The 144179-nt window shown below is 40.3% G+C and overlaps 1 protein-coding gene and 2 long non-coding RNA genes across 5 annotated transcripts; 2 read left to right on the top strand and 1 right to left on the bottom strand.

Annotated features, from left to right (window-relative positions):
- The first annotated feature begins 45533 nt into the window (after positions 1 to 45533).
- On the top strand, positions 45534 to 127247 carry opn5 (opsin 5). Of its 3 annotated transcripts, none has more exons than XM_044169415.1 (8): positions 45534 to 45781; positions 66086 to 66125; positions 70919 to 71065; positions 88479 to 88598; positions 119242 to 119412; positions 121278 to 121612; positions 121778 to 122022; positions 126743 to 127247. In XM_044169415.1, the coding sequence occupies exons 3-8, from the start codon at positions 70933 to 70935 to the stop codon at positions 126807 to 126809; spliced, it is 1071 nt and encodes a 356-aa protein (XP_044025350.1). In that variant the 5' UTR covers positions 45534 to 45781; positions 66086 to 66125; positions 70919 to 70932; the 3' UTR covers positions 126810 to 127247. The 3 variants fall into 3 exon arrangements, with proteins under 3 accessions (XP_044025350.1, XP_044025351.1, XP_044025349.1); XM_044169416.1 differs by having other exon boundaries at positions 66086 to 66141; XM_044169414.1 differs by lacking the exon at positions 66086 to 66125 and having other exon boundaries at positions 45535 to 45781.
- On the bottom strand, positions 105422 to 108655 carry LOC122863193. Its single transcript, XR_006374941.1, has 3 exons — positions 108190 to 108655; positions 107801 to 107852; positions 105422 to 106611 (listed from the first exon to the last, which is right to left on the bottom strand). It is a non-coding gene; the product is annotated as an uncharacterized LOC122863193 (long non-coding RNA).
- On the top strand, positions 113558 to 118044 carry LOC122863194. The gene is made up of 3 exons (XR_006374942.1): positions 113558 to 114043; positions 114666 to 114786; positions 115925 to 118044. It is a non-coding gene; the product is annotated as an uncharacterized LOC122863194 (long non-coding RNA).
- Positions 127248 to 144179: the final 16932 nt, after the last annotated feature.

Below are 144179 nucleotides of genomic sequence, written 5' to 3'. Positions count from 1 at the left end.
TGTAGTTTCAATATGAGGGAGTATTGGCTGAGTGATTAACTGACGGTGGAGCCTGGCGTATCTGTGACAATAGCTTCCAGTGGAGCTTATTTTGAGTCCAAGGTATGTGTAGTTTTTTGTATGTTGTAATTTAGTGGTATCCAAATAGAAATGTTGTGTTTTCACTTGATTTCTGGATTGCTTCTGAAAGATCATTATCTTTGTTTTTGTTGTGTTTACTGTCAGGGCCCAGGTCTGGCAGAACATCTGCAAGAGATTAAGGTGCTGCTGCAAACCTTCTTTAATGGGGGAAAGCAACACTAAGTCATCTGTGTACAGGAGACCCCTGATCTCTGTGTCATTCAGGGTGAGGCCAGGTGCAGTGGAATTGGTTTGCCAGTTCATTGATGTATAGATTGAAGAGAATTGGACTGAGATTGCACCCCTGCCTCGCCCCCTGGCCCTGGGAGAAGAAGGCTGTTTGTTTGTCTCCAGTCTTTATAGCACATTTTCTTTTTGTATACATGTCCTTAATCAAATGTTAATGTTTTTCCCCCAATGGCATTTTCAATTAACATATAGAAAAGGCCCTCATGCCAGATGAAATTGGCTTTTCTGAAATCAACGAAAACAGGCATAGACCTTTCTTTTCTTTATGTTTAATTCTTGATCAATAGATCAAAAGTGTAGAGGATGAATATATGGTCTGTTGTGTGGGAATTTGGCAATAATTCAATTTGGCATTTGTGCAAAACATTGTGGGTATTAAGAAAATTGATATTTTGTTTAATGATGTTGCAGAATATTTTTCCCAGGTTACTAGTGACACAGATCCCCTCGTAGTTATTTGGGTCATATTTATCTTCAGATTTATGAATTGGGGTTATTAAACCTTTGTTCCAGATGTCTGGAAAGGTGCCAACTGATAGAACTGAATAATTTGAGTATAGCCAGTTTGATTTTATGAGTGTTTGATCATTTCATTGAGGATTCCATCAATTCCACAAGCCTTTTTTTTTCAAGGAGTCCAGAGTTTTTCATTCAGTGTATATATTGTATTGATAATTGTTTTTTGTAATATTACTATACAATTCAAAAGTGATTAATCCAATTACTGCCATCTTAAATTGTCAATTCATCTTGCTGGTTTTTGTTTAGGGTGTTCCATTTCTCCCAGAACCGGTTAGACTCTAAAGATTCCTCAATTTCACAGAGCTAGTTCCTGGTGTGTTGTTCTTTCTTTGTTTTTAGGGTGTATTTGTATTATTTCAAAATGTCATCACAATGAAGGTATACAGTATGTTCTGGTTATCTGGGTCTCTGTTTTTCATTTGATAATTTTCTTAAGTTTTCCTTATGTTTTTGCATTCAATGTCAAACAATTTGTTATTGTTTATTTGTTTAGAATTGTGTTTGGAGGGTTTAAAATTAGATAATAAAGCCAAATTAGGAAAAATTTAACTGATTTTGTCCACAGCAAAATTTACACCAGAATTATTATAGTGTTGGGACTCCACAGATGAAGTCATTAATTTGGGTGATTAAACTTTTGTTAGGATACTGCATTCTTTTTTGTCCCACAATCCTGAGAGCCATTGAACGGAGCATTGGCCGGTCCGACCTGTGACCCAGATGTCACCAGGTCAATAAAAAGGTAAGCGATCATTTGTTCTCTCTCTTTCCTGGAATCCTTCACTACAGCAGACAACTGTGGCTGTCTCCATTTCAGTGTGGCCTGCTCACCAGCAGACGCCCACCTGAACTCTCTCCTTCTGGCTTTGCTGTGCAATTTGAAACATGCAGCAGAACCGAAGTCTCCTGATCTACCGCAGCGCTGTGAAGACCTGTTAGATCTCTGCAACAAAGTTTAGCGCCAACGGCTATTGCACAAAACCTGTCAGCTAACTTTAAGAATTCAATTCAATTTTTTTTATATAGTGCCAATTCATAACAGTAGTTATCTCATTGCACTTTTCCTACAGAGCAGGTCTAGACCGTACTCTTTATAATATTATTTACAGAGACCCAACAAATCCCACCATGAGCAAGCATTTCATGACAGTGGCAAGAAAAAACTTACTTTTAAGAGGCAGGAAACTTGGACAGAACCAGACTCACTGGTGGGCGGCCATCTGCCGCTGCCATGTTAGGTTTTGGGGGAGGGGTGGGGAAGAGGGAGGCACAATGCAAAGACCACCTAAAATGTTTTAAATAGTAGAAATGTAATTGTAGTGTTAATGTTAAGTTAATAATAATGGGAATGACAGCTATAGGAATAATAATGACAGTATCTGTAACAGAGCCAAAAACAACAACTGTTGTAGCAGTTGTCGAGCAGGAACACAGGGGCAGCAAGTGGCCCACAACCACTGATCCAGTCTCTGCAGCTCCGAAGGCAGAAATACCTGCTGAAAGCGACAGAAGGAGAGAAACTAGAAAGCACAGAACTACAGGAGAGAGAAGATGTCGAGTTAGTAACATGCAGTAATCGGATAAAAATGCATACAGATTGAGAGGGAGAGAAGGAGAGAGAAATGAGGTGCATCATCATGTCTCCCTGCAGTCTAGGCCTAACTAAGGGATGGTTCAGGGCTCATCCAAGCCAGCCCTAACTATAAGCTTGATCAAAGAGGAAAGTCTTAAGCCTGCTCTTAAGTGTGGAGATGGTGTCTGCTTCCCAAACCCAAATTGGGATGTGATTCCACAGGAGAGGAGCTTGATAACTGAAGGCTCTGGCTCCCATTCTACTTTTGGAGACTCTAGGAACCACAAGTAACCCTGTATCCTGGGAGCGCAGTGTTCTAGACGGTTAATATGGTATTGTGAAATCTTTCCTGACCATTAAGAGCTTTGTAGGTGAGGAGAAGGATTTTAAATTCTATTCTGGATTTTACAGGGAGCCAGTGCAGAGAAGCTAATATTGGAGAAATATGATCTCTTTTCCTAGTTCTTGTCAGTACACGTGCCGCAGCATTCTGGATCAGCTGGAGAGTCTTAAGGGACTTATTTGGGCGGCCTGATAATAACGAATTGTAATAGTCCAATCTAAAAGTAACAAATGCATGCACTAGTTTTTCGGCTTCATTTTGAGACAGGATGTACCTGATTTTTGCAACGTTGCGTAGGTGAAAGAAGGCAGTCCTTGAAGTTTGTTTCATGTGGGTGTTAAAGGATAAATCCTGATCAAAGATAACTCCGAGGTTCCTTATGGTGGTGCTGGAGGCCAGGGCAATGGCATCTAGAGTAAGTATATCTTTAGGTAATGTGTCTCAGAGGTGTTTGGGGCCAAGTACAATAACTTCAGTTTTGTCAGAGTTTAACATCAGAAAATTGCAGGTCATCCAGGTTTTTATGTCCTTAAGGCATGCTTGAAGTTTAGTTAACTGGTTAGTTTCATCTGGCTTGATCGATAAATATAACAGCTACTTTAAAGGATTGTGGTACATAGCCTGTTAATAAAGACAGATTGATCATATCCAGTAACGAAGTGCTAACTAAGGGTAAAACGTTTTTAAGCAGCCTAGTTGGAATGGGGTCTAAGAGACAGGTTGATGGCTTAGATGAATTAATTGTCGAAGTTAGTTGAAGAAGGTTGATAGGAGCAAAGTAGTCAAAATATATAAAAGGTTTTACAGCTGTTTCTAAGGTTCCTCTGTTTGAAGATAGATTGGTACCAGTTGAAGGCAGGACTTGATGAATTTTGTCTCTAATAGTTAAAATTTTATTATTAAAGAAACTCATGAAGTCGTTACTACTGACGGCCATAGGAATACATGGTTCAATAGAGCTATGACTGTCAGCCTGGCTACAGTGCTGAAAAGAAACCTGGGGTTGTTTTTATTTTCCTCTATTAATGATGAGTAGTAAGCTGCTCTGGCATTACGGAGGGCCTTTGTGAAGAAGCACGAAGCAAGTTAATGCCGAGCTGTTAGCTCTGTAAGGACAACCACAGGCGGAGCGACCGGCTTCCTCCAATCTCTACAAGCGAACACTGCACAGCAAAAGACACTTCCACAGTGGAACCACAATTCTTCCCAGCTTGGCTCGTCTACAACAGCAGCACCAAAGCCACCTCTTTCCCTCCCACAGACGGGTAACATAACAACTGGGCAAAGCATAGAGTAACAGTATATATAGCTAAGCAAAGGACTTTTGTGAATGTGATGTTACTGATGTGTTTTCATTGAGGTTTTATTGTTGTGATCTTATTATTGTAACTGTAGTTCTCACCCACTGCTAAGATTATGTTATGTTAGTTTATGCTTCACACAGACATTCTGCATGCTAACTAACTCCTTTAAACTTGGCACCGTTATACTAAACAGATCATATACTGTACATACAACTCTAGTTTGGCCCTTAAACGCAACCACACACACGGTGGACACTTTAAAGCTCCTACTGCACATGTTCCTTTGTTTCTGACGACGTGGGTTCATACTCGTGCACACAAAACACTCACACACTCACACACCATTTGTTCTGTAGTTTAGTGTATTTAGAGTTAGCCTTCATATTGTGTGTTTTTGCTTTGTTTATCTTTTTAAATACACGCTTGTGTATAATTATGCTGGGTTTTTTAATGTTGCACAAAAGTGAGTAATTTACCATCCTTCTCTATGTTGGACTCAAAAATCCTCACAAATCCTTCAACCTAGTAGCTATTGGTGGTAATTCTGGTTATAATTATTAATTAAATTATTAATCTGAGTTCCAAATTGATAGTTTAGTGTATTTTCTGAGACTCATTCAATTAATTGGCTATCATTTCTCTTGTTTAAGAAGAGTGGTGCCCCCGAGGACTTTATTCATTAAAATTGTTTATGAATATCTTTGATATTTCTGATAGCCATAATTTAATAATTTATCGCACCTACACAGGTGCTCCCTTTTAACCATTGTAAATCCCAACATCGCATTAGCTGAAATTAATAATTAATGAGACCCACGGTGGCATATAACACAGTGGCATATCCAAATAATTTTCACCGTCGCACCTACACAAGTGGATGGCCCCTTTAAGTGTTGTAAATCCCAACAAATGGTGCCCCGTGTGTGAGGCATAGTACTGTTGGCAATTATTCATAATTGTGTAATATTAATTGTAAGCATAATTTTTGGCCAGTATCAAAACTTTAGATTCCACTCTTAAATTTTTATACTAGCAAAAGTCTTTACATTCACTGCCTCTAGTCTTTCACAGGAGTAGACATCCCGCTGTACTTACAAAGAAGTACATTGTGGTGTGAATTTATTCATTCCTCAAATTTAGAGAATTTGAGAGATTCTGGTTGTTCTTTAAGCCTCATTGTGTACTCATAAGAGTTGCTATTGCTGCTAGCCTTCCAAGTTGATCCTACTCTGTAGGAATTGTAAGAATTTGGTCCAGCATTTGAATAGCACATTCAGTGAAAACTAGTCAAGCTGTCGGTTGTTAATTTAACTGCTCCTCCTTTTTATTAAGACACAGCGTGCCACTAGCCCTGTGTAACATAAAGAGTTTTTGTTCCTGGCTGTCACTGCTGTGCATTTCAGCCTGATTAAGAATAAAGCCTGAGATAGAGCCACAGCATGCTACCACCCCTGTGAAACCTAGTTTTGTACCCAGCTGTAACTTCCACGTGTTTCAGTCTGTGTAAACTTTAAGAAACATCCTCTTACTGTTACCGCATGTTGAAAGTTTGGAAAGCAAACCTACTTTTGTAAACCTGCTTTGCCTTTATTGGCCCCAATCTGATGCCCACTAGACCCACTAGATGGTGCTGTAGCTACCCCTCTTCCACAGAGAGCTACTTCTGATAGTGTAGGCTACATTGTTAGGTTAGGCCAAGGTACTGCCCAAAACTACACTACAAGGTGTCTGCCAACGCAACACCATAGACAACCACATCGCTTAGTTGTACTGAACAACCATCTTAATTTCACCCTCCATTCCAGACTCAACAATGGAGAGCCCCTGTGTAGAGCAGTTAATTTCTTCCCTAGCACAGAGCGGTGCCCGGAGGACTTTATTCATTAGTTATTTATGATTATCTTTGATATTTCTGATAGCCATAATTTATTTATTGCACATACATAAGCCCCCTTTTAACCATTGTAAATCCCAACATCACATTAGCTGAAAATTTTATTCAGAGTATAATTAATAAGACCCACGGTGGCATATAACAATGTGTCATTCAGGTCCAAATAATTTTCATCGTCTCCGGGAATAAATAATTGAATGGGGCCTCCGTCTCTAACGGCTGACAGAGGCAGGACTTCTGTGTAGAGCTTTTCATCGATAGACAACTGCAGCATGGGAGCCGAAAATAAGTCCAGCTTCGCCATGCTGCATTCTGCTTATTTGTGATGTAAAAGAGCCATCTTTTTTTCTAAAATATATCTCCAGACCTCCCAAGAGCGTTCTTTCCTCTGGGCTCGCTTCTACTGACTGATTTTTTCTTTTCAGTGAGCTGGCATTTTTTAGATCCCCCCTGACACACCGCCCTGCGGTCTCTTTCTCGCTCTTCTAACCATCATACTGCTGGATCCTTCTTGAAATCCCTGGTCCAATTGACGGCTTAGTTTACCGACGGCATGGCATGTCACCTCCGAGGCGATGTTTTTGGTGACCAATTTAAGATGAGGCTAAGCGATGGCAGAACCTTTTTTATCAAAGGTGTTACAAAACAAAATAATCTTGAGAATATAGACCCTATGCTTCTCCCGTACATAATGGGTGCCCCGTAAAAGTGCCCCCTGCTTGATTTTCATAATAACTCACAAAACAGTGAGGATCGAGCCTCTGCTGCTGCATCATGTTTTCACCAAGGAGATAAAGCTTTTTGAATGTCTAAAATGGAGTTTCACGTTAGTCTTCCCAAAGGTAAAGTTCACAGGCATGTTTTGATCCATTTTTCATTTGATGTGAATGTTTTCAATGTGTTGATCACAGGTACATAAAAGGCAGGGTTAAAATACTCTGCGATGACATTGCCATAAGTCCCATGTTTTACTTCCTGCATCACCCATCTGTTCAGCCTGACAAGGACAAAACAGGAGGAATCAAAACAGGTGGAAGACATAACACAGCATGGCAGAAACCTTGACAGAGAGCTATCTCAGCCCCCATCTGAAGAGAGCTTTAATCATCAGAGACAACAGAGCTGAGAGGAAGAGTCTCCACCTCCCTCACCAACAACCACCGGTGAGGATTTACTTTCTTCAACCCCCCCCAAACCCCATCTAGGTCACCCTCATCCCCAGTCACCCTTTCTCCCTCCTCCCCTCTCTTGGAGTTCACTGACCAGATAAAAGAGCTGGTCACTGCTGGAACCATACTTACCCCCCACGCCTTCCCTCGCCCTACTCCCACTATCTCTATCCTAAACCCCCATCGGCATTCAATTCCACCATTAGCTTTACGTCCTCAGCCAGTTTTGACACACTGTCACAGTTACGGTTGTGTTCTTGATAACTATGGATTGACTCAGGATGTGACGGAGCCCACACACAACAAGGGGCACACTTGACTAGACTTAATCATCTCAAAGGGTCTGAACATTTCCAAGGTTATGGTGACTGATGTCGGTCTCTCTGATCATTCCTTATAAAGAGTACAGTCTAGACCTGCTCTATAAGAAAAGTGCAATGAGATAACATCTGTTATAAATTGGCGCTATATAAATAAATAAAAATTGAAAATTTAATTGAAATTCCTGTATTTAATTTAAGAGTGCTATCTCCGTGCACACAAATGTTCAAACAGAGGTAATCACAAAATGGTATATCAATGAAAACACCAGCGAAATATTTATTCAGGCTTCCACACCCACCCTTCTCTTGGGTCTCAATCAATGAGCTTGTAGATAATTTAAATTCTAAAATTACAAATGTTATTGATGCCATGGCACCCACTACGATGAAGTCTGTCTCTGAAAAGATCTCCATGGAGACATGCTTCGCTGGTGAGAATAGAAAAAAGAGAAACTGAACACAGGTGGCGAAAAACAAATCTCCAGATTCATTATGACATCTATAAAGAGAGAATTATAAAGAGATCTCTAATTCAGAACTGAGAAATGCAAGGTGGTCCTTCTTCTCTGACCATCACCAAAAACAATAATAATGCACGTGCCTTGTTTGCTTCTGTCGACAGGCTTACAAACCCTCCTGTGTCAGAAGCCTCTGCACTTCTATCTACCAGGACCTGTAATGAATTTGCCTCCTTCTTCAAAATTCAGAAAATTAGTCAGTCAGTGCCTCCATATCAGGGACAGGATATGTGTTGTCCCTGTGTCCAATTAAAATCAATTCAAATAACATGACACAATTTGATCCTATTAACCATAAAAACTTGGAGGACATTATACAACATCTGAAATCCTCTTCCAGCTGCCTTGATATTCTGCCAACAGGCTTCTTCAAAAATAACTAATGGCCTCAGATCTTCTACAAATTGTCAACATGTCTCTTCTCTCAGGTGTGTTCCCACAGGCCCTGAAAACTGCAGTCATCAAACCACTCTTAAAAAAGAACAATCTAGACACATTACTAATGAACAATTGTGGGACCATATCAAACCTCCTGTTTTTAAGTAAAATCACTGAAAAAGCTGTTTTTCAACAGCTGAACAACTTGGCATTAAACAGCTGTTTTGATGTCTTCCAGTCAGGTTTTCGACCACACCGCAGCACTGAGACTGCTCTTGTTAAAGTCTTCAATGACATCCGCTTAAACACAGACAGTGGCAGAATTTCAGTCTTGGTATTATTGGATCTCAGTGCTGCATTCGACACAATTGACCACAACACATTCCTAGACCAACTGTTAAACTGGGTGGGACTTTCTGGCACATTATCAAACTGGTTTGAATCCTACTTAAAGGACAGGGACTACTTTGTGTCTATAGGTAATTGCACCAGTCAGTCAAGGAAGTATGACACTGTGGAGGCATAGCAAAGTGCAAGGAAAAATCTAGACATGTCCTTGGGCACCACACTGAACCCCAAATTGTTCTCAAGGGCTGTGCCCTCGGTGTGTGTGTGTGTGAATGATTAGTTAGTTTCTTTGGACTGATGGCAGTTAGCATCTGCCATCAGTGTATGAATATGTCTGAATGGGGTGTGTGTGATACTACGCTTTGAGTAGTTGGAAGACTAGAAAGGCGCTATAGAAGTGCAGTCCATTTACCATTTGGAACGACTGTGGTCATATCTTTGCCGGTTTGGTAAGGTGACTAAAGAAATGACCCCTTCACATAGAGTTGACCTGCTGACTGATGCCTTGCTGAACTACAGTTCAAAAATAAGAAAGAGCCAAGGTGAAGAAGTGGTATCCCTCTCTCTCTGTCTGTCTGTCTGTCCAATTTTAGACGTGCACATCAATTAGTAAAATTGCTGTCAATTTTACATTTTGGCATCATGTTTGAAAAGATTCTGTGGCACTTTTCCGTAAAAGTCATGCCAGCAAGGTCAAGGACAGGGTCAGAACCATTAACATTTCTGTAACATTTACAACCAGTCTGAATGAAATGCAGTCACAGACAATAGAGTGACTACAACAGCACAAGGTTTAAGAGAAAAAGATCACTTCTTTTGCCTCAGTTCTGAATGGACCGAGAGAATAATCATGGCATGGCATGGCATGACCTGGATCAGCCACAGTATTGTATTGGTATTGGTTTCTATTGGAGTGCTAAAATCTAAAATCCAGGATATAATGTTTGCATGCACAACACTTAACTGGGATACTCCAAAAGTTATCATTAACTACAATACTAGTGCATGTGTAAATGCACTCACGAGTAGTGAGGACAAACAAGATTGTAACTGTCACACATTACATTACAGTACAACTCTATCTGTGACAACCTTGTCATGTTTGAATAGAGCCTTTATTTACATTTATATAATGGAGAACTATGTTTGAAAACCAAAAAGTGGATTACTTTAGACTACTGACAAAGCAGTGTCAATAGTCTAACAAACAGTGTTAAATATTCCATCGTAGAAAAGGTTTCAGTCGTAGTCACCTGGACACTGTTTTCAGAATACTCAAGCCCTGCCCTCAGGAACGAGTCTTCCTGAGTTTCCGCTGTTTACCCTGCCTAGTTTCACCTGAAACTGACCTCCTTTTGTTTCCATGATGGCCCAGTAATCAGTAATCAGGCTTTTGTTTTCTGGCTGCACCTCCCTCATCACTGTTAAGTACCTGATTAGCATATGATTGGCCTGACCAAGGTGAATATTCCATGTCATTTAGGCCTATTTTCTTTGTCTTTATTTATGTCTTCCCTCTCTTCTAAGAATATGTTGTAATGTTCCTATAAGATGCTTAAGCAATGTATCAAACAACCTTACCCTTTAGCCACGGGGGCACCACATGTCCAAGTTTGGGAACAAAACTTTGGTCATGATAATTTTCATAGTAATACTTGCCATAATGTCTTGATTTGGTGTGAAAAATAATAGTTTAATAATATAATGTCTTCCTTTGGATTTCCTTTCTCAATTTAAAGCAAAAGCCCTGGGTCTCATATCTGAAAAAAACAAGTCCGTTGAAGAGGAAGCACATACAGAGATGGCTGAAATCATGAAAAATACAAATACAATGTTATTTTTCCAAAGTATGGGATTTGGGACTGGTCTTCAATGTAATTTAAAAAACTAAAAAAAAGAGTATTTAGATTTTTCGGCCACCCTTTAAGTAAGGAAGTTAGAGAGCTAAAGTACCTTTTTTATTAAACTTGTGTATAAATGGCATGATGCTAATTAAAATGCACTGTAGCTCTGAAAAAAAAACGAAACAGAAAAACCTACACAATGTAAATGTCAATAAGTTCACTGTCAGAGGTTAAAAATATATGTTCCTGTTATGGTTTGAGGCTTGTAGTGTAGTTATTTCCTGGTTTATTTTGATGCTCTTTTCCCTTCATGTGTCTGGTAGTTTTACTTGCTGTCTTTGTTTGCGTTTCCCACCAGTTTTGATTGTTTGTTCCACCCTGATCAGTTTCACCAGTGTCTCGTTGTCTCCCCTCACCTGAATGTATTTAAGCCTGTTTGCTTCCTTTGTTTGTCAGTTTGTCATTGTCTACTTGTCAGGTGTCCTGGCCTTTGTTTTTCAGTGTGTTGGATAGTCTGCTGTTTCTCTTGGACCTTGCATGGACTTTAGTTTTTGGACTTTGCCTACTCCCTGTCAGAATTGTTTGCCTTTGTTGGACTACTTCCCTGATTTTTGGATCTGGGAAGAGGACTCTATCCAAAAACTAATTGAGCACCAGGAACTGAACGTGTACAGCAAAGAATGTTTCAACTGTATTTTTCACTGTAATACTAATGTTATGAATGTAGAATATAACGGCCGCCAAAAATGTCCTTCCTTCAGGATGATTATGTTCTCTTGTGGTCAAAATTGTCTAAGAGAATATCACAAACATCTGTATAGCTCATTACCACAAATAACCCCTAAATGACCATGAAATTGAATCTGCACCTCTTAAACAGTTTCAACAAAAGCTGAACATTATGACCTGGTGGTTGTGCTGCTCTTGAAGTTTATTTTGTTACACGGTTTATAATTTTCACTGATAAAATCTGTTTTTCCATGTTGACAAGGCTGGAGCAGTGTGATCAGCTGCACTCATGACCTCACAAGATGTTTGGGAAAAGTAAGTATTACCTTACTTACATACATAAGTGATACTAATATTACTGATAGTAATTGTAAATGTTAAATTGGGTGAATCATGCAGAAGTTTTAAGGTGAGAATTTTAAAATAAAACTTTGAATTTGTATTTAAAATTCACTCAGCCTGTTCTATCCTCTTTAGTTTTAAAGGGGAACTATTGTGCTAATTTCCAGCTCTATCAAAATTTGATCAAAATGGGTGCCATTCCAAATGTCCAAATTCAAGCTTAACTAATTCAGGTTTTTAAAACCATTTAGGTGTTGAAGTGTTACCATGACTACTGCTTATTGGGTTTATGTGTTATGGTACACCGTGGCTGGACCCAAAAGCAGGACTAGCACAGAGGGAGTGAAGTAGTTGCAGTTTATTATCAAGTACAATGAGTAACCAGGAGTGTGGAGGTAATCGCTGTGAGCCGGTGGACTGGGTGAAGACAGCGGGCTGGCAAGAGACTAGGGAGAGCAGGCAGGCGGAGCGAGGACAGCGGGCTGAGGTGGAGCAGTGGAGATCCGAGGTGAGGTTTTCCTGGAAAACCAGTGAGTATCTTGGAAGCAGGTGAGAGGAATGAACCCAAGGAGTCAGAGAGTTAGTCAAGGTTTCAGATAACATGAAGGTAATCTTCAAGCAAGGTAAGTCAGAGGGCACAGTGTAGTACCACTTGGGTAAACAGACAATCTGGCGAAGATTGGTGAGAAGAGCCGGGTAGATATACTGCCAGGTGTTGATTGGTGGATTGAGAGCAGGTGAGCAGCAGCAGATGGGTAGCAGGTGTGTCACTCTCTGATTGGAAGTTCACCAGAGGCCGTGCCCCACAGCACACACAGGTACATACACAGGAGAGGAACCAACAGGGGACCAACACTAGGCATGGTACAGCTGTACCATGACATTCTGCAATGGAATGTGTAGAAAGCAAATACAACTGCACCTGTGTGTCAGCACTTTGGGTTCAGAATTGAATGACTATCTGTATAGATAATGGTTATGGTAAATATAGGTAAGAAATGTTAAGTTTTGTGATATCATCATGTATATTTTGTATCTTGAGGGATATTTATATGTATTTTAGCATGTAGTTCAATGTCACATTTATGTGTTAAAAAGGCCATGGAGACACCATAAGCTCAACCTATTCAAAGTGCACAAAAACTGTTTAACATCTGTCTTTAAGGAAAAATGAGGTGTCATCCAAGACATTACAAAAGAAGAGAATTAACCCAGTAAAATGTCATACCTGGTGGGAGAAACTGAGCTGTGTCCCCTGAAGGAACTTCCCCATTGCTGGTGAAAGAACAACCACACTCTAGAATGGTACTCACATTACTTACAAACTCAAATTATCTGGTTACAAAAAAGCCACATGATTTAATAAAAATATGAATGGATCAGGGAACATACATTATTTCATATAGTTACACAATACTTCACCACAATTTACAGTGGTTGTCACTAATATTTGCATTTCTGTCAGACCTTGTGGTTCAGATTGGGCTGTCTCCACTGAATTGACTTCAGGATCTTGCTGTGTGCCTGGTGAAAGAGAGGTCACATTTAAGAAAGGTGGCATTAACTCACAGTACTTACAGACTTAGTATTTAGCTATGCAATAGCCACAGACAAACCTGGACTATGAGAGGCTCAGGGAGCATAACTTATCTCATGTATTTATATCACAATTCATATAGAAACAATCAGCTAAAAAACATACTTATTTGAAAGGAGATGTTTCTCCTCTTTCAAACCAATTTCTAGCTGCTTCTGTCCATTAAAAGAAGGCTTCCTCAACATAAGGTCATTGGGCAGACTTGTGTCTTCAATGTTAAGTGTCTGGTTGGCCAGTGCCTGATAGGGAAGCCTTTTCAGAACCATCTGCTGCCACTTTAAAGTAAAAAAGACAACAGTTAGGACTTTATATACAATATAAATGTAGGGGGGAAAAAAAGGCTAAATGTGCATTTTTCATGCAGCATGAATGTGCAGCCAACAGATCTTCAGAAATTATGTCAAGCAATCATGTCAACATGGAGCAGAATCTCAAAGGAATGTTTCCAATACTTGTGGAATCCATGACACCAAGAACTAAGGCTGTTTGAGAGCAAAGGGAGGCCCAACCCACATTAGTATTGTGTTCCTAATAAAGTGTTTGTAATATCTCAAGTATCTCAAATGTATTCCTGTGTATTGACTAGATCAATTATCACATCATACACATCACATTATATGTATGAAGTCTGAAAGGAATGGATGTTTCCTCTGTTCCTCTTTCCCTGCATGTATTTCTACATGTCTCCCTTGCATTTTTGGTGGGAATAACTAATATGCGAGGGAAAGAGGCAAGTGAGGGAAATGACAGTTTGGAGACATAAGGTGTGTGCAGAATATGTGAGCTAGATCAAAACTTAAATTAAAATGTAATTTGTCTGTGGACATGTTTACTATGTTATTATTCTGGTTTCATTAAATGTCTTGGTCTGAATTATTTCAGAATCTGTTTGTGCAGTCTAATGCACTACATCGCTACAATATGTATATACATTAAGAAATATATAACAGAACAATGGAACAAAACAATCAGAGTAGCAGTTCAGTAATACATATTGAAGTGTAAATTCTAAGCTAAATGTCTGACGTTCAATGAAATGAATAAAAATGTATATCTTTTAAAATAAGAATTACATCTAACTGAAAATGCAGACAAATTAGCTTAATGTACTTGTGGTTGAACAAATCCTGGACTTGCTTCACCAAGTCAAGGACAGATACCACTGTGGTTGGTGATGAAGAGCTGACTAAACATATATTGACAGAACATGCTAATTAAAAATATATATTAACACAAACTGGATTTCCTATGAATATATGAGCTTGCATAATCCTTCATATGTTGTTGTGACATATTTGTATTTAATGTTATGCAGTTGTAAGAAAAATGTATTTTATTGTGAAGGGTGCGCAACAGGATGTAATGTGTTAGTGTGTGTCGCAACATTGACTAAAAGAAGAAGTTCACGGTGCTGTGTTGCAGCCAAAGTTCAATAAAAAATGTGAACTCTTAAGTTCCAGCAAAGACATCCGCCTCTGTCATCATAGGGAAGCTTTCACGTCGTAATATTTTGGTGCCGAAACCCGGGAAGTAAGGACTTTATGAACTTTTTCGAACGAAGTGAACAGCTAACGGCTATTGCTAACAGCCGAGATGACGGAGGGACTAGAGCGGATGAAAAGGAAGCGCGCCACTATACGTGCCGCTACAACCAAGCTGTTAACCCGTCTAGACGAAGAAGCGGGCAAAGAAAGACCAGATACTAGCAAAATCCGTGAATTCCTGGCAGTTTTATCATCGAAGGAAGAAAGTTTAACCGACTTAGACAAAGGCATTGAAGATGAGACTGCTACAGACATCTGGAGGCGGAGGTCGGGAGCACTATTGAATACATGGACCGCATTCTCACATGGAAGGTTCGCGCCACTAGCATCATTGAAAGATCACTGGAGGCCACGAGAGAGACGTAAGCTCAGGATCAAATGCATCCCAATCCAGACAGACTGTTAAACTTCCCAAGCTAATGATAGCCAAATATGATGGTGAAATAAGCCAGTGGCAGGAATTCTGGTCTCAGTATGAAACAGCTATTCACGAAAATGATGCGTTATGCAAGACAGATAAGTTTACTTACCTCAGATCCTATTTGACTGGAGCAGCAGCTAGAACTATTGCAGGGCTCACAACAGATGACATCTATGATGCTGCAATAGAGTTACTCCAGACCCGTTTTGCGAGAAAGGACATTGTGATTAGTGCCCACATGTCTAAACTATTGAAGTTGACTCCTGTTAAAAGATTTTCTGATGTGGCTGCGCTGAGGCACTTGTATGATGAATGTCAGATCCAGATACGCAGCTTGGAGTCATTAGGAGTTCACAGTGACACTTATGGCTGCTTGCTATGTCCAGTGCTTATGCAGCTCATCCCAGAAGATATAGCATTAGCCTTACACCCGCAGACTGGACTCGACCAACGAATGGAAGGTGCCTGAGCTGATCCAGTTTCTACAGAACGAGGTGCAGAGCACAGAACGGGCGCTCCAGCTTACCAGACCCGGCCACACTACGAAGGACCTTACTCCAAACAACAAGCCAACGGGGAAGACGTCCTACGCCGGTGATGTTAAACCTAGAAAGTGGAATGTCCATCGGCGACTGCTTTGCACACCATTAACAGCGCACCCCAGACCTGTGTGAACTGTGACAGTAGTAACCACAAACCAGAGAATTGTCCAGACCATACAGTAGGTGCATGCAAAGAAAAACTGAGAAAACTGGGTAGGTGTTATGTATGTTTAGCACCAAAGCACATAGCAAAGTACTGCAGAGCTAAAGTTTCATGTAGCTTATGCAACTGTAGACACCACCAGTCAGTTTGTGAACAGTCAGAAGATAAAGCCAGACGCTGACCCTGCCAACAGTGGGACTATTACAGATGCTGTGTTGTCTTCTGTGACAAGTCCTGTAAAGGTTAAGACAGATACTCCGAAGACAGTACTGCTTCAGACAGTTAAGGCATGGACTGTAGGCCTAAAAGAGAGAAAGATAACTCGCTGCCTGTTAGATGGAGGCAGCCAGTGTAGTTTCATTCACAGAAGCATAGTCAGAGCACTAGGGTTGCCAGTTGTAAGGCAAGAGATACTCAACCTCCATGTTTTTGGTTCCACCTCTCCTGTGACAGAGAAATGTAATATTGTGAGAGTTCAGCTTGAGAACATGTGGAACACTGAAAAGAGAATTGAGATAGAGGCAGTAGAGACTCCTCAGATTAAGGTACCGAGCGAGCCCATTCAAACAGAAATAAAGAAAAGAAGGCTGCAGCTTGCAGAATTTCCACTAGAGGGTGCTAACGACCAAGAGTTACAAATGTTAAAAGGAGCAGATTTCTACTGGCAGGCAGTTACTGGTAAGGTCCAAAAGGTTACAAACTCACTTGTAGCAGTTGAATGCATTTTTGGGTGGGCTTTACAGGGGCCAGTGGCTACCTCCAGTGTTACAGACACCACTTGCATGCACATCAGTTTGACTGAAGACGCCCAGATCTCTAAAGAGCTACATGCATTCTGGGAAGTGGAGTCCTTGGGCATAGTCAACAGTCAGACAGAGAGCCCAGAGGACTCGGATGTCCTACGAGACTTTGAAAAGACAACCGCCTTTGAAAATGGCCGCTACCAAGTAGAGTTGCCATGGCGAGCAGATAAGACACAACTTCCAGACAACTTAAGGGTAGCAAAGAGACGTTTAGAGAGTCTTGTGAAAAAACTGAAAACTGATGCAACCTTGTATGCCAGGTACAACAATGTTATACAGGACTACCTCCAGCAAGGCATTTGTGAGGATGCAATAGAGGATACAACAGTGTCGGAGAAACAAGAGACTGTGAAATATTACATGCCACATCACGCTGTCGTACGAGAAGACAAGGCCACAACAAAACTTAGAGTGGTATTTGATGCATCATCACATGAAGAAGGTTGCTCATCACTCAATTGTACACTGGACCCAAACCTGCTGGACGTGCTTATTCAGTTCAGACTGCACAAGATAGCATTCACTGCAGATATAACCAAGGCTTTTCTCCAGATCTCTCTTTCAGAAAAGGACAAAAACGCTGTTAGGTTCCTGTGGCTGCACGGACCTCCAACTAAAGATTGTAAAAATGAGGTACGTGTCCTGAGAATGAACAGAGTAGTTTTTGGAGTGTCTCCCAGCCCATTCTTGCTCGCTGCCACAATAGGAAAACATCTCAAACAATTCGAAACAGAACAACCAAAGGCAGTACAGACACTCAGAGACTCTTTGTATGTTGACGACTTCATTTCGAGCTCACTAGATGTGCAGGAGGCTGTACATGTGACAACAGCAGCAAAGGACATTCTCTGTCAGGCAGGCATGAACCTGTGCAAATGGGTAACCAACTCACCTGATCTGAGAGCAATGTGGAAAGAAAAAGGTGTACAGTGCACTGGAGAGTCAGATTCCTGTGGAAAAGTGCTCAAGGTTCTAGGACTCGTGTGGAGACCAGAGGAGGACGATTTTGTGTTTGACCAAAGAGGACTAATGAACATTTTAAAAGACAAGGAAAACACAAAGGGAGGTGTACTACAAACATCAGCCCGCATATTTGACCCCATTGGGTTTCTCACTCCCTTTACTGTTTAGAGTGAAGTGCCTTTTTCAAGAAATGTGGGAAAGAGGGCTCAGTTGGGGAACCATTACCCACTGATTTGACTGACAAATGAGAACAGTGGTGTGCAGAGTTACCACTGCTCCACCTGGTGGCCATTCCCAGGTGGTACCACATTGAGATTCATCCAGACTCACACACTGTAAAGTTGCATGTCTACTGGGATGCAAGTGAAAAGGTTTACAGTGCTGTGGTATATCTACAAGGACAAAACAAACAAGGAGAGACTGTTACAAGTTTGTGGCCTTAAAGTCACGAGTTGCACCACTAAAGAAAATGACATTGCTTCGTTTGGAGCTGATGGATGCACTTGTTGGAGCGAGGTTAGGACAGTCTTCTCAAACCACTGAACATGGAGAAGAACCAGCTAAACCTGTGGACGGACTCGATGATCACTCTTTATTGGATCCACAGCTCAGCCCAGCGGTGGAAGCCTTTCGTGGCCAATAGAGTGACTGAAATACAAGGGCTCACCAACCCAGAGTTGTGGTCCCACTGTGCTGGCAAAATGAGCCCTGCTGACTTGCCTACACGAGGTCAGCATGCACAGAGCCTTATTGAGAGCCAGCTATGGTGGAATGGACCCACTTCACTGTCCACAGCTGTAAGGGAAACGGACATTGATCAGAACTATGTGGTTAATGAGGTAAACACTGAGCTGAAATCAAAGTATCAGACTGTTGTACAACTTACTAGCACAGAACAAACTGAACCTCTGTTAAACTTAGAGAAGTACAGTAGACTTAAGACTGTGTTAAGAATAACTGCATGGGTCAAATGGTTTGTTATTAATACACGGTCCAAGCAGAAGGTTCAGGGAGAGTTAACTGCAGAGGAGATTAATGCAGCAGAAACTTACTGGGTAAAGGTGACACAAAAGACCTGTTTTAGTTCTGAACTATTCCAGCTAAGGTCAAGACAAGATGTGAAAAGAGGCTCAAGACTTGAAACCTTTCTCAGATGAAAATGGTCTACTATGTGTTGGGGGAAGACTACAGAACACTGACTTTAGTTTCAGAGAGCAACACCCCTGGGTATTACGTACAAATCACAAATATTCAGAGTTCCTGGTTCAGTCATGTCATGAAAAGGTAATGCATGCTGCTGTAAGAGACACTTTGATTCAAGTCAGAGAACATTACTGGATTTTGAGGGGTAGACAGCTTGTAAAACGCATTGTTTCAGGTTGTTACATTTGCAGAAAACTAAAAGTAAAGGCAGCACAACAGATTACTGCTCCTTTACCTCGAGACAGAGTGACTGAGTCCCCTCCATTTGAAGTTACAGGGGTAGATTTTGCAGGACCCTTGTAAGTTAAAATTAGGGGGCAGTCTACAAAGGCATACATCGCTCTTTTTACATGTGCGGTAACTAGAGCTGTGCATTTAGAGTTGGTGTCAGATCATACAACTGAAAACTTCCTCTTTGCTTTAAAAAGAATTATTGCCAGACGAGGGCTATGTAGGATCATTTACTCTGACAATGCTAGGACATTCAAAAGAGCAGACAAGGACTTGAAAGAACTATGGCAAAATATTAAAGGGTTGGAGTTCTTTACTGACAAGGGAATCACTTGGAAGTTCATTGCTGAGTGAGCAGCTTGGTGGGGGGGCTTCTGGGAGAGGCTCGTGAGATCTGTGAAAACGTGTTTAAAAAGGGTACTGGGGAAAGCCTCATTGAACTTTGAAGAGCTAACAACTATTCTTGCTGAAGTTGAGGCAGTGTTGAACTCCAGACCTCTGTCGTATGTACACAGTGAGGCTTTAGAACCACAGCCACTTACCCCTTCTCACTTTTTGGTTGGTAAACGCCTAACTTCACTACCACTAAAGACTGTACCTTCTCCGGTAACAGCAAACAGTGAGGAGCTGGGTCGAAGGTGGAAATACCGGCAGAGACTTTTGACCAGCTTTTGGAACAGCTGGCGCAGAGACTATTTGATGGACTTGAAATCAGCCCACAAATGTGAGACTCCTACACCTACTGCACTCAAAGTAGGAGATGTTGTCTTGATTGGGGATGATACAACACACGCAGACAGACCTGGAAAATGGGTAGAATTACAGAGCTTTTTCCAGGAATGGTCTATACGTTCATGTATTGTTCGCACTCCTACAGGTAGTTTGTTAAGAAGACCCATTCATATGTCATGTACAGTGGTGTGAAAAAGTGTTTGCCCCCTTCCTGATTTCTTATTTTTTTGCATGTTTGTCACACTTAAATGTTTCAGATCATCAAACAAATTTAAATATTAGTCAAAGATAACACAAGTAAACACAAAAAATCAGGAAGGGGGCAAACACTTTTTCACACCACTGTATATCCATGCATGTGGTTTCATCTGATGGGTGATGCTACTGCATTTACATTTTGAAATTCCATGGAATCGAAGCCATAGAAGATCAGAAGAACCCACTGATCAGAAGCAACTGTATGATTATTCATATGGTGGACAATGACACCATGCTCTATTTAATAACCTGGTACAAGTAGTTTAGTTTGTACACAAAGGCTGTCAATGATGTATACATCAGCTGGTTTCAGTCTCAGGCAGACAGGCAGTTTATTAGCAATCAATGTGTTTGCATCGGGGTGTCGGCGGTTGCCAACACCAACCTGATTATTCTGAGGGGTTGCGACTTAAAAAGGTATAGAACTACTACAGTAGACAAAATAACTCCTATCTGATATGCTACCCTGACAGTTATGCTATGCAGCAACTAAGGACGGAATGCCGCTGCTGTTGTGTTACATGTGACGCCCGTCAAGCTTCTTTTGCTTCCGGAAAGCCAGAATGCTGTCTAAAATCACACACTGGGGCAGAAATATTCTTTGGTTCAGTGCAAAAACACAAAGGCGACATAATGACAGGCCTTGGTTACGGGCCTATTGCACAATCTCTGTGTAAAACAGCTATTGTCTCCACAGATAGCATTGTATCATCTTATGACAGCAACTCACTGCAAGTTAGAAACACTTATAGGGTTGCTGTGTTATAATAAGTTGATTGTGTTGGGGGGGGGGGTTGGGTTGTTTTGTGGGAAAAAAAAGATGTAAATGAAATGCTGATGGTCATACATGGTCATACTTGCTAAAGCATACAGCCTTCACCAGTTTATATTGAATGTATTAGTATTAGTCTAAAAGCTTTCCCAAAATTACTTACCCTTGTTTTTTTAAAACATCCCTGCAAAAGAGATTATAACCTGACAAATCTCTTTTCAGGAGTTTTGGCTTCGGTGAACAGGAGGGACACTTGAAAGCCCTCTTGTAATTTCCAATCCAGTTCTGATAGAGAGAAAATTAAGGCAACCATGTCACTAAAGTGAAGAGAAACATTTTAGCAACATTATATTACCTGTGTAATGTGTGAGTTTCAGCTGCAACACTCTCATAACATTACTGCAACAGACAAATATACATTTACCATTTGTTAATTTAAGAATAGCTAGAAAACAAACCACACCTTTACGACAGGTAGTTAAACCTGTGGCTGAGCAGGCATCTTTTATGAGGGGTGACCCAACCTGAGTCATCCCTTTGTCAAAGAAAGATGTCATGTCTCGGGTCCCTCCATCTATTATTGTCTGCTCTGCTGGGTGTTAAAGGAAATAAAGGGAAACAAGTTTATTGCAAATGTAGTTCATAGCTCCATATGTCATGATTATAACGAATTTAGGTCAATGAAAGGATGATATCAAGCTCAGCCATGCATCTAAACAAAAATGATTGTTTACAACAACACAGATGATAGAACTACGCAGTAATAGTAGTAGTAGCAGATTAACTCACATTTCTCTCATAGCTATCTCATTGCTACTACCATCTCATTTTTAGATTTGCAAATGTATACTTTACATTTGTGTCTCAGCCATATTCAGTTTGAATGATAAATACTGTAGCAATTAAAACTGGCATGCCATTTCAGTCTACTTCAGCATAATGGTATCAAACAAATTCACTGATTACTCAAATTTGATAGAAACGTCGTACAGTCCAAATAGAATGTCAAGAGAAGAAATCTTAGATTTCAGAATTTAACTAAAGTGTAATCAGGTGTGTTATTTTTTAACGCCATAAAATCAGTTACATAGTCAATGTGGATGCCACGCTCCATTCCTAGTGTTTTCTTTAGATTGAATGCAGGATTCAAAATAGATCTGGTGACACAATGCAAAGACAATAACATGCAAGCTACATGGTTTCAGCCATATCTATGGTTTCAGCGATAGCAGCGTCCTTAGCAACCACCATAACGATCGAGATCTGAAAGAATCTTAATACTAACTAAAGATGAAATACTGAACAAAGATTATGAAAATACAATGTACATTTCACGCTAGAAATGTCAAAACACACAAAGAGCAAGTATTGATTCGTATGTGTTGGTTTCCTGTACACTTCTATCTGGAGCTTTTCATCCTCTCCTCTGAGTGTAGAACAATCAAGAACGGCCAGGCGGTTCTCTTTGGCATCCTCTCGTGTGAACTTGATGATGCTCAGGAAGACTCCTTCCTGAGGGCAGGGCTTAAGTAACACAGAGTAGTTTAAATTTCTGAGTTCTCGGACCATTTTTCACAATTGAGAATGACTTCCGGATGGGAGCCGAAACGTCTTGATTCTGAAAACAGTGTCCAGATGACTACGACACCATCTCCACATGTAAGAGTAGGCTTAAGACTTTCCTCTTTGATAAAGCTTATAGTTAGGGCTGGCTCAGGTGAGTCCTGAACCCTCCCTTAGTTATGCTGCTATAGGCCTAGACTGCCGGGAGACTTCCCATGATGCACTGAGCTCCTTTCTCCCTTGCCATTTGTATGCATTTTTATCCCATTAATGCATGTTACTGACTCGACCTCTCTTCCGTAGTTTTGTGCTTTCTCGTCTCTTTCCTCTCTCCTTCTGTCGCTTTCAGCAGGTATTTCTGCCTCCAGAGCTGCAGAGTCTGGATCGTTCATTCATCACTATCATTCATATAATTATTAATACTTTATTAATATTAATATTACCACTACGATTACATTATTACAATTTAAAAATGATTGGTGGAAGTTGCATTGTGCCCCCCCCAACCAACCCGGAGCCGCCCACCATTGAGTCTGGTTCTGCCCAAGGTTTCTATCTCTTAAAGGAAGTTTCTCCTTGCCACTGTCGCTAAGTGCTTGCTCATGGTGGGATTTGTTGGGTCTATGTAAATAATATTATAAAGACTATGGTCTAGATCTGCTCTATAGGAAAAGTGCAATGAGATAATTTCTGTTATGAATTGGCACTATATAAATAAAATTGAATTGAACACATCCTCTAGTTGGCCTGGTTGTTTTGTTTTTTTTTACACCACAAAAGAACAGAGAACAGTACGCAACAAAATAATCTAAGCTCATAGGTCAATTTACAAGCTTTCTAAGCTTTGAACTACATCTCACAGCCTTCTTCAGCATATGGAACAGGTTCAGGTGTCATCATGTGACCTAATTTAATTATAGAACTTTGGTCAAGTAATTAGACGTGGTCATAAATGGGGGGAATTGTAACCCCTGTCTCAGTCTGAAGATGGTCTTTGGCGTCAGATGTAAATGTCGTTCTTGATCTTTCTCCAGCAGTCCACTGACTCCTCACTGTTGTTTTTCAGTCAGCATTGACTGAAACATTTAACTGTTTTTCAGTCAATGCTGTGAGAGGTTTTGGTCTGTTGTTCATTCAATCCAGGGTCCAGGGTTTCATATATTACTATTATATTATACTGTTTAACAAGTGTTTGGTATGTGCCAGACAATTCTTCAAAAGGGTTTTTTAGCTTAAAATTAATGCCCTGTTATTAACACTGCAACACGGTGGACATATTGCTCGTAACATAGATCACATGACTTAATGCTGCCAATGTTTTAGTATCCTCTGTTTTCAGTCTTTATGCTAAGGTAAGCTAACCGACTTCATATTTACTGTAAAGATATGACAGTGGCATCAATATTCTCATCTAACTCAAGCAAATGAGCATATTTCCCAAAAATGTTTAACTATTTCTTTAATTTAGTCATAAGTCACTCCTCTTTCCCTTACTAGTAACTGGTGTAATTGTACTATTTACTGCATATAAATGACTGCTCTGCTTAAGCTGATTGGCCTGTAATGACTGCTTGTATTTTGTTTTTGACCGGTAACAATGTAATAATGACTTGGCCCATGGGAAATTACTTTTTGATTGCTAATTGGTAGATAAATCCAATTAGAGAGTTGTTGATAAGACTTTTCCTGTAGTGGAAGCTTATGTAAAGTTAAGAAAAGATGAGCCACTCTTTTTATGACAGCACAATGAAACACATGAAAAATGGGACAATTCAGAATTTCAGGCTCCAGGCTCCCATTTAATAATCACCATATCTAGACTGTTAAATTTGTGAACCCAATTGCACCAAATGGCTAAACAAGATGGGCTTTTGTTTATTTGAGCCTACAAGAGACCATGACCAAAGCTGAAATCACAGGATACAAGTCATTTTTGCCTTTCTTGATGTAATAGTTGATCCAGTTTTATAACAAAGGACAATGTCCCACTTGTTTGTGCATCCAGTGTAATAAATGAGGAGATAAACACGTGAGGAAGCTCCACATCTACAAACAGCTTCTTGGCAGGAAAGCCGTCTTTGTCAGTTTGAACATCTGTCACCTCTTTGCCTTGCCAGCCTTGCAGGGTTCAACATTAAGGTTTTTTTTCACTTGCCTGGTCAGGAATGTTGGTCAGAAATCTCCTTGCCCGAAGTCAATTTTTACCTGCCCCTATACTAAAGTTAATTGTCATGTTTAATCTTTATAAATAAAGTAAATGAATCAAAACAAGGACACAGTGTGTCATAGATGCAAAGCAACAGACATTCTTGCATATCGAAAATGGTATAACAATCCTTCTCCCTAGAGATGGACTCCTTAAATGTGAGTGTGTGAAAAATTATGTAAATAAACTGTCTTTACCAACACCATTTTCTCATGAGTAGGGACGGGTATCATTTAGGATTTTATTGATACAATTCTTATCAATGCTCTTATGCTGTTCTTTATTTCAGTTCTTTTTCATTACTAAATAATTGCTTTTTAAAAAATATATTATTTAAAAAAAGAATAAATTCATAACAGGATTAGAATTGAATATTTTAAATATAACAAAATGTTTCTAGAGCAGCAACAGTGTTTACAACAGCGAAGTCAATATATAAACTCAATAATATCTCACTGGAAACAAGTCGGTATCAGTCTCTCCTCCTGTCCTCCTCTCTCTGCTTCTGCTGTGATTCACTGCAGGTAAGTTACCGCTGGCAGAGAGGGTAGTGGCTGGTTTGTCTTAGCCAGCAGCTAAGTTTACACGAATTTGCCAAATTTGTGGCAAACTAAGCTAAACAGTTAGATTACATAGGCAGCTTCGTTTTAGCTTGTTTGTAACTATTCACTATTACCCGAGCTAACACACTGTGCTTGTGTGAAAAATGAAAGTCTGCAGACAAAGCAGATTAAAATATAGATTTCTACATTATGTTTATGCTTGTTGAACAGGTGTATTGATAAAGTATTGCTTTTTACATTCAGAGGATTTATTGCACTTACTTACAGTAACGAGCATAATTGTTGTCAACCGAGTATTCTCCACCGCAGCCTGTCTGATCTGCTGACCGCTGCGCTACGTGTGTCGGTGTGTGTGTATGGAGGAGCTCAGCCCGACACAGACTGCAGGAGAGGCTGCAGCATGCGTGATAATACTACGGTCTTTAATGATTAATGATGGGGCCCGTTTAATAGCGTGCTTCAGTGCCCATCCCTACTCGCGAGTGCCTGATCAGTATGTGGTATGTGCAACTCTCAAAAGAGATAGCTACTTCCATCATCAGCTCCAGAAAAATACACGTTTAATTATTTTTTACCACTTGCCTGTGGAATTTTACTTGCCCGGCAATCAGGCAATCCTTATTGTTGAGCCCTGCCTTGACCTCAATGCTTAGTTTTCTCAGTAACTCCCCATAAAACACCATCAGTCTCATGTTTACTGAAACATCAATAACAATATCCACTTCACTTTGTTTTGTAGTATTATACCATACAGTATATCCTCACATAATCATGACATGAACACTTTGTTGTTGCAGCCTCATACAAAGGCACAGTCCCTTAAATGGAGATTACATCACCTTGGCGTGAGTTACAGCACATTACATGCTTCCATCCATCTGTTTTGTAAACCGCTAACCCTGATCAGGGTTTGGAGTCTATCCCAGCGAGAAACAGTTTGCCAGTCCATCACATATTGAGACAACCACACTGACACTGCATTTACATATGGAATATGGAGGAAATCCATGGTGACATGGTGAGAAGATGCAAACTCTATTCAGAAAGGTCATAGTCACATGGTGGATTCAAACCCAGGATTTTATTGCTTTTAAAGCCACAGCACTGCCATCCAAAACACAACAGCATTTCACTTGGCCCAGACCAAAAGGAGAAAAAAAATTATACATTGCCTTTTAGTTCTGGTCTATTTCATGTTCACACTGACCTTCCACAAATGAAACACGAGGTGTATATATGAACTGACAGGAACTCATTCACTGGACATCCTGCATCATCGGCAACATTATAAAGAGTACGGTCCAGACCTGCTCTATAGGAAAAGTGCAATGAGATACCTTCTGTTATGAATTGGTGCTATATAAATAAAATTGAACTGAATTGGCGCTACATGGACCCACAGAGTCCCACTTGTTTGTGCATCCAGTGTAATAAATGAGGAGATAAACACGTGAGGAAGCTCCACATCTACAAACAGCTTCTTGGCAGGAAAGCCGTCTTTGTCAGTTTGAACATCTGTCACCTCTTTGCCTTGCCAGCCTTGCAGGGTTCAACATTAAGGTTTTTTTTCACTTGCCTGGTCAGGAATGTTGGTCAGAAATCTCCTTGCCCGAAGTCAATTTTTACCTGCCCCTATACTAAAGTTAATTGTCATGTTTAATCTTTATAAATAAAGTAAATGAATCAAAACAAGGACACAGTGTGTCATAGATGCAAAGCAACAAACATTCTTGCATATCGAAAATGGTATAACAATCCTTCTCCCTAGAGATGGACTCCTTAAATGTGAGTGTGTGAAAAATTATGTAAATAAACTGTCTTTACCAACACCATTTTCTCATGAGTAGGGACGGGTATCATTTAGGATTTTATTGATACAATTCTTATCAATGCTCTTATGCTGTTCTTTATTTCAGTTCTTTTTCATTACTAAATAATTGCTTTTTAAAAATATATTATTTAAAAAAGAATAAATTCATAACAGGATTAGAATTGAATATTTTAAATATAACAAAATGTTTCTAGAGCAGCAACAGTGTTTACAACAGCGAAGTCAATATATAAACTCAATAATATCTCACTGGAAACAAGTCGGTATCAGTCTCTCCTCCTGTCCTCCTCTCTCTGCTTCTGCTGTGATTCACTGCAGGTAAGTTACCGCTGGCAGAGAGGGTAGTGGCTGGTTTGTCTTAGCCAGCAGCTAAGTTTACACGAATTTGCCAAATTTGTGGCAAACTAAGCTAAACAGTTAGATTACATAGGCAGCTTCGTTTTAGCTTGTTTGTAACTATTCACTATTACCCGAGCTAACACACTGTGCTTGTGTGAAAATGAAAGTCTGCAGACAAAGCAGATTAAAATATAGATTTCTACATTATGTTTATGCTTGTTGAACAGGTGTATTGATAAAGTATTGCTTTTTACATTCAGAGGTTTTATTGCACTTACTTACAGTAACGAGCATAATTGTTGTCAACCGGAGTATTCTCCACCGCAGCCTGTCTGATCTGCTGACCGCTGCGCTACGTGTGTCGGTGTGTGTATGGAGGAGCTCAGCCCGACACAGACTGCAGGAGAGGCTGCAGCATGCGTGATAATACTACGGTCTTTAATGATTAATGATGGGGCCCGTTTAATAGCGTGCTTCAGTGCCCATCCCTACTCGCGAGTGCCTGATCAGTATGTGGTATGTGCAACTCTCAAAAGAGATAGCTACTTCCATCATCAGCTCCAGAAAAATACACGTTTAATTATTTTTTACCACTTGCCTGTGGAATTTTACTTGCCCCGGCAATCAGGCAATCCTTATTGTTGAGCCCTGCCTTGACCTCAATGCTTAGTTTTCTCAGTAACTCCCCATAAAACACCATCAGTCTCATGTTTACTGAAACATCAATAACAATATCCACTTCACTTTGTTTTGTAGTATTATACCATACAGTATATCCTCACATAATCATGACATGAACACTTTGTTGTTGCAGCCTCATACAAAGGCACAGTCCCTTAAATGGAGATTACATCACCTTGGCGTGAGTTACAGCACATTACATGCTTCCATCCATCTGTTTTGTAAACCGCTAACCCTGATCAGGGTTTGGAGTCTATCCCAGCGAGAAACAGTTTGCCAGTCCATCACATATTGAGACAACCACACTGACACTGCATTTACATATGGAATATGGAGGAAATCCATGGTGACATGGTGAGAAGATGCAAACTCTATTCAGAAAGGTCATAGTCACATGGTGGATTCAAACCCAGGATTTTATTGCTTTTAAAGCCACAGCACTGCCATCCAAAACACAACAGCATTTCACTTGGCCCAGACCAAAAGGAGAAAAAAAATTATACATTGCCTTTTAGTTCTGGTCTATTTCATGTTCACACTGACCTTCCACAAATGAAACACGAGGTGTATATATGAACTGACAGGAACTCATTCACTGGACATCCTGCATCATCGGCAACATTATAAAGAGTACGGTCCAGACCTGCTCTATAGGAAAAGTGCAATGAGATACCTTCTGTTATGAATTGGTGCTATATAAATAAAATTGAACTGAATTGGCGCTACATGGACCCACAGAGTAAAAACAAAACAGTTTATCAGGGTGACTGACAGCTAGATACTGTATGTGGCACTACACAGTAGTGATGGGCAAAGCAGTTCTTTCCAGTGTACTGAATCATTAGAATCAGTTCATTCAAAAGATTCATTCAAAAGATTTGTTCACCGAATCATTCAGTGCTTGACCAGAGCTCCAACTGTGTAGTTCCACTCACTGAACTGAAACGCGGCTGGATGTTCAGCTCGCTAACTACTGAACTGAGAACAGTTGTTCGTGAAAGATAAGCCAGGGAGCTGAGAATTTAGTTGGATAAAGACTTGTGGTTTGCAAACTGAAAGCTCCTATAACAAAGTCCTACCCTATTATGTACAGCACGTATATTTTTGTGACACCTAATTAAATAAAATAAAATATTTGCTCCTACTTCGAAACTTCAAGACATGAGAGAGAGGGAGGGAGAGGGGTGGGCTTGAGTGACTCAGCGACTGTCCATCACTCAGGGCTCACTTTCACTGTGTACGTCCTGTGAACGAATCACTGAACATGCATTGTTCCCTCGCAATGAAAGGATCTGAGACAGTCACAGGTTCAACCACCCGTTTTTCACATTGCAGGTTTCACGATGCATAGTAAACTACGAAAGGTGGTGAGATTTGAAAAAAACGTGAAACATCTGCTTATGGCTCAGCTGGTGTTCTTTGTTTAGATTATCATAGATGTTTGTTTCTGGCTTCCAGCATTAGCTAGCAAGCCTTCATTTTCCCAGGATTGTGCCCAGTGGGCGGAGAAGGGTCCAACTGCAGTCCTCCCTCCTGAGGCCACTAGTTCTATGAGCCAATGGGGTTTAAGCATGCCTAGTAGGGTTCCGTTGTATGAAGTAAGCTACATAAACTTTCACTTATTTCACCTTAGCAGTCCACCAAAATATGTTTGTGAACAAATTTGAGACGAGAAATAAGCAATCCAGTTGCTGAATCTTCACTCATATTCGATCAACAAGGCCTAATTTAATAGTTTGTTCCAACTTTTGTAAGGCAAGGGCACTACTGCGCTTCCGGTTTCCACTGCTTTTCTAGCCTGTTAGCTTACTACTGTAATTTCCCATAGAGGTTAGCTTGCAGTTTACTGCATACAGCCTATGGTAGCTCATTAGTCACCAGCGTTTAGCTTTCCAACAAAACTTGCAATGTGTGAGTTCTAAAATGAGCAGTGGTGATAGTTACTATATTCTGTTATGATCAAAAGTTGTCTACTTCCACTTTAAAATGTTGATTAAAAACGTTAGTCTGTTGATACTTTGATCCTTTGACTAGAGCTAAGAACTTTGGATCTAAATATTGAGAAACAATGCAAGTTTGCTTCTTCGTGTTCCTCCCCCCTTCTACTATGAGAAAGATGCTCAACAACTGCTACAATAGTTGTTATTGGCCTTGTTACTGTTATGGACAGATAGGCAGGAGAGACCGATATGGCTACAGATATTTATTGGATTACAGCACAGAGCAGACAGGTATGCAGGTAAGAGATGAGGATATGGATACGTAATAAGCTGAATACTGGCTATTGCTACTGTCCTTAGTCTTACTTTTCCGTAGACCGTTGATGAGTTGGTGAAGCACAGAGATGGTGAGAACATGCTGGAGTAGAGTGGGGAAGTCTTGCAAAATCAACATGTAGAGTCCTATTGTTCAAACAAGACCAGACAACTGGCTGAGGTGAGTGGTGTGCTTTTATTCTAGTAGTGATGAGGTGCTGATGGGGAGCAGGTGTGTGTGATTAGTACTCTGGTGAGGGAGTGTGCTGTGACTGGCTGATGGTGGAGCCGGGTGTGTCTGTGACAGTTATTATTATTGTCATTATTATTCCTATGTCTATCATTCCTATTATTATTATTTTATTAATATTAATATTACCACTACCATTACAATATTACTATTTTAAAATTCTAGGTGGAATTTGCATTGTGCTTCCCCCCCCCCTTTTGAGTCTGGTTCTGCTCGAGGTTTCTGCCTCTTAAAGGAAGTTTTTCCTTGCCACTGTCGCCAAGTGTTTGCTCATGGTGGGATTTGTTGGGTCTCTGTAAATAATATTATAAAGAGTACGGTCTAGACCTGCTCTATAGGAAAAGTGCAATGAGATAACTACTGTTATAAATTGGCACTATATAAATTAATTGAATTGAATTGAATGATTAGCCAAATTAAGCCGATCCCGGCTTTCCCCAGACCACATGTCGAAGTGTCCTTGGGCAAGACACTGAACCCCAAATTGCTCCTGAGGGCTGTGCCTTCGGTGTGTGTGACTGATTAGTTACTTTGATGAGCAGTTCTGCCATCAGTGTGTGAATGGGGTGAATGTGATATGTAGTTGAAGCGCTTTGAGAAAAGCGCTATATAAGTACAGTCCATTTACAACTGGTTCAGGCTACTTATTGGTGAAATTCGTTTTTGATTGACTAAGGATTGTAAGCCTCTGACTGACTAAATTCCCTCCCATTCAAAGCATCCGGTCTGCAGAGATACTCTACTCCCCTAAAAAACAGTTTGACTTCCTCTGATTGGATGGTCAGTCACAAAGAAATCTGTGTGTCCGTCTCTCAGACTGTGTGAAACCTCACTGTTGAAAATATTCCTGTACATACTTTAATTTCACATACACAAAATATTTCAACAGCTACAAAAACCTTTTACACGTGCAAATTATATCTGTGTGCACAAAACTTTTTCACACATGCACAAAATATTTCTACAGCTGCAAAACCTTTTTAAATAAAAACTAAAACTAAGCATTTTCAAAAAATAAAAACTAAACTAGCAAACCCGCTTTAAAAACGAATTAAAACTAAAATGAAATTGAAAACAAAAAGTCAAAACGAAATTAAAAACTAATGAAAAATACAAAATTATAATAACCTTGGATCAGAGTTGGGCTATTCATCAAAGAAAACGTGCTGAGAGATGTTAGCTGGATTACTGACTGATTAAATATCTAATTTACATTAATTCGAACTTGACTAACAAAATACAAAAGTGTTACTTCCTCAGGAATGTGGGTCTGGCATGCCTCTTATCTCTGGTCACATCAGGGGGTGAGGGAGAAAGACAGAGAGGGTGTTGTGTGTTTAGTATCCTTTGAACAATCAAATTAGTAATTTTATGGTTCTTCACATCTTGCTGTGACTTTGTTATCTTGACAAGACATTTTTATCAAGGATAAAAAGTCCATGTACTTTGTATGGCAAGTGTCCAAAAAGGCACTTTAACTATTAAAGAGGTGAGGAGCCAGCTCAGCTATGGAGAGGTCAGCGATATAGCTCGGTAGCAAGGCCAACATAAAATGTTACGTTATAAGCCAGTTGTATTACTGTAATGTCCACCGTGACCTATACCTCAATGGACTGTACACAGCCAAATAAAATATAGACATAGACATATTACATACCTGTCTAGGAGGAAAAGGGCTAATTCAGGAACGGTTTTGAATCCTTTCAAATCCTGCAACGCTCCCCATCTGTTGAATGACCAAGGTTGACTCGTGTTTTCACCCGTCCTCTATCACTGTCCCTTTTAGTTTTTTTTTTTACTATCCTTCTGTCAATAATTTTCTTTTTCTCTTTGTTGATCCTGCCCCAGTGTCAGCCATAACCACAAAATATAACCTCAAAAATCTAATTGTCTAAAGAATAATCTCCTCCTGCTTCCTTTTAACTGGCTAATATACTACTCATTGCGAAACTTTGCCTGGGAAAATGTAAACGTAGGCTCTTCTGGTCTGCGTGATGCATGCTGTAAATCGTTTCATCTGATTTTGCGGGGAATCGGACCCGGTGACAAGCATTTATAATACCTATATAGAAATAGCCAATCTTCTTGCTGATGGTCTCATTTGCTTATGTAGGTCATATAGAGGCATCCATATTAAATTGAGACAGCTTCATGACCAGTTAAAAACTCCTTGTAGTTACTTTAATATAAAAATATTCAGCTGAAGATACACAAAGAAATAAATGAAAATACATGTTTTTCATTAAGTTCTTTAATGAGGAGTTCAGGTGTATAACAATAAGTTGTCACCCCACACACACACACAAAAAACATATATATATATATTATGCAAATAAGTACATAGGTAAATAAAAAATAAAGTGATAAATGTACTGCATTCATTGAATCAATTATTTTATTGATCATGCCTCTCAATTACATCTGGCCAGAGAATTTCATCAACATCACAGAAAATATTTTCACGAGTCATGCATTGTGGGAAAAAATGCCTTGAATGCTGTATCCATCCTTGACATGCATGTGCCCCAATATCTCCACAGGCCTCTTCTATCGCTTGAAGAAGACTTACTTGGTTGTAAGGGTTGCGATAATGTACTTTCCATCTCCAAGAGGAGAAGAATTCCTCAATTGGATTCAGGAAAGGAGAATATGGTGGAAGAAACACCATCCTGAATTGTGGGTGATTCTCAAACCACTCTCGCACTAGTGCTGAATGGTGGAATTGGACATTGTCCCAAATAACTACAAATTTGCTCCTGATCACCCTGCGGAAAGAGGATTTCATTGAGGAGGTTTAAAAAATGTAGGAGCCTTGCTGTGTTGTATGGTCCCAAGACAGCATTGTGTGCCACAACACCAGTTGTAGAAATTGCTGCACAGAGAGTGATGTTGCCAATCACATTTCTCCCTCTTCTCCTTTTTTTTTGAAGATTGAAGTCTGCTTCATCAATATACAGGTACTCATAATGAGTTGCATTGCTATCCAACTCCAAGATTCTCTAGAGTAAAAAGAACACAAGGTAAAATATAGTAAATTTGTGTTTTACAGTAATGGCATTGATTGCAGTCAATACTACTGTGAAATTGTTGCTGAAGTTTGAGTTCACACTTTGAAGCAGCAGTATACATAGATATGCCTAAATCTTTTCACATATAGTAGCATGGAATAGTTTATGGACACATACTTAAAATTCAGGAAAAATATATCTTTGAGTTGACAGTAAAATTGCAGTAATTGGGTTGCACATACTTGAACAAACTGGAATCACAACTCCTTCACTCTAACGGAGTTCCTCTCAAAGGGCACTTTGTATACTTGCTTCATTCGGATAGCATTTCTTCTTAGAACACGGTCAATTGTGGAGAGACTGCATTGGTGGATATTGTGGAACAGTTGATTGTCCTGTCTTATTCTTTGCTGAATTTCTTTGAGGCAGAGGGTGTTGTTCTGGACCACCATGTCAACAATGGCATGCTCTTGTTCAACTGAAAAAAGTCTTGTTCGTCCACCTGAATGTTCTCTAACTTCAATTCTGAAAAAGGTTTGGACAAGCAGGAACATTTACTGTAGAGATCTAGACCTATGTCAAACAAGACTACATGGACTCTCATTGTAAAAGTAGAATGATATAGTTACTTACCGGTTTTCCCTCTGAAATGTACGGATAATTGAAGCCACTGTGGATCTGTTTATATCTGACCTCTCTGGCCAGCTTCTCTCAGTGAGAGACCATGATTTATGACATGGTCAATAAGTGTGGCTCTGATTTCATTTGAAATCCTCATTCTACCTCTGCTCCCTCCTCTTACACCTTGACCTCCTCTTCCTCTTTGCCCTCCTCTTCCTCCCTGCCCTGCACTGACCTAGACAGCTGCAATTATTTTATTTTTTTTTAGCTTAGCCAGCAATGGCTAGAGGTCAGCAATGCCCTGTTAGTTGCAGCCAGCTATGGCTAGAAGACAGCAATGCCCTGCTTGCAACGTATAGGCGTTAGCCAGCAATGGCTAATGGTCAGCAGTGACCTAAATAGCTAACAAGTGTGAGCTTAGTCAAACTTGGCTAGTGTACAGGAATGCCATATGTAGAAAAGATAAAAGAGAAAGTCTATATAACCTACCACTTTTAACGTATCAATCATTCATTAATAAGACACTGAAGACCTGAAATTCAGCAATGGGTGGATTTGACCAAAGGATGTCAGCAGTAACCTGATAATTAGTAATTAAGGAGTGCAGCTAAATGATATGTGAGACAAAACACAAAACCACTGACCACCAGTTATATGCAATAGCTTACCATAAGCTGTTAAGGCCTTAGATATCTTTGAGCTTCAATTATTGCAGTGGCATTGGGACGCATGTGGGAGGCATAAGCAGAGGATGACCAATGGCCCAGTTGTTGAAGGGAAGCTGTTGATAGATCTTGCATGGGTGTGGAGGTTGCAGCACCTATTCTAAATGAATGACCTGAATAATGCTTTGGGGGAATGTTACATCTCAGAAGAATCTGCTCTAAATGATAGCTAAGATTACCAAGATTAGATACCTAGATTACCAACATTACTAACCAAGATTTTGTCATGGTACAGCATACCATTCTTGGTGTCTCTCTCTGTTTGTCCCCTGTTGGTTCTTCTTCTGTGTTTGTCTGTGTATGTTTGTGTGTGTGTGTGTGTGTGTGTGTGTGTGTGTGCTGGCAGGGCAAGGCCTCCAAGGAATCTCCAACCAGGAACTGACACACCTGCTGTTATCCACCTGCTCTCCATCCACTAATCAACACTTGACAGTATATATACCTGGCTCTTCTCTCTAGTCTTCACCAGATCGTCCGTTTACCTATTTGGTATTATGCCTCGGCCTCTGGCTCGTGTTCTATAAAAGATTCTCTTGCTTGTTTTACTGAACCCCTGACTAACTTTCTGAATTCCTGTGTCCAGGTTCACCTCTACCAACACCTGTCTCCAACCCTTCACAGGCACCTCCAGCATCCACTTACCACGGATTCTCTGCCGCTCCACCTCAGCCTGCTGTCCTCGATCCACCTGCCTGCTCTCACCAGTTACTCGCCAGCCAGCCGTCATCGCCTAGTCCTCCGGCTCCCTCGTTTCCCTCTCACTCCTAGTGTCTCTCCGTGTTCACAGTAAACTGAAACTAATCACTCTATCAGTGTCCATCGTGCTTTTGGGTCCAGAATCTCTGTGTACTACAACAGATTTGGACATGGGATTATTATTTGGGGTCACAAAGAGAGGGGCACAAGGGTCTGTGAGAGGCCTGTTTTAAAAAAAATATTTACACATGGACTTAAAAGGACATAACTGAGAATCAGTGCGAGCAAGGATTACAGCGCAAGTACCTCCAGCTTTAGAGTGTTTGAGGAAAAGACTAAAGAAATCTGGGTGAAAAGTTAAATCCGCAAAGGTAACGTCTTTAGCTGGATCAAATGAATTTGAAGAAGTGGTAAATTCATCACTCCTTAAAAAGCTAATAGAAAGAAACAATCCAAGAGAGAGTCGACAAACCATGTTTTAAGACTGAAAGCATTTTATGCAAGATAGAGTAATAGGGAGTCTTTTATCAATGTTAGAGGGGGGGACTTTTGAAATGCCTTTAAATAACAGTTTAATGGCTAGATTGGAAAATAGGCTGGGGAAGGATGGATCAAAACATCTGGATATTAGCAACCAGACCTTTTTAATTTACTGAGGCTTGCAGTGACGCACATCCATGCAATGACATGGAGCGTGGCAAAAGGGGGGAATGATGAAGGGAAGGTATGTAACCCTCAACAGTTTCAGGATTATCATACTACCCTTACAGTAGCTATATTGCATCCTTCTGCACTTGACAACGAGGAAAAGAAACATGCTAATTTGTTTAACACATTGTTTGTAGCTAAATGAACAGCACAAAGCTAAGAATAATATCTTGGAATGTGAATGGTGCCAATAATCCGATTAAGCGTGGTAAAATTTTAAAACAGTTAAAAAGGTTTTCTCCAGTTATTGTCTTTCTCAAAGAGACACATTTAAAAACGGGAAACTTGCAAAATTTAAAAACAGTTATATCAGATCATAGTCCTATTCAGATTGACTTGCAATCAGTATCGCTGAGATCTAAACATTGGAAGGTAAATAACTCTTTATTTGAAGATCCAGAAATCAAAAAGCAAATCAGAGAATACATTCATACATTTATGGACACAAATTCCACTCCTGACATTCCACTGATATGGGAAACTTTAAAATGAAGAGGGGAATTGATCAAGATAGGTAGCCTAAAGAATAAAAAGCAATGCCAAGAAGAAAATAAATTAACAGAAATTAACCTGCTACAAAGTGCACTGTCAAATGATTATAAGGATGAAATATGGACCAAGCTGTACAAGCTAAAATGAAATATGATGACATTATAAGAAACAAAATTGAATGCAAATTAAAAACAGAAAAACAGATTTTTTATGAATGCGGGGAGAAAGCAAGAAAGTTGTTAGCTTCGAGACTTAAAAAACAGATGACAAAAAATACCATATCTTGTATTAGATTACCAAACAACTTACAGTTTTTCTCAATTGCTAAAACACAATTTCTGAAACCTTGCTCCATTTTCTGAAACCATTAAAAACAAAACCTCATCTTCAAACACTATTTACAAAACCTCTGACTCCTCTCGCAAAATGAAACTTTCCCCTCAAAACAGTTTTACTTGTGTTCAAAATCAAACACTGCTCTCAAATCATAAACAAAGTGATCAAAATGATATACTCTATCAAGCAGTCAGTAAACAATACACCAAAAAATAGAAAACACATTGTTCAAAACATAGTTCTCAGGGAGAAGTACATTTTTAATCTCAAAACAAATGTAACATTTCTCCGTCATTGTCTTTTTAAGAAACGGAAACATGTTCTATCATAGTAGCTCAAAATTGATCAGAAATTACTACTCTGTTTTGCTCTTTGCAATTTTTTGTTGTTCTTCCTCCTCCTTGTACCCCTATTTTTACAGTACTGTACCCTGCATCTCACAAACTTGTCCTTTGTCTCTGTGATACTGTAATTCTTATTCTTTGTTGATATGAACCTGCAACCAGTCAAAATCTATTGAGCAGTCAGTACTGTTACAGTTTTTTTACGATTGCTTACACACTAAAATTCAACTTTTCCCACAATTAGCGAAACCTTACACTCAAGGAACAAAACACAAGGCTAGATTTGCACAACTGTAAGCACATTGTCAGCTTCACACTTTTTAAAAACATTACACACAGTGATTTGCAAAACACTAAACACACTTGTATACATCAGACACAGAAGTATATCATGATGTCACTTCCTTGCAATTCCAAAGCACTGACTGTCAAATTACCACACCTATGAGCCAATCTGTTAAACACAGCCATCAGGTGCACAAACACATGATGGCTAAATTGTAGACACACCAATCAGGTTTAAGCACTATAAAAATGCAGCAGGTAGGTTCACCTGCCTTCATCCATAATGGGTGAGAGTAGGAGTAGAAGGACAGAGGAGGAGGTAGAGGAAGAGGCAGAGGCAGAGGAAGACCTGAAGCAGGAGGAGAACGTGCACAAAGAAGAAGAGGACCAAACTTATCAAATGACATTCGTGCAACACTAGTGGACCATGTTGTGAACCACGGATTGACGCTGAGGGAGGCTGGACTGAGAGTTCAGCCAAATCTTAGCAGATATACAGTGGCATCTGTCATAAAGACTTTTCGACAGAAAAACAGGTAAAAGAAGATCTGTCTACAGTTACAGTAATCAGCCGCTTATTGTATGCACCATATCAGCACTTGTGATACCCCTTCCTGTGACATTGTACAGTAAAGTTACATGTATTATTCTCTACATAGGATTGAGGGTCGGGACAAGGAGGAGGGGGGCCCATAGTCACGCAAGAACAAGAGAGAGAGAGATAATAAACATGGTTTTGGCCAATAATGCTATCAGGCTCAGAGAACAACAAGCAAACATTATCGGTGACCATGCCATTTTCAATTATGTCCATCAGGTCTCTCTGTCAACACTAACACACATCCTGAAAAGACATCAGGTTCAAATGAAACAACTTTATCGAGTGCCTTTTGAGCGGAATTCAGAGAGGGTCAAACGGCTGCGGCATGAGTATGTGGAGGTTTGTATTGTTCACTTTAGCACTGTGATGTTGCATACTCCATTACTTTTTTACATTGACTGTAATATACTAGACCTATCCTGAACTACACAATGTTGTCTTTCACTGTATTTCAGAGGGTTTTGCAGATGGATGCTGAGGAAATCCTGCATGAATTCATATATATTGATGAGGCAGGGTTCAACCTCACAAAAGCAAGAAGGAGAGGCAGAAATATCATTGGCCACAGGGCTATAATCAATGTCCCAGGGCAACGTGGGGGTAACATCACCCTTTGCGCTGCCATTTCACAGCATGGGTTTCTCCTCCGTCATGCCAAAAAGGGGCCCTTACAACACACTTCATATTCTCGCATTTTTGGACCGATTGCACCACATCGTCACAGCAGGTAATGAAATGCACCAGATACAATACACTGTCATCTGGGACAATGTGTCATTCCAGAACTCTGCTTCGGTCCAGAACTGGTTTCAACACCATCCACAGTTGACAGTACTATACCTTCCACCATACTCTCCGTTTCTAAACCCTATTGAAGAGTTTTTCTCTGCATGGCGGGGGAAGGTTTACAATCTCCAGCCCCAGGCTCAGGTACCCCTCATTCAGGCCATGGAGGACGCCTGTGACCAAGTCGACGCCGCAGCTATACAAGGATGGATTCGACATTCAAGACGGTTCTTCGTTGTCTTGCTAATGAGGATATTGCTTGTGATGTTGATGAAATTCTCTGGCCAGATCGAGCTAGGTGAAGAGATAATGTATAGTATGTTTACTGTAGTATTTTCTGTACAATATTGTCAGTTTTTTCAGATAATTTTTTATGTTTGTTGTTGTTGTTGTTGTTATTTACTGTAATTGTAACCTGTACTGGATACAGTATTTTACGTTTGTCTGTTGTTTGCTGAGCTAACAGTGTTATGCACACTACTGTAGTAGCATGACAACTGGGACATGTTTTGTTGTGATTCTCCATGTTGACTGATTTGGTTATATGGAGAGAAATCAGTCCTCAGTCTGCAGCATTGGTCTTGTGTAGTGTTTGGTGAACTATTGTATAGTTGCACTTTCTCTGTGTACTTCATTTACAGTACTCTAATCACTGAGAATTAGACTTGCTAAAAGTGTTTTAGGTTTGCAACAGCAGTGTGTAACTGGTTCAAAAAGATTAAAGTCATATGAAATGTGTGTGTTTCGTATGGTAGAAAAATATTGTTTTTATAAAGTTGTATATAGTTTTGAAAAAAGTGTTCCATTTTGCAAATGATCTGAAGTGTTGTGCTACTTTGGTGTAGGGTTGTGTTAATTGTGTGTAGTGTTTTGACAAACCAGGCCTTGTTTTCAAAATTGTGCTTAAACAATCGTAAAAAAAAAACTGTAACAAATGGAAAGCACAATGTTCAGGGCCATACAATTTGTTCATTGTACAGTATACAGCCTACAATGCACTGTACTACAGTATACAATACTAAAAGGGACAAAAATCAAAGGAGCTAGGCTTATATTGGTTGTGTCACATCATTTGAAACAGGTTACATCAATTCTGAGTGGTTGTGTTCAATCAATGACATGTGTTCTCTATTTGTATTTGATTGTTGCCACTTGTGTTTACCATTATGGATGACATGTGCATTAGAGTGCAGAATGTGTTTTGAGAATGAGAATGTGTTTAGAGTTTTGCTGAAAAGTCTAAGTGAGATCTACAAATTGTGTTTTACCATGTGAAATGGTTTAAGGTACTGACAACAGACTGCACAATTAGCTAAATGAGGTCAGGCAACTGAGAACTTTGTTCAGCCAATGGGTTTTGGTGTTTTGGTGTTTTAGCAATACATTCTGTAATCACCAGTCCTGTACCGTCACCGGGTCTAACATTAAGCTAGCTGCTACAGCTAGTAATTACCTCCAAAACATAGGCTGGCTACTTGTTAAACCATCATGTCTCATTTTCTATTTTTATACATTTTTAAATATACAATAATGTAATGGAGCTGGGCTGAGTAACAAAACTAAAATAATAAGTAATGTAACTAATTTTGATGAGTAAAGCAATGCCATTTGTTTTCAATTATATAGTTGCATGCCATGGCTGCAATATATAGAAAAGGAACATATTGTTGGTTTGGTGCTCTGTGGCGTGATGTGTATATGTTGACATGCAACCCAGTATCAGGGTAGTTTGTGAAATAGTCACAAAATGTAATCAATACATTTGTGTACATGGACACGAATTTTCAATTTTTTTTCGTGACACTCAGCACAACTTTCAAACTAATAAAGATGACATAGTATAAAGAGCGGCAAAGTTTGTGTAGGGAGGAGGTCAGGGTGGATGTATGGGTCAAGTATAGGACTTTCACACGGGAGACTGGGGTTTGTGTCCCGTGTGAAACCAATACAGTCAGTGTTGATTGTTTTAAGGAATTATTTATTCTTACCCAAACCATAATCTTTTCCTAAACCTAACTAAATATTTTTGGTCCGTCACCTGAAGTGTTTCTCAGTTCATGTTCATGAACTTTATTTTGTAGTGTGTAGTCTTTAATTTAATAGGTCTATCATATAACATCATCATCATATACTATTTTTTTGCTGTAAGTAGGAGTTACATCCCTTGAAAAATGTGTCACATTAATAACTAACTTAACTTTTTTACTCCTAAATTGGCTCTTTAGAGTGTGGAATAAAATGGGTTTTCCAGCTTTAAAGCCCTTGAAAACTTGTTTCAGTTAAGTATTTCTCTATAACATTAAATATTCATGACTAAAGGAGCAATAATCAAAGTTAACAATGTTTTCTTACAAAGTTTAAGAAATATACATGAAGACTTTAACAATCATAAACACTAATCTGCTACATCAGGACTTTGTAGGTGTGGTTTGATCAGATTTGATTGTGCTAGCAACATAATCAAACAACCCCACAAATGTCATAATTTTGATTCTGATGTTGCTAAATCCTAATTGGTACATACAAGTTGATGTGAAATCACCCAAACTGTTCTTACTTTGACTTTGTGTTCATATAGACACATATTGTTCATAGTAAGAAGCTATAGAGAAAATATGTTTTCAGGGCCTTTAAATTGATGTCAGGGAAAATGAAATGGGAAAACTTAAGGGGTTAAAAATAACCCTTGTTACAACAATATCTGGTCTGCCCTACATAATTTATTGATTAATTTTAACTCTGAGGAATAATTTAATCCAGCTACTAAAAAAAGACATAAAAAACCCCACTTGATATAATGTTATCATAATGTGAACTTGCCTTTCCAATATATTCAGAGTCATGTTTAAACTTTGATTAGGCATCAATCAGATCAACAGGGCAAAGTAAAGGAGAAAGTCAGTCAGTAAATATTAATTATTAAATATTTAATAGTAATTTATTAAGCTTGCTGACTCTCAATTAAGCATTGTGGCTGGTGGGGCGCCGCTTAAGTTAGTAGCCTATGAACATGGACATAAATGTTAATGTCTAATGTCACAGTAAAATAGTGTTAATACAGAGGAAATGAACATGACGAATTTTTGTAATTTCCTTTCTGGTTACAGGTCTGTGTGTAGCATTGTTTTTCTCTAGGCTAAATCAATATTAGACTGTCATTAGTTATTCTCAGGCTCCACAAGTGTGTTGCAGGAGTGAGGGGCATTTTCTTACTCATCTTTAAGTGGCTAACGGAGTGTTTTTATTTTCCAGATCAAGTCATCAAACCCTCTGCATTGTCATCAACTGGGATTCAATCAGTCTCAGCAGGTGGTCAAGTCAGATACACAGAGACACAGACACAACAGGAAATAGGACAATATTCTATGGAAAGCCAAGTGGACCATTAACATCTCAGAAATGTAATGTACCATCCAACATGAGCCTGAGGGTTCTGCGCAGTATCTTTGCTGTTCCTAGTACTGCACTTTTCTGGACTGAGATGTCTGGTGTTCTTCCAGGGATCTGCTGTAGCCACTCCTCCAGTTTGGGGGTCACTGCCTCGAGTGCTCCGATGACCACGGGCACCACTGTCTCCTTCACCTTCCAAGCCTCCTTCAGCTCTTCTCTGAGCCCTTGGTATTTCTCTAGTTTCTCATGTTCCTTTTTCCTGATGTTGCCATCACTTGGTATTGCCACGTCAACCACAACGGCTTTCCTCTGCTGTTTGTCCACCACCACGATGTCTGGTTGGTTCGTCATTACCATTCTGTCAGTCTCTATCTGGAAGTCCCACAGGATCTTGGCTGGGTCATTCTCTACCACCTTTGGAGGTGTTTCCCACTTTTACCTCGGGGTTTCCAGTCCATACTCCGTGCAGATGTTCCTGTACACTATTCCAGCCACTTGGTTATGGCGCTTCATGTATGCTTTCCCTGCCAGCATCTTACACCCTGCAGTTATGTGCTGGATTGTCTCAGAGGCCTCTTTGCACAGCCTACACCTTGGGTCTTGCCTGGTGTGGTAGATCTGGGCCTCTATTGCTCTGGTGCTCAGGGCCTGCTCCTGTGCAGCCGTGATGAGTGCCTCTGTGCTGTCCTTCAGGCCGGCCCGCTCTAGCCATTGGTAGGATTTCTTGATATCAGCCTTTTCAGTTATGTTCCAGTGGTACATCCCATGTAGGGGTTTGTCCTCCCATGATGGTCACTCCTCCAGCACCTCTTCCTCTGTTCCCCATTGCCTGAGACATTCACTGAGCATGTCATCTGTTGGGGCCTTATCTTTGATGTACTTGTGGATCTTGGATGTTTCATCCTGGATAGTGGCTCTCACACTCACAAGCCCACGGCTGCCTTCATTACGGCTAGCGTACAGTCTCAGGGTGCTGGATTTGGAATGGAACCCTCCATGCATGGCGAGGAGCTTTCGTGTCTTAACGTCTGTGGTCTGTATCTCTTCCTTTGGCCACCTTATTATTCCTGCAGGGTATCTGATCACTGGCAGGGCGTAGCTGTTTATTGCCTGGAACTTGTTCTTGCCATTGAGCTGACTTCTTAGGACTTGCCTTACTCGTTGGAGGTATTTGGCAGTTGCTGTTTTCCTTGTTACCTCTTCAAGGTTGCCATTTGCCTGTGGTATTCCAAGGTACTTGTAACCATCCTCAATGTCTGCTATTGTTCCTTCTGGGAGTGAGACCCCTTCTGTGTGGACTACCTTCCCTCTCTTTGTCACCATTCGACTACACTTCTCAAGCCCAAATAACATCCCAGTGTCGGTGTCGATGAGTCGATGTCCCACTCGCTTGCACTGTCTAAAGGCAAAGAGGTAGAACTTTTATTTTAAAGAGTACAGCGCAAACATATTTGATAGAGCACACTAGCCAATGTGAAGCAAGGGGGCACTGAAGGCCTACCCACCAATAAAAACAAAACACCTTGGGCTTTGATCACAGGTTTCACTCTCTCCAGTGAGCTCCCCTAACATTTTCCTAGCACTGTTAACTTGATGTTAGAATACTGCCCTTTGGTGCTGGAGATTGGGGTTCAAGTCTCACTTTGGGCAGTTACTTCTTTGCTACAATTGTATCCACGACAGGTGACAATTGTACCCATGCCTAGGTGGCAACTGTAGCCTGCCGAGGGGTTCATTGTAGCCTCAGCAGGTGTCGTTGTAATGTGCCTGCTGGATGGTACACTACATTTCTGAGATGTTTATGGTCCACTTGGCTTTCCATAAATTTCCCTGCAAAGTAAAGTTGTGTATTTTCCCTATGAACTGTATTACTCTCCTTTTCTCATGAGAATGACTTTCTGTAAGCATTCCTCTAAATGGTCTCAATTGAAAAGTGAAAATTCTAACCTTGTTCTGGAGAAGGTACATGTGTCAAAATCTGGTTTTATTTTTGTGGTTATATCATATATACTTTGTAGCAAATCTGGGGCCAGGTAATAGTGGGAGTAACAGGAGGTTAAAAGGGCCCCAACAACTATTCTTGCCCTGGGCCCCCCTGGCAGGTTAATCCAGCCCTGCTGTTGACCAGTGGGAGTTCTATAGAACACTGGTAGAAATAATCTCTTCCTAAAGTCACAGCAATAGAAACAGTTAAGTAATGAATACAATAATGATAGTCTTTATGTTCTTTTTAGGACTTGAAGTAACAATTATTTTCATTATCAATCTGTCAGTTCTTTTTGCGACTAATCGATGAATCGTTTAGTCTATAAAACATCAGAAAATAGTGAAAAAGACCTGTCACAACTTCCTTGAGCCCAGTGCGACATCTTCTTAAAGCTTGTTTTGTCCCATCAACAGTCCAAACCCAATATATATTCAGTTTATGATGATATAAAAAAGAGAAAAGCAGAAAATGATGATTGTTTTTCCCTTGGAAAAATGACTGAAATGATTTATCGATTATCAAAATAGTTAATTAATTTCTTTTGATCAACTAATCAATTAATTGTCTAATCTTTTCAGGTTAGTTTTGTGCCAGAAAACAAAGCGAGGTCAACATGCAAGCCCATCATTTTGCTGCTCTGGTGAAAATGTAGATGACTGGCAGCCTAATGGTTTTATTAAATTTGCTTAATTTGGAACTCTCTGTTCCATAATGGGCCAGAAACCTAGTTTGAAAGCCCTCAAAAATCTCCAAGCCTTGACTGGTGCTAATCAATAAACTGATCAGCCCATATACTTTAAGAAAGGCATTCTTAACTACATGCTTTGAGGTCGCACAGTTCATTCACTTCATTCACAAGGCTTTCATTTGACCAAATTAAGGTCACAGTTCTGTAAGGAGCAGCCGAGTCCTATTGAGTTAATGTGAAAAATCAACAAGATTCGGGGGGTTTTATTTTGAAAGAATTGACCGGAAGTTGTGAATCTTTCTGCTCCACGGTGTCTATCGAACAAAATGATTACTAAAGCCGGGCTGATTGTCTTGATGCTGCTGCTCACCAGTGGAGGCTCAAAGGAGAAGTTGAAGCTAAACCACAGGAATATTTTATAAACTGTTTCTGTTCATCAGGACCTCAACTGACTGTTATCGGGTTCTTCTTCTGACACTGGAACAGTTTATTTGTGGGAATTACACTCCGCTCGGGGTGACTAATGACCGATTAACAAAAGGTGAGTGAACCTTCACTTCACAAGGAAAACTCGAATTTAAAAAACTGTTAATAGTATGCGAGTAAGCACCACTCCAGGTTATACAGGAGCGTCATTTCCCCCACTTTTCTAAATTTTGTCCCTCTTTCTTTCGCAGTTTCCGTTAGATTTATTCGCTAAAATGTCTGTTAACACAATCTTCTCAATGTATAGTCGCCAAAATCGAGATTGGAAAAGCTCCACTGTGATTTTAACCCCCCGCGCCCAGCCGGATCGCCTTCAATTAGCAGCAAAATTAAGCTTTGTGAGGAGCGGCGATTGCATATTGGACTTTTTTCGCCCTGAGTTTCACCTCTCAAATAGGCCTACAAACAGATAGGAAACCCGAGAGCAAGATCTGCAAACACTATTAAGGGTTGAAATAACATTTGACATATTTTTCAGGGAAAAAATTATTTAATCATATTTTGATGCTCATGTTGGCGTTATTTCCTCATTGTTCATTGTCCCACAGAGCCCACCACCATGTGTAAAAATATTAATAACATCTGCAAAATAAAAAAATCCCTTTTTAAATATTTTTTGCTTTCTCCTGACCTTATTAAATCACAATATGTAGAAAAGCATTGAAATAGTATCCCTTCTCTTTGCCACAATCTGGGCTTGCACATTTGATTATGGTATCAAAATACAGAAATTACCATAAAGCATTGTTATTACACCAAATAAGGAAATATTTCAATTTTATGTTACATGCTGTGTTGGGGAAGCTACTTGGAGATTGTAGTGATCTGTTACTCTACATTAAATAAAGCTTCACTACACTGAAGAGAAATGTAGCAAGCTAAGCTGTAGCAACATGGCAAAAGTAGCTTACTACATAAAAGCTTTTAAAAAAAAATGTTTTTAATTAAATTAATTTCAAGTCAATGCCAACTCAGTGATCTATAAAACTGTCAATAAGCTGTGCTCTCTGCTCTCATTTGCATATAGCTTAGTACAGTGAGATCACCTTAATTTAAGACATATAAAACCTTGTTAGAGAAATCTTTGGCCAAATAATCACAGACTTACTACAGGGACATCGTGTCTTTTAAGTAAAAAAGTTTAGAAAAAAAATGTACAAAAGGAGGGAGAAGATCAAACGAACTATATACATATTTACCACCTGTAGTAACATCTTAATCCAGAGAGAAGGAGTGAGAGAGAAGCACAACTGAACTATTTACATATTTGCAAGCTATAACATCCTAATCCAGAGAGAGAGAGAGAGAGAGAGAGACTGCCCTGCACACCACACACACTGATTGCCTGCGCACAGCGCAAGAGGAGATGAGGAGAGACACTGTTGGTAGAAGAGCTGCAGCATGCATGGGAATGAATTACATTATAATATATTTGAATATATTTCTCAATGCCTTTCCCTGACGGTCTGAAGTTGCTAAATGTGTTGCTAGTTGCTTTTTAGAAATAAAGTCGCTAAGAGGGTCTGAAAAGTCGCTAAATCTAGTGACAAAGTCGCCAAGTTGGCAACACTGGAGATTGGTTGGCGATGGTTGTGTTAGCTTATTCGGGAATCACCTGAATGTGTAAACTCAGGCTCGCATGTCTGTTGTCCGCTGCAGCAGAGACGTCGTAGGCATCAGCACAATTCCAGACAATTCGGAACGAGTTCATACTTTTGAACAAATTCATCTACCCCAACTTCATGAAGAAGCAGTTATCTGACGTTACTTAACAATGGCAGCACCTGTGGAAGCTCACATAAGGCTACATTTCAATCGATAGGGGAGGGGGGTGGGATGTATATGTAGACTACAGTTTTGTTAGGCTAGTGAATCGAATATGAAGTCAGCTATGTTTTTTGGTTACGTTTGATGTCATGCACCTGGAATGCTTTGAGGTTGGAAATCGGAAATTTCAACTGGGAGCTTCCGACCTCCGACATTGTCTGGAACGCAGTGTCATTTCAGATCACAGGAGAAAGCTCTGCTGCGCTTTAGCTTCAGAAATGCTCAAGTTTACTTGAAATGCTTGGGGAGATGTAACGTTAGCTTGTGTGGACGCTACTGCACTACTTGATCGATAAAAGAGCTAGGCTACTGAAAAGCTATTTGATTCAGAAAACAGCGATGCTACTGAGAAATGTAGTTAAACTAGTTACGTCACTATTTGTAGCGCCGCTACTGTCCAACACTGGTTATATGGGCTATGTATTAACAAATATATATTCATAATAAGTCCCTAGCTCCCCGTTAGATCACTGTACAAACTGTTAATAAACCCCAATAACTGAAATCCAAATAGACTTATTTGACATTTTGGAAAAGTCATGCAGTATCAAGGTAAAAGTGTGGGGTTTTTTTGTCTCCAGGACCCCAAACAGAGCATTAGGGTAAATCGAATAAAAAATAATAAAAAAATAAAATATGCTACAATTGATTGACATTAGTCAAAATTACAAGAATTGATTTTTGGTGACTATATATCAGCTTTAAGCTCTTTGCGTGCTTTGTTTTATTTTTTTAAACTTTTATGGTTTGAGATGTAAATACAGGCTAATCTCAGTCTGAGTTCTCCATAACTGATACTTACTATTATTTTCAGTGAGTTTAGTGCATTAATAAAGAAACGTAGGCCACCTTTGATAAAACAGATAAGACATAATAGACGGGATAAATAAAGTTATATATTAAATAAAACAGTGTGCTAGCTTCTTCTTTTCCTTTCGGCTGAAAAGGATCCATAAATCTCCTCTTTGGTCTTCCTCTAGACCTCCTGCCTGGCAGCTCCAACCTCAGCATCCTTCTACCAATATATTCACAGTCTCTCCTCTGAACATGTCCAAACCACCTCAATCTGGCCTCTCTGACTTTATCTCCGAAACATCTAACATGAGCTGTCCCTCTGATGTACTCATTCCTGATCCTGTCCATCCTTGTCACTCCCAAAGAGAACCTCAACATCTTAAGCTCTGCTACCTCCAGCTCTGCCTCTCGTCTTTTCTTGAGTGCCACTGTCTCTAAGCTGTACAACATCGCTGGTCTCACCACCGTCTTGAACACCTTTCCTTTCATTCTTGCTGATACTCTTTTATCACACAACACACCTGACACTTTACTCCACCCGTTCCAACCTCTTTGCACTCGCCTCTTCACCTCTTTTCCACAGTCTCCATTGCTCTGAACCGTTGACCCTAAGTACTTAAAGTCCTGCACCTTCTTCACCTCTGCTCCCTGTAACCTCACCGTTCCACCTGGGTCCCTCTCATTGACGCACATGTATCCTGTCTTACTGTGGCTAAGCTTCATTCCTCTGTTTTCCAGAGCAGACCTCCATCTCTCTAGATTTTCCTCCACCTGCTCCCTGCTCTCACTACAAATCACAATGTCATCCGCAAACATCATAGTCCATGGAGATTCCTGTCTAACCTCATCTGTCAGCCTGTCCATCACCAGAGCAAACAAGAAGGGGCTCAGAGCCGATCCTTGATGCAAACCCACCTCCACCTTGAACTCCTCTGTCACACCTACAGCACACCTCACCACGGTCTTATAGCTCTCATACATGCCCTGCACCACTCTAACATACTTCTCTGCCACTCCAGACTTCCTCATACAATACCACAGCTCCTCTCTCGGCACCCTGTCATACGCTTTCTCTAAATCTACAAAGACACAATGCAACTCCCTATGACCTTCTCTGTACTTCTCCATCAGCATCCTCAAAGCAAATACTGCATCTGTTGTACTCTTTCTAGGCATGAAACCATATTGCTGCTCACAAATGATCACCTCTGCCTTTAGCCTAGCTTCCACTACTCTTTCCCACAACTTCATTGTATGGCTCATCAGCTTTATTCCTCTGTAGTTGCCACAGCTCTGCACATCTCCCTTGTTCTTAAAAATTGGCACCAGTACACTTCTCCTCCATTCCTCGGGCATCCTCTCACTCTCCAAGATCTTGTTAAACAAACTAGTCAGAAACTCCACTGCCACCTCTCCTAGACACCATACCTCCACAGGTATGTCATCAGGACCAACTGCCTTTCCACTGTTCATCCTCTTCAACGTCCTCCTCACTTCACTCTTGCTAATCTTTGCTACTTCCTGCTCCACACCAGTCACTTCTTCTACTCTTCGTTCCCTTTCATTTTCCTCATTCATCAACTCTTCAGTGTACTCCTTCCATCTTCCCATCACACTCCTGGCACCTGTCAATACATTTCCATCCATATCTTTAATCACCCTAGCCTGCTGCACATCCTTCCCATCTCTATCTCTTTGTCTGGCCAACCTGTACAAATCCACCTCTCCCTCTTTAGTGTCCAACCTAGCATACAAGTCCTCATATGCTCTTTGTTTGGCCTTTGCCACCTCTACCTTCACCTTACTGCTGCATCTCCCTGTACTCCTGTCTACTCTCTTCAGTCCTCTCAGTGTCCCACTTCTTCTTAGCTAACCTCTTTCTCTGTATACACTCCTGCACTTCCTCATTCCACCACGAAGTCTCCTTGTCTGCTTTCCTCTTTCCAGATGACACACCGAGTACCCTCCTACCTGTCTCCCTGATCACATTAGCTGTAGTGGTCCAGTCATCTGGGAGCACTTCCTGACTACCCAGAGTCTGTCTCAGCGCCTCCCTGAAAATTACACGACATTCTTCCTTGTTTAACTTCCACCACTTCGTCCTCTGCTCTGCCTTTGTCCTCTTCATCTTCCTCACCACCACAGTCATTTTACACACTACCATCCTGTGTTGTCTGGCTACACTCTCCCCTACCACTACTTTACAGTCACTGGTCTCTTTCAGATTACAATGTCTACACAAGATGTAGTCTACCTGAGTGCTTCTACCGCCGCTCTTATGTCACCCTATGTTCCTGCCTCTTCTGGAAGAAAGTGTTCACTACAGCCATTTCCATCCTCTTTGCAAAGTCTACCACCATCTGTTCTTCTGCGTTCCTGTCCTGAAGACCAAACCTGTCCATCACATTCTCATCACCTCTGTTCCCTTCACCTACATGCCCATTGAAATCTGCACCAATCACCACTCTCTCACCTCTGGGGATGCTCTGCATCACTTCATCTAACTCACTCCAGAATTTCTCCTTCTCTTCTAACTCACATCATACCTGTGGGGCATAACCACTCACAACATTGAACATCACCCCTTCAATTTCCAGCTTTAGGCTCAGGATAACTCCTACTCCGTTTCTCTTCCTATCTGACCCATGGTAGAACAACTTGAACCCTGCTCCTAAGCTTCTAGCCTTGCTATCTTTCCACCTGGTCTCCTGGACACACAGTATGTCCACCTTCCTTCTCTGCATCATGTCAATCAACTTTCTAGCCTTCCCTGTCATAGTCCCAACATTCAAAGTCCCTACTGTCAGTCCTACATTCTTAGCTTTCCTCTTATCTCTCTGCCTACGAACACACCTTCCTCCTCTCCTTCTTCATCTTTGACCAACAGTAGTCCAATTTCCACTGGTACCCTGTAGGTCAACAGCACCGGTGGCGGTCGTTGTTAACCTGGGCCCCGACCGATCTGGTATGGAAGTCATTTTCACGATACGCATTTTTAATTTGGCATGTGTTTTACATCGGATGCCCTTCCTGACACAACCTTCTGCATTTATCCAGACTTGGGACTGGCACAAGAAGACACTGGCTTGTGCCCCCTTGCGGTTGCATTAAAAACAGTGTGCTAGCATTATAGCATAATATATATGTTAATACACAGCATTCATTTATTTCGGGTTAAAGAACCCCAAGAAAAAAAATCTTAAGTTCTACAGATGATTTAGTTGCACTCTTTTGTTTAAAATGGTCAGAAAATCTAAAGTTCACATCTGAGAAACATATGATAAAGGACAAAAGTTTTCGAAAAGGTTTCCAAAATGTACAGATGTACTTGATTTGATTATTTTTGTGTTTTGTATTATGTATAATATTTAATAGTGGTGGAAGAAGTATTCAGATCCTTTACTTAAGTAAACGCACCACAATGTAAAAATGCTCCATTACAAGTTAAAGTATTACACTCAAAAGCTTACTTTAGTAAAAGTAAAAATGTACTTAAAGTATCAAAAGTGATGCATTAATGTGTAAGTAGCTTTTTAGTTTAATTGGTTGATGTGGAGATGAACATTTTCACTACTTCAGTCCTGCTGGGCAGTTTAATCAGCAAAACTGCCAGTCTCGTGAATACATTTCTGAATATAATTACATCTTAAAAACCTTATTTTCCAAAAAAAGTGAAAAAATCTGTCAGTGCAGTAAGAACACTGTATTCAACCAGTTTTTAATTTTAATTAATTTGTTTAAAAAGCTGTAGGAAGACGTGTCTGTAGCTTGAAACAAGAAAGACAGACAGAGACAGATTATGGCTCTAGAATTATAAAAAATTTAACTTTGTTTTAGAAAATACTTGAAATACAGATTTTTTTTACTTAAAAAAAAGAAAATAAGACTAAGGACTCAATTACTGACTAAAATTACTTGATAAGAAGGATGTGTGCACTGAACAATACAATATATTTTAGAAGTGGATCTGTAACTACAGCTGTCAGATAGTGGAGTAAAAAGCACAGTATTTGCCTCTGAAATGTAGTGGAGTAGAAGTATACTGTAGCATAAAACAGAAATACTCAATTAAAGTACAAGTACCTCAAAATTTTACTTAAGTACACTAGTTAAGTAAATGTACTTAGTTACTTTCCACCACTGTGTAATAGCAACAGTATTCATCATCATGCCTCTGGAGCTCCTCCTGACCTAGCCCCATCACTTAACCTCCTGAGGTTGATTTCCTGACAAGATGGAGAGTGACACTCTAACTCTGACCAATGTCATGTCTTGTTTAAAAGGAGAGCAAGTTGGAATAGTTGAATTTTGTATTAGAAAAGCTTGAAAGTAGCTGAAAAGTTATTGTTGGTCATATAGATGTAAGTTGGTGAACTCTAATCTCATCTAAAGTAACCATGTGAGTATCTATCAGCCTTTTCATTCTGAAGACACTAAAATGTCTGCCTTTATGTGCAGTAAAAGCTGTTTTTGCTTTTGCAGAATTCTGAGAGATTATCATCAAAGATGATTCTCAAAATAAAATCACAGTATCACCGCTGCATTTACAAAATAGTTTTTACATTACTCAAACAGGAATAAATAGTGCCCAGCAAATACACTATTTGCAGCTGCGGATTAATACACATTTAGTTTTTAACAACAACAACAACAACAACAACAATAACAGCAATGGAGCTCTATAGGACAGAGGAATAAGATATATCAAGTTTTACACACACAATGCTTGTTAGTCAATTAATCAGTTAATTGTTGATTTTGGTCTTTTCATGGGATTTGTTGACAATAAGAAACATAGAATATCACCAGATTTATGCTTTCACTAGAGCTTGATGAAGGTTAAATAAATAAATAATTTTAAGGCTAAATAATTCCATTTTCAAGTCAGATAACACAGAGATAGAGAGGGATGACACGACCAGTAGATAAGGGTGATATGTTCAACAACTTATCTCAGTTGAGCACCTCTAATCACTGACTTTCTGTTCATAAAATCACTTACCTCGAACTACCGCAATAGGATAAGGGCTACTAATTTTCATTTTCCTTTTCTGTTATAAGTCCCTTTTGTTAATAATCTCATTTGCAAAAACGTGCAATTTAGCATCACCTTTCTGCTTTTCATCATCATATGTTATCACTGTTTTTTAATTGCTTAGTTTTTATATTGTGTCTATTTGCCAATAGATACTTGACATTCATAACAATATTCACAATTTGACCACACTAAGCAAACTGCATGAACGTATGGGGGAAAAAATCAAATACATTTTAATTATTAACAATATAAACAACTTACACAGTTAAAGATAAGAGGAGCTTTTTACCTAGCTTTAACCTGCCCCCAGAGAGATGTGAGGCTCCCTGATCATGTGATTTGGTGATGGGCGTGTGATGGGTGCGTGATCCAACATGGCAGCACGCTGCTGCTAGAAGAAAGACAAACTTTTCTCGTTTCTTTATTTTTTTTCAACCTCTTCAATTCCTCTTTTCCCCCCGCCAAGACATCACCCGATTAAAACCTGGATTACGACTCAGAACTGGACCACCTGGAGGATTACACTGACAAATTTTACAATAGACTATGTACAATGGGTCGATCACGCAAAACCAAAAAAACGCGCACTTCAGACTCTCCCATATCAACTGACTCTTCATCGTCACCAATATCCACTCCTATCAAAACTAACTGCTGTTCCGACGTACAATCAACGAGCGCTTATCTAACTTGGATTCTAGACTATCACTCATCGAAGTACTCCACAAAGAATTCCAAAACCTTCGCCATAGCCTGGAATATAGTCAATAACAAGTCGATTCACTCACAGAAGAAAACAAATCATTAAAAAGCTCCGTGGACACACTCACCTCTAAACTTTCCACTGTAGCCACTTAACTCACTTCCGTCACCGCCAAAAACAAAGCAATCCAAGAAACCATCCTGGATCTACATCACGCAGTATGAGAGACAACTTAATCTTCTCCGGCATTCCCGAATCATCCACCGAAGACCCCGAAAAATCTGTTAAGGACTTCATGGTTAACCAGCTCAAACTTACACCAGAGACTGTCGAACAAATCACCTTCCATCGCGTAAACCCCTCAACTCCAACCGACCCCGGCCCATCATCGTCAAATTTGAACATTTCAAACAAAAAGTACTGGTTCAGCGACAAGGCCGGCAGCTAAAAGGGACTCATTACGGACTTAACGACCAATTTCCACAAGAGATCATCCGCAGACATAAGCTACTCTTTCCCATCCACAAATCAATGATCAATCAAGGTAAAAAAGCAACAATTACAGTAGACAAACTATATATTGATGGACAATTATTCCGAGAAAAAGACACTACCCCCTGGCTTTATTAATTTCAGAAACTGTGAAGTGATGAAGTTATGTATGGACAATAGACCCCCTGCCCCTCTCTCACTCTAACCCTATCATCCCCCCTTTCATTCCCCCCTCTTTTTTTTTCTCTCTACCACTCTTGTCAATTTATACTCTAACATTAAACCACTTGCACCACACACATACATTGTACACTAAATGCACCAAATTAGCCTTTTTGCTCGTTGTTTACATGTTTTGTTGTTGAATCTATGTTTGTCCTTTTTTTTTTTTTTCTTCTTCTTCCACTTGGCACACACACACAAGACTTATACTCACACAGCATAATTATGAAGTTCACACTATAGGTTCATGCAATTAAAATTTTTAACTTGGAACATTCGTGGAGTTGGCTCACAAACAAAAAAAAACCCCTAAAAAAGTCCTTAATTACCTAAAAAAATACACAAGCTGATATATGTCTAATACAGGAAACGCACTTCTCACAATCTACACAAAACAGCTTAAAAACTATACATTTTAACCACTGTTTTTCCTCATACTATAATTCAAAACAAAGAGGTGTATGCATCTTAATAAACAAAAAAATACAATTTAACCATCACACAACCATCTCAGATCCTGAAGGCCGTTTTATCATTATTAACATTTCAATCAACAATAATCCAATAACAATTGGCAACATTTATGGACCAATCTCTGATGACCCCTCCTTCTTTTCAAATTTCTTTTCCTCTCTTTCAAACCTTGCTAGTAGTCCAATAATTATAGGAGGAGACTGCAACACTGTAATCAATCCACCATTGGACAGGTCAAAACATACAGGCAAATTCTGGCAGTCCTCCAAAACAATAAAACAGTTCATGAGTGATTTTGGTCTTGGCGATGGTTGGAGGCTACAACACCCACTCGCCAGAGAGTATACGTTCTATTCTAATGTCCACCAAACCTAATTTCTTTCTAACCAGTAATTCAATCATACCAAATATCATAGAAACCAAAATTCATCCCATCAATATTAGTGACCGTTCTCCGGTAACTCTCACATGGAATACATCCGCCATACAGAAGCACCCCACTAGATGGCGTTTTAATACATCACTCCTGAAAGATCCAGAATTTGACAGCTACTTCAAGAGAGAGTGGACATCCTTCCTTGAAATAAATGATTCTCCAAAGTCACCAGCATCACTGCTCTGGGAAACATGGAAAGTAGTATTACGGGGGAAAATTATATCATTCAGTTCATAAAAAAAAAAGAAGGGAAAAAGAAAAAGAAGTCCAACTAGAAGAAAAAATAAAAGAATTGGAAATTGTACACGCAAATAACCCATCAGAAACCATCCATAAAGAATTAAGAAAAAATAAATGCTTGCTTAATGAAATAATAAATAAAAGAAACCAGTTTCTTATTCACAGACTTCGCCACGAAACTTTTTACCATAGCAATAAATCCGGAAAATATTTAGCCAGTCAAATCAAAAGAAATAAAGAAAAAACAGCTATAACGTCTATTAAAAACTCAGCAGGGAAGCTAACCAATTCACCAATTGAGATAAACAAAATATTTGAAGAATACTACAAAAAATTATACTCATCTGATCTGGACCCAAACCAAGAAGACATAAACCAATTCCTCGATAACATCCTACTACCAAAACTCAACCCGGAACAAACTAACTCTCTCGAATTACCAGTCACTGAAAAAGAACTCCACTCCGCACTGAAACACATGCAAAATAATAAGGCACCAGGACCGGATGGCTTTCCTGCTGAGTTCTACAAACATTTTTGGTCAACCTTATTCCCACTATTCAGTAGAACAATAACAGAAATAAAACAAAATGCTAAATTCCCATCCCACATGAACACAGCGCTTATATCACTCATCCCTAAACCCAACAAAGACCACACCCTCACATCTAACTACCGTCCTATTTCACTTATAAATGTCGACATAAAAATCATCAGCAAAGCATTATCCCAAAGAATTGAAAAAATTATACCATATATCATCCATCCTGATCAGACCGGCTTTATAAAAGGTAGACATGCATCCAATAATACTTGCAGATTATACAATTTAATGCATTACTCATCAGTACAACAGAAAGATACTCTCATTGCCACATTAGATGCAGAAAAAGCTTTCGATAGGGTCAACTGGAAATTTTTATTCACATTACAAAAATTTGGCTTTGGAGAGTCATTTATTAACTGGATCAAGATTTTATACACATCACCATCTGCCATAGTCACAACCAATGGACTAACATCACAAAGCTTCACATTGCACAGGGGGACGAGGCAGGGATGTCCACTCTCTCCATCTCTATTTACCATTTTTATTGAACCCCTAGCAGCAGCTATTCGCCAAAACCCATCGATCAAAGGTATTGAAACACCACAACAAACACATAAAATCTCACTTTATGCAGATGATATTCTACTATTTATACAAAAACTGTTAGTATCCACTCAAAAAATAATTAAAACAATCCAGTCCTTTTCAAAGATCTCAGATTATGCAATAAATTGGAACAAATCATCCATCCTCCCTTTACATAAAACCAAATGGGATGTGGCACCCCACCAATCACTTACTTAGGCATCAAGATTTCCTCCAGACTGTCAGAGTTGGTAACACTCAACTTCACACCACTGCCAAAAAAAATAGAAGACGACTTGCTTCGATGGCTCAACCTTCCAATCTCCATAATTGGCAGGATAGCGGCAATAAAAATGACACTTTTACCAAAAATCAATTATTTATTCTCAATGATTCCAATCCACCCCACACTCACCTGGTTTAAATCGCTAGACTCCATTATCACTCACTTCTACTGGAAAAATAAAACGGCAAGGATAAAACCCGCTACACTACAAAAAAACAAGGCTCAAGGAGGACTAGAAGCACCAAATTTTCATTACTACTCAATGGCTAACCAACTGCAATACATATACAAATGGATCCACCACACCAAATCCGATATTATATGGATATTATATAGAACAGTCACTATGCAAAGAATTAAATATAGCTGACATACTATTCCTTTCTAAATCAATCAAACACCAAACATGTTTCAACGCTGTAACAATAACTTCCACTCTGACAGCATGGTGGAAATTTCACCAAATCACAAATTCTATACTAGCTCCATCTAACCTCACCCCACTGTGTAACAATCCTGACTTCATAAGCAATAAAAAAATACTGAACTTCCGCACATGGGCTGAAAAAGGTATCACTCACATTAAACATATTTTCAAATCCAACACATTAACAACATTTCCGCAGTTGGCCCAGGAGTTTGGCATCAGGAGCAATGAATTTTTAAAATACCTACAAATTAAATCTTCTGTTCTGGCTAAAATAAAAATCAGAGCCACAAACTTAGAACTTCCACCTGCAATATCAGACTTGGTTAACATTCCATCCCGAAAGAAACTTCTCTCTAAAATATACAAAATCATTTCAAATCAACTTCAGACCATATAATTGCCAACAATAAAATGGGAAAATGATCTCTCAATAGCTCCTGATGCCAACGTCTGGACCCAAATTTGCAAAAACATCTATCTTATGTCCAAAAATGCTAATCTTCAATTAATACAATACAAAACACTTCACAGAACACATTACACGGGCAATAAATTAGCTAAAATGGGTTTTACATCAGAAATTTGCACACATTGCAGTCAGAAATCCAGAGATACATACATCCATGCAACCTGGCACTGCACTCCCATCAAACAGTTTTGGGAAGAGGTCACACAGACACTATCCACTGTAGTGGGCTGCCACATCCCACTATCGCCCTCTCTCTGCTTGCTAGGGGACCTCACAATAATTACTGATAAATCTATAAACTTTAAAATTCTCCTAATAGCTCTAACCATTGCCAAGAAAACTATCCTCATGAACTGGAAAACTCACAACAACATACACATTAACCACTGGAAAAATCTCCTTACTGACTTCATTACATTTGAATATACATCTCCCTCCTATAATTATTCATCTGAAACCGACCTCTGTCATCCAACACTTTCTGACCTCTTACAACTCTGAATCCCTTCTCTATCCTCAACTCTAACTCCTCCCACCTTATAATCAAACCACAGATATTACTACATTGCTGTTATTGTTGTCATCATTGTCATTATTTTCATACTTTCATTAATGTTATGATTGCTATTATTGTTTGTTATCATTGTCATTATTGTTTTATTTATTGTTGCTCTTATCACTCTTATCATTGCCGTCGTCGTCGTCGTCATCGTCATCATCATCATCATCATCATTATTATTATTATTATTGCTATTTTGGAATAACTAACCTGGTTGTCAATACCACTATATTTAAACCATTGGATTATTTCCAATCCCCTCCCTAATCTTCTCATGTGTTTTTATAAATATACATACATACATACATACATACATACATACATACATACATACAGTACAGACCAAAAGTTTGGACACACCTTCTCATTCAAAGAGTTTTCTTTATTTTCATGACTATGAAAATTGTAGATTCACACTGAAGGCATCAAAACTATGAATTAACACGTGGAATTATATACATAACAAAAAAGTGTGAAACAACTGAAAATATGTCATATTCTAGGTTCTTCAAAGTAGCCACCTTTTGCTTTGATTACTGCTTTGCACACTCTTGGCATTCTCTTGATGAGCTTCAAGAGGTAGTCACCTGAAATGGTCTTCCAACAGTCTTGAAGGAGTTCCCAGAGATGCTTAGCACTTGTTGGCCCTTGCCTTCACTCTGCGGACCAGCTCACCCCAAACCATCTTGATTGGGTTCAAGTCTGGTGACTGTGGAGGCCAGGTCATCTGGCGCAGCACCCCATCACTCTCCTTCTTGGTCAAATAGCCCTTACACAGCCTGGAGGTGTGTTTGGGGGGTCATTGTCCTGTTGAAAAATAAATGATGGTCCAACTAAACGCAAACCGGATGGAATAGCATGCCGCTGCAAGATGCTGTGGTAGCCATACTGGTTCAGTATGTCTTCAATTTTGAATAAATCCCCAACAGTGTCACCAGCAAAGCACCCCCACACCATCACACCTCCTTTTCCATGCTTCACGGTGGGAACCAGGCATGTAGAGTCCATCTGTTCACCTTTTCTGCGTCGTACAAAGATCTCAAATTTGGACTCATCAGACCAAAGCACAGATTTCCACTGGTCTAATGTCCATTCCTTGTGTTCTTTAGCCCAAACAAGTCTCTTCTGCTTGTTGCCTGTCCTTAGCAGTGGTTTCCTAGCAGATATTCTACCATGAAGGCCTGATTCACACAATCTCCTCTTAACAGTTGTTCTAGAGATGTGTCTGCTGCTAGAACTCACTGTGCCACTGTGTGGCATTGACCTGGTCTCTAATCTGAGCTGCTGTTAACCTGCGATTTCTGAGGCTGGTGACTCGGATGAACTTATCCTCCGCAGCAGAGGTGACTCTTGGTCTTCCGTTCCTGGGGCGGCCCGCATGTGAGCCAGTTTCTTTGTAGCGCTTGATGGTTTTTGTGACTGCACTTGGGGACAGTTTCAAAGTTTTCCCAATTTTTCCGACTGACTGACCTTCATTTCTTAAAGTAATGATGGCCACTCGTTTTTCTTTACTTAGCTGCTTTTTTCTTGCCATAATACAAATTCTAACAGTCTATTCAGTAGGACTATCAGCTGTGTATCCACCTGACTTCTGCACAACACAACTGATGGTCCCAACCCCATTTATAAGGCAAGAAATCACACTTGTTAAACCTGGCAGGGCACACCTGTGAAGTGAAGACCATTTCAGTTGACTACCTCTTGAAGCTAATCAAGAGAATGCCAAGAGTGTGCAAAGCAGTAATCAAAGCAAAAGGTGGCTACTTTGAAGAACCTAGAATATGACATATTTTCAGTTGTTTCACACTTTTTTGTTATGTATATAATTCCACGTGTTAATTCATAGTTTTGATGCCTTCAGTGTGAATCTACAATTTTCATAGTCATGAAAATAAAGAAAACTATTTGAATGAGAAGGTGTGTCCAAACTTTTGGTCTGTACTGTACATACATTGAAAAACCTCACAAACACTCAGGCACGGGAGACAGGCAAGAAGTGGTTCACTGGGACAGCAGCTCTGTCCCAGGTTGGCACACTTGCACAATGTCCCCCTTCTTTTAATGCACCTTAGACACTACACATAACATAAATAAAAAAAATAAATAAAAAAAAAGAATAGGAGAACATAGGTAGAAAAGATGCGGGGGGGGGGGGTTCTCTTATATTATATTAATTATATTATACTATATTATATCACTAGCTAAAATTAATTGACTCATTGAGAGTGGTGTGACAATGGTTATCACTAGATCGGACAAAAAAAAATATTAACTAATGCAACAATAGTGATGGTGGGTGAGTGATGGTAATGGTGATGACAATGGTAATAAATGGGCATATATATACACACACACACACACACCCAGACACGCACACACAGATACATTTACACATTTTTATTTCACTTCTAGAATTATGGAACTACTAGATTGTTGGTCACTGCACTATTATATAAACAACTTAATCTTTCATTTTAAAGTTGCAGTAGTGTAACATCCAATTCATCCAAGATCTGCACTTCTAATTGTTATCAAAGAAATCTTGTTAATGGAGAACAAATATAATCTAGCAGACTCTACAGAAATAGCTTCAAGTCTAATTCCTCATTTAACCCTCTTGGGCATAAAGTGCCCTGTTTAGAAATCCAGAATGCCTCACTCTTAAGAAGCAACTTCTCAAAATCTGCCCCTCTCTTGGACAAACACATACCTTCTCAATTTCCATGTATTTCAGGGAAGAGACTGGATGATTAATTTCCATAAAATGTACAGAAACTGGATAAATCTCTTTTACATCTTATGGTACTTTTATTTCTGCCATTCTTTGTTTTAGTTCTCTTGATGTTTTTCCTACATACCCTTTCCACAAGGACATGTTAAGTAAATGAAACACTTTGTCGTGCATGAGATTACGCCTCTGATTTTTATTTTTATTTTTTACCTGTATCTGGGTGGCTGAACCAAGTTTGTCTAGTTTATTGTTACAATGTGTACAAACCTCGCATTTGTAGTTTCCATCAAGGATCGGTGTAATTACAATTTGTAAAGATGTTTTTGTTTTGTGTTGTTGGGATGTATTCAGGATGTACCAACTTGTCCCTTACTTTACAAAATCTCCTTCAAAAGAGGAAATAATGTATGTTTAAATGAGATGAGAAAGTTTTCTGCCAAGTATGTTTTTCTTATACAAGGAATTTGCCTGGGTGTTTTGGTGCATAACAATATGAAATATAAAACTAAGTAGAAGATATAAAAACTAAAAGTAACTACTGCAAGTCAAGAAGCATAAATATAAAATGGAAAAAATATGAAAAACAAATTATAAAAAGTACAATAATTCAGTTTTTGCTTATTTATTTTACGAAAGCTGTACAGTTTTTGTGAAGGAATGTGCAAAAGTTCACAGTATAAAGAATATGAGCAGTGTACAAGATCCAGATGATCCAAAAGATGTGCGTTAATGTAGCGCATTTAGTGTGTAGACTTTGCGTTAATGTAACGTGTAGTGGCTGTGGGGGGTGGGATAAGGGTCTGTGTCAGTGGGGGGTTCCGGGCCTTGTTGATAAGGCCAACTACAGACGGGAAGAAAATGTTCTTAAGGCGTGAGGTATTGGTCTTGATGGACTGCAGCCTCCTGCCGGAGGGGAGTGTTTCGAGAAGTTTGTTTAGCTGTGAACCAGTGTTTGTTGTTGTTGTTGTAACTCACCCTGGTGCATGTTGGTACACAGCAGTCCTCGTAGAAGCTGATTTAGGACATCACAGCCTCTGTGAACTCATCCAGTCTGTTGGTAGCAGTCCTGAAAACATCAGTCACAGTCAAATCAGTCAAAGCACGCCGGAAGATCCTCCATAGCTTTCCTGGTCCACTGCTTTGATGTCCTCACAACAGGTTTATACAGCACAGCGCGGGTGACGGCGTGATAGACACTGTTGATTGTGGTGTAACAGTCCTCTTAAGACTTTATTTACACACAAGTCAAAATATTCCAAACAAAAAAAAACAAAAACAGACACAATAAGGAAGGGGGAGGGGAGGTACATGCAGAACAGTTGATGGGAAAATACAGTAAAGGCTATGTTACATGGTGTTTCCATGAAGTTCCTAACTATGTCCCAGTGGTCGCTTAGGCGTTTACCAAAGTCTTTAAGATGTTTAATAGATCAATATCATCCTCCATCCAGTTACTTACTCTTTCCAGTTCATCAAGATTATTCTTTTTGCTGAGAGACATGCCACTGTGAAAAGACAAACATAGTATGGGACAAACCAGAAAATTAGCATGTAAGATTTCATTCATAACTGAAACTAACTTGGACCAAAAAATGTGTACTTCTGGGCCCTCCCACAATGGATGTAACAAAGAACCCCTGTTCCCACAACCATCCCAACATTGGTCAGGATATATATCCTCAATTTTGGAAAGTCTTGTTGGAATAATATAAGCTCTGCACAAAACTTTATACTGAATTATTTTATATCTTAGATATTTGGAGGACTTGATTTCCGATTTCAAAACATTTTGCACTGCTGTACACTATTGTCTGCACTAGTTAGTGATTAAATTCAGAGCCTGTTACTATGCAAACTGGGTGGAGAAGTAGGCTTTGGGTACTACACAGGCTAGTAGGGCGCAGTTACTGTGAGTACCTTTATGAGGTAATATTATCCTTTCCACCTCTCGACAATATCCCCAGTCAGGGTCAGCAGTTCTCCTCCCCTGCTGAACACAGCCTGAGCCAAGCCCTGTTTTCCCTTCCGGAGTCGTCTAATAGTTTGCCAGAACTTCCTTGAGGCTAACCGAAAGTCCTTCTCCATAGCCTCCCTGAACTCTTGCCACACCTGGGTTTTTGCTTTGGTGACCACAGAAGCTGCTGCCCCTCTGGCCTCCCAGTACCTCTCTGCTGCTTCAGGAGACCCCTGGGCCAACCAAGCTCGAAAGGCCCCCTTTTCAGCTTGATGGCCTCCTTCAACGCTGATGTCCACCAGTGGGTTCTTAGGTTTCCGCAACGACAGGCACCAACAACCTTCTGATCACAACTCCTAGCAGCCGCCTCCAAAATGGAAGCTTTGAGGATGGCCTACTCTGATTCCATGTCCACAACCTCCCCCGTGATGCATGAGATATTCTTCCAAAGGTGGACAGCGACCTCACAAACAGGCCTCAGCCAGAAGTTCCCACTTCACCCTCACTACATATTTGGGTTCACCAGGCTGACTGGCAGCCCCCCGGGCATCTGATCCAATTCACCACCAGGTGATGATCAGTTGACAGCTCTGCTCCTCTTTTCACCTGTGTGTCCAAGACATAGATCTGACGATACAACCACAAAGTTGATCATTGATCTTTGGCCTGGGATGTTCTGGTACCAAGTACACAATCACCCTATGCTCAAACATGGTGTTTGTTATGGTCAATCCACGATTAGCACAAAAGTCCAATAACTTAGCACCACTCAGGTTCAGATCAGGCAGGTCATTCCTCCCAATCACCCCAAGCAGAAGTATAGAGTTCCTAGGCTGTATCCTTTCCAGGAGGCCACCCAGAGACTCCAAGAAGGCCGGGTACTCTGAACTGCCATTCGGTGCATAAGCACAAACAGTCAGTCTTCCTCTCAGCATCTCGCAGTCGCATAGAGGCGACCCTCTTAGTCTCTGGGAAGAACTCTAACACAGCAGTGCTCAGCCAGGGGCTCATGAGTATCCCCACCCAGCACCTCTCACCCTAGGCAACTCCAGAAAGAGGGTCCAGCCCCTCTCCACGAGTTTGGTTCCAGACCCAGTGCTGTACGCAGAGGTGACCCCAACTATATCTAGTTGGTACCGCTCCACCTCCTGCACCAGAGAAGTGATGTTCCATGTCCCTAGAACCACTCTGCCATGCCAGGGGTCAGCACACCTAGGTCTCCGCCTTTGCTTGCCGCCCAGCTTACAATGCACCTGACCCCAGTGCCTATCCCTACCAGATGCTTGCCGGTGAGGTTCCCTCCCAGGTCTGGCTCCAGGAGGGGCCCCCAGTTTTCCTGTTCCGCTTGAGGTGCTGAAGCTTCTTCTTGGCAGCTGAGCTGGTGCTGAGCCACTGCCAGAGAAGGCTGGCCTGTGACCCAGCAACACATCGATCCAAAGGCTACCCCCCACCCCCGAGAAGGGACCTTTTGGGGGGTAAAATAATGTCCCCAGAAATTAATTTTAGACCCTGGTCCCAGCGATGGAAATGATGGAGTTACTCCAAAGGTTCCTAGTCCCTGGGGAAAGTTCCTGCGGTGCTCGCAGCTCTTGAGTCAATCAGCAGACATATATTACCTGCCACCTGCAAATCAGACAATGGACCGCAGTTCAAATGTGACTTATTCAAAGAATACTGTGAAAACAATGGATTCAAACACATGAAGACAACACCAAAATTCAAAGAAGAAAGAATGAAAAGAATGATTGCTCAAGCAGGAGGACTAGATTGGAAATACAAACTGAGAAAGTATGTGACTGTGTATCGGAGCATAGATCTTGCCTCCACAAGACGAAGCCCTGCTGAACTGCTCTTCAATTGAAAAATAAGGGCAAGGTTACCAGACATCTGTAAATCAAGCACAACAGCACTGGAGGTACATGATAGTGATGCAGAGCAAAAAGGAAAGCCAAATTATATGCTCATGAACGAAGGGGAGCTCAGTACTCAAAGGTGGACATTGGCTACACGATACTCGTACATCAGGACAAAGTGGACAAGTTCACCAACCCCGTTCAACGCAACACCACACAAGATTGTGAGTAAAACAGGAAATCAAGTTGTGGTTGAATCTGAGGAACACCACAGGTGATGAGACAAACAGGCCTAAAATACACACTACACATCAGTTGTTTGGACAATAAAGCAAGTAGAAGCTCAAGCGCAAATGCCCACACACATTCCACATCACAGAGCAATTAGTTTAAACATATGGCTCCTCACATGTAATGGCTATAATTTGGTCCTGTTACTGCTGTCAGCAGCTTCATTGCATTACTAGCTGATTCCTCTATTATTATGTAACCTTATCACTATTTCTGTAATGCATCAGGAATTTCAACAGTATTTCATCATCTAATATGTTGTCATATACAGTATGTAGAGATAACACTGAACATGCTGTGCCTTGGCTCCCTTCGCTTTATTACCACTGGGACAAGCGGGGGGTTCAATTGTCAATTGTATTTGCCACAATAGTAAACTCTTGAGGACAGCGTTCCTGACTGAATTGGATTTTTCTTTTACAGTGCAGAGATGTTAGAGCAGCGACACGACAGGCAGCATACTGTAAGTCATGCATAAGGTAAAAAAAAGAGATTTTATATCTCAATGTGTTTTTGTTGTTTTGTGTAAGTAGTGTTTAAATGTAGTATGTACGTGTTCTCCTGCAAAAAGTAGGCATGGAGGTGACTCCATTACTATACGCGCTCTTAGACGAGAAAAGAGAAGTGTACCTTTTTTACAAAAGCTTGTCATAGGGGTAGTACACTAAGCAATACTTTATTGCAAGCAGCTTTTTGTATTCATACCATTTATACCTTCAAAAGTACAATTATGTACCCAAGTAACTAAAATATACCTTTTTAAACAAAACATGTCACATTAAGAATTCAGTGAGCTACTTTTCACATCTTTCTTCAGTGGCCAGTTTCCCGTCTATGACAGTTGTTTTTGCTGCTACAGTGGCAAGGAAAAGTATGTGAACCTTTTTGAATTTCATGGTTTTCTGAATAAATTTGTCATAAAATGTGATCTGATCTTCATCTAAGTCAAGGGTATTGACAAACATAATGTGTCTAAAAATAATTACACAAAAGTATTCTGATCTTTCATGTCTTTATTGAACATAGTCATTCAACATTCAAAATGGCAGTGGAAAAAGTAAGTGAACCCTTGAGTTAATGACCTCTAAAAACTTAAGGACTACAGCTACTTTGACTACTTTTCATCAAAGTTTTGACTTTGATTAAAAAAAACAAACCCTCAAACATTTGGAGTTTGCTCTGCACAAGAAGAACACGCTTATGTGAGCCATGCCTCGCCAAAAAGAGCTTTCAGAGGAGCTACGATCAGGAATTGTTGCTTTACATAAAGCTGGAAAGGGTTACAAAGTTATTTCAAAGACTTTCGAAATTCACCAGTCTACAGTTAGGCAATCTACAAATGGAGAAACTTTGAGACTGCTGCTACTCTACCAAGAAGTGGGCACCCAGTCAAAATGACACCAAGAGCACAACGAAGACTCATCAGTGAGGTAAAGAAACAACCCCTTCAAGATTTGAAGGCATCATTGGAACTTGCTAACATCTCTGTTCATGAGTCTATAATACGTAAAACACTGAACAAGCAGGGTATCTACTGCAGGACACCACGAAGGAAGCCACTGCTTACTAAAACGAACATTGCTGCATGCCTGAAGTTTGCAAAAGAGCACGTTGACACTCTACAGCGGTATTGGCAAAAAGTTTTGTGGACTGATGAAACTAAGATTGAACTATTTGGAAAAAACACACAGCGCTACATCTGGCGTAGAAAGGGCACGGAATATCATCATGAAAACATCATCCCAACTGTAAAGTATGGTGGAGGAAACATCATGATTTGGGCCTGCTTTGCTGCATCAGGGCCTGGCCAGCTTGCAATCATTGAGGGGAAGATGAATTCCCAAGTATATCAGACAATTCTTCAGGATAATGTAAGGATGTCTGTACGTCAACTGAAACTGTGTAGAAGGTGGGTGATGCAACAGGACAACAACCCAAAACACTGGAGCAAGTCCACAACAGAATGGCTTCAGAAAAACAAAATCTGCCTTTTGGAGTGGCCAAGTCAGAGCCCAGACCTCAACCCAATAGAGATGCTATGGATTGACTTGAAGAGGGCCATACACATGAGATGTCCAAAGAATATGACAGAGCTAAAGCAGTTCTGCCAGGAAGAATGGGCTAAAATTCCTCTTCAACGATGTGCAGGTCTGATCCACAGCTACAGGAAGTGCCTGGTTGAGGTTATTGCTGCCATTATTAATTCTAAGGGTTCACTTACTTTTTCCACTGCCATTTTGAATATTGAATGACTGTGTTCAATAAAGTCAAATTTTTTTGTGTAATTATTTTTAGACACATTGTTTGTCAATACCCTTGACTTAGATGAAGATCAGATCACATTTTATGACAAATTTATTCAGAAAACCATGAAATTCAAAAAGGTTCACATACTTTTCCTTGCCATTGTATGCAGCAGCCAGGTGTGAGGCTTAACACAAAACCCCCCTAAGACACAAGAAACAAGGCAGGATCCCTCACTGGCTTCACACCAGATTTGTAGTCAGCCTTTGTAGAAAGTATTTAAGTGAAACAAACAAAATATATGAACTTGCAGTTCTTTGCAAACTGGCTCAACAAATCTTCACGTACCTCTTCCACATATGCAAAACTCAATTTTGGGTCAGTTCTAGTACTGTCTTTTAACCAATTCAGGAACAGGAAGACCTGACCTGTAATCAATTCTAAGCTGTAGGGGGCTCATAACGGCATGGAGAATTAAATAAATTATATAAATAAACAGCTAATAAATTAATTGGGATGTCCGAGATCCCCCATATTTCACATGCTGGCTAAAGTGCTAGAAAAACACTTTGACATTTGGATAAAATGTAATAAGTGCTGTCTTGTATCTATTTAAAGCAGCTAAAATCAAAGTTTTTATATTAATAATAGACCACATGACTATTTGCATGTGAAAAGTGTTGCTTGTAGTGACAAACCCACAGAGAATTATCACCCAGCTCTGCAGTTCCCTTCAGCTCCACAGAGCTTTATAATGCCTTTCAGCTCATTGTTTTGGTTTATTAAATAAATACATTTTGTAAAATATATAAATGAAATCATTTCTTAAATTATTTAAGAAATTATTAAAACTTAACTCATTATTATGAAATGTTATTTCATCATTATTATTTTATCTTATAGACATTTATTTTATTTTTATTTCCTAATGATAATTTTCCCAACAAGACTTTCATTTCATGTCACTTTCTATTTCATAATGTCACTTATCATGACAGTTGTTGTCAATGCCCTCTCACCTTTCAGCCAGTCACGTGTCCACTGCCTCTTAAGCAAGCAAGCAAGCTCAACAACTGTTAACACATTTAGCGAGTTAGCACCTGATAGCTGGTGCAACAACAATGTCAAAGTAATTCTGAATCAACTATCTAGCTGCTCCTGTAAATAAACACAGACACAGTAACTAGTATTTTCTTTTCTGCACTTCGCTTAACAAGGCTGCACATGCTACCTACCTAGTCGGCCAACTCTGTAAAAAGAAATAATAAAAAAAACTTTTCTCTGTGGTCATTCAAGCCAACAGGAGCTAGGTAACAATGCAAACATGGACTCTTCACTTTGATTTGTGTTAAAGTGTAACTAAACCCCCAAACCACTTTTTTCAGCTAAAAACCAATGTATACGGGTCCTTGGACCTGAATCCATCATCAACTCTACCAAATGGTAGAGTTGATGATGGATTCAGGTCCAAGGACTCCATATACTGTTAGCTAGTGGCTAGAATGGGTAGGCACTGTTGTTTTCCCCGCTGCAAAGCTTATTTTTTGCTAACACTACTTAGTATTTTTCAAATTTGTCACAATGGTTTGGACTTGTGCTTTTAATAACTGTAGAAACACTACTGGACTGCATTCTTTCCCTTGATGAATTTTTTTTACAGCATGGCCACGCCTAACTTACGAACTGAGATTACCCCACAGACACACACACATGCCGGAGAGCCTTTCAGCAATTCAGCCTCTCTGAGTTGCTAACGTTAGCTCATCTACAACACAGGTACCACACAGAAACTTTTACAAAGGGCCATGAATGTTCTTCTAGCGACTGTCAAAACTCCAACGGACTCTTTGTGTTTCCAGCACGGACAGAGGCTGAAAGCAGCTGCTCATAGCTGGTTAGTGCTGCCACACTGACTACCAGCTGCGGTCAGTGTTGCCAACTCTTTTCCAATTAAAGTTGTAGCACTAGCTCCATACGTCGCTAAAAGTCACTAACTAACTAATGTTGATGACGTCATCACACATTCATTTGCATAATGCTTAGTGCAGTGAGAGAGAGATCACCTTAATTTAGGACATAAAACGTAGATACATGGCCAAATAATCATAAACTCACTACAGGGACATCGGACAGCTCAAGAGGAGAGGAGACACTGTTGGCAGATGAGCCGAAGCATGCATGGGAATTAATTTTTAATATATTTAAATATATTTCTCGCCTTTTCCATGATGGTCTGAAAAGTTGCTAAATCTAGTGACAAAGTCGCCAAGTTGACAACACTGGTTGCAGTCGTCAGTCTGTCTGTCACTCTGTCTGTCACTCTGGTCGGTGTCACCTTACCTCCCTTTATATTCCCCATGTTATGGTCAATGAGTGAATTATAGAAATTTTTCACAGCAGGCATTTTGACATGTCATTGTAGGAAAAGCACAGGTCTCATTACTAACATTAACAATGGCTCCGTTCTATTCAAGTGTCCCAGTAAACTATGACAGTGTGACAGTGAGCCAGCATGCACAGTACCAGGACCCTGAAACTGAAGCAGCTAAATGGAATTCAGCCGTTATTAGTTTTATTATTTACATCTGTGCCCATTATGGGTTTCCTTTGCTGTTTTCTTGAACCTGCACAACTGAGACAAACCTAAACCTGAGAACATGTCCTCACATTCATCATCTTATCAATCAGGAAAGTTGCAAAATGAGCAGTTGGTTTCCCTTTTTTCTGCTAGAGTGACATAAGGCAATCTCTTGTTGACACCTGTGACATGTGTTTTTGATTGCTGGCTCATGGTATAGAGCGTACAGGTTTGTTAAATGTGTTTGTGGATATGGGCTCATTAATTATTCTACAACTGCATGTAGGCCTATGTGTTTGCATTTTAAATATACTGCATGTATAGGTACATTTGTGCAGTTATGTGTCCTGTTTACCTGATGCCTATGTGTGTGTGAACTGTTTTTGTTTTGAGGAAGCAGCTTCATTGTCTCAGCCTTTTCCTCCACTTCACAGGACATTCCCCACTGATGACAGTGATGGAGAATGAGACGTGGCCGCACCCCTCATACATCCCCCATTATCTCCTCCGTGGTGACCCTTTCGCCTCAAGACTCTCCAGAGAGGCAGATATTGTTGCAGCTTTTTACATCTGTGTCATAGGTCAGTCTCTCATTGCAAAGAATGCTCTCTGTTTATCTCTTCATAAATGTTTTTATTTCCTCTTTTCACTGTTGCTGCAGTCAGGGTCAATCATGCCAATGTTCTAGAACACAGTGTCTTTTCAACACCATCTTACTATAAGGCAATAAGGTAAAGAAAGAGATGATAACAGTCTGTGGCATGCAATAAATGCTTGAACTGACTCTTGTACATTGATATCAGATAAAGGTGTGCAGGACACACAGGATGCTATCTTTAAGGTTTGGGTTAACTTTAGCTGTGAAGGAAGTGTTAGGCCTCACTACATGTGGAGAACAAAGAACAGAGGCCTGTATCTGTAACAAAAAGCCTGGACTAGGAGAAATAGCGCCAAACCCCTTAAGGTCTGTTAATTCACACCTGTGTGCATGATTTAAGCTTAATCCAAACTCTGGATTCCTACTAGATGAGCCGTCACCGGAGTGCAGGAAGCCCCGATGATGTCGTCATGCTTATAAACTCACAGCGCACCAGTCAAACCATTTTTTTAACCGTCTTTCCATTGTGACTTTGGTCGCTGCACTCAACGTTGAACTTTAATTTTCCCTAGTTGAAGTCTTAACTTGCTGGGCGAGCAACAGTTCGCTGGACAAGTGGTGTGCGTCCTCCATTTTGGTTCTTACCCCTTTGTTTGAGTTTGCGGGCCTGTCCGCCATTTTGGATCTGTGCATGATGATCACCCACATGGTCCGTCCGCCATCTTCCTCAGGAGTCTGACGGGGAAAAAAAATTGTGTGCCAAATGAATAAATCACGGTCTCAAATTAATAATTAATACACACAATTTAACACAATGCAAGTTAAACAATTGTTAACTTAGTTTTATGGAAGTCAAAGATAACACAGCATTTTTAAAACAGGAAAACAGGCTAAATCCAAAGCATATATCACATATATCAATCCAAAATCAAAATAAAACTGCATTATATTAATTTAGGTTAGATTGTCCATCTCACAGCTTTTACTGTTTATGTTGCATGCATTAACAGTTAGCTACACAGTGGTAATGTAGCATCACTAGTGTATAAAAAGTTGATTCAGTTTAGTTATTCTTTATTTTGGACAGAGATATATGGATATACTTTGGTTTTGCCAATTGAACAACACTGTTCAATAACACAAATTAAGTCATTTGAGAGCACACTTTAGTAATTAATTAGTTTTTTCATCCATGTGCCAACTGGGTTCCTACAAAAGTGAAAGTGGTAGTATCTACCTTTAACTGGTCACAATCCACCGGTAACAAAAACAAGAAGAAACTTCTCCTACTTCAAGAGGAACTAGAGAAGCTATTACTGTATATCAACCAGTCCTACTCAAAGAAAGAAGTAAGCATATTATTTTCTTTTTACCTTTTTTTCCTATTGGAAAACAGCCATATTTTGTTGTATTTATAGATAGAATAAATTTAGGTCTTTGGATTTTATATAAGCAGTTGGCATTTTGTGATTGTGCTTAATCGGTATCTTAGTGCAGACTGACCACAAGTAGAGTATAAGCTAACCTCGCAGTACCTTAAATGTGAAGGTACTGCAAGCTATGGTGCTGAAGTTAGCATGCAATTCCCTCCTATTTTCAGAAACTTCACCAACTCACCAGGAACACCAACAATGTCAGACACCTTGGTCCACGCATAATTTTTTTAACTTATGTCCCTGTCCACAAACAGGGACATGTCCTAGATTATTGGGAAACCCGTCACATCAATTACCAGCCTTTGCTCAATTTTGCTTGGGAACTAATGTTTGGTCGGAACCAGAGTTTTCATGATTGTATTCTCTGACTTATAAATTCCGATTGGTTGCTGCCGAAACGCGTCATAGCTCATTACCATAAAGTTGTCCGGACTTCAACCTTCCTCAACGCCCACGCTGTCCAAGATGTGCCATGCCACTGCTCGCTATTTCCAATCACTTTGACGCTCTCACTGGTGGCAGTCTGAATGCACAGTTAGTACTGGAAAGAACATTTTCTTAATGTGCAGATGACTGACTGCAATTAGTACCGTTCAACAGCAAATCAAATTACTGACCTTTCCCGGTAATTAAATCCTATTGGATACGGCTTCAGGCAAGCAGGAGTACAAAGGGGGTCCTTGTTGAGTTCATGCTTGGTTACAATATAAGTTTGGAACTGACTGGCAAAGCTACAGTATAAAAGTTGCTTCATTCCCTTTTTAACATCAATGGATCGTGACCACATTCTCTTGAGGCTTTGGTATAACGGGAAAGGGAAGTACTATTTGTAAAGGCGATTAAGGGCATTTATGGGAAATGTTGTTACATAAAGGTGCCTCAAACATGATTGAATGTTTTGAGCGAGCTGCTGCCCTGTTGAGCTGTTGAACACTGATAGAGGAGAGTACAGTTGAAGGTACTTGGGAGGCATGGACAGCATGAACATAGGGCCAGTTACATTTTCAAGCAGAAATACTTTGACAGCTAATGAGTTTCCAGACTGACCACTGTGTAACTCTTCTATCCAGCCTATAATATGAACAAAATTGTAACATTTCTGATTGGTTCAGTTTGTGTGTGATTAAATACTGTAGTAGGTTTGTAGGATTGGGTGTTTCAATTTGTTTCTGTACTTGCTCAAAAGATTTGTGCTTATATGAGACGTAGCTTCTAGTTTTGAACTTTCCGTGGGAAGTAGCCTAAAACATTAATTTGTTAATTTTAGTCTTAGAAGAAAATGCTTCTTAGTTTTAGTCATATTTTAGTAATTTTTATCCTTCATAGTTTTAGGAATCAATGCATGTTCCGGACTTACGATTAAGCTTTAAGGACAAGGACAAGTAAGTGAAAACAGATCAAGCATAATTACAAATTGCTTGTTCGAATATATAGATAAATAAACTTGCAGACTATAAACATTACAGCAGCAACACGTGATGCACATTTAGACACACTGGGGAACAGATCCGAAAAGCCAACACAGTTTTCCCCCATATGTTTCATTTGAAGACAATATATGATAAAGCATTTCACTCTCCCGACCAAAAAATGTACTTGTTGACAAGTTATGTTAATTGTCAAGCCCTGCATGTTTCAATCAGAATTTTTGACGCTAGTGAACTGACGTTAGCACGTTAACACATTAACCCAGCCAACGTTAGCCTAGAAACCAGGTTCATTCATTCATTCATTTGCTATTGAAAACTTTTTTTGAAAAACTGGCTTCCAGCCTGGCTTGCTAGCAAATTTGCTAGCAAAGTTCACATAGCCGATTGCCCAGTAACATTGATTTAATGTTAGAAAATGTATGTTTAGTTAACATTACGACTTACAGTTAGCTAACTTACCGTGGCATAGATAGCATTGTGGTGCGCCTTTTTGCGTTGAAGCCATCATGTTGTCAGTAACTTGCTGTTGCACACGTCAATCAATGACAGGGATGCATTGTTTATTTTACTACACGCACAGTTGGGGGAAAATATCATGCATTTTTTGGGAACGCTCTCCAGACAGGCCTTGTCAAAAGCACTTGCGCAAGCGCTCAAGGGACCGTCGTCAAGACCTCACAGATCAAGCCGTGAAGAGGTGTTTGAAATTGTTAATTGCCTAACCCCTGCTCAAGCAGAGGGCAGCTCGGACCCACAACTTCACATTCTGACTGCTCTTCAGAGTTTATTCAGTTTCATTTATATAGCATCAGTTCATAACAGAAGTTATCTCATTGCACTTTTCCTGTAGAGCAGGTCTTTATATTGTTATTTAGAGAGACCCAACAATTCCCACAAAGAGCAAGCACTTTGGCAACAGTGGCAAGGAAAACTACCTTTTAAGAGAGCTAAACCAGGACGGGTGGCCATCTGACGCTGCCGTGTTGGAGGATGGACAGATTTAAGGCTCGTCAATCCTCTTGATGATCCCTACCCCCTGGCCAAGAATGCGTCCCTCCGCTGGGGCCTCAGTGCCATGCTGGAGAGGACACCATGGGTGATGCCGATGTGCTGTCTCTTTTTGCTCCCCACTCTCTGTTTGATAGTGTTCATCAATCAGAAGGGCAGGGGTGCAGGCCGCAATGGCAGACCTACATAGGGGTCAAGGGTCGACTGTTGAGTGTCCCTTCCAACTTTCCCTTGGGCCTGTTGGGAGGGAATTGTGTCTGATTAGTTTTCTCAACCATAGCTCATGAGTACTGACTGCAGTTTTGGCGGCGTGCCCCCAAGGCCAATTTTTCCAGTTTCAAGTTCTGCCATTTGGCCTGTCACTGGCACCGAGCATCTTTACTCGGGTGGTCTCGGCTGCCTTAGCCCCCTTTAAGCTACGGGGTCTCAAAATCCTGCCTTATCTAGACGGGTTAATCTGTGCCACCTCACTAGATCAAGTAATCTGGGACACAGAGATGGTGCTGGCTCATGTTCAGTCCCAGGGGTTCATGGTGAGCTGGAAGATGAGCTTTCTACAGCCTCAGCAACAAGTGAACTTCCTTGGTCTCCATTTAGATTCTGTGACAATGAATGCACATCTCACTCCCCAGAGGGAAGACCCATTTCCAACTAAGGAAATGGGTGACCTCTCACAGGGTTCAGAAGCTGCCGGGATTGATGGCAGCAGCATTGGTGGTGATTCCCTTAGGTCTGCTGAGGGTGCGTCCCATACAGTGATGGTTCAGCTCCTTTCATCTCCATCCGAAAAAGGACAGGATGAGGCTGCTTGTGGCATAGTCTTGAATGCAGGCCCTACTCCCCTGGAGGGACAGGGACTTCCTTCTCAGAGGACCCCCACTGGTGAACCTTCCTCACAGAAGATCTGTAATCCATCAGCAAGGACAGGACAGTGAGGGACATGTGGGAGCCCCCTTGATCATTAGAACATATAAATGTGCAGGGAGAAGAGCAGAGAGGAAACGCAGCCTTGGGGGGAACCGGTGCTGATGGTCCGGGAGTCAGAGACATGTTTCTCCAGCCTCACATGCTGCCTCCTGTCGGACAGGAAGTCTGTGATCCACCTGCACGTGGAGTCAGGCACAATCAGTTGGGAGAGCTTGTCCTGCAGCAGAGCCGGGATGATGGTTTTGAAGGCAGAGTTAAAATCCGCAAACAGGATCCTGCCGTAGGTTCCTGGAGAGTCCAGGTGCTAGAGGATGAAATGAAGGGCCATGTTTACTGCATCGTCTACAGACCTGTTGGCTCTGTAGGTGAACTGCAGGGGGTCCAGGAGTGGATCTGTGATGGCTTTGAGGTGGGACAACACAAGGCAGTCAATAGACTTCATTACCACAGAGGTCAGGGTGATGGGTCTGTAGTCATTAAGTCCTGTGGTCCTTGGTTTTTTAGGGATGGGGATGATGGTGGAGGATTTGAAACAGGCTGCCACATGGCATGTCTCCAGTGAGGTGTTAAAGATGTCTGTGAACACCGGAGACAGCTGATCAGCACAGTGCTTCAGGGTGGATTGAGAGACAGTCTGGTCCAGCTGCTTTGCGGCTGTCTGCCTCCTGAACAGTCTGTTGACGGCCCTGTTTTTGTTGTTGTTGTTGTTGTTGCACTAGGGGAGGGGGGAGCCTCTGTGGTGGGCAGTTGTGGAGAGGCCCAGGCCTCTGCTGAGGTGGAGCTGGTGGATGGAGTCACGGGAAATGGTGTCAGGACTGTCCCATTGTCTCTCAAAGCGACAGTAGAACTCATTCAGTTGGTTGGCCATGCGTAAGTCGTTAATGGAGTGGGGGGATATAGCGCCAATTGATAACAGAAGTGTCTGCCTCCCGAACCCAAACTGGGATCTGATTCCACAGGAGAGGAGCTTTATAACTGAAGGCTCATAAAACATCCTCAGCATTGTCCAGAAGATGTTGAAGGACCTCAGCTTCCTCAGGAAATAGAGGCAGCTCTGTCCCTTCCTATAAAGAGCTTGAGTGTTCTTAGCCCAGTCCAGTTTATTGTCCATATGTAGTCCAAGGTACTTGAAATCATCAACAATGTCCACACTGACCCCCTGGATGGAAACCGGGGTCACATCTCACCACAGCAGAGTCATCAGAAAACTTCTGAAGGTTGCAGGGCTGTGTGGTAGCTGAAGTCGGTGGTGTAGATGGTAAAGAGAAAGAGAGAGAGGACAGTCCCCTGAGGGGCCCCAGTGTTGCTGACCACGCTGTCCGACACACAGTGCTGCAGACACACATGTTCTGGCCAGTCAAGTAATCAACAATCCAGGACACGAGGGGAGCATCCACTTGCATCGCTGCCAGCTTCTCACCCAGCAGGGCTGGCTGGATTGTGTTGAAAGCACTGAAGAAGTCAAAAAACATGATCCTCACCATGCTTGCCAGCTAGTCCAGGTGGGTGTTGATGCGGTTCAGCAGGAAGATGATGGCGTCCTCAACTCCCAGCTGAGGCTGGTAGGCGAACTGAAGGGGGTCCAGGAGGGGTCTGACCATGGGCCGCAGCTGTTCCAGCACCAGTCTCTCCAGGGTCTTGATTATGTGGGAGGTCTGTGCCACCGGTCTGTAGTCCTTGGAGCCACTGGGACGCGGTGTTTTTGGCACAGGAATGAGGCAAGATGTCTTCCACATGTTGAAGGACTCCACATAGCTGGGGGGCACAGGCTTTTAGCACCCCGGGGCAAACGCCATCGGGGCCTGCACCCTTGCTTGAGTGGAGTTTCATCAGCTGTCCTCTCACCTGGTCAGTAGTCAGGCACACCACAGAGATTACAGGCGGGGGAGTGGGGGAGTCATCAGTCATGAGAGGGTCGTTAGCCTGAGAGCCAGTTGAGGGGAAAAAACAACTTCCTTTAAGAGGCAGGAACCTTAGACAGAACCAGACTCAATGGTGGGCGGCCATCCGCCGCTGCCGTGTTAGGTTTTGAGAGAGAGAGAGAGAGATATTTTGGGGGAGGAGGGGTGGGGACATGTTGGCACAATGCAAATACCACCTAGATTTTTTTTTTTTTAATAGTAGAATTGTAATTGTAGTATTAATAAATTAATAATAGGAATGTTAGTTGGGACATTGCAGTCCACACAGAAGTTAATGTAGCCAGTGATGCACTCAGTGAGCCCATCAGTGTCCTCTCCATGAGGCTCACAGAGTGCATCCCAGTTTATCACCTCAAAACATTCCCAGTGTCTCATAAGCCTCCTCTGACCATCTCCTCACTGTACTTGGGGTTGCAGGCTGCCTTTTAACCAGAGGCACATTGCAGGGTTTGAGGTGAACCAGGTTGTGGTCTGACCTACCCAGGGGGGATGGGGGAAGAGCTGTATGCATCCTTAACGTCCAGTATCCTCTCCTCTCTAGTAGGACAATTCAGTACATCTATCTATACGTATATAGATAAGCACATTAATGAGAAGAATAAAATCAAAACAAAACCCACCCCAGCCAGGCCTGGGGTGGGTGCCCGACGGCGAGCGCCTGGTGGCCGGGCCTTTCCACACGGGGGGCCCGGCCGGGCACAGCCCGAAGGAGCGACGTGGGGCCGTCCTCCCCCGTGGACCCACCACCCGCAGGAGGATCCGTGAGGGGCGGTGCAGAGAGATCTGGGCGGCAGTCGAAGGCAGGGGCCGGCGACCAGATCTCCGGACACAGAAACTGGCTCTAGGGACATGGAATGTCACTTCGCTGGGGAAGGAGCCTGAGCTTGTGCGGGAGGTTGAGCGTTACCGGCTAGATATAGTCGGCCTCGCCTCCACGCACAGCCTGGGCTCTGGAACCCGTCTCCTCGAGAGGGCTGGACGCTCCATTTCTCTGGCGTTGCCAGCGGGGAGAGGCGGCGGGCTGGTGTGGGCCTGCTCATAGCCCCACAGCTCAGCCGTCCACGTGTTGGAGTTTACCCCAGCGAACGAGAGGGTCGCGTCCCTCCGCCTCCGGGTGGGGGACAGGTCTCTCACTGTTGTGGCGGCCTACGGGCCGAACAGCAGTGCAGAGTACCAGGCCTTCTTGGAGTCCCTGGGAGGGGTACTAGACAGTGCACCACCCGGGACTCCGTTGTTCTACTGGGGACTTCAACGCCCACGTGGGCAACGACAGTGACACCTGGAGAGGGGTAATCGGAAGGAACGGCCCCTGATCTGAACCCGAGCGGTGTTCAGTTGTTGGACTTCTGTGCTAGTTACAGTTTGTCCATAACTAACACCATGTTCAAGCACAAGGGTGTCCATCAGTGCATCGTGGCACCAGGACACCCTAGGCCGGAGGTCGATGATCGACTTTGTTGTCGTATCATCTGACCTCCGCCGCGTGTCTTGGACACTCGGGTGAAGAGAGGGGCGGAGCTGTCAACCGATCACCACCTGGTGGTGAGTTGGATCCGCTGGCGGGGAGGAAGCCGGACAGACTTGGCAGGCCCAAGCGTATCGTGAGGGTCTGCTGGGAACGTCTGGCGGAGCCCTCTGTCAGCAGGGTCTACAACTCACACCTCCGGGAGAGCTTCTCCCAGATCCCGGGAGGTTGGGGACATTGAGTCCGAGTGGACCATGTTTTCCACCTCCATTGTCGATGCGGCGGCTCGTAGCTGTGGTCGCAAGGTTTCTGGTGCCTGTCGCGCGGCAATCCCGAACACGGTGGTGGACGCCGGAAGTAAGGGATGCCGTCAGGCTGAAGAAGGAGTCCTATCGGGCCTTGTTGGCTCGTGGGACTCCCGAGGCAGCTGACAGGTACCGGCAGGCTAAGCGTGCTGCAGCCCGTGCGGTCACAGAGGCAAAAACTCAGGACTGGGAGAGGTTCGGAGGCCATGGAGGAGGACTATCGGTCGGCCTCAAAGAAATTCTGGCAAACCGTCCGACGGCTCAGGAGGGGGAAGCAGTTCTTCACCAACACCTTGTACGGTGCGGGTGGAGAGCTGTTGACCTCGACTGGGGATGTTGTCGGACGGTGGAAGGAATACTTTGAGGATCTCCTCAATCCCGCTGTCACGTCTTCCGAAGAGGAAGCGGAGGCGGACTCATCCATCACCCTGGCCGAAGTCACTGAGGTTGTTGGCAAGCTCCTTGGTGGCAAGGCTTCGGGGGTGGATGAGATCCGTCCTGAGTATCTTAAGTCTCTGGATGTTGTGGGACTGTCTTGGCTGACACGTCTCTGCAACATCGCGTGGCGGTCTGGGACAGTGCCTCTGGACTGGCAGACCGGGGTGGTGGTCCCTCTGTATAAGAAGGTGTGTTCCAATCACAGAGGGATCACACTTCTCAGCCTCCCCGGTAAGGTCTATTCCAGGGTACTGGAGAGGAGAATTCGTCCGATAGTCGAACCTCGGATTCAGGAGGAGCAGAGTGGTTTTCGTCCCGGTCGTGGAACACTGGACCAGCTCTATACTCTCCATCGGGTGCTCGAGGGTTCATGGGAGTTTGCCCAACCAGTCCACATGTGCTTTGTGGATCTGGAGAAGGCATTCGACCGTGTGCCCCGGGCGCTTTGTGGGGAGTGCTCTGGGAGTATGGGGTCCGGGGCCCTTTGCTAAGGGCTGTCCGGTCCCTGTATAACCGGAGCAGGAGCTGTGTTCGCATTGCCGGCAGTAAGTCAGACCTGTTCCCAGTGCATGTTGGACTCCGCCAGGGCTGCCCTTTGTCACCGGTTCTGTTCATAATTTATATGGACAGAATTTCTAGGCGCAGTCAGGGGCCGGAGGGTGTCCGGTTTGGGAACCACAGGATCTCATCTCTGCTGTTTGCAGATGATGTCGTTCTGATGGCTTCTTCAAACCAGGACCTGCAGCATGCACTGGGACGGTTTGCAGCCGAGTGTGAAGCAGCTGGGATGAGAATCAGCTCTTCCAAATCTGAGGCCATGGTTCTTGACCGGAAAAAGGTGGTTTGCTCTCTTCGCGTGGGTGGGGAGTCCTTGCCCCAAGTGGAGGAGTTTAAGTATCTCGGGGTCTTGTTCACGAGTGAGGGACGGATGGAGCGTGAGATTGACAGGCGGATCGGTGCAGCGTCTGCAGTGATGCGGGTGCTGTATCGGACCGTTGTGGTAAAGAAGGAGCTGAGTCGAAAGACAAAGCTCTCGATTTACGGTCAATCTACGCTCCTGCCCTCACCTATGGTCATGAGCTTTGGGTAGTGACCGAAAGGACAAGATCGCGGATACAAGCGGCCGAAATGGGCTTCCTCCGCCGAGTGGCTGGGCGCTCCCTTAGAGATAGGGTGAGGAGCTCAGTCACACGGGGAGCTCGAGTAGAGCCGCTGCTCCTCCACGTCGAGAGAGCCAGCTGAGGTGGCTAGGGCATCTGATCCGGATGCCTCCTGGACGCCTCCCTCGGGAGGTGTTCTGGGCATGTCCCACCGGGGCGGCCCCGGGAAGACCCAGGACACGCTGGAGGGACTATGTCTCTCGGCTGGCCTGGGAACGCCTCGGGATCCCCCCGGAGGAGCTGGAGGAAGTGTCTGGGGCGAAGGAAGTCTGGGAGTCCCTGCTTAGACTGCTGCCCCCGCGACCCGGCCCCGGATAAGCGGAAGAAGATGGATGGATGGATGGATGGACAAGTTAGTGTCCATTTCAGTGATCTTTGTGTCCCAGGAATGTGTCTGTTTATCTCTTCCCTAAGAGGGATGAGTAGAGGAGGGTTAACAGCCCCGACCGGCAGACACACACAGTCCTCTGTGTGTACCCTGCAGGGTTATAAATTTTATCTTACATTGGCTTTTATTACTAGTTATGATCACTTTTCTGGTTAGATATGTACATATTTACAACTTTCATCTCATTATCTACTCAGAGTCTAAACCCCCTCTAATAATTAATATTATAATATATATAATATAGACAAGAAATCTGTTTAAAATGTTCTTTGAAACATGTCATTAAGGTTGAAAGTGAGGACCTACACTAATGAAACTGTGTCCCAAATTACCAAAAATATCACAGAAAAATTGTTTTGTCTCACTACAACAAAAATGGTGAGCCATACTTTGTAAAAATATCAGACAAACTAAATTTCCTCACATAAAGAAACAGTTCCTGTTAGTCCAGGGTTCCTTGCCCTGCATCAAAATCAGTATGTTAACTCAAAACTTCACCTTCTTTTATATATGGTTAAGGACACATAACATATCAATTAATGTACATTTCAGTTCTGCGTTGCAAAGTCACTCTCTTCTTCTTTTGTCTTCTGAGTCCTAAGTTCCACTTGATGGAAACCAGAGATCATGAGATGTTCCTTTAAAAGAGGGTGATGTCAGGTTGTGCTGTGCACAGTCAGGGAGAGCAAGTTGTAATTTACTAAACTAACTTAGATAGTTCATGCTTTGAGTTTTTGCAGGCCTGTCGTAAATTGAGAAATTGTCATTCAGTCTTCCATTAGTGACCTGAGTCCTGCAAAGGTCATGGGACAGCAGAGATTCTTAGCCATAACAACTTTATAAGGCAAACATGTGACCTTTATAATATTCTCCTATGAAGTTGTCATGGCTAATGTGTTACCTTTACAACATTGCCTTATAAAGTTGTTATGGCAATTTGTTGCCCATACAACATTGCCTTATAAAGTTGTTATGGCAATAAACAAACTGAAGTCCAATATTCACTCTCCTCACTCTTTTTTTTGTTTTTGTTTCTACTAGCTTGAGAGATAAATATCTGACTCTTAGCTTGCTACTTGCTACAGCTACTTTGTCTGTCTGCCATTTGGTGCCAGTGGCATTATGCCCAGTCAAGATGGTGGGGCATGTGCCAGATTTTTTGAAATCTGGATTTTTTATATTTTTATTTTATTTTATTACTATTATGTTTTTAAATATGTAGTTATGATCATTTTATATTATGAGTCAACGTATTCTTCTAATTATGTCATAGATCATACCTCAAGGAGTCACACACCCCCTTTCCCAATGGTATTGGTTTCTTCCATGTTTAGGATGTAATCGGTTTGCAACAGCAGGTATGCACGCACACAGCACTCTGTTGTGCATCAATCCCTTTTTGAAACGTGTCAAAATTAAATGCAATTACAAAGTGAACTTGGAGAGAGTTAGGGATTCCTTTTGGAGTCTTGCAGACAGTCGTTAATAGGCATGAAAATCCTACACTTGGCTATTATTGTTTCCTCCCACTCTCTCTAGTTATATCAGTGTGTAACTTAAGTGTGGTTACAGGTTATATGTATTTAGTCTAGTAATGATGGATCTTTCAAGGAGCAGTTGGAAAATAGATTACTACTGCTCAATCTGAGCTTTTGTTAGCAATGGAGCAGACACTGCTATGTGATGTCAGCACAGTCTCACCTGTACTCATGCTGTTTCCTATGCATTGTGTGTGAAAATAAAGCTATTACATTGTGGGCAGGTTCCTTTCAATCTGTGGCTTTATTGTCTCAAAATGTCTCTAAATGAATTTGCATTGTGCATATGGTCTTTTTATGTGGATTTATGCCCCTTAAAATTTTTGGGTGAAGCAGACAAGATTTTGTTCTGCAGTGTAGAAGCTAGTATAGATGTGAGTGAATGTCATTTTCAATAACCATAAAAGCACAAATAATTGACATGAAAATCTCTAAATATACAGTATTTACCCTAATATAAAGTAGGAGATTACTGAGTTTGAAAAACTGCAGTGAAGTTTTAAAATAATCCCCCCCCCAAAGTTGAAAATGTATATGTCAAATTGCAGAAAATGTAGTCATTATTTTCTCTTGCATGAAGTTTGGTGCTGTGGGTTTATCAGAATTTTTTTGTGCTGAAAAAAACTACATGCTGCTGCTTGAAACAAGGTCAATCAGAGTGGCAGTAAATTTGTACAATACATAGAGTAAATGTGTGGATCTTAAAACCCAAAAGTAGAGGCTAAAAACTGCACAGTGATATATAATATATACTGTTACACGTTGTATACATAGTAGCATAAAATTGGTCAACATATTTTAAAATTTTACACTTCGGTTGTTCAAGAATTAGGCAAACCCTCTCAGGGTCCACTGTCAGTCCTCATTAGACATAATGTGTTCATTGTACTGAAAGACACTTGATCAATGTAAACTGAAAATGTCACATGTAAACCTACGAGAACACACAGTAGGCATTGAAAATGTATTTAGTTCTGGAGAGAGTCAGGTCATTAGATGTGCTCCAGTGTTAACAGTGTGGATGCAGAATGGGGATGGGTAGAGGGGTTCATTACTATGCTGTTGTAATTTTCTCACTCACCACTCAACTTTTTCTCCGTCATTATGGCTAAATGAGAGGATGAAGTCTCTGATGCTTTTACTTGTCGTGTTTCATGTACAGCATTTTCATAGTCACCGAAAAGAAAAGCGGATGTACCTATTGGTTTGTTTGCATTTTAAAAAGGAATTAATCTGGAGGAATGAAACAAGAATATTTTCAGAATATTAGACGGTCATCAGTACTCCTTTTCACTATGGTATTGTAGCTACAATGAAAACTTTTTTAACTGTAACATTAGGAAGCTATTTCAGACATCAAAATCGCATCCAGTAGTCCCAAATTGCATTGTGGGATTGTTAGCAGAGAGTAGTGCACATGCAATAGACACTACTTTTTTTTGTTCCATTGTGGAAATTTTTCAGATCAATATCCAGTATATTGCATACATTTCACATTGCACTGTTGCATTAACATCAACAAATTCATTTTAAGACCCTGACTTGTGATACTCAATAGGGAGTTCCCAACTACCTTAATGGCAAGGGGAGATTTAACCACTAGCCAGTGGATTTCAAGCAGCCATCATGCTGATAAGGAAGAACAAATCAACGAAATTAGCAGGAGCCCCAAAGCTTTAAATACCAGCAGTAAAATCTTAGAATCAGTTCTCAAATCACGTCTCTTGGAGCTCTCCAGGTCTGTGTAAATCAAAGACAAGACCCGGTCTTATTTGTATCTTAGATTAATAAAACATGATTGCACCACTTTAGTTCATTGAGCATCTAATGTCTTCTGGCTTCACATTTCACACAGCCGAATGGCTACCCAGACTAGACATAAGATAATTAGGCTGTGAGGAGTAGTTATTACGATCTCTGACATAGAATCAGTAAACTGCAGAAAATCCACCACTTAATATCAGAAACTCATGACATACACAGCTGTAGTACCAAGCTGTATTGAGACATTGTCCTCTTGTCCCAGTCCCAAGTCAGGTGAGGTTCCACCAATCAATATTTTTTTTATATTAACAATGAATCAAATGCCTGCAGTGCTGTTTATTAAATGTGAAAGGGGTTGCTCAAAGTTGACATCTCCCACAGAGAATGATTTCCCAGCTCAACAATAGCTTTATAGCTCATAATTGGGGTTTTAAGGCCATCAGACTGTACTGTATGCAGTCTCACTGCTCATTAGTTTCCAATAGCAACAGGCAGAAATTCTCTAACACATTGTAGGCTACCTGCCCAGCACCAAATGCAGTCAGCCAAAGTTAGAAACTAGCTGTTGAGAAACATCAAACATGTAGCAGTTATCGCTAAAGAGCCAGATATTTTTGTAAAGAGGTGATGGAGACCAAAACAGAGCAACAAGGAGACTGAATATTCTACTTACATTCGTTAGGTAAATAGTTATATGTTTGCTAACGCATTAGCTATGTAACAGCATTAGCTTTATCAAGTCTCTCTGCCTCCACAACAACCAGGTGTGCTATTGCCATTTTCAAAGCATTGTGAAGCACATCAGTGTAGATTTAATCGAGTCAAGAGAAATAATTTAACATCTATTCACTATTTATTAAACCCAGACTGTTCAAAACAACACATTTTAGGATAGGATAAATATCTGGCTGTCCAACAGACTCATATTATTGCTTAGACCAAGTAGCTAGCTAACTATTTTAAACACACCTGCTGACATTCATAGTGGGGGCCATTTTGTTGCGTAAAACTTTGTGCTCAGGTAGGGTTTGAGTTTGGTTATTTTCAAATATAATATATGGGCCAGGTTTGGGTCGCTGTTTTAGGCCTATGTAGAACTCTAGTAGCTAGTCTCAGCAGATGTTTCATAGCTAACAAATGCTGAAGCATTGCTTCTGTCACTGCAGTCATGGTCACACTAGGTAGGAAAACAAAGTCAGCTTAGTGTTCAAATGTGTGGTGCTGGTTCGATAACACAGAGAATAGTCAGACTCAACACTCTCCCTGACTTTATTCTCTTTTCATGTGTGGAATTGTGTGGGATGAGAGTTCATAATACTGGGATTATTGCACTGACAGTATGCTTCCTGTTCATGTTTCACCTCTCATCTAAATCAACTGGCCCTGCTTTTATTTGCACTTAACTCATTTTTGTTTTCATAGTGTTTGATATTCTTGATTTCCTGTTTTGTCAGGTTTTTATTTGTATACTTGTATCATATCAAACATGTCTTAATCCATTTTTAATAAAAACATTTACATGTAAGCAAGATTTTACAGCCCCCCTCTGTTTGGTTTTCTGCCTGAAACCTCATAGTAAGCTTGTACAATGCCCCTTTTAAGGAAAATATGAATGTGCAGATGTAGGACACAGGTTCTAAAGAAGCAGGCATTTCGTGTCTAACTAGTTACTTAATAAAATGCGCCTGAAATGCTTTCAGTAGTCAGAATGACTAGAAAGGCGCTATATAAGTACAGTCCATTTACCATTTTACCTCTGTCTGCAGGGTAGCTAGCTATATAAGATTTTAGTCTGTGTTTATTGGGGTTTTCTTATCTGAATTTGCCTCAAGGTAAGCATTATCTACACTGTGACTGACACAAATATTTGTACCATTTCCATGCCTTTTTTTCTATCTGTGCTTTTTTTTGCATGGAGATTTTAAGTTTTACAGTTTATCTACACAAGCAGGCAGTTATTTTAGTTAAATTAGCCACTTGATTAAATACACCTGTGTTTGTAGCTTATAGCTGCATTGTTCACTGACTTCTGTGTAGTATATTTAATGTAATGGTAGTGGTAACATTAATATTAATAAATTAATAATAATCAAAATGATGACAGATATAGGAATAATAATGACAGTATTAGTAACAGAGCCAATAACAATAACTGTAGTAGCAGTTGTCGAGCAGCAACACAGGGGCAGCAAGTGGCCCACAACGACAGATCCAGTCTCTGCAGCTCCGGAGGCAGAAATACCTGCTGAAATCGACAGGAGGAGAGACAAGAGAAACGAGAAAGCACAGAACTGCGGGAGAGAGATGTCGAGTTAGTAACATGCAGTAATGAGATAAAAATGCATACAGATGGAGAGGGAGAGGAGGAGAGAGGAAAGAGGTGCATCATGGGAAGTCTCCCGGCAGTCTAGGCCTATAGGAACTCTAGGAACCACAAGTAACCCTGCATTCTAGGAGCACAGTGTTCTAGTCGGGTGCCTGACCATTAAGAGCTTTGTAGGTGAGAAGGATTTTAAATTCTATTCTGGATTTTAAAGGGAGCCAGTGCAGAGAAGCTAATATTGGAGTAATATATCTCTTTTCCTAGTTCTTGTCAGTACACGTGCTGCAGCATCCTGGATCAACTTTAAAGTCTTAAGGGACTTATTTGGGCAGCCTGATAATAAGGAATTGCAATAATCCAACCTAGAAGTGACACATGCATGCACTAGTTTTTCAGCATCATTTTGAGACAGGATGTGCCTGATTTTTGCAATGTTGTGTAGGTGAAAGAAGGCAGTCCTTGAAGTTTGTTTCATGTGGGTGTTAAAGGATAAATCCTGATCAAAGATAACTCTGAGGTTCCTTACGGTGGTGCTGGAAGCCAGGGCAATGCCATCTAGAGTAACTATATCTTTTAGATAATGTCTCTCTGAGGTTGTTTGGGGCCAAGTACAATAACTTCAGTTTTGTCAGAGTTTAACATCAGAAAATTGCAGGTCATCTAGGTCTTTATGTCCTTAAGGCATGCTTGAAGTTTAACTAACTGGTTAGTTTCATCTGGCTTGATCAATAGATATAACTGGGTAATAATTCACGTCCTCACTAAGACCAAGACAGTGGATGACATCACTCCAGTTCTGAGGTCTTTACACTGGCTTCCAGTCTGTTAAAGAATTGATTTCAAAATACTACTGTTAGTTTATAAAGCACTTAATGGTTTAGGGCCAAAGTACTTTTCTGATCTTCTGCTATGTTATGAACCATCCAGACGTCTCAGGTCATCTGAGACAGGTCTGCTTTTTGTCCCCAGAGTCAAAACTAAACATGGGGACGCAGCGTTCAGTTTTTAATGCACCATATACAGTATCTGGAACAAACTCCCAGACCCACAGGTCTGCTGCAACTCTCAGGTCTTTTAAATCAAGGATGAAGACTTTTCTATTTGCTGCTGCCTTTTATTAAATCAAATAATTATTAATTTCTTACACTGCACTGTAGCTTTTACTCTCCTGATTTATCTTGTTTTTAAATGTCTTTTTATATTGCCCTATGTTCACTTTGTCTTACAAAAGCATTTTGAATTGCCTTGTTGAAATGTGCTATACAAATAAATTTACCTTGCCTCTCTTTCAGGAATCATGTCTGCAACAGGGAATGGCTATGTCATTTATATGACCATCAAACGCAAGACCAAGTTGAAGCCTCCTGAGCTCATGACTGTTAATCTAGCCATCTTCGATTTTGGCATATCAGGTACTGGTTTATGTGTGGAGTTACTGTAGTTGATAACAAGGTTTGTAGATTAGACATAGCACAAAAGCTGACCCAAGCTTTACTGCATCCATGCATATTGTTAACTGATAAGAGCTATTTATCACATTGATGTGAACCTATCGCATTTCATAAATAATACAGATCTTAGTTGGTTGGTTGGTAAGTTGGAATAGCAAACTTATGTTTGACAAAAGAACAAGGCCATGGCATATTTGTTCTTCACTTAATATATATTTATTGATGAACTTCATTGTATGCCCTCAATTGATTGACAATTACCAAATCAAGTACTTGCATGAAAAAATTTAAATACCTGGAGTGATTACATGATTTGCAAAAAGAATAAATGGAGGAATGACAGTGGAGGGAAAACAACGATAGTGCCAAATTTGAATCATTCATGTAAGTGCAGCAGAAAGGGTTTATCCTGCATAGGGAAATTTTTGCCACCCCCCAAAGAGGTTTTAGCCAGCGCCAAAATGATGAGATTTGAAAATAATACAAACTGCTCACTCTTGCTGATGAGCGAGAGTGGAAACAGGTGAGCTGGGAAGGTCAGGTAACTGCAGGGCTGATGAGAGAAGTGGAAACAGGTGTGTAAATGGGTGGGACAGTCAGGTGTTGGGATTCAGGTAGGGCAGGTTTGATTATTAGCAGAAATATCAAAGATATTTATAAATATTATTACAATTATTAATATTATCAACATTATTAATATTGATTTAATAATTACGGGGTACCACCCTGGGATAAGGGACCAATAACCAAACATGAAAAACAGTCTCAAAGGTGGCTGTCCACCTACAAATGTTGATATTTAAGGCACTGTCTTACATTAAAAGGGTGAAGGGTGAGATCCGAGCACGAACCATCGCAACCAGCTATTATCACAACATGTATACACAATAACCACAGGCAACTGCTTTTTAAAAGATACAATAGCGCTTATTTAACCTTAGCACTGATTAACAATCAATAACTTCAGCCAACATCCACTTTGTCTAGTTTAAGCACAATAAGTATACAACAGTGAGCAAGCATGTAAGATGTGTGGTGTGTGTGTGTGTGGGAGACAATAGAGAAGAGGGGTGCAAGGAAGGTGGCGGCCAAGTGGGTGGTCGTCACGCACAAAGTCAAATGACGGGCAGACCTGCAAATCTTAAAGTGATAGAGCTAAAACACTATTTGTCCTCAAAAGAACGTGCAGCTTAGCTGGCTAAGCTAACACGGGCCATTTGAGATGTGTATGAGCGTGCAAATGTACGTGTAAAGGTGTGTGGGTTAGTGGAGGGAGAGAAGAGAGAGGAAAGCACACTGAGTAAGGCACAAAGAATCTCAAATGCCGTGGCAATGCGTAATAGCTGTCCCTTTATCACACAGTAATCCGGCAGTAGACTTTCGTACAACAGCTGTGTTACTGGATCTTAGTCTGATAAAGCACAGTTATTAGCTCCCACAGTGGCTAAAGCTAACACAGTTAAAACGGCCCAACAGCGTCGTACCGATACAAAATGGAATGTGCTTAACTCAAAGAAAAACACACAGCAATTTGAACACTGCGGTTCGTCTCTTTTCCAAAAAACAAAGCACAATTCACAACAATGAAACTTAGTTAAAATAACACACTTATAAAGTCTATCTCTGCCCAGACACAAGCCTCTTACTTGAAATCGCTCTCTTAGCGACTGATGAATGCGTCAGTTTGTTTGGATTTGTCCGGCAGAGTTTCTCTCAGGCTCAGACGTTGACAAAGCCGGGTCCAATGGTGAAACTGTTCCTTTCGGGGCAGGAAACAGTGGCCGATGTTGGTAGGGAGAGGGGCTCAGCTGCAATCTTGCTCTCCGTGAAGGGAACGGTCAGTCCGTGTCTCTTGCTTCTGCAGGTACGGGATCGTTATGGGGAGTAAACGATCACAATCCATAAAGTGTTCAGCAAACACAAAACAGTCTGTTTCTCGTCCAGCGAGTTAAGAATCTTCCTAGGGAAATAAAAAGCTCACATGAAAAGCGTCTTCTTGTGCTAACAGCAGTCACTGTGGAGAGAGACGTGATGTACCTTCATTAGTAAACGGGTTACTGTGGAAATGGCAGCAGGCAGTGTGGAGTGCCAGGCTTTATAGAGTTGGTGTTGTCATAGCTGTGCGCCAAGATTTCACGTGCTGTCTTGTGCGTCTCATCTCATCTGTGTTTAGATTCAACTGAGATCTCGTGTTGGGTTCAAATGAGATCTTGTCTCACTTTAACATTTCAGGTGTGAATTAATGGTTGTATCGGCTTGATGCTTTCCTATTGTCTGTTCTTTGTTTCAAGTCAAGCCTCTTAGTGAAGTCTTCGGCATTTCCAGGTTGGCCTGTCTTTGTCTCTCACACATGGTGAGGCTAGGCGAGGCCCAACACAGGTGATGTGGAAAGAAGGGAAAGTTTGAGGGCATCTGGTGGACGGATGGAAAATGACAATGTAAGGGCTTGGGGAACCAGGAAAGTGGCTGCAGAGGAGGGACAGAGACACATGGTCCATTCCATTTCAGTGCGCAGATGCACCACTTAACACCTGACGGCAAGTTTAAATGGAGTGTAATCTGTCAGCCAGCAGCAGCAAACAAACAACAATGTTGGCCTACAGGGCAAAAGCCATGGTAGCTTTCCTAGTTGACAAATCATTGTCAGCATGGATAGCAATGTTCACAATATGATTTTATGCAAGCCTGAATGACATGCATCAGTTCTCAGAGTACAGTCTAGACCTGCTCTATAGGAAAAGTGCAATGAGATAACTTCTGTTATGAATTGGCGCTATATAAATAGATTTGAATTGAATGGAATTCTGTCGTATCAATCTCCCTTGACCTGTTTGTGTTTATATGGGCCATGTGGTCGAGGTAAGCGTACACGCTGCTGTCCCTGCTTGAACAGAGCAGGGCATCCGGCGAATGCGTCGTCTGAGATGCATTTTAAATGGTGTGCAGACTCCGCCTACTCGGCACACCACAGGCGTACAGCGGCGTGGTAAAGCTTGGTTTATGCTCGACGCAGTGTCCCTGGCGTGAGGGTCTGCGGGCCAAAAATGACCTCATCGCGCCTTTTGCGTCGGGCCACAAGCTGTTGCGGAGCTTGGTCGTGCACCTCTGAATTTTGATAACTAGATGCCCAGGGCACACAGTGTGCTTTTCAATTCAACATGGACGCCAAAGCTGGCCAAGCAGGTTCGCCTCTACAAACACATCTACTACTCTTCTTTGAGGGACCACAGAGACAGCCAAATTACTCTCAATTCATGGAGAGAGATCACCACCACACTGGCAAAAGATAAGTCATTTTGTAGTAAAAGTGTAGAAAAGTATACAGGATTGTAATAATGGATAATGACATTCTTCTGGTAACACTCATTGACTCCTTGCTTATCCACAGGATATTTTGTTTGTATGCCCCCTGGCGTGTCAGAGAAATACTGCAACGAACAACGCGCTGAGCATAAACACCTCTGTGCATGCTTGCAGCTCTGTGGAGGCCCGTCCCACGGCGTGTCGCGGGAGTATAAACAAAGCTTAACGGTGCGGACCCACAGACTGTGACCCAACTAGGGGAGGGAAAACGATAGTGCCAAGTTTGAATCATTCATGTAAGTGCAGCAGTAAGGGGTTATCCTGCATAGGGAAATTTTTGGCGCCCCTCAAAGAGGTTTTAGTCAGCACCAAAATGATGAGATTTGAAAATAATACAATATAGCAATAATAGCAATTCAAATCCTGTCCGAATGTATTTAATCAGCAATTTATCAAATAACTGTTGAACAAGCAAAACATGAACTTAAATATGACGTCTTAGACTTCCATCAGTCAACTCCCCTCTCATCCACAGAGAGCCGCTATATTTTACCATATGCTGGAAGCCAGCTAAACTGCATTGTTTTGAATGGGCCTGAATGCTCCGCTGTGAAGCTTGCGCTAATGGGAGAGAGGACTTTCTGTGATTTCTCATAAAATAAAAGCCATTTTATTGCACCCCTCACCTAAACCAAATGGAATATTCCAGTAGGTGAGAACGTGAGAACGTCTGATTCAGAGAAATAAAAAAGTTCCCTGTTTAGCGTTATGTAACCTTACTATCTTACAGCGTTTTCTTCTCTACACAGCTACAGTAAGTTGTCCAGATGGTGAAAAGCTAACTTAGCTAGTTAGCAGCTGAGCTAACATTACGAGTCATTGTGATTTTTTTTCACTGTGGCGGAAGAAAACTATTTTAATTGAAATTAGCTTTACTCGTAACTAGCTAGCTTAACTCTGCTGTGAAGAGTACAAGAAGACGCTGTAGTAACAAACAGGGACTATTATTTCATTTCTGTGGCAGCAAACGCAACACACAGCCTTTCAGTAACTATTATACTGTAACCTGAGCTTATATGGACACTTTATGGCTGACTAAAGTAACATAACTACCCCTCACACACTGGGAAAGACTCACTTCCCACAACAAACCAGCTACACTACAGTCACACACACAGGTTACCCACAAGACCACCATTCTTAAAGGGGAAGGCTCAGCTGGTAACACAGGTGCAATTAGACTGTGGGTGTGCTAACCAGAGGTGGAAGAAGTATTCAGGTCCATTACTAAAGCAAAAATACTAATACTAACGTCGAAAATACTCCACTACAAGTAAAAGTTCTGCATTCTAAACCTTACTAAGGTAAAAGTGTGTAGTAAGTATTATAGCAACATTTACTTAAAGTAGCCTACTCACTGCTCAGTAAAATGGTCCCTGTCAGTGTTTTACTATTATAAATATTTTTGGATTAATATTACTGCATTAATGTGTATGTTGCATTTACTGCTGTGGATGTTTAAGGTTGTGCTAATTTTAACTACTTTATATACTGTTAGGTAGTTTAATCAACAGCAGTGCATCATATTCTACAAGATCATCATGTGTTTGCACTTCTGTATTTGGTTGTGTTTTCTCACTTTACAGCATTTTTTCTAAATGCTGCTAGTGTGTTCTCAAATTAGTGAAGATGTTGCTCTCATGGCCACCGTGCTTCAAGCAAGAACCATGATGAAATTTCAGGTCAATCAGGTTTTACTAATTTTCTACACTAAACAAATGCAACAAGCCTGAATATATATGCTGGTATATTTCAGTACCAGTCAGGTCATTTTTCAAGTCCTTCATACAGGTTGCATTAGCTTACTGTTTAGATTTTCATTGATTTTAATTTATTAATTTTCAGGGTGTCAGAGGAATGAAATGATTTCAGTTCCCATGCTTGCTTCTTGAAAAGATGGGGCTGTCTATCTGTTGGCTGCGTTTTTTGACATGGGGATTATTAATCATCCTGTGAAAACAGTTGAATAATATCTTTCATGGCTCTGGAGGAGCTTGTTTAAGCTCACCTTTGGTTTGACTGAAATTCTGCATTACAAAGTGGAGGCATGGAGTTTGAAAGATGTAAGCAATTACCAGACAGAGAGGGCCTAATAAAAAGATGCTATTGAGTTGTATTATGGAAAATAGGATCCAGGACTCTATTTTCATGGTGGTGCTACAACCTGCACAAGCAGCCCTTTAATAGTTTGGTTATTTTCCTTTATAATTGGCTTTGCCCATCTGTGTGGTATTTTGGTGCCCAACGCAGACCCGCACGGTGCCAAGGTGAGAGGAGAGGAGCAAACAAAGGGCGGTTCATTCAAATGAGGCAGCGCGAAGCAAGTTTTGGTAAAAGAAGGTACGCTTGAGAATATACATCTCATAAGCACATCGGATTGATGCAGCCATTGAAATGGTTTAACAATTTTTTGTACTGTCATTGTACAAAAACACTAAAAACCCATCCCATCTGCCTGCAGATTTGTGATGCTGTGTGCTTACGTTTTGCTGCTCTTCTCCATCCAGACGATAATTTCCTGGAGAAGCTCTCTCCATTTGTTAAGCTATAGTTGTCATGCTTAACTGTGATTGGCTCAGCTGTTTCAGAGCTATGAGACTAGTGATGTGACTAGTTGAGTGTATTTATAAATCACCTCACCCTCAGATCTATATTCCACTTCACCCAGCTTTTTTGCACTTTGCACTGCTGCATGTACATGAACTAGCAGGTGAAATAGCTGTCATAGTTTTAGGTCTTGGGTTTTGTTGTTTCCTGTTTTATTTTGTAAGTTTGCTGCCTCATGTGTCTTGTGTAGTTTTACTTCCTATCTTTGTTTGCCTTTCCCTCCAGTTTTGATTGTTTGCTCCACACTAATCAGTGTCACCTGTGTATATAGTCTGTGTGCTTCCCTTGTTCTGTGTCAGTTCGTCTTGGTTCATGTGCCTTGTGTTTGACTATCTCCCTGTTTTATGGACTTAGGAATTTCTGCCTGCTCCCTATTGGATTTGTTTGCCTCATCTGGACTGCCTTTCCTGGTTTTGATCTCTGCCTGCCTGACAGTCCCTGTATCCCCCACTGTCTGTGATTTGGGTTCACCCCCTTGAGTTCCCTGCTTGGCAAAGTGATATTAGCAGGTGCACTTAGAGATGCCCACACAATCTCTGTGTCCAAGACCTACCACTTTGCACTGTTTGTTGCACTTGTGCAATTTAAATATCCCCAGTGTTTATGGTAAAATATTAGGGAGATTTGACAGCCTCTACTGCATCTATTTTGACCATCTAACTATAAAGGAAGGACGTTTCCTTCGATTCTTTCCTTCGTTCCTACGATTCCTTCTCCTCTGCCTCAAGCTCAGAACGCACCCGTGACCTTTGCCCTCTCCAAACAAGACGCTTGCATGTGCAAGTTTAAACCCAGAGCCATGTATTAACCCTCTCTCTCAACGGTGCTGGTTATAGCCTACCTAATGAGGTTGATTTGAGTTTTAATGTTAACGTTTTGAAAACCTGACACAATGGTCAATTTAATGTTATTAATTCTGAACGGGTACTGCACTATTTTTTAAAATGTGTGTCTTGTGAGTCCCCCAAATTTATGGAAGTGCAATACTAAATTTCTGGAGTATCCCTTTATTAAAAAAAAAAAAGAAAAAAAAAAGGACTTAAGAATCTACAGCCATGATAGCGGCTCTGAGGCTTTACTTAGGCACATTGGTGCTTTGAGCTAAATGCTAAAGTTAGCATGCTAATATTTGCTAATTAGCACCAAACACAAAGTTGATGCTAGGAATCAATAGGAATGATAGGAATGTCATTGCAGTTGGACAAATTTAAATTTCTCTCACACTAGATGAGAACACAGGAGATCACCAAAGTTATTATGAATTTTCCTGAGGGGGACATACATGTCTGTGTTAAATTTCATGGAAACCCATCCAATAGTTGTTGACACATTTTCCCAAAAACCAAACATGTTTACCTTATGGTGGCACTAGAAGAAAAGTCAGGGGATCACCAACATCAGTAGAATTCACCCTCTGGGGGCCAGGAATGTCTGTAAAAAAATTCATGACAATCTATCTAGTAGTTGTCAAGATATTTCAGTCTGTGGACAGACTGTCAGTGGTGGACCAACCAAGCAACAGACCGACATTGCCAACCCTAGAGCCATGCCACTAACCGTTTTCTGTTTACAACATGGACTTGCAAGTAGCTATCTTGATACCAAGTTGAATTAATCATAGTGCATATGAATGGTGTGTTTACATAGCTCATATACTGTAGATTTACAGAAAAAATGTTGGATAATGTTTAAGCTGTAGCTCAAAGGGCTTTACATAGCATCATACCATCATAAAACCCACAAATCAACCAGTAGTCAGAATGGAAATAATAGATTGCTAACATGATTTATTTGAGCTACACATAGGATGTGGTTTTGTCATGTGGTTTCTCTTATTCTCTTACCAGATGAGCTCATACTAAAATCAGTTATTTTCAGTGTACAGGCCAAAACACCCTTTATTAATCAAATTAATCTGGATGTCAGTGTTTTAATTAGTTAAAAATTATCATTGGAAGTTGAAGTAATGAGACAATAGGTTCTCTGTGTTTACATTCGTGCAGGAGGCACAGCGCATGCTCGCCGACCAGATACAACCTGGACTCCTTAGTTATTGTCCTCGGTGACTCTAACAAAGGAAATCCCCAAATGCAGACAGTTTATTAAATATCCGACCAGAAAGGAGAATATTTTGGATCACTGTTACACAGCAATCAACAATGCTTAACACGCCGTCCCTCACGCTGCACTGGGACACTCTGACCACGTCATGGTCCACCTAATTCCTGCATACAGGCAGACATTAAAGCTCTCTAAACCTGTTTTGAGGACATCAAAGCAGTGGACCAGTGACGCTATGGAGGACCTTCATGCGTGCTTGAACTGTACTGACTGGGATGTTTTTTTTAAGGATTGCTACAGTCTGGATGAGTTCACAGAGGCTGTGACGTCCTAAATCAGCTTCTATGAAGACTGCTATATACCAACATGCACCAGGGTGAGTTATAACAATGACAAACCCTGGTTCACAGCTAAAGACTGCTAAGGTTGGAAAAGGAAAAAGCATTCAGGAGTGGAGATAGGGACAGGTTTAGGGAGGCAAAGTACAGGTTTAGCATGGTGATGAGAGAAGCTAAATGACTGTACTCAGAGAATACAACAACAGTTCTCAGCAATTGATTCTGTTTGTCTGGAGGAGGCTCAGACACTTCACCAACTACAAACCTAAAGCCTCCCACTCCAACTTGCTGCTGGCCAACAAACTGAATGAATTATACTGTCGATTTGAAAGACAATGGGACAGTTCTGACAACATCCCCTGTGACTGCATCCACCAGCTCCAGCCCACCAGCTCCACCTCTCCCACCTCGGTCTCTCCCTCTGCCCTCAGCACTTTGTTGATCAGCTGTATCTTTAACACCTCACTGGAGACATGCCATGTTCCAGCCTGCTTCAAGACCTCCACCATCATCCCCGTCCCCAAAAAACCAAGTGCCACAGAATTCAATGACTGCAGACCAGGTGTTGTCGCATCTCAAAACCATCACTGACCCACTCCTGGACCCCCTGCAGTTAGCCTACAGAGCCAACAGGTCTGTAGACGATGCAGTAAACATGGTCCTTCACTTCATCCTCTAGCACCTGGACTCTCCTGGAAACACATCTCTGACTCCAGGACCATCAGCACTGATTCTCTTCTAGGCTGCGTCCTTTCCCCTCTGCTCTTCTCTCTGTACACCAACAGCTGCACCTATAGTCACTAGTCCGTCAAGCTCCTGAAGTTCGCAGACGACACCACCCTCATTGGGCTCATCTCTGGTGGGCATGAATTTGCCTACAGGTGGGAGATTGACCATCTCGTGACCTGGTGCGGTCTGAACAACTTGGAGCTTAATGCCCTTAAGACAGTGGATTTCAGGAAGAACCTAGCCCCACTGGTCCCATCACCCTGTGTGACTCCCCAGTCAACACTGTGGAGTCCTTCCGCTTCCTGGGCCACCATCATCACCCAAAACCTCAAGTGGATGCTGAAAATCAGCTCCATCACCAAGAAAGCCCAGCAGAGTGTTGGGATTCAGGTAGGGCAGGTTTGGTTATTAGCAGAAATATCAGAGATTTATGAATATTAATACAATTATTAATATTATTTAAAATATTCATATGGATTAATAATTACAGGGCACCACCCTGGAATCAGGCACCAATAACCAAACGTGAAAAATAGTCTCAAAGGTGGCTGTCCACCTAAAAAATGCAGATATTTAAGGTACTATCTTACATTAAAAGGGGGACAGTAAAGGGTGAGTTCCGAGCACTGAGCAACTGCTCTTTAAAAGATACTATAGCATTTATTTAATCTAAGCCCTGATTCACAATCAATAACCTCAGTCAACAACCACTACCATCTAGTCTAAACACAATATGCATACAACAATCAGCAAGCATATAAGGTGTGTGTGTGGGGGTGGGGGGGCAATGGGGTGGGAGGACAATGGGGTGGGAGGAATGGAAGGAAGATGGCGAGCGTGACCACATGGGTCTACGTCACACAGAGCCAAAATGGTGGGCAGAACCGCGAAACTCAAACAAAGGGACAGAGCCGAAAGGAAGGATAAGCTCTAATTGTCCTCAAGATAGCGAGCAGCTTAGCTAGCTTTGCTCTCACGCTATCTGGGTCGTTTGAGATGTGTATAAATGTACGTGTAAAGGTGTGTGGTTTAGTGGCGAGGAAACAGAAAGGAAAATACACAGAGTAAGGCACAACTTAAGAGCTGTTCCTTTATCACACAGTAACCCAGCAGCAAACTTTCATTCACCAACTGTGTTACTGGACTTTGGTCTGATAAAGCTTATAGCTTATATATAAAGTTATTAGCTTCCACAGTGGCTAAAGCTAACACAGTTAAACGGCCCAACGGCGTGGTACCGATACAAATGGAACGTGCTAAACACAAAGAAAACCACACAGCAATTAGGACACGGCGGTCCGTTACTCTCCCGATTAAGCAAAGCACAGAACAATAAAGCTTAGATAAGATAACATCTATAAAATCTATCTCTGCCCAGACACAAGCCTCTCACTTGAAAATTGCTCTTGGTCCGGCGCCGAGGCAGTAGGACATGGGGCCAGCGACGAGGCAGCAGGACATGGAGCCGGCGTTGGAATGACTGGCTGAGGAGCGGGCTGGACCGGTGGTGTGCGGGAGACCGGAACCTGCTCCTCCGACTGAGAAGGAGGGTGCGGCTGCTGTTGTGACCCCACCGATGATTCACTGACTTGTTGCGACCCAGCAGTCAGTCCTGCGTTGTGCTATGATCCAACCGGAAGCGGAGGTGGTTGCGCCAATCCTTGGCAGCATCGGCCAAGGATTGGTGCTGCTGCGATCCAGCCGGGAAAGGAGTTGACTGCGATCCAGCAGGGAGTCCAGGGAGCTGCTGCGATCCAGCCGGGAAGGAGTCTACTGCGATCCAGCAGGGAGTCCAGGGAGCTGCTGCGATCCAGCCGGGACGGAGTCTACTGCGATCCAGCAGGGGAGTCCAGGGAGCTGCTAAGATCCAGCCGGGAAGGAATCGACTGCGATCCAGCAGGAAGTCCAGGGAACTGCTGAGATCCAGCCGGGAATGAGTCGACTGCGATCCAGCAGGAAGTCCAGGGAGCTGCTGAGGTCTGGCAGAGAGTCCGGGAGCGGGGAGCTGTTGCCACCCTGCAGGGGTTTCTGTCTGCTGCGATGACTGCTGCGATCCAGCAGGGAGTGATGGTTGCGACAGAGGCTGCTGCGATCTAGCGATGGCAAGGGATTGGTGCTGCTGCAATCCAGCGGCAGCAAGGACAGGGTGCTGCTGCGATCCCGCAGGGACAGGGGGCGGCTGAGCAGCTGGGCAGGTGAACAGCGGAGGGAGCCATGCTTCTTCCTGGAGCGTTTCCCGGAAGGCGCCAAGACAGCAACATGCTGAGGTACAGTCTGGAGATGAGTAAACCGGGGTGCGGGCTGCCGACTGGCGGGTCGGGAGTCAAGCCGGGAACCGGAAGCAGACACAAAGATCTTGGCCCACTCAGGAAGGGAGTCCCATAGCCAGGGCATGCGGGAGACAGCAAAACGTGCGGGAGCTTTGACTGTCAGCCTGGACTGCTCGCTGCTGGCTGTTCCCCAACTCTCCAGCAAACTAGAAAGGTTCAACACCAGTTCTTTCAAGTCATCAGATCTGGTTTCCGCTGGGTCCATGTTGGCCAGATCGTTCTGTCGCAGGACCTGTTTTCTGAACCCAAATGCAGAACACACGAACCAGAATGGAGGTAAGGTTGGAACAGTTTTATTGTGCAGATAGTAGTAGGCATGCAAGGAATCCAGCATGGTTTGTGGCCGCCCCGAGGACTCGACGGGACCAGGTCGAGGGAGTTTACTGGCGGCGCTCTGGACCGGAACAAGGTGGGCTGGTTCTGGACTGGCGAGCGTAGTGGGAAGGGCTGGGCCTGACAAAATCAGGAAGGGGGCAAACACTTTTTCACACCACTGTAGCTTCACTAGAAATTTAGGGTTGAAAAAAGGTAACATTAACTTAACCACTCTAAAGAGTGTGGTTATGATTATGCACTGGCACTTTCCACACACTGTTAGAGCCTCTTGTAGGAGAGCTGCTAGCCCAGTTACAATACAGGTACCCACACAGTGACTCTTTTTATGGGGCGCAAATGTTCTTCTAGTGACTGTCAAAGCACTGCTGGCCTCTGCGCCTTTTCAACAGAGATCCCGACAGTAGCTGCTCATGGCTGGTTAGCTTTGACCATTAGCACCCATTTCCCCACAGATCCCTGCTTTGTCACACACTACGTAGCCATGAGGCCATGCCTCACACCATTGTTTGCCTCCCACATACCCCACTGCTGTCTGTATTTTTTAACCATACTGGAAGGGAGGGCCATAGGAGAATTTGAGGGTGTACTTACTTTCTCACCCTGCCCCTTGGCATTGCTCATGACCCCTAGCGGTCAGGCCTTAAAGACTTTGGTGATCTCCTGACTTTCAGTCTTTTTAAAACTAATGACATTCCTATCAGCCTCAACTGCACTTTGTGTTTAGTGCTACTTAGCAAATGTTTGCATGCTAAACTAAGATGGTGAATGTGGTAAACATTTCGATTACCTGGTAAACATCAATATGCCATTGTGAGCATGTTAGCATGTTGACATTAGCATTTTGCGCAAAGCACCACTGTGACTAAATACAGCCTCACAGAGCCGCTAGCGTAGTATTGTTTTCAATTCGTAGGTGTTATCGGGAACGCATCACAGGCTCTGATCTCTGTGCATCAAAATGTCTAGGCTGTTGGTACTGTACAGAAAAGAGTAAACATAATCAAGCCATGATATCAATGATATGCACAATGACTTAAAGAAATATATAATATTGATTGTGAACTGAAAAAAGGTTCTGTTAACGTAAATAAAAGTTAATCTAAGAGAACTGGCCTGAATAATACTCCCTGCAGGCAGCAATGGGTTTGCTCTCTATGACATTCATATGACTCTTATGGTGTTTGGGGGACCACATGATAGACTGAAATAAAGACAGAAACAAATGAATGGATAGACCTGTTAGATAATGCAGTTACTGTATTAGTGGATTGTGATTTAAGGTATGATTTCTGTTAGTCTTTAACTAGCAGCCCTAACTATTTATGGAAACCATTTAGGACAGGACGATGATGTTACGATTCACAAGGGTTGACTCAAACGCAGACTCACACAGACACAGAGAGGTGAGTTAGAGATGAGGGATTTATTGTACAGTTCACCAGAGTTTTGATGGGATTGAGGGAAGGGAGCCAGAGGACGGAGACCGAGGGGTGAGAGGGGAGCCATGGGTGGATGAGGTATTTCTGGGGTCCAAGTCTGGAGGTACGTGTGGCTGTGTAGCTGAGACCAAGCAAGGCTGGCAGGCAGAGTTGCTGGGCGAGGCAGACAGACAAGCAGGCTGTGATCCTGAGCACAGGGAGAGCAAGGTTAGCACAATTCAAAACACAAGGAAGCAAAATAACTAGAATGATATTATGGGACGTGAACTACCACATGGGTTGAAAACAACGATCTGGCGATGAGTGGAAGTTCGACCAGGGTTGATACACGTGATCAGTGGATGAGTTGCTGGTGTGCGGCTTGGAGCCGGTGTGTTGGTTGATGAGTCAGGAGCCTGTGGAGAGAGGGAGTGCCACGCCCACAACACAGAGAGAAACAGACAGAGAAACTTTAAGGATATGGCACAGGGCCTTACCCCTCAGAATTGTTTTTTTTAAATCCCACAAATGTACATACACATTAATATAATTCAATAAGGAAAGTCTAAAAAAATTCTTTTGGATTTTTAAAAAATTACAATTTTTAGACGTTATACAACTGAAATCATGTAATTACATATTTCTTACCTTGCATAATACTTGATGTCATCCTCAGTGCTGTAATCCTCACTAATCCTCCCCTGGTTGATCTGTTCTCTCAACAAGCCTTTTTGTGGGGCTTACAAGGACATGGTGTGCTCTTCCTGATCACCATGAAACTGATAATATATTCAATAAAACAAGTCTCTTAAGGTGTCTAAACTAGCTAATATATCTCAAATCTTGTTGCAGTTTTTTGCCATTTCAAGACAAAAACACTGATAAGAATAAATAAAAGGAATAGTGTAGATGCAATAATCTTATCTTGTCCGGAACTGCATAGAACAATCCAGAACAGACACTCTGTGGATCAGGAGAGGCCAAATACATTAACATTATGAATATTCTTCATTATTGAAATTACATATTTAGCCTTTTTATATTTTATTTGTATATGTTTGTGACCTGTTTTTAAATGTCAGAGAACCCTGGAGTTAATCTTGAAGAGACCATGACTCCTAGAAAATGGAGCACTCCCTTCAAGCTAGTTCAGTCAGACAATGCGAGTGTACTCAGGGTCCAACAATAACATTTTTTGCCACTGCCCCGGTTGGGCAAGTGGGTCAAGAATCTACCTACCCTGATTAAAATTTAAATGGTGTGCATGAACGCCAAACCAGTGTGTGTCTGTTTACGCCAGTGAAATGTTTTTTTTGTTTGTTTTTGTTAATCAACTTTTTCCCCACTTTATTGAATTGAGAAGTTCAAACAGGCATCTGTAGAACATATTAGGTCATTACAGTACAAGTACAGTCTTTGGGAAGTGACAAACTGTTTATGATTGCTGGGAGTGACTATTCTCCATTTAATAACAGCGATGGTCGCCAGGCTAGACAAGCCAAAGGGAAAACAAAACAATTGCCTGATTTATAGAACTGAAAGTTTTCTTTGCTGTGCCGTGACAGAATGTGTAAATGCTATTAAGCCTCCAAACATGTGAGCAAGCATGTGTACATGCCCCGCTGGGTTTTCAGTGATTCCAAGAAAACATTTGGCTCATCATGCAATCTTGCCTCGAGAGATTTTGATGTTTATCCCTTTTATGCTCCTTGGGCTTGGCCTGTTGAGAGAGAGAGAGAGAGAGAGAGAGAGAGAGAGAGAGAGAGAGAGAGAGAGAGAGAGAGAGAGAGAGAGAGAGAGAGAGAGAGAGAGAGAGAGAGAGAGAGAGAGAGAGAGAGAGAGAGAGAGAGAGAGAGAGAGAGAGAGAGAGAGAGAGAGAGAGAGAGAGAGAGAGAGAGAGAGAGAGAGAGAGAGAGAGAGAGAGAGAGAGAGAGAGAGAGAGAGAGAGAGAGAGAGACCCTGCATGCAGAATTCTGTTGGTCCATATTAAACATCCAAAGAAAAACACCAAGCAATCTGTGCAGGGCAGAATTAGGCCGTTACCCATTACTTATTAACATTTTAAAAAAACACTTTTTTGAGTTTGGTTACATCTCACATTGAGCTTTAAGTTGTTTGTAGTCATTGCACGACAGGTGAGGTAGAGACAGAGTGGAATACTTTAAGAAATTTGATTTGTTAAATCCCAAACGTTACAAAGCTAAATGACATTAAAAAGCAACAGATTCTATTAGGAGAGGGATGTGCAGCTAACATAGCTGCACAATATGTGACTGCATGTCATAAACTGAGGGACACATAGTTAACACAACATCACTGAATATGACAAATAATTATCTTGACATCACAGCCTACACACACACACACATGCGCGCACACACATACAAGTTACATATACACGCACACACACACAGTCATGTATACAATACATTTTGGTTGTATATACACTTTTGATGTTATTTACTGTATTTTATCTGTTGTGTTATTGCTAATATTACTGTTTTGTGTATGTATATTTTCAATATTACTGTATTTTATTATTTTTTTCAATTACTGGTTTGTGTAGTGTACAAATATTTGATCAATTTGAACTTGGGTGCTTTGGCAAAATAGTTTTTCAAAACTTTCATGCCAATAAAGCCTTTGATTTGAATTGAGAGAGAGCAGATTGAAAGAGAACATATAATAGCACAATGCAAATTCCACATAGAGATTTAAAATAATAGTAATGGTAGTGGCAGCTGGCCAATAGAGGGCACTAGGGTGCTGCCCTCCTTTAGACCTTGAGCCACAAAAACCCATTACACCTACTACTAATACTAATAATGAATGTTACACATTGTCTATATTTGTGTGTTTGAAATTCGAAATTCACCAAGAAATGTGTAAAATATCATCTGCGCAATATACATGCTTTTCCTACATATCGCCTCCGCCTGTCTGCATGTCTCAGCAGCTCTGGAGTAATGTAGAAATCGCTCATAAGTAGCAGTTTAGCCAAAGATATGAACATATGACATAAAATTTAGCAAATCAGTGTTCTCAAATCTAATCCGAAAAGGCCGATTTATTTTATTGCCCTAAGCGAGCCACTGCTAGTAGGTCAGGACCTTCTTTTAAATAGTCTATGGTCAGGACCTCTACACTGGGGGGAAAAAGGTCCTTTGAATTTATTTGATTTTAATGTGTACATTGATCCCACATGATCAGAATGTGGCCCCCAAAGGGGCTGAAATCCTTCTGTGTTTGTGCCGGTTTATTATTATTATTTGTTGTTGAACTGCCGCTTTGGCTCAAATTCCTGTGAGCTGGAATGAGCTAGAAATACAAAACTTGGCCCAGTAACTGGAAATGAAGTCCAATCAGCCACATTGTGGCTCTGTAATTAAGGCCCAAAAATGCAATTTGTGTTGGCTTGAACCCCGGAATTGCTGCTTGCGGCTATATTATTATTATTTATTATTATTATTATTATTATGTAACTTTATAGCAATTTTATTATGTCCCAGGTACCCGAGTTTGATCTTAAATCTAACTTGATTTGTTAAAGTTAACTTATCCAAATGTAGACATCAGTTCCATGTATAAAAAAAAACCTGATTTACAATGACAAAAAAGGCAAAGTTATGTACTAAAATGTTGCTATATTAAGCCTTAAAACTTTGCAGAACATGCATGACTTTACCCAGGATTCAGTGCAGTTGCCGTAAACGGGTTTTACAAAGGAATCATAATTGCACAAAATACAAAAATTGGACTCTGTAAACCATGCATCAACAGCAGTGGATTCAAACACAAATACATAATAATGCAATGTTTACACAGTGGATTCACAACAAAAATCATGTAAATTCTGTATAAAGTGGAATGGATTCACAATATAAATAATGTAACCTTGCATTAACTGTTTTCACAGTGTATCAATAGGAGCATATACATGCTTCAAACATATCTGCAGAATGGATTAAGAACAGCAAAGACATTTATAAACCCTGAATAATATGTTGTCACAGTAGATTTAAAAGTGCAAATACAAAATAATGGGAACTGTCCACAAACAGTGCATTCCCAAGAGCAAATACAAAACAAGAATAGCACTCTTTCACTTAAATAAACCAAACATGGCACAAAGTGAATATGGCAAATTAGAGCTAGTGCTTTGTTAGAAAGTTTGCTTTTGTTTTCCCTGAGGAATAAACACAAATAGATATGTAAACCTTGTATAAGCTGTTGTCAAAGAGGATTCAAACCAGGAAATACAAAATACTGCAGCTGTTTTTAAAGTTGAATCAGAACAAAAATAGTTACAAACCCTCTTTAAACTATTTTCATAATGGATTCATAAGAAAAAATACTGTCAACTTACAACAGTGGATTAACAAAAGAAAATGAAAAAGCAGTTCAAATGGTATAGCAATACCAAAGATGCCTTTTGAGGAATTCAAATGTCTTGTATTTATCTCTGGCAGTGCAGTCTCTCTGACCGTTTCACTGAAAGAGCCTGTTTTTTAGAGCAAGTACTTTGTTAGAAAGTTTACCCCCATCCAGTTCCATGAAAATCTTTTGGACTACTTAAAAGGTGTAGCGGAGGTCAGCAGGGTAGCTGAGGTTCAGGGCATACATCAGTCCGAACAACAGCTAATGCTACATTATCCAGATTTTGCAACACCTTGATGCCTTCAAGGACAATTCCAATGTCCTATGGTTCATCATTTGAAGCATGTTCTTTAATAACATAAATCCCAACAGTGGTGTCTTCAATGGCCTTGTTGATTGCATCTTCATCCATGCCCTGTTCAAAACAGACAAGGGTAGGTAAATAAAAGGTAGTTAGACCTATTAACCTAGCACTATCGAGAAAAGAATAAATATGAAATTGGGCAAGCATAGTGACAGTATAGATCTAGAAAAGGTAAGGTGAAAGTTAGAATGAAGGTAAATTTAGAGACAAGGACAACTAACTAGAGTAGAACATTAAACATGCATCTGCATCATCAAACAAACTAAATTTTGATTAGTGACTTAATGCAGCTCTTGTGTTTTTATTTTAAAGTCAACTACTGGTTTAAACTGAGAATATACACCAGGGTCCCTACCATGGTAAGAGCCTTGCTGCGAGCAGATCACAGATGATATCCTAGTAGTTATAACTACTCCAGGTTTAAAATCAACCAATGTGTGATGGCAGTGTTTTTGGTTTTTGTGTGATTTAAATGTACAATAAATGTTTTAAAGTCACAGCCTAAAAACATACAAATTACTGTCTCCCTCTCTGATTCTAAATCACCACAAGCACAAAGGTGGCAACTGAATATTGCTTCCTCTTTGAGAGTGACCCCTGTGGAGTTGATTTTACTTTGGTAGACGACAAGGGCATTCAACGTCTTAAATGTGTATGGACAGTGTAGGTATGTACAGTGGTGTGCAAAAGTGTTTGCCCCCTTCCTGATTTCTTGACAAAATGAAGACTTTGGAGTAGCCTAGTCAAAGTCCTGACCTGTATCCTATTGACATGCTGTGGCATGACCTTAAAAAGGCAGTTCATGCTCGAAAACCCTCCAGTGTGGCTGAATTACAACAATTCTGCAAAGATGAGTGGGCCAAAATTCCTCCACAGCACTGTAAAAGACTCATTGCAAGTTATCGCAAACGCTTGATTGCAGTTGTTGCTGCTAAGGGTGGCCCAAACAGTTATTAGGTTTAGGGGGCAATTGCTTTTTCACACAGGGCCATGTAGGTTTGGATTTTGTTTTCCCTTAATAATAACAACCTTCATTTAAAAACTGCATTTTGTGTTTACTTGTGTTATCTTTGACTAATACTTAAATTTGTTTGAAGATCTGAAACATTTAAGTGTGACAAACATGCAAAAAATAAGAAATCAGGAAGGGGGCAAACACTTTTGCACACCACTGTACATGGAAAGCGAGAACTATGTCCAAAATGTGGATGCTTGTAGTGATGTAAAAGCTTGGACCTACTTGACACAGTTTCTGTGCACCCCTTACAACTCCACATCCCCTGCACCTAACCCTGTAACATACATCAAACAAACATCAAGATCATCATTAGTCACATCATTAAAGCTCCAATCCGCAATTCAGACATAAACAAAAAGGTCTGCTCCGCTGCCAAAATTCAACACACGATGGAAATCTATCACTTGCAAATTAATTGATTGTATTTAAATGGACTAACACTAAACATCAACTAAATGTGTTTTTAATGTTTTCTGATTCTGTTAAAGGCTTGTTTAGAATGGCAATATTTGTCAGAGTAAAGCAAGTATTTATTTTCAATTATAATCAACTGAGAAACAAACATCAGCTTCAACAGCAACACAAAAGAAAAGAAATATGACAGCACTTACCACTATATAGGCTTTGAGTGTGTATGCTGTGCAAATAGGATGGTGGACCTATGAAAGAAAATATTTAGAATCAGTGGGGTGAATTCAGTGGATTGCCTCAAATATTTAAAACACCACAAACAAATATGACAAAATCGCAAAGCAAAGATGCAACACACATTAATTTTTAAGTATTGTCTGTAATACTGCACAACGTTGGACACAATGGCAAGCTGAAAATTTTAAATTCAATTTGAGTACAAATTTAAGAACGCTTTTTCATTCATTTGAATACTGTGATAAATTTGATTTATGGACGGCTTTTTCAGTGTATGTGAGGAGAGAGTGGATCGGGGAAACTGACATGATAAACAAAGGGCTTCCCACTAATATATTAAACTGTGTTGACAGGATAAACACATTGTATGAAACTATGGCAGGTCGCGCATATAACCCACAAACACACACACAAGCATATAACCGACACACACCCTCTGCCTATAATTGTGCAATATTCTCTGTTTAATACTGTTGTGCAATATACTCTGTTTTTAGATATTTATTTATTCATACTTCTATTACTGCTGTGCAATATCTACCATCTCGTAATTATCTTAATAAGCTACACTTAACTTGACAGTACTCATTATTGCACTATTATTATTACTCACTATTACTTATTACTTATATTATTACATTGTATTATTATACCGTGCATACTTATCAACCTATCAACCTCGAAATCCACTTTTGTACTTACTTATTTAGCTTTTATACTTATATCCACTTTGTACTTTATTTATCTTACCTGTATTTAGTGTATTATATTTTGATTTGCTTAGTACTTCTATTCCTGTGTGCATTGACGTGATAGTGAGCAGCTGTAACAAAAGAGTTTCCCCTTGGGGATCAATAAAGTATTTCTGATTCTCTCTCTCTAACACACACACTGTCCTAAACATTTTATTAACTTCTGGCCCCGAGCGCAATCACTTATTTGCTCCTCCAAGGTCCACCCCTAACTCTGTAAAATCTCTCCTCCAAGATCCGTTTGAGAGAAGAACTTATATAATAAGTTAACAATATGAGAAAGAGTTGGGTCCAGATCAACCTGACCTCGCAATCAGATAGCAGGCTAGCGAAAAAGGGAAGCAGCGTATGCAAGGCTACTCTCATAGCTGGTACAACAGAAAGGCCTGGCTAGCTGGATATAGTCTATGCTAATGCCTTATTTTGCTTTCCGTGCTTGCTTTTTAAAACAACGGGGACCGATCCAGCATGGACAGTTTTAAGAGAGTGAAGGATATGAAGCACCTGTCTGAGAAAGTAAGGAAACATGAGAACACCAAGGCACACATAGATAATTCTGTCAAGCTAACGGTAGCCATATTAGGCAGAGTGAACATCGTTACGCAGCTGGACGTCGGCCACAGCATCGCAGTGAGGAAACACAATGAGGAGGTGGATTAAAAACAGGCACATTTTATCCAAAATAGTCGGTTGTGTTAAATTTTGTGGGGCTTTTGAGTCTGTCTTGCGTGGAATGAAGAGACTGACTACTCAGACAACCCTGGTATTTTCAGGCAATTGGTGGATTTTGTTGCCTCCCTAGACAGTGTGCTGGAGGAGCTAACTTAACGTTTTTAAAGGCACGTCAAAGACGGTACAAAACGAGCTGTTGGACTGCATATTGTCAGTGCTAGGGATTACATTCTGGAGTAAGTAAAGAGCGCTGATGTTATTGCCATTCAAGTAGACAAGACGACTGACATTTCCACCCACTGCCAACTGGTGCTTGTGCTAAGCTACATCAGCATCAACAATAACATCAAGTTATCAAGGGTGGCAAGTTTCGTGACTGTTTGAGCATCCTAAAGGCCTAACTAATTGGTTTCATCTGGCTTGATCGATAGATATAATTGAATATCATCTGCATAACAATGAAAGTTTATGGAGTGTTTCCTAATAATATTGCCAAGAGGAAGCATATATAAGGTGAATAGAATTGGTCCAAGCACAGAACCTTGCAGAACTCTGTGACTAACTTTGGCGTGCATGGAGGATTCATCGTTAACATGTACAAACTGAGATCGATCTGATAGGATTTAAACCAGCTAAGTGCGGTTCCTTTAATGCCAATTAAATGTTCTAGTCTCTGTAATAGTATGTGATGGTCAGTGGTGTCAAATACCAGCACTAAGATGTAACAAGACAAGTACAAAGACAAGTCCATTGTCTGATGCAATTAGAAGGTCATTTGTAATTTTCACCAGTGCTGTGTCTGTGCTATGATGCACTCTAAATCCTGACTGAAAATCCTCAAACTATTGTTATGTAGATAGTCACACAACTGATTGGCGACTGTTTTCTCAAGGATCTTAGAGAGAAAGGGAAGGTTAGACATAGGTCTATAATTGGCTGAAACCCCTGAATCAAGATTTTTAAGATGATTTACAGCTACTTTAAAGGACTGTGGTACATAGCCTGTTAATTAAGACAGATTAATCATATTTACTAAATTAGTGCTAACCACTAGTGCTAACTGTTTTACAGCTGTTTCTAAGGTTCCGGTGTTTGAAGATAAATTGTTACCAGTTGAGGGCAGGAGGTGATGAATTTTGTCTCGTAATTAGTATTTTGTCAAGAAGCTCAAGTCGTTACTACTGAGGGCTATAGGAGTAAATGGTTCAACAGAGCTATGACTCTGTCAGCCTGGCTACAGTGCTGAAAAGAAACAAGGGGTTGATCTAATTTTCCTTTTATTAATGATGAGAAATAGGCTGCTCTGGCATTACGGAGGGCCTTCCTATATGTTTTAAGACTATCTTGCTAGACTAAACGAGATTCTTCCAGATTGGTGGAATGCCATTTCCTTTCAAGTTTTCACAATGTTTGCTTTAATTTGCAGGTTTGGGGGTTATACCATGGAGCTAACTCTCTTTGTCTTATTATCTTCATTTGCGGTGAGCCTGCAGCACTATCAAGAAGATGATCAATTTGGGAGGGACTAAAGTTAGCATCCTCTGTTATATTGAGACATGATATTGAATTAAATGCCGATGAAATCACTTCCTTAAATTTAGCTACAGCCATGGGCATCGCCTGGCCTGAGCATTTGGGGTTGTAGCCCTGAGGATTTTTTCTTTCGCCCTGAATAATTCTCCACTTAGAGCAGTTTGTCACTAAAGAGGCAAGACCAATCAGTGAGGGTTTACAGGAAAATACGTGGAAATACTTGTCTTATTGGCTGGCAGGTCTCTGTGTCAATTCTTCACAGCAGTGGCACACACACCCTCTCATGCTGAGCCAGGAAAACAAGGTGTGTAAATCTGTATGAGTTATAGTTATAGTGAACATGATATGAACAGAGCATAAGTTATATACAGCAAACGTACTTTGCACTTTGCATTTCACTGTAGCAAGCTCAACTGTTAGCAATGATAGCTTTGTTGTGCCTCCCCTTGGCTGGCAACACCAAACTAGCCTAGTCTCGTTTTTGGGTGATTTTTGTTATTTTATTTTGCTAATTTAATGGTCTGCCTCTGAAGAATGAGTGAAAGCCACTGCTCAGTGACAGTCTCTTGTTCAGCGAGCTAACCCAGTAGCACAAGGAGGCCATCAACGGCAGAGAGAGGCAGTGGGAAAAACAGCCGTAGAGTTGAATTTTATTTTGTTTATGTTTTACGATGAGTTAACAAGGCAATTAAGGCATTCAAGTCTTAGTTTGGTGAAAGAGAAACTTGAATTAAGAAGGTGCACTGTTTTATTTTTCTGTTTAATAAGGAACATAGGTGTAAGTGTATTTCCTTTATTTTGCGCACACTTCATCCTGATGGCTGTGGTCTCTGTGGTACAATGAAATGTGTGAAACAGGTCAGCTCAGCAATAATAGCACTAGTCATAAAATATAGAATGTAAGATAAAAAAATTAAACAAGATGATAAGGTAACTATTCATAATACTTTGTGTATCACAATAATTATAATACATTTGAAATAAATGTCAAAGGCTCTAACAGGTTAAGTTTTTTAGAAGGAAGTTTGAGGCATCTCCTAAAACTAGAGATTCTGCAGATTCCATAGATACTACTAATAGCTCCATGGTAAATGGCAGTTTTGTGGTGCACTGGGTGTCTGTATTCATTTATGCTTCACCCTGTTTGTCAACAGTATAGACAATTTTGATTGGTAACTGAGTCATCTTTGGTAACAGTTCCCCTGTACTGTAATTATCTTATCTGTAATGTGTAGTATACAGTATAGATTTTGTGTTAGGTCTAGAAAGTAGTCACTCGCTGTGCAATAAACTGGATGAACTATAGCTACTAGTGAGGAAAAACAGACTTTTATTCATCTTCCGTTTTATGCTTCAACGAGAAGTCGTTGTGTGGATCGATACCAGACTCTGTGCTGCAGCTTGCAGGCTTCCAACTCTTCATAGCGGATCGCAAAACAGAACTTTCCGGCAAAACGAAAGGTGGAGGTATGTGTTTTTACATCAACAGTGGCTGGTGTAACAACGTGACAGTGATTCACCAGCACTGTTCTCCTGATCTGGAATATTTTTTCATCAACTGCAAAACCTTCTACTCCTTCATTTCATTCATTCTGGTCGGTGTTTACATTCCACTGTAGGCCAACGTGCAGGACACACAGCGCATGCTCACCGACCAGATACTGTGTGTGGAGCGGAGAAACCCGGACTCCTTAGTTGTCTTTGGTGACTTTAACAAGGAAAATCTCAGCCATGAACTCCCCAAACTCAGACAGTTTATTAAATGAATTTCAGAAAGAACCCAGCCCCACCCACCTCCATCACCCTGTGTGACTCCCCTGTCGACACTGGGGAGTCCTTCCGCTTCCTGGGCACCATCATCACTCAGGACCTGAGCAACAGCTCCCTCACCAAGAAAGCCCAGCAGAGGATGTACTTCCTGTGGCAGCTGAAGAAATTCAACTGGCCAGACACAATGATGGTGCACTTCTACACATCTGGTACTCTGCTGCCACTGCCAAGGACAAGGGCAGACTGCAGCGTATCATTCGCTGTACCGAGAAGGTGATTGGAGTTGATTGGCTACATTCTACCTTCCCTCCAGGACCTGTACGCCTCCAGGATCCTGAGGCGAGCAGGAAAGATTGTGGTAGATCCCTCCCACCTTGGACCAAAACCTCACACCACAAAAACAGTCTCTTTCTGTCTGCAGCTGGCCTCATCAACAAGGCCCGGGACCCCCACTGACACTGACTCATTTTTACCCCCCCCCCCCATACATATTCTTTATTATTTATCATTATTTTCTTATAATTAGAGATTCTGCATATATACACACCACTGTATATATGTATGTATGTATGTATAGCCTATATATAGGGACATATGTAGGTGTTGTCATAATGACAAATGTTGTAACATATATAACCATGTATGACATTTAATGAATGCTGTTACCTACTTATAAGTGGATATTATCCCGTTTTATTCATAAAGGTGTGTGGTACCTTGCAGCAACTGATGAGACTGATGAGAAGTGTTAAACATGTGAGAATTAAACTTGTATAACTTAAACTTGTATTAATTTTTTAGGAAGAAATTAGAAAAGAAAATAATTCGAACAAGATAGTTATTGGGAGTTGAGTAAAAGAAAAAATTATGAAAAGAAGAGGAAAACTAAAAAAGACCTGCAACACCTGCATCACAACCAAGCCAAGCGGTTGTAAAGAAAACTCATCACCCTGCAGCCCGCTGAGAGCAAGAGGAACGAAGACAGCCGACTCGAGTCAAAGTCACCACGCGGGATTGACTATGAAGAGGAATGGCACTGCTTCTCCTCCCCCCTCCAGATCAACTTCTTCCCTGTCATTTAAGTCACCAGGTGAAGCTACTACTACTTTCCTGTGATATTGGGGTGATGCTTTAGCTTAATAAAAGCTAATAAAATTACTGTAAGTGTAGATCAATATTAGGGCCTCCCATAAACATAGGTATGATATCTAAATTACTTCTGATGATTAATAATTCCTAATAATAGTTTCCAACCATCTCCTTTGACTTTCCAAAACTTCTTAGCTGCTGAAAGGTGTGTAAAGTTGATTTCACTTAAATATTAAAGGTCCCATATAGTTAAAATATGTTTTGAATGTGTTTTGCGTTTTTTATAAACTCGGAGGGGTAAAATAAAAGCTATGAAAATATGAAATCGCTTACTACTGCCATTCCTCTAGCCCCCCTCAACAATATGGCCCCCAGCTTTACTAACCAGTAAGAATTTGTCAATCAAAATCAATAGTCGAGCTAAAAAATTACATAACCCCGCCCCCTCACTGCTGGCTTATAGGTCGAACTGCGAAGCGAGGGAGTAGCCATGTTGCTGAAAACCAGCCTTGAAAAGTGCATTATTCCTGGCTGCAGTGCATCAAGCAAATCACTGCATAGTCTTCTAAAAGAGAAAAATGTTGCAGACAAGTGAATGGACTTTATTTTTGGTGTGTGTGCAGAACATTTTACACCAGCGTGCATACAGAATCAGGGGTCATACGATGCTGGAGGACTATCCAAATTAATATTGAAGAAAGGATCCATTCCAATGATCTGGGACCCTTCCCCAGCGTTGAAACGGTGAGTAAAAAACATTTTAATAACGTAGATTACTAACTGAGTTGATAATTTAGTTTTTGCTAAGGGTTAGCTGGCTATGGTGCCGCTAGCTGGCCCTGTATACATATGTGGGTGCAAGAACATTGCGTGCTAGCTATGTGCATTAGTTCATTTGCAAATGGGTTAGCGGAACTGTTTCTTGAGTCGGACATGTCTGGTCTGACACACTTTCCGTTTTTTCCGTGGGGTTTCCATTTGACGTTTGGCATCGAAGTGGAAGTAATTTATATATGTTTAAGACTCTATATCATGCATCAAGTATCATATGTATACATAAACATTTAAATGTTTAATTACTAAACAAAAGTCACTTTGAGAGAAAGCCACAAGAACGTTTAGATTGCGCTTGGGCGAAGCTCCTCCCAACTTAAAAGTGTGTCTGTATTTTTATTGTTCTGCTTAAACTATGCACTCATATGTGTGTATAGTAGCTAGCTTTACACTAATTTGTCTATCCAATGAAAATATAGGATCTTGTGTGGCTTTTTTTTTTTAAAAAACACATGAAGATTGAATGCAAAAAAATCTAATTAACTGTTCAAATGTATTTTCTTGTTTATAAGCTAAATGAAAATAATTTTGGTGTGTGAGAGATAGTGTGTCTATGAATAGGCCAGTTTAGACTCTTATGATGGGAAATATTGGTTATATAGATTAACCTCCCATATAGTATGCTAGGTTATGTATAAGGTTAACCAAAATTTAATGCTTTTGACACTCAATGTTGCTCGTGTGATTTATGTTCCTAGGGAGGGAGGGAGAGAGAGAGAGAGAGAGAGAGAGAGAGAGAAGGACGAGTTAGTACGGTAGACCAGGGGAAAAGATAAAGGACGGAGAAAGAAGACGAGACAGGGAATTAAAGTACGAAAGGTACGTAAGGTGTGTGACTGTAAGAGATAGGTTTTTATTTCCTTTACAGGCGTATCAATATGGTTAAAGAAAAGGTGGGTATAGAAATTGTAATGCTGCTTTGACTTAAGGTAAATATATTTGTTTCTATGCATGTGGTAAATACTGCATGCATGGTACTGTAACATGAAATATACCTTTTTAAACCAAATTTTGAATTTACGTCTGACAGAAAAATATGCATTTTCAGATGCCATTTGAGGAAGAGGGAGAGGAAGATGAGAAAATGTACAACCTCAGCCACCCAGACGAAGACTGGCTCCTCACTTCCACCCTGGAGGAGCACGAGTTGAGGGAGAACCCCCGTCAGATCTACAACTGTGACGACACAGGGTTTCAGCTGGACTCAGCAGGGAGACAGGTCATCGTGCCCCGGGGTACCAAGCATGCATACAGGCAGGCCGAGGGAACCAGGGACCACATCACCATCCTTGCCCAACAAGGACGGGATCTCTGACGCCCTCTATGGGAAGTAGCCAGCAGGGTACATGGACAGTGAGTTGTTTGGGAAGTGGTTTATAGGGCATTTTATTGAAGCCACCAGAAGCCCAAATCCACAATAGCCTTCTAACTATGTAATTTATGGTCTTATGTATATAATACTAAGCATCTAAAAAGGATTAAAAATTTGTTTCAATCCAAATTCGAAATATTGTCATTTAAGTTTTTGTAAACTTTCCTGATATTGGTTTTGAATTGGCCGTACTTATGCTCTGATATTTATTACGAAAATTAATTCCGCGAACCAGTCATAAAAAATCCATGTCAGTTTTCCCACATAAACAGTTGCAACAAAATCTCTCAGCTCTCACTCAATCTGGTTTACTAGCAAAGAGTTTTGCTAGTAATCCTTTACTACAGGTAGTAAATAGTGACTGTAAGCAACACAAGACATTCACCAGAACCCTCTGTTTCCATATCGGTGTCTCCTGCCTGTCTGTCCGTAACAATTATGGTGTTGACAGATCACAATACAAGTTATACAATATTGTCTACAGTATTTTGCAAGGATATCAAACAGATAATTGCAACTTTGACGAACATTTTAAAACATAAATATTGTAATAATTGTCTGACAAGTAAAATACTGACAGTACATAAGCAATTTACTTTGTAAGATCAGAATTTCACCTTATGTTGACATGGTAATAGTCTATTCCAGGTAAATTTCTGCCTCATAAGTAAGTAAGTGTCACTAGTCTGATGTAACTAATGTGTATCCTACATAGAGGATAACACATGGGTGGCTACAGTCATCACTATACTATTACTTTGATAATGTTGTCTTTTTACTAGAAATAAGTACTTGACTAATGTTGTTTCTTCTATTTGTTTCATATCATACGTTACATTACCTCTGTATTTCTGCTTTCTACTTCATTGGGCTCTGTAGGTCACTTCTGATAAATGTACCTGTAAAGACAAATGTAATGTGTTTAGAGAGTTTATGCATAAGTACTAAGCTAAAATTTTATGACAGATATAAATAGCAGTATTTAGCTGAGGAAAATGTCAGGGAAACCTGTAATCTTGATTGCCAATGTTGTTCATTTGTCCACTATTTCGGGTCAGATTCCTGCTTGAACATGTGCTGTTGTGAAGTTTTTGGTTTAGAAGCAGTTATTGCGGTGATATTCATGGTAGAAGTGCAGTTAACAGCAGACTGGGCTTTTTGGAAGGGGGGACTTAAAGAGTCAGGCACTAAAACATTTCACACTGAGGCTGAAAAAGGGTACTACAGCAATAGACAGTATGAGAAAAATGTGGTTTTCTTTTTAACATTACAGCATGTAAACATTTTCTAGTAGACACCCAAAATAAAAGTATGAACCTGAAAATGAGCATAATATGAGACCTTTAAAGTTCGTCCACGAAGTGGTTTCCTGTGTTTACACAAGTTAATACTGCTTGGCAAAATGATCATTCACTGCACCATCTGGTCTCAAATGGTTCTCATTTAACTTACTAATGGTTCATCTCTGTGTTCATATCATTCATTCATGTTTGCATTTATCCATTCATTTGTATGTCTAGTAGTTATTAGTTTATTGTTTGTATAGTCAGTAACTGCATGTGTATGTAGTTAGTAGTTTAATAAACATTTCCTTTATAAAGAATCTGGTTACATGTGGTTTGTGTGCATGAAGTATTCCGGTCACTGTACACAAGACAAGAACTCTGTAGCAACTTCAGATCAAGACTAAATTGATTATTAATTGTTATTGTAAATTCATTAGTTAACTATCAAGATTTTGAACTGAACTGTGACAACGAATTTTTGAGTTAAATTCTGTTTAATGTGATTTTTAATTTAATGTGAACACTGATTTCTTATGATAGCCAGAAGTGAGTGTAAATCTGCTTCTTTCTCTTACCAAATTAAAGGTAATTCACTATGACCAATTTAATGCATTTAAGCCTTAATTCGCTACAATCCAAAGATCTTTAGTTGCACTGTTGAGAACTGGTATTCTTCCTGTGGCCATTGAGGTTGGCAGATTCAAAAACATTCAGGAGGAAAACCGATTGTGCGAGCTGTATGATTTGGGAGAAGTGGGAAGGGCGATGATGGATGGACTACGGTGATTTAAGAGTATCAGTTTTTCATGAAATGGCTTAATCAACCTCTGAAATATTCTGGTGTACAGATGATCCAAAATTGTATTGGCTGTTCAATTTTGATTTATTTAAGTAACTTTGACTCAAAAGGCTGGAAAAATTGATTATGTATTAGTTCTTATTCTGATTTCTCCTGCAATATACAGTACATGTTTTCTCAGTGGTTGACAATTGTTGTTGACTTGAAGGAAAGAAAATCGGATTTTGAAAATGATTCAAATTGGTTTTCTTTATTTTTGACTTTTATGTAGTATAGGCACCATTTTGCATCTGGCCTATATGAATGTGTGTTGTCTTGTAAGGGCTAGGCATAGTCACATGCATGACACAATAATAAAAACTTAATTTATTCATTCTTAAGTAACACACTTACTAGCTGCCAAATGCCTACGCATAGCAAAGTAAATGCTGGTTCTGTATGTGATCCATGGTGGAGAAATGGTTGTAGAGATGGTGAGAGGTAAAGAATAAGCATTTAATCTATGTTTGTGCAAAGCCATTAGTTTACTAGTTAATTTAAGGCAGTAGTTATTGTTTATTTAAAAGTAAAAATTGGTTTATTGCTTATTGCTATTTAGTAATTCATTGTGTCTGGTGTGAGTCAACAGTCATTTGTGTGTGGCTGATTTCTGTCAGTGTTTTCACGTTCAAAGTTTTCCTGAGAAACTGACTTAAAGATTTGAGTCTAATATATACCCATTCTCCTTTATTTCTCTCCATTCATCCCATTATCTCTTTATTTTCCTTTCTCTGTCTACCCCTTCATCTCTTTCTCCAACCCAACTTCCCCTCATTCCCATCCTCTTTTTCCTTCCCATCCCCTTTCATGCATCTCATTCTTTTATCCTCCTCATCTCATCTCTTCCTTCCCTCTCTCTATCATTGCAGTGACAGGAAAGCCCTTTTTCGTTGTATCTAGTTTCTCCCACCGCTGGTTGTTCGGCTGGGAGGGTTGTCGTTTCTACGGCTGGGCAGGCTTCTTCTTTGGTTGCGGGAGCCTCATCACGATGACTGTGGTGAGTCTGGACCGGTACCTCAAGATCTGCCATCTCACATACGGTACGTCAGGATCTCCTTTAACAGGGTCTCCTTGGCTTATTGATTTGAATAAAAATCAGTAACTGTCCACAATGTAGACCCAAACCCATGACTGGAATATTAATTCTTAATTATTGTGTTATTATATATTTTAACGCACACATTCAAACATTTGCTCTCATGCACATGCAGTCAATGTGTACATTTAATATATATAGTGGTGTGAAAAAGTGTTTGCCCCCTTCCTGATTTCTTATTTTTTTGCATGTTTGTCACACTTAAATGTTTCAGATCATCAAACAAATTTAAATATTAGTCAAAGATAACACAAGTAAACACAAAATGCAGTTTTTAAATGAAGGTTGTTATTATTAAGGGAAAACAAAATCCAAACCTACATGGCCCTGTGTGAAATAGTGATTGCCCCCTAAACCTAATAACTGGTTGGACCACCCTTAGCAGCAACAACTGTAATCAAGCGTTTGCAATAACTTGCAATGAGTCTTTTACAGCGCTGTGACCATATCATATTAGTAGTTTCACTGTACATTATTACTGTACAGGGAAAGTCACCTCAAAGGACACTGAATCACACTGGCAACTTCCTTATAATCAAACAAAAGCAAAAACACACAATATGAAGACTAACTCTAAATACACTAAACTACAGAACAAAGGGTGTGTCTATATGTGTGTGTGTGTTTGTGTGCGCAGGTCTGGGTGCAGGCCTAGTGGAATGTGTGTATGTTTCTTTGTTCTGCCTCTGTATGTTTTGTGTGCATGAACCCATGTCGTCAGATCAAAGGGACATCTCCGCTGTGTGGTTGTCTTTAAGTACCAAACTAGAGGTGTATGTGTATGATTTTGTGCCAAGTTAAAAGGAGTTAGTTAGCATGCAAAGACTGTCTGTGTGGAGCATAACATAAACTAACATCAACTTAGTGGTGGCTGAGAACTACGGTTACAATAATAACCTCACGTTAACCATGGAGAAGATCACAACAATAAAACCTCAATGAAAACACATCAGTAGTGTCACATGTACAAAAGTTAAACAGTACTTTGCTTAGCTATGTACACTGTTACTCTATGCTATGCCCAATTGTTATGTTACCTGTCTGTGGGAAGGAAAAAGAGGTTGCTTTAGTGCTGATGTTAGCTGGCGGTCAGTCTGTTGTAGACAAGCCAAGCTGGGAAGAATTGTGGTTCCGCTGTGGAAGCGTCTTTTGCTGTGCAGTGTGTACTTGTAGAGATCGGAGGAAGCCAGTCGTTCTGTCTGTGGTTGTCCTTACAGAGTTAACCGCTCAGCATTAACTTGCTAGTTAGCTAGCAGGCTTTGTGCAATAGCCTTTGGCACTAAACTTTATTGCAGAGATCTAATAGGCCTTCACAGTGCTGTGGTAGATCAGTAGGCTTCGGTTCTGCTGTGTGTTACTTCTCCGAGCAGATTACATGGCAAAGCCAAGAGGAGAGAGTTTAGGTGGGTGTCAGCTGGTGAGCAAGCAACACTGAGGGGGCGACAGCCACAGCCGTTCGCTGTAGTGAAGGATTCCAGGAGAAAAAGAGACAGAACCAATGGTCGATGACCTTTTTATTGACCTGATGACATCTGGGTCACCTGTCAGACTGGCAAAGTTGCGTTTAATGGTTGACAAAAGAGAATGCAGTCTCCTTAACAAAAGTTCAGTTAACAATCATCCAAATTAATTCATTCATCTGTGGAGTCCCAACAGGAGTCAGGATTTCTATGATCCACATGCTGAGGCTGATGTCAAAGTTAAAATATAAGGTTGGAATTAGAGAGTTTGGATTAAATTTAAGTTTAATTTAAAGTTTTTGTCTCTCCACTATTCCATCATTCTTCCTGTCTTTTTCTTCACTCTTAGGCACATGGCTAAAACGCCACCATGCCTTCCTGTGCCTGGCCTTTGTGTGGGTGTATGCAGCTTTCTGGGCCACCATGCCCTTGATTGGCTGGGGAAACTACGCCCCGGAGCCCTTCGGGACTTCCTGTACATTGGACTGGTGGCTGGCACAGGCCTCCGTGTCCGGCCAGAGCTTCGTCATGGCCATCCTGTTCTTCTGTCTCGTCTTCCCCACAGGCATCATCGTCTTCTCCTACGTCATGATTATCTTCAAGGTCAAGTCCTCTGCAAAGGAGATTTCACACTTTGATGCCCGCATCAGAAACAGCCATAACCTTGAGATGAAACTTACAAAGGTGGGTGAGAGGTTGGAGGGAAGGTGAGGGAAAGAAAAAGAGCAGGACAAAGCAAAACCGGTAGAGAGAGGAAGTAGAGGAAAGAAGACATTTCAGTACTGCTCATAGAGGAATCGAATTAAGGACAAATCTGTGATTGGAATATTGCTTTGTGTCCTCTCCCAGGTTGCAATGCTGATCTGTGCAGGCTTCTTGATAGCCTGGATCCCTTATGCAGTGGTGTCTGTGGTGTCAGCGTTTGGTGAGCCAGACTCGGTGCCTATCCCTGTGTCTGTCATTCCCACGCTGCTGGCCAAGTCCTCAGCCATGTACAACCCCATCATCTACCAGGTTGTGAACCTGAATAATTCCTGCGCGAAATCCTCCTGTTTTAAGGTCCTGAAGAAACGCTGGCATTTTAGAAAGTCAAGGTAAAACAGTGTGTGTTATCTTTCTAGTCTTTGTTCCTGTGAAATTGTTGATGAAGCATAGCATTACTTTAGGCAGTGCACTGGAGTTGTGCTTGCATTAGCTGATTGGCATAAACTGTTTCGTTCATGCTTCATAATCAATGACTCATTCGCTAGTTGTGTGGCTACCAGCTGACTAGATACATCCAACATATTCATTCAGGTGTACAGCGCAGCCATTATAGCCTGACACTTCTGACTGTTACTCTGCTAATACACTCGCTGGCCGTTTGCTGCCACAACTCCCTCCACCACCCGAACCTCCTCCTTATATGGTTATCCATATTTTTTTTTGTTTTGTTTGTTTTAACTAAGATCTAATGTTTAAGTATGTGTTTATTAAGGGGGGATTAGTTCACCCTGCAGAATCCTTGTTGCTGTTTGAATTCTTTTAGCGCTCCTTCAAAGAATACAGCCTTGTACTGTAAAGTACAATTTGCTATAAATGGTCGGTTCCTTGACGTTAAGTGTCTCTGACCTAATTTTAATTAATGAGTTGATTTAGCTAACCCTGTTGACACATTTCACCTCTGAGTGTCATGACTCAGTGAAACTGGAATGCACCATGGCAATATGCAAGACTGCATATTGCATCTGCCCTGGAGCTCCAGGTTCCTTGTGTGGCAATTAGTTTATTGTAATTTGACTGATTGTAAATTTGTTTCTGAATATGCATCTAAAGCACAGTATTAACTGTATTAACTAAAATAATAAGGGCCGCAAAGGAGCTATATGTAAGAATTTTAATTTAAAACATTCAAAAAGGTTCTGTATACAAGATTATGAACATTAATATAGCAGCAAACAACTATTTGCTATGTAAAGATATAGTGGAGTAATGGCGTCCTGAGCAGAGAATGACGTCACACTCCCTTTGAATGTGTCGTCATCCGAGCATCTCTGTTCCTTATTTTTGGTAGCCGGTCCGGCCGCGCGTGCATATTAGTGCATATTAGTGCATGTGAGTCCCTCCCTGTGAAACTGTTGGCTTTGAGGAAAGCGATATAATAGATGTTTATTCACCGCATTAGATGAGAAAAGAAAGGATTTATTTCAACCAAACCAGAGTTGGTGATTACTGGAACAGTGGAAAGACTAACAAAGACATTTTTTTGAGAGTTTTATTTTATTTCTGTCCAGTTTGAATGAAGTGCATTTGAAGATGATCAGCAAGGTAAAATTATTGTTTTTATCATTGGAGTCCGGTTGGATGCAAGAGCGATTTAATAGCTGTTTCTGATTACGTACTTTGATGCGCATTTGTCCCCAAGGATTAAATTGCAGCCATTGCAGCCCGTTTCGCGGCTGCCTTTTCACATCTAACTCAGTGAATTAAGGGTTTATTTCGACCATTACTTCTGGTGATTGTTGGAACAGTAGAAAGACTAAGAAAGGCGGTTTTGGAGAGTTTAATTTTTTGGGGGGGTGGGGGAGGAGGGGATGAAGTTTAAAAGTGAGAGATGATTTGTTATTATAATTGGGATTACTGTTGCCCCTTCTGGTTACACTGATAATAGTAGTAGGATTAGAGAGGATAAACATTGAGAGACAGGGAATTTAAAAGAACACTTTTTTTCCCTGTCCACTCTCTCCAGTTAAAATATAGCTTAATTGCAGTCTTTTCTCTTCTCTACTTTCTCTCATCCAACTCCTTTTCTCTTCTCCTTTTACTCAAACAGTTTCTAAGCATGATATAGGGAGTTGAAAGTTTTTAAGTTTATAGAAGAAGTTTAAAAAAAAACTCTCTGCATATAAAAGCAGAGCATATCATACTGGGAAAACCACCAACTGGTCTTAGTCAAGATGAAAATCATTTATTCAGAATCCTGAGAATCACAACAATGAAGCAAATAACAAAAGGGTGGGAAAAAAACAAACCCCCAGTTTTAATAAAATGGAAAAGTATGATTCAAACAGTACAACTTAAGGAGAATGTGACTCACAAAGTAAGGAATATGCAAGATGTGTTTGAGAAAAGGTGGACTGATGATGGAAAATTATAATCACATCATCAAAATGTATCAGAAGGTTAGTTACCAGCTTGTCCTCTCCTTTTCAAACAGAGGGACGACTATGTTACTGAATGTCTGACCACTCCCTGTAATTAGCATGTACACTCGGACATTCATACACACACACACACACTGTATATATATGTGTGTGTGTCTGTGTGTGAACGTATATTTATGGGTAAACGCATATATACAATATTCAATGTGTGCAGTATCCAACCTGTTGATTGTACATTTGGAAGCAGCTAAGCTGCATATATGAAAATAGTTTTGAAAAAAATAAGTACAAAAAAAGCATAGGAAGGGTGATAATGTCCCATCAACATATTTTATATACCTCTGGAAGACACTCTCCTCTAGAGAAATATATTTATGGTGTGTTAAAAATCTAAACACTTTTTTAATTAAATATTAAAGTGCATATGTATAGTTTATGTCTTTCCCATGAGGTTTTCCTTAACATACCAAATGATGGCATTTCTGCATAGCTGTGAAAACTAGACTGTAAAGAATCAGTGGCACAAATAAGGTTGTTTCAGATAATAAAGTGATAAAATAACAAGTGAATAGAATTTCCTCAGATTCCCAGTTAGGAAGAACTGTAGCTTTCAGAGACATTTATGACAGAAATACTGTGGCCAACCTTCAGTGTCCATTGTAGCTCATTCAAAAAGTACATTTCAAACCTTTAAGAGTTTATTGTAGTAATTATTCATTTTACAGTGGGTTTGTCTGCACCTACAGTAAATATTTCCACAACGGTGGAAACAGAAAATGTAAATATCCCAATTTGAATTACATATACAGCTTGTGTTGTTTAACAAAGTCTTCAGTGTACTTGAAAGATTAACTTAAACATAGTGTAGAAATGACAAATACAACAATATCAGCAGTATGAATGTGGGCGATGCTGGGCAATACTCTTCTATTCTATACTTCTGCTGTTGTCGTTGTGAGGTGAAACATCATTCAGAACCTTTGATTGAATGCCGCACTTCAATCTCATTCTCAAGGGCATCTGACAGTGAGGGCTTGGCACAGCAGGCTAAATGAAAGCCTTCACTGTTGGTAATGCCACTGTAGACTCAAGTACATGTTCCGCCCTTCAGAGATCATCTGAGCGAAAGCAGCTTTGCTATAAGCTCCAATCATGAAATTGCAATTTTAGTAATACATTCTAAAAGTACATTTAGCCTTATTTTCTGATGTTACTCTTTTATATTCATTATAATAATGAATTATGTGCTAATACTTTCTAGAATAAGATTTCCTTTTGAAAGTAGACTCACAATGGAAAAACACAGTCAACCAGATGTTTTGGGGTTGTTTTTTTTTGTTATGTCCTCTTACCATATTCTATACTCAAGTAGTTATATTGGAGCATCTGGCCATCTTTATCAACCTGAGGTCATTACTGTGTGCAGTGGCAGGCAAAGAATATCCATCACATCATTTCAGCATGTTGTGTTGGTGGTTTGAGGAACATGGACATGTAGTGCACAATATTGCTTTAACGTTAAAACTAAATGACCATATAGTTAGGATACAAAGAAATACTGTTATACTTGAAATTGTTCAATACAGCTTTCAGCTTGCTGCTCTTTATAATTCATGCTACTGAGTGGATGTTTAAGAAAGTAAACTTGATTTATTTAGCTGCTGCTTCAGCCAGACATTACTCTTAAACTCCTAGGAAGCGCCACTACTTCATTTTAGGTTTAATATAAATTTAATAAATATTCACTTCATCTATTGTGAATATCATTCTATCACCATTTCTGTATTAAATCTGCTGTAATTAAGCATGTGGAAAACAACAAACGCACCATAAATAAAAAGAAAAGAGAAGACATGGAACCTGAAAATATATCTTCAGAAAAGTGACATTTCAGCCAGAACAAATGAATATAATAGGCGAGGAGAGGACTATGACGACAGAAAGTGGCAGATGTTGAATAAATTTGTGCGGGTGTGTTAGTTTCGTTTTATTTTCTTATCCCTAATTTAAATTAGAAATTCTAATAAATTTTTCTATATAAATTTTTAATTTAACTCATTTTACATCACTTACCAAAAAACATCAGTGTTCATGATAAAAGTATAGACTAAACTTCTCAGATGGTTGCATTCAAAGAAGTCATATCTTGAGGTAGAAAAAAAGATTTATCTTGTGACCCTTTGGAGGGGCCGACATAACTGTAAATGTGCCAGTGTTAACCAAAAGGCAAATTTTCATCTGTTGTCCCAAATTATCCATTAAAATAATAATTAAACACACAAAATATAAAATTTGAACAGGAGAAAGCTAAACATACAGCTGAACAGGTTAGACTTTACTTAAGTTAAGGATCTGAGTACTTCTTCCACCACTGCTGGACTATAAGCTGCCAATTTAGCATTAGTGAATGATAGTGAATGAGTGAACGAGGGAGTGATTTCAGATTCAGTTAATGTCATGTCAGTGTGTTTGTATAATTATGTGTGAGGATGTTTTATATGTTCTGATGAGATTTACTTAAAATTGTTATACTACTTTAATCGTTCCTGATTTGCAAAATTTGGTTAAAAGTACATTTAGTGTTACATGAGTTAAAATTTTTTTAGTTTTAAAAATACAAAGATGTTTCTTACTGATGACCTTGTATCCTCCTGTTTTCATGTCCCTGCAGGTTCTACACCATCTCTGGTTCATTAAGGGACACTCCACCAGCCAAAGAAGCTCATATTGAGATGTGAGACAGACACTTATGGACAGACCACACAGCGTACCTGAGCAGAGCATGTGCATCGTGCAACTTCTTGCTTTTCATTTCGACGCCCATATTAACAGGTTGCAGCAGCCACACAGCCCACGTGAGCAGCACAGCTGCTGTGACGCTTCATCTAGAGAGTTGGCGTCTCGCCTATTTTTGCGTGAATACGGCTCGACTCAGGGTTGAAAACTTGAAGTTTCCAACCAAAGTCAAGTCACATCTGGAGCTATAACTTTTTGTGAATCCAAATCTTGCAAAAGTAAAATTGCTACAAAAATTTCAAATGTTAAATTTATTTTCAAAAATGTTTCTAAACCTGAACTGCAAATTAAAACAGAAAAATAATCAGTCTGATATGAGCTATGTCAAATCAGGGTTGGGTGTAACTGTCAAGCTTAAAGTTGTATTTTTACTGTTTGTACAGGCTATTGTCTTTTTTATTCCTACACCTGTGGCTTATGTTCTTATCAGTTGTTAAACTGCACACAAGGAGACATTATGTCACTGTAATCAGTGAAATGGAGACTTAAACATTGCATTTACAGGGTATTGTCATTTTGCAGCATTGATCAAAAGCGTATTTGTTGCTGAGACGAGTGTTCACAAGTGAGCTAAAAAGCTCAAAGACCCTTCACAAGTGTATACACACACACACACACACACACACACACACACACAGGATGAGTGCACTTTACTTGCAAAACCTTTCAGTATGCACTGATAACAGTTTGGTGTTACACATACATATACTGTATAGTGGATTGCTGCAGAGAAGTGGATGGATACACAATGTTCATTTAAGACGGTGTAGTCCCTCATTCGCCCAGGAGTGTTCTATCGTAGAAAAGGTTTCAGTCGTAGTCATCTGGACAGTGTTTTCAGAATCAAGACGTTTCGGCTCCCATCCGGAAGTCATTCTCAATTGTGAAAAATGGACCGGGAACTCAGAAATTTAAGCTACTCTGTGTTACTTAAGCAGGAAGGAGTCTACATGAGTATCTGTTGATTACTCTGCATAGTTTCACCTGAAACTGACCTCATTGTTTCCATGATGGCTCAGTAATCAGTAATCAGGCCTATTGTTTTCTGGCTGCACCTCCCTCATCACTGTTAAGTACCTGATTAGCATATGATTGGCGTGACCAAGGTGCTAAAACACTGTGGTAAACTTTGGGCAGATTGAATCTCAGACCACCATTTCTGTTCAAAGAGGGGTTTTCTTTTTTCATAAAAATGGCTTCTTTGACACCCCTTTCAAACCAACTCTTCTCTCTACTTAGAATCTTCACCTCACTGTCTTCAAATGTGTGGTTTGTAGATACAGACTACACATTTGAAGAGCTACAGACCTTGTAGCTACAAACCCTCTCTCATTCATAAATAAGTTCTTTAAATTCATGTTTAATGTTCATGTCTGGGATGAAGAAATTAAGTAATATTCAGAAAAATGGGTTTTGCTTATTAAAAATTGTGCACATCTGTCTTTCCCTAATCCTAACCACACACCGTTAATGATACAGTAAATGAATGCTAATTTGAAGGTACTTGAGCAAGCTTTTCAAAAAGTCATCTGGTGAGTGGAAGGAAGGAACTTAAATAAGGGGATTGATTCTCTGCTGACACACAGAGAGGCTAATGAGTGCTCAGAAGGTTCAACAGCAGGGTTAGCTGGAATGAAGTGGGTGGAGTGGGAAGAATCCTGTCTTAAGTCAAAAAGAAAGAGCCAGCTTGCATAGCATCAGGGTAAATCAAAGGTTGCTGCTCACATGTCTAAAGTGGAGGCAAACAGGGATGAAGACATAGTAGTTGTTAAAGGAGTTCAGTGTTGTGCCTAATGAAAGTCCTCAGTTATAATAAAGTATCTCAGGTTCAACTGTGTTGATTGTGTTTGCTGAAATGTTGGGGTGTGATCATCATACCTGAGACACGTAACCTTCATCACCACCACCATCTCAAGTGAAGACCTGAGGTCCAAGAACATTTCCACATCAAGTTATATGATACAAGTTTCTTCAGTCAATACCGGCTGGATCAGATTTGGTTGTACAACCATTCTAGTTTAATCCCTTAAACTCTTCAGCCACTAACATCAGCTGCTCAACCATCGAACGTCAATATTTGACTATTCTGCAAAACTTCGGATTATGTTCAATGACAATGTTTTTTAAGTTCCAGTACTAAGATTTTAAAATTCTTCTTTACAATATCTGCACATGGCAACTACAGTATGGTTAAGGTTAGGGAAAGATCATGGTTATGGCAAATAAACTATGGTTAAGGCGTCTGTATAGTCCATCAGAACTGCTTGTCGGATGGTCGACAATTTTTGACAATTTCTGTAACTTTCCGAAACAGTCAATCCAATATTCACACTCACTTCACGCAGTGATTTGCCAGCTGGTGGCCAGTCACAGTGAGAAAGTAAGCAGGATTTGAACCCCTCTCTCTCGATCTTTTTTTCATTCTTTACACAACTGTTTTTGTCACTTTTCATGTGTATAACCGAGTGCGACACTATGAATGTATTCCAGGAGAGACTGTCTGAAATTGTGCGCTGTTATCTCCATATTCAAGCAATATCATGTCTCACCCCTTTTTATGACAGCTGGTGTTTCACTCAGTGGTTGTTTGGCCACAAACGACTTAGCCGTCTGACGTAGTCTGATGTGCGTCGTAAGGATTTGTTCTTTTCTGGTGTAACACAACCCTTTGGTAACTGGAACACTTGGTTAAGGTTAGGGAAAGATTATGGTTATGGATAATAAACATGCAAACGTTAATTGCAGGTCTGTGGTGGAAGGCGAACTCTGGCCCAGCTCTCCGCACCCTTACAATCACAGTTAACAGTGAACATAAATCGTTAAGTGCTGAATCATCCAGTGTGGACTTAATTTCTACTGGGCCTGTAATTTGTTGCTTTGCTACTGGTAAAACAAATGTAATTCTCTGAAATAGGGTTGAGCGATTTGACAATTTTTATGATGACAATATGATGATAGAAATTTGTCAACCATCAGAAATCTTTCTACCAGGGTACTTTCCTTTAATATCTCTGCTTGTGTATATCTCTCATTGTGGCCAATGTTGCAAATCGATGAGCAAGAAAGCTTTATGCAGTATTGGACTTGCACAATTTTTACGTCAATGTGATGAAGTACCTTGATTTTCAAGGTAGTTATTTATTATTGCATTAACCAAACACGAAAATGTCCATCTGGTTTTTATCTAAAAGTTTTTACAAGTAAATGTACTATATCCTGGTATATATTGATATGGTGATATAAATATACCTATATCACAATAAAATATTTTATTCACATCGCTCAGCCCTACTTTGAAACACATACAAATATGGCAAAGAAGATCAAAGTAATATGTTTTTGTGCCCAGCGTTCTAATATACGGGTATATGAGTGGTATATGACAGCATGAAAAGACAGTTGTTGTACTGAAATCTATTACCAGAAAACACAGAATTGATTCTATTTTCTTCAGTACATTTGAACCTACCTCAAATACTGTATTAGACAATGTCAGAGCAATCAGTCATAGTTAGTAAAACTTACCTTGAATTTAATTCAAATTTTACTAGTCCAGTTCCCAATTACGGGTAATGTTTATTTTTTGTATTTTAGCAATTTGTCTGATTCTCTTAGCCAGTGCACCGGCAAGCACGGTGAGGATCGTGTTTTTTGACTTCTCCAGTGCTTTCAACACCATCCGCCCAGCCCCTGCTGGGAGAGAAGCTGGCAGCGATGCAGGTGGATGCCCCCCTCGTGTCCTGGATTGTTGACTACCTGACTGGCAAACCACAGCATGTGTGCCTGCAGCACTGTGTCGGACAGCGTGGTCAGCAACACTGGGACCTCTCAGGGGACTGTCCTCTCTCCCTTCCTCTTCACCATCTACACCACAGACTTCAGCTACTACACAGAGACCTGCCACCTTCAGAAGTTTCCTGATGACTCTGCTGTGGTGGGATGTATCAGCGGTGGTGATGAGACTGAGTACAGGGCTGTGGTGGGGAACTTTGTCTCATGGTGTGAGCAGAATCATCTGCAGCTCAATGCAACAAAGTCTAAGGAGCTGGTTGTAGATCTACGAAGGGCCAAGGCACCAGTGACCCCGGTTTCCATCCAGGGAGTCAGTGTGGACATTGTAGAGGATTACAAGTATCTGGGATGTACACACGGACAATAAACTGGACTGGGCTAAGAACACTCAAGCTCCTTACAGGAAGGGCCAGAGCCGCCACTATTTTCTGAGAAGGCTGAGGTCCTTCAACATCTGCTGGACAATACTGGAGATGTTTTATGAATCTGTGGTGGCCAGTGCTATCCTGTATGCTGTTGCATGCTGGGGCAGCAGGCTGAGGGTAGTGGACGCTAAGAGGCTCAACAAACTGATCCGTAAGGCCAGTGACATTGTGGGGGTGGAGCTGGACTCTCTGGCAGTGGTGTCAGAGAGGAGGATGCTGGCCAAACTACATGCAATCTTGGACAGTGTCTCCCACCCACTCCATGACGTGCTGGTCAAACAAAGCAGTACCTTCAGTGGAAGACTCATCCCCCCAAAAAGCACCACAGAGCACCACAGGAAGTCATTCCTGCCTGTGGCCATCAAACTCTTTAACTCCTCCCTCTAAGTGTTAGTCTATATGACCATAAGTCATTAAACTGGACATTGATCATTAACATCTCTGCAATACTTGACATAATTGTGCAACATTCTGTGTTAATACTGCTGTGCAATATACTCTTTTCAGTTTAAAATTCCCTATATATTTATTCATACTTCTATTACTGCTGTGCAATATCCTCTGTCTCATTATAATCTTAATAAGCTACACTTGACAGTTCATGCACTATTACTTTATACCGTATTATCATCAACCAGTAAACCCACTTTGTACTTCACACTTATTTTAATTTTATACTTATACCCACTTTACTTAATTTATTTTCTGACCTGTATTATAGTGTATTATATTTTTTGCTTAGTACTTCTATTCCTGTCTGCACTGACGTGATAGTGAGCTGCTGTAACAAAACAGTTTCCCCTCAGGGATCAATAATGTATTTCTGATTCTGATGAGACTTTCTCTAGTGAGACGATGCTCCCTTTGGTGCTGAAACTCATTCTCATTGTCTTGCTGAGCCTTATGTAAACATGCCACACTGAGCCTCTTTTCTTATCCTCCATGTGTCAGCACTCAGCACTGTGCAGACACTGAAGCCTAAGTGTTTGGACATGTCCTTCTGTCTTAAACACCTGACTGCCCTCTATTATGATTGCAACCTCAGTAAGCCAGACATTTGGTGGAATCTCCAGCAACCTTTAAGTGCCATCTATCCTTCAATTTTAAATTGAGCTTTTTCTTTGTCTTCTTCTTTATCCACATCTCATCATACCTTTAGGAGAGAAACTTAATAGAAGAAGAATTTAAGAATTTAGAAAGAAAGAATTTTATTTTACTCATGTCATAAAATGTAACCAAAATGTTTCGTTTGTGGACAGTCAATCTGGGATAATTCTCATTCATGGTTTTCTATAGTGTGCATTTTGAAGCAAATATGTACATGTTCCCTTTAAATGTGTTTTTTCTCCACTCATCACACCATCCCTTGCATGCCTGATTACCTACAATCCACAAAAGACACATGATAATTACATTTTGTGACCTGGTATGAGTAAAAATAAAATTCCCTAATTCAACTGAGCTTTGGTCAGTGGGTGTTGCTTTAAGAAGCACTCTTACATGTTAATCACATACTTTGTCTAACTGTGAGTATTTCATGTTTCTCAGGTTTTTCTGCCTTTACATCTTAGAGAAAAGATTATTTTCAGTGGGACATATTTAATCAAACACACCAACTGTTTACTTTTATTCTTTGATGATGCTAATAGTATTTTGTTTTGTTAGTCTAGTATATTTCATTTCAGTGTGTTTCTCCTGCAATATTTACTGAAATCAGTATGAATCTGCTGTCTGTGGAAGAAGAATTTGTGCTGTAGGTTCAATGTTTGACAATGAGATAATGAAGGAAAGATAAAGAGCAGCAATGTTTATGGGAAATATTAATATTTATCACGACTCACTGGAGTAATTTTCCTTAGTCATGCATTTTCCTAAAGTGACTTGGTATCTGTAGGCTTCAATAAAGAAAGAAGTTATGTTTTACTCAACTGAATTTTTTTTTTTCATATTATTGTGAGGAAAAAACAACTTAAATTCAAATTTATTACACATTTGCTTGAGAAACAGCTTGTAATAATTACTCAGTTTTCTTCACTGACTGTGATGTTTCTGGACAATTCACTCATTCAATTAACAGGACTCTGCAAACAACTAAATATATTGTATCACATAGACTCCCTCAATAGAATAATAAAAGTTACAAATAATCTGCCAATTAAATGTGTTTTGTCCAGAAACATCACATGTAGCGATGAGACTGTGCAACAAATGTGTGTTGACTGTTCTGTATCGTTCCAGTGAGGTATTATTGTCTATTTGAAGTACTATATGTTGCACACTGAGTCCACTGTTTGTGTAGTGTAAAGTCTTGAATGAAAGTGCAAATAAAGGTGCAACAATGCACATATATTTTGAGGAAATAGGAAATACTTTTGCGTTACTTTCACCAATAATTAAATGGAAGAGGGTAATGTTTTATAGTTTATTGCAATTAGTTATAAATCCAGTGGTGGGCGATACTTTATAGCATAATGTGGGATCTTCTCCGGAGCGGAGATCTGATTCATGCATTCACGTGCAGTGGTTACCACTTTGTATTAAAATCACCTGCTTATATTAACAATAGTGTGATGATATAGAACAATTAAATACCCTAGACCTTTTTAAATAAACAAATGGCTTTGAACACAGGGATGGGCAGGCAGACAAAGGATCAAAGTTTGATAAATTATGAGATAGGGATAAATATTTTTCAGGTTACTCATGCTATTTCTCGCTGTAGAGAGTTCCCTCGGCTTCCCTGGACATAGATTGCACTAGATTATGTTCTTGTCCTTTTCTTTGATTAACTGAAGTAATGGGAGTATACATTTCAAAAAAGTAGAGTCTGACTCCACAGCCATCTCAGCCATCAAATTTCAGCAACAGGATTCTAAGGGTGATATTTTTTCTGGTGGCACACTGTGGATGAAATCTAAAAAAACAAACAAACACAATTTCGGGTGGTAACGCATTACTTGACATAATAAATGTAATATTACCGAAATCCTATTAGTAAGAGTTATATTACTTCATTACTGCTAAACAGAGGCGACTGGCCAATAGAGGGCGCTAGGACGTCGCCCTCCTTTAGATCTTGAGCCACAAAAAAATCCATTACTACTACTATTAATAATAATAATAAATTAAACACATTGTCAGTATTTGTGTTTGAAATATGGAATTCACCCAGTAATATGTGTAAAATATGATTATCTGCGCAACATACATGTGTTTCCTACACATCCCTTCCGCCTGTCTGCATGTCTCAGCAGCTCTGGGGCAATGGAGAAATCGCCCACCGGAGGTGAGTCTGAGTAGCAGTTTAGCCAAAGATAGATGACGTATGACATAAAATTTAGTCAATCAGCGTCCTCAAATCTAATCCGAAAAGGGCTATTATTTTATCGCCCCAAGCAAGCCACTGCTAGTAGGTTAGGACCTTCTTTTATACAGTCTATGGTCAGGACCTCTATAGGCGCCATTTTAACTACATGACAAGGGGCCAGCGCGATCACTAACTTACTCCTCCAAGACCCAACCCTAACTCGGTAGAATCTCTCCTCCAAGATCTGTTTGATCCAAAATAATCAATTGTGTGAAGTTTTGTGGGGCTTGCGTGGGAATGACGAGACTGACTACTCAGACAACCCTGGCATTTTCAGGGGATTGGTGGATTTTGTTGCCTCCCTAGACAGTGTGCTGGAGGAGCACCTTAACAGCTAATTTACCGTTTTTAAAGGCACGTCAAAGACAGCACAAAATGAGCTGTTGGACTGCATGTTGTCAGTGCTAGGGATTACATTCTGGAGTAAGTAAAGAGCGTTGATGTTATTGCCATTCAAGCAGACGAGACAACTGACATTTCCACCCGTTGCCAGCTGGTGCTTGTGCTAAGCTACATCAATGGCAACAGTAACAACCAACAGCGTTTTTTTGAGTTCATTACCATCTGCCAACACCAATAATAATTAATAATAATAAATATAGCCTAATTGACTCCCTTGAGTCAAAAACCTGCGAATCAAGTCTCTCCAACTGTACTGAAAGAGTGATGACTTTAAATATACAGCTTTAAGAGTTTAACAACTGACCTGATTTCCATTCTGAAATTGTCACTACAGTAGCAACATTGTTTGGTGTTATTTCTGACCACATTCAGAACTACACCAACTTTTAAACTGATTAAAGGATCCAAACCAATAAGGCTTGTATTATTGGGGATGCTAGTGTGTCTTGGGGCTGCAATTAACAATTATTTTCATTATCGATTAATCTACGGATTATTTTCTCCATCAATCTATTAATCATTTTGTCTATAAATTGTCAGAAAATAGTTCAAAATGTGCATCGCAATTTCTCAGAGCTCTATTTGACATATTCAAATGTCTGACCAATAGTCCAAAACTCAAAGATATTCAATTTGCTATCATAGTGGACTAAAGAAAAACATCTTGACTAGAGAATCAAAAATATATGTTTTTTAAGCATTTTTGCTCAATAAATAACATGAGAAATTATTGATTATAAATTAATGAGTAAATAGTTTGTCATATCCTCTGGCTTTTCCTGGAATTTGGGAAGTTACACACAAAGAAATAAAGCATAATTTTGTATTAACCATAATTTTGTACCCCTGGGCATAATGATGGACATGGATAGAAATGAGAGAGGGCAAATCCAACATATGAAGAAAAAAAACAAAGAAGTAACATTTCTTTGTATGAAAAACAGATGCATGAAATGACTGACTTATGTTAAATCAACATGCAATGATGAACTGTCTTCTCCTGTCTGAGGTGAACTAAACTTGCTCTGTTTATTTATATCTGTGTGATTATGTGTTTATGTATTTTTTCTTATTTTTCTATATGTAGTGTGTGAAGCGCTTTGAGTGGTCAGAAGACTAGAAAGGCACTATACAAGAACAGTCAATTTACCATAGTGTTTGGGACTGGCCAAAATTTGCTCTTAGGCTATTCTAATGCAAGTTGGACAGAAAGAAACACTGACTTCTTTTAAGCCTAAAAAGTTGTGGTTTATTAACAATTTTGTGGAGCTACAAAGAGAGGGGCAACAGTTTTTAGAGAGCGCAGTAACCTGGAAATAAATAGCAGTCATGTATGAGTGTAGGTTCAGGTGTCCACATACAATGTGACCACATACAAATGCTTATACTCCTGGGTTGTCAGTAGCCAAAACACTCAAGGGACTGCTCTCTGTAAGGATTGAAATACCTCCCAGTGAAATGATAAATCTTCCTAAAACAAGTCTTACTGCTTGAGTAATTGATTAGGCTATACCCGATCAATAGACCTCTAGGCCACTGGAGACTGAATCTTTAAACATCATGAAAAGGACTAAATGGCAGGCTCTTTAAATGTAAGTCTACCATTACAACCAGCCCTCTGGCACCAATAAGTAATGCTGTTTAGAAAATGAAAATTCTATTAAAGGAAATAGGTCATGCTTTAAAATATCCTGCTGTAACTCTGATCTGAGGAATGTCTGGCTGCTCTTAAACCAAGAAAACAGAGCAGCACGAGCCAGTGCTGGATGTAACTTGGAACTGAGAGTCTTGAGGTTTTCTCATGTTGCCTAAAATTAACCGACCTTCATGTGAATGTGGCTTCAGCATGGACTTTCAGATCCTTGTCCTCCTACAGCACCTAGTGGTGGATCCAAACATCTTAATATGAGGAGCATTTTAAAAAAAGGATTATAAGGATTACAATCAATTGATTTGGTAGAATGAATATGACCACACTGAACATAGAAATGTGGGCATGTTTGAGTGATATGGATTAAGACATAATTTAGACAAGAGATAAATACACAAACTCTCTGTTAATGTGTTGAAGTGCATTCTGATATAATGATTTAATATTACTGAAGTAAAAGCAGTGGTGGAAAGTAACTAACTACTATACTTAAGTACAATTTTGAGATACTTGTACTTTACTTGACTATTTCCATGTTATGCTACAGTACTTTATATTTCTACTTCACTATATTTCAGAGGGAAATATTGTATTTTTGAGTCGGCTATATTTTTTGATAGCTCTAATTACTTTACAGAATAAGATTTTACATTCAAAAATATATTATAAGCTTTCAACATATGTTAATGCATTGTTAAAAATAAACAGTGGTTTCCAACCTTTTTGGCTTGTGACCTGTTAAAAAAAAGCAGTGTAGTTGTGTCTCCTTGTCTTGTTTCATATGTCTATCAGTTGTTAGCTGTTCCACCAAAGAGAGATTTGCCCTCTAAATTTCTTGCAACCAAACACAGAAACGCGCTGCAAATACACACAACACAACCAAATACAGAAACGTGCTGCAAAAACACACAACACAGCCAAATACAGAAATGCGCTGCAAATACACAAAATGACAACAGAAGTGTTTCCAGATGACACTAAAAAGTGCTGAACATGGCTTGGACACTCTTGTTGTCAAGTTTGTTGCCACAGTTTGTGACTCATGAAGTTAATGAAGTCGGGTCCCTGTATCATCCATTCATGTTTATGTTGTGGGTACATTTCTGTATTTTGTTGTGTTGTGTGTTTTTGCAGCGCATTCATGTATTTGGTTGTGTTGTCTGTATTTGTAGCGGATTTCTGTATTTGTTTGTGTTGTGTGTTTTTTGCAGCACGTTTCTGTATTTGCAGCTTGTTTTCTAAATGCTGCGCATGTGTCAAATTATTGAAGATGTTTTTTAAATTTGCTTGTGTTTTGTCTATTTGCATGTGTTTTCTTAAGTTGCAGTGCGTTTGCCCTTGTTGGCCACTGTACAAAAGCAATGTGTAAAACCAATAAATAAAACACTTTAAATATATATGGATAGATCCTCTTTTGCGGTTTACTACAAACCACTGCTAACTTATTCAAATACAAGAAAACACACATTTCAATCATGGGCAGAAGTTGCACTGCCCCCCAGTGATCAGAGTCCACAACTGTTATTGTGCTTAAATTTGACTCTGTTGAATCATTATCAATGTTAGCAGTATCATGTTGGATTTACATTTAAAGAATAACACTGTAATAATAATAATAATAATAAAACTTTATTTATAGAGCACTTATCAAAACAAAGTACAAAGTGCTTCACAACAAGAGAAATAAAATACCACAGTGAATGACAAAATATAAAGAAATAAAATACATAAAATACACAAAAGCAATAAAATAAACAGTAAAATAAACAGCCAGTTCAGGTAAAATCAGGATATGCTTTCAGATAAAAATGTGTTTTGAGACGAGACTTAAACAAAGACACTGACTCAGAGAACCTAATTTCTTTGGACAAGTTGTTCCAGAGCCTCGGGGCCCTGATAGCAAAAGCTCTGTCCCCCTTAGTTTTCATCCTCGACTCAGGAACAGACAGGAGACCCTTGCCTGAAGATCTCAAACTACGTGAAGGTTCATAAGGGATTACAAGGTCTAAAATATAATCTGGAGCCAGGCCATGAAGAAGCCTTAAAAGTAATCAACAAGATCTTAAAATCAATCCTAAAACCAACAGGGAGCCAATGCAAAGAGGCTAAAACAGGTGTGATGTGGTCGTACTTCTTGGTCCTGGTTAACAGCCTCGCAGCTGAGTTTTGTACTGTAGTAATTTTAACCAATATACATTAAATTTTGAAATTGAAATTAGATTTACAATAATGACAACAGTTTATAATTGATCATAATGACAACAGTTTATAATGAGAACACTTTCTATTCCATGGCAATATGCAGTTTTGATGGATTTTTTTTTTTTACCATTTTACCTTTTACCATTAATGGACATCTCACCCAACTGGTTGAGCATTTGGGGGGTATTCATTTATCATCAGTCATTCAGTAAGCCCTGTGAAAGTAAACTGCATCGAAACATATGATCATGCTAATTCCTTGGAAGGAAGCCACCTGGAAAGTTGTGGTTCAAAAAACTGCAGTGCACCCTGGGGATTTTTTGTGCCAAACATACTTCAACAGAGTGCTAGAGAGGGTTCAGTTAGGTTAAGTACAACACATTTTTCAACAAGATATTTCATAGTAGACTCAGATAGTAATCACTTCTGAGTTTACTTACTGTGGTTTACTGCATATCAAATCTGTAACTCAAGTGAAGTTGTCTGTAACAGTACAGAGACTCCTCAAACACTAACTACAGAGACTTGTTTGATTAATTGCCAATTACGGTAGAAAAGTTGCTGAAATGTATACTGGTATGTTAATTGCTGAATCACTGAGTGTTTCTTTATTCATCACAAATGTAATAACATTTTGTTATAGTCACAAACTGAATATAATGTTGAATCTCTGCTAAAGTAAAAAATATTTTTTCTAAATCCTCCAAGTGTACTCCAAACCATCAAACCAAGCTACTAGCATTCTTGTTCCTTTCAAATGTACACCATCTTTTTATATATTAAATTAGATCCCCTGCTTCAGCAAAATAATTTTTATTCCTTTGACAAACAAATGCTTTAACAGAGTCTTCACCAGTGCTGCTTCTGATTTCATGTTATTTCTTTCTTTCCCACTGCTGGATTAGGGATTCCATTAGGGATCTCAAGGAATAATTAGCTGTGGGCCCTTTCTGACCCCTGTTCCCCCCACTGTCTGTACAGTATGTACCCTTCAAGCAAAAAGCACACAGCAGACTAACCCGGGTCTTCCTCAGGGAACATGACCGGCTGGTAATCCAGACTTCCAAATCATAGTTACAGACTACACCTGATTTGATTAGATAAATGATGAGGTAAAGGATAGTCTGAGGAGGATGTGGGTGAGATGGAAAGACAAGATGGAACCCTGGCCTGGATGGACTGTGGATGGAAGTATTGTCTCTGCAGCAAAACTTCCCTGTTGCTTTCCATCCCCCATTGGCTCCTAGAATAGAAAGAATGGTAGGAAAAAGGGGGAGAGAGGGAGGTGGATGGAGAAACTTCATTGGATTTCATTGAGGAGGTTGCATTAAAAGACTCAAACAGGCTCAGTAGTGGCAAGTAACTAAGTACATTTACACTTAGTACTGTACTTAAGTACCATTTTGAGGTACTTGAGTATTTCCAGTACATTTATCTGACAGCCTTAGTTACTAGATTGTACATTAAAAAACATATAAGTTTGAATACAAGTTAAAGTTAAAACACAATGTATTGTCAAAGATTAAAACAGTGGTTTTCAACCTTTTTCACTTTTAATTTCTTACCAAATAATACAGTGTGTAGTTGGGGCCCCTTGTCATGTCTCAGATCATCTATGAGTTCCACCAGAGAAATTTCCCATCTAAGCTTCTCACATGGTTTCATTTGTACTGTTCAAAGAGGTCAAATTATGTAATTAAAAACAGTAAAGATTTGAGGAAAGTCCAAAAAAAAAAATTCTTTCCCATTAATCATCTCATGCCCCTCAGATTTATCTTGTGACTCTTTGGAGGGGCCCGACCCCTAAGGTTGGTAACCAATGGACTAAACTACCTAACTGTATATATGTAAGAAAGTTTAAACTAGCTCCACCTCGAGCAGCTATCACAGTAAAATGCTGCTTACACGTTAATGCATCAGAATCAGCTTTATTGCCAAGTAAGTTTACACATACAAGGAATTTGCTTTGGTATTTACATAAAGTATATGTACTGCATGACTGTTATTTAAATCCCAGTTTGTGCAGGTATGTGCAAAATATTTCCATGGGAATGTGCAGAAGTTTACAGTATGAGGTCCCGGGCCTCGTTGATGAGGCCACCTGCAGACGGAAAGAAACTGTTCATGTAGTCTCGGACTACATGAAATTATAAATTAATTTCCTTTTTGTACAAAATCCATTCCAGGTGTTCGGTCTGCCCACTTTCCCACTGTGTTCAGCGTCAGTATTAACAATCGAATAATAATATATCAGTCACAAGGGACGTTTTACTGCAGAACCAGTATTTTGCTGACAATACTTCTGTAATTTTACTTAAGTAGGAATTTGAATGCAGGTCTTTTACTTGTAATGGAGTATTTTTACATTGTTGCATTGTTACTTTTATTTAAAGGCATAATGAATAGGATTTTCCTAAAAAACAATGTATAGACTCATACAAAAAGAATCCCTCTCAATCATCACTTATGACCCACTAGATGTGTGTGATGGTGTCTGGATCTGCAGAGACACTGCCCTCTACCAGTATTTTCTTAGTTATCTTATTAGTTTTTTGTGTTCGGGATGTCAATTTTTGGGCAGTGGTGTGTCTCCAGCCAATAACAGTTGTGAGGTCAGTCTCTCGCTCGTTGAGGCGGGGAGGAGGGGCCAACTTTAAATTGTGTGTTTACAAACAGCAACCGACAAATCCTACTCATTCTGGCTTTAAGTAAAAGATCTGAATACTTCCACCACTGCAAACAGGTGAGGTGGTATGGCCAGCTTTTTCCTTGATATTATAGGGTCTGATCTGATCAGTGTCAGGTAATGAAATGCAACTATCAAAGAAAGAAGGGAAAGTTGGACATTCATTACTCCACTTCAATCTTTTATTACAAGTTCTCAAAATGTTAAGATGTTCCAGCACGCTGCCATCTTCAGGATCAAATCCAACAGTCAGCTGACTGACATTTATGGTAACTAGAACAGTAGTTTCAAATCAGAGCTCTCAGAGTAATCAACTTGAAAGACAGAGAAATTTAGTTTAGCTTCACAGTCAATATCAGATATAAAAAAAAATACATACAAAATCCAGTAACCAAAAAGAGGACAAAAATGTGTTTTACTACTGTTCTCTGTGTAAGTACACAAAATGAGCCTACACAGAAAGACATTACATGATTGGGGTATTTAATCATGCATGTTCTTTGGCGACTGAGACTCCCAATACCAACAATGTACACTATCCTCTACTGGCCAACTATATGAACATAATATTAACATAAACCAGTTTTCATAAATGCAGAGGCAGTGGACTGCAATTTTTAACTTCACAGTAGAACTCTTGCATAATCCTGACCATTGACCCCCCCTCATTTGTTTGTATATGGGATGTAAGTAACAAACTGTTATAATAATAACAATAATAATACTAATCTTTATTTGTATAGCACTTTTCAAAGAGAAAGCTACAACGTTTTTTTTACAGAGCTAAAGCTATAAACAGGACAATAAAACAAGATAAAATAGGTCAGAGTAATTCAGTAAAAATTGCATAAGTAATAAACTGAAGTTCACATTTGCTTTATCTAGTAATAAGCACAAATGTTTCAGCAGATGGCTCACTCATTGTGCAGGCTCTTTTAAACAGGTAAGTCGTGTCAGGTACACTTAATCAGAACAAAACAAGCACTGTCTGTGCATAGTGCAGATTACAAAGAAACCATGTAGCATTACATTGACTAAGGGATATTGGAGGGGGGAAACAGTGAAAAACAAATCGATATTGAAAATTTAAGATTAAAATTAAAAATATGAAAACACGAATAGTAAAAAAATACATAAAAATTTAAAAGTAACAAAATCAATAAATATAAAAACTAAAATAATATTTTTAAATGTTTTAATAAAACAATGAAATAGAAGAAAAAATTAACACAAAATAAAAAAATAATATGAATATATACACAATATTGAATATCAGATATGAATAATAATAAAATACAATGCATACAATTTTAAAACAATTTTAAAAATAGAAAAAGTAACATTTTAATAGAAAAAATAATACAAAGAAGGAAAAGAGTATTAAAATAAGTATCAATTTACAGGTATCAATTAAACCCATTATTTTTAATCAAGTGTTCTTAAGTGTCTCAAACATCCACTTCAGTAGGTTACAGGGGGATCTTTTCAGATATATGTGATAATCAATAACAGGTTAATTATACTCCAACTCCATCTGTGACTAAATTTACCTTTTCTTATTTCTTTATTCAATCACTCTCAAGCTCAAATGTAGAGACCAGTTTGAGTACTAAATAAAAATGAAAAGTCAAACAGTAGAGTGCAGAGAATCTACTAGGGGGAGCAATTGCTCTTTCTCTGAAGTTCCAAAGCTGCACAGACTCACAGGATGTAGCTTCAGCATCATGAATGAATGATAGCAAATCTCTGAATTTATTTTTCACATTCTGAAAATGGAGTTAGTGACTTCTTTTTTTCCCTCTGTTGATATAGAATATTTTTCCACATTTGCTCTCTGAGTGAAAAAATCATGAGCCACTGTGATTTCAGGAGATTTCAGGCCAATAGGAGATATCACAAGCATGTAATGGTGCTCATCCCAGTGCACCATGCTGTACTGTATCTTCCCACCTCCATTCATCTACTCCTTCCTCTTCAGTTATTTATTCCTTATATTCTACCTCCCTCCTCCCCATTTCTGTGATATCTGCACTCAAAAGACACCCCCTCTCCCTCATTTTCCATTTCACCATTTTGCTCTTCGTGTGGGTGGGGAAAATTCAATTAAATTTTATTTATATAATGCCAATTCATAACAGAAGTTATCTCATTGCACTGTTCCTATAGAGCAGGTCTAGACCATACTCTTTATAATATTATTTAAAGAGACCCAATGATTCCCATTAAGAGTAAGCACTTGGCAACAGTGGCAAGGACAAATTTATTTTTAAGAGGCAGAAGCCTCGAACGGAACCAGACCGCTGCCGGTTGGGTTGTTAATATTAATATTAATAAAATAATAATAGTAATAAGAATGAAAGGAATAAGAATGCTAATAATAATAAGACTAATAATAATAATTGTAGTTGTGGTTGTCGAGCAGGAACATGGGGGCAGTAGGAGGCCTGCAATCATAGATCCAGACTCTACAGCTTCGGAGGCAGAAATACCTGCTGAAAGTGACAAAAGGAGAGAGTAGAGAGACGAGAAAGCACAAAACTAGAGAGATGTCAAGTTAGTAACATGCGTTAATGGGATTAAAATGCATACAGATGGAGAGGGAGAGGAGGAGAGAGGTGCATCATGGGAAGTCTCCCGGCAGTCTAGGTCTATAGCAGCATAACTAAGGGATGGTTCTGGACTCACCTGAGCTAGCCCTAACTATAAGCTTTATCAAAGAGGAAAGTCTTAAGTCTACTCTTAAATGTGGAGATGCTGTGTGCCTCCTGAACCCAAACTGGGATCTGA

The sequence above is a fragment of the Siniperca chuatsi genome, linkage group LG16 (genome assembly GCF_020085105.1).
Source record: "Siniperca chuatsi isolate FFG_IHB_CAS linkage group LG16, ASM2008510v1, whole genome shotgun sequence".
Classification (NCBI taxonomy): Eukaryota; Metazoa; Chordata; class Actinopteri; order Centrarchiformes; family Sinipercidae; genus Siniperca; species Siniperca chuatsi.
The sequence above is the reverse complement of the archived record's forward strand: the minus strand, read 5'-3'. Positions and strand labels throughout refer to the sequence as shown.

Bases quoted from the DNA above. Each gene is read 5' to 3' on its own strand.
- opn5 (XM_044169415.1), top strand. From the start codon at position 70,933: ATGACAGTGATGGAGAATGAGACGTGGCCGCACCCCTCATACATCCCC. The intron at 88,599-119,241 runs GTACTGGTTTAT...CTATCATTGCAG, and splicing joins CTTCGATTTTGGCATATCAG to TGACAGGAAAGCCCTTTTTC. The intron at 119,413-121,277 runs GTACGTCAGGAT...CTTCACTCTTAG, and splicing joins GATCTGCCATCTCACATACG to GCACATGGCTAAAACGCCAC.